The sequence below is a fragment of the Notamacropus eugenii genome, chromosome 3 (assembly GCF_028372415.1).
Source record: "Notamacropus eugenii isolate mMacEug1 chromosome 3, mMacEug1.pri_v2, whole genome shotgun sequence".
NCBI lineage: Eukaryota > Metazoa > Chordata > Mammalia > Diprotodontia > Macropodidae > Notamacropus > Notamacropus eugenii.
In genome coordinates, this window is record NC_092874.1 from 210,793,915 (window position 1) to 210,923,866 (window position 129,952).

Here is a 129,952-nt window from a genome sequence, read left to right on the forward strand (position 1 = left end):
TTAAAGCAGTTCTTAGGGGAACTTTTGTATCTCTAAATGCTTACATAAAAAGAAAAAGGTGATCAATGAATTGGGCATGCAACTAAAAAGCTAGACAAAGAACAAAATAAAAATCCTCAATTAAATACCAAATTAAAAATTCTGAAAATCAAAGGAGAGATTAATAAAATTAAAATTCAGAAAACTGTTAAACTAGTAAATAAAATTAAAAGCTAGTATTTTTTTTAAAAAAATAACAAGATAAATAAACCTTTGGTTAATTTGACTTTTTAAAAAAGAGAAAGAAGAAAACTAAATTGCTAGTATCAAAAATTAAATGGGGACTTCCAAATGCTCCTGATGAAAAGATCAGAGTTCAATAGAAAATGTGATCTTCAAATACAAAACTCAAAAGAGGTATAAAACGGTAAACAGGAAAGAAAAAAAACAAGTATGTTATTCAATAAGGGCAATAATTAGGAGTTATTTTGTCTAACTTATGCTAATAAATCTGACAATCTAAGTGGATGATTATCTACAAATTAATGATTATCTACAAAAATATAAAATACACAGATTAACAGAAGGGGAAATAAAATACTTAAATAACACCTTTTCAGAAAAAGAAATTGAACAAGCCATCAATGAAGTCCCTAAGAAATAATCTCCAAGATCAGATGGATTTACAAGTAGATTATATAAAACATTTAAAGAACAATTAATTCTAATATTATATAAATTATTTGGGAAAATAGGTGAAGAAGGAGTCCTACTAAATTACTTTTATGACACAAATATGATGTTGATACCTCAACCCAAAAGAACAAAAAACAGAAAATTTTTGACCAATTCTCTAATGAATATAGGTGCAAAAATATTAAATAAAATATTAGCAAAAAGATTACATCAATTTATCTCTAGGATGATACTCTATGATCAGATAGGATACATACCAGGAATACATGGCTACTTCAATATTAAGAAAATTATTAGCACAATTGATCATATCAGCAACAAAATTAACAGAAATCATATGATTATCTCAATAGAGGCAGAAAAAGCTTTTGACAAAATACAACACCCATTATTATTAAAAACACTAGAGAACATAAGAATAAATGGAGACTTGTTTAAAATGACAGATAGCATTTATCTAAAACCATCAGCAAACATTATATGTAATTTGGATAAACTAGTAGCATTTCCAGTAAGGTCAGGGTGAAACAAGGGTGTCCATTGTCACCAATGTTATTTAATATTATATTAGAAATGTTAGCTTTATCAGTAAGAGAAGAAAAAGTAAGTGAAGAAATTAGAACTGCAAAGAAGAAACAGTTATCACTCTTTGCAAATGATAAGATGGCATACTTAGAAAATTTTAAAGAATCAAGTAAAAACCCATTTGAAATAATAAACAACTTTAACAAGTCACAGGATATAAAATAAATAACACATAAATCCTTAGCATTTCTATATATTACTAACAAAGCCCAGTAGCAAAAGAAATAAAAAGAAATTCCATTTGAAGTAACCGTAGGGACAGAGCCAAGGTGGTGGAGTTAAAGCAGGGACTTGCTTGAGTTCTCCTCCAAAACCCTCCAAATACCTATCAAAAATGCTTCTAAACAAATCCTAGAGCAGAACTCACAAAAAAAGAGTGAAATAAATTTCCAGCCCAAGATAATCTGGATGGTTTATGGAAAGATTTTTTTGCACCAGATTAGAAGAGTAGCAGAGTCTGGTGTAGGCCGTGCCAGCACAGAGCCAGGCCCATCCAATCTGCAGCAGGCCTCAGGGGACTGAAACACTGGCAGCTGAAGTGGGTTCTAGACTCCTCAACCTACAAATACAAAAATAACTTAGAAGGTGAGTGGGAAAGATCTGTTGTACCTGGATGAGAGAAGAATGCAGAGAGAGGTGTGCAGATCAGCCCCAGCAACAGTGCAGCCCTGGGACGGAGACAGTGGCAGCAGTGGTGGCAGCAGCAGTGGCTGCTTCCAGAGCTCTCAGTCCACAGAAAGTAAGGGTATAAAATAACTGATCAGAAGGCAATTACAGGGCTCTCTTTGCTGGCACAGAGGCAGGATTCTACTGCTTTGCTCATATTTGTATCTGGGTCACAGTCCTAGCTGGCAGTCCTGGGGCAAGGAGGATCACTGGTGTAGCAGAGCTTGTGGTGGCAGTGGAGAGGGAACTGTCCTCACAGTTCCAGGGAAGAAAAGAGTGCTTATGCCACTCACTGACCAGAGCACAGGCCAGGAGAGGAGTAGATACTTCTTCTTAGATCATATCACCTTGGAAGAATGGAACAGATGAAAGTTAATGACTTTATGAGAAATCAAGAAATGATAATAACAAAAAATGAAAAAGTGAAAAAAATAGAATACACTGTGAAATAACTCATTGGATAAACAACTGACCTGGAAAATACATCCTGGAGAGACAACTTAAAAATTATTGTACTACCTAAAAGTCATGATCAAAAAAAGAGCCTAGAAGACATCATCTTTCAAGAAATTATCAAGGAAAACTGCCCTGATATTCTAGAACTAGGGAGTAAAATAAAAATTAAAGAATCCACTGATCACCGTCTGAAAGAGATCCCAAAATGAAAACTCCCAGAAATATGATAGTCAAATTCCAGAATTACCAGGTCAAGGAGAAAATAATGCAAGCAGTCAGAAAGAAACAATTCAAGCATTGTGGAAATACAATCAGGATAACACAAGATTTAGCAGCTTCTACATTAAGGGATCAGAAGACTTGGAATACGATATTCTGGAGGTCAAATGAACTAGAATTAAAACCAAGGATCATGTACCCAGCAAAACTGAGTGTAATCAGTGGGGGGGGGGGGAGGGGGTAGGGAGGGATTGACATTCAATGACAGAGAGGAATTTAATGAATTATTGAGAAGCCAGAGCTAAATAGAAAAACTGACTTTCAAATATAAGATTCTAGATAAGCATGAAAAGGTAAACAAGAAAGAGAAATCATAAAGAACTTATTTGAGTTGAACTGTTTATATGCTTACACGAAATGATGATATTTGTAACCCATGAGACATTTCTCATTATTAGGGTAATTGTTGGTAATATACGTGTGTGTATGTGTATACATATACATATACACAGAGGGCACAGGGTGAGTTAAATATGAAGAGATGATATCTAAAAAATAAAACTCAGAGGAATATACTGGGAGAAAGAAAAAGGGAGAGGTAAAATGGGATAAATTATCTCACATAAAAGAGGCAAGTAAAAGGTTTTACAGGTATAGGGAAGAAGGGAGAGGTGAAAGGGAATGAGTGAACTTTACTCTCATCTGATTTGGCTTAAGGAGGAACTAATATACACACTCAATTGGGCATGGAAATCTGTCTTATTCTACAGGAAAGTAAGAGGGGAGGGGATAAGGGGTGGAGTAATTTAAGGGAGGGCAGATTAGGGGAGGGAGTAATCAGAAGCATACACTCTGAAGGAGGGACAGGGTAAAAGGAGAGAATAGAATAAATGCAGGGCAGGATAGAATAGAGGAAAATATAGTCTTTCACAACATGAATATTATGGAAGTGTTTTGCAATGACTACACATGTGCAACCTATGTCTAATTGTTTGCCCTTTCAGTGAGGATGGGTGGGAAGGGAAGAAGTGACAGAATTTGGAACTCAAAGTTTTAAAAGACAAATATTAAAAATTATTTTTATGTGTAACTTGGAAATGAGATGCATAGGCAATGGGGTATGGAAATGTAGCTTACCCTACAGAGAAAGGGACAAAGGAGTGGGTAGGTGATAGAAGATAAGGCAAATTGGGGGAACGGGTAATCAGAATGAGTGTCATCATGGGGTGGAGATGGGGAGAAAATCTGGAATTCAAAACCTTGTGGAAGTAAATGTTGAAAGCTAAAATAAATAAATGAATTGATATGTGAAAAAAAAATAAAGTAACTGTAGACATTATAAAATATTTGAGAGTTTACCTGTCAAGTCAAACTCAGAAACTATATGAACACAATTAGAAAACACTTCTCACTCAAATAAAGTCAGACCTAAATAACTGGGAAAATATCAGTAGACCATGGGTAGGCTGAGCTAATATAATAAGATGATAATTCTACCTAAATTAATTTATTTATTCAGTGCCATGTGAATCAAACCAACACAAAGTTATTTGATGGAGCACTAGCTCTGTAAATAATAACAAAATTCATCTGAAAGAATAAAAAGTCCAGAATATCAATGGAATTAATAAAAGGAAATGTAAGGCAAGGTGACTTAGTCATCCCATATCTTAAATTGTATTATAAAGCAGCAATCATCAAAACTACTTGGTACTAGCTAAGAAACAGGTGGATCAGTGGAATAGGTTAGGTATACAAGACACAATAGTCAATGACCATAGTAATCTACCATTTGATAGACCCAAAGACTCCAGCTTATGAGATAAGAACTCACTATTTAACAAAAACGGTTAGGAAAACTTGAAAATAGTAACCCAGAAAGTAAGCATAGACCAACACTTACATCATATACCATATACCAAGACAAAGTCAAAACAGGTACAATTTATTCAAAATTTATATATAAATTCTGATGTTGTAAGCAAACTAGACCAGTAAGGAATAGTTTATCTGTCAGATTTATGGATAACTGAAGAATTTATGACCAAACAAGAGATAGAGAACATTATGAAATGCAAAATGGATAATTTTGATTATATTAAATTGGAAATGTTTTGCACAAACAAAGCCAATGCAACCAAGATTAGAAGGGAAGCAGAAAGCTGGGAAATATATTTTATGGCCAGTGTCTCTGATAAAGGCTTCATTTCTAAAATATATAAAGAATTGAATCAAATTTATAAGAATACAAGTCATTCTCCAATTGATAAATGGTCAAAGGATATGAACAGACAGTTTTCACATGAAGAAATTAAAGCTATTTTTCCATATGAAAATGCTCTAAATAACTATTGATGAGAGAAATGCAAATCAAAACAACCCTGAGGTACCACTTCATACCTATTAGATTGGCTAACGTGACAAAAAAAAAGATAAATATTGGAGAAGATGTAGGTAAATTGATACACTAACGCATTGTTGGTGGAGCTGTGAACTGATCCAACCATTCCAGAGAGTAATTTGGAACTATGCCCACAGAACTATAAAACTAAGCATACTCTTTGACCCAGCAATACCACTTCCAGTTCTGTATTCCGAAGAGATCATAAAAATGGTGAAAGGGCCCACATGTACAAAAATACTTACAGCAGTTCTTTGTTTTGGTGGCCAGGAACTGGAAATGGAGGGGATATCCATCAACTGGGGAATGACTGAACAAGTTGTGGTATATGAATGTAATGGAAATACTACTGCGCTATAAGAAATGATTAGCAAGTGTACTTCACAAATCCTGGAAAGACTTGTATGAACTAATGCTGATTAAAGTGAGTAGAATCAGAACATTGTACACAGCACCAGCAACACTGTGCCATGACTAACTTTCATAGACTTAGCTCTTCTCAGCAATGTAGGATCTAGGGCAACTCCAAAAGGCTCATGAGAGAAAATGCTATCCACATTCAGAAAAAGAACTATGGAATCTGAATGCAGATCAAAGCATGCTATTTGCTCTCTGTTTTGTTTTGCTTTGCTTTGCTTTGCTTTGTTTATTCTTTCTTGTGATTCCTCCCTTTGTTCCTAATTCTTCTTTACAACATGACTACTGTGAAAATATGTTTAATAAGAATGTATATATGTAGGCTATATCAGATTAAGCACTATCTTGGGGAGGGGGAAGGGAAGGAAAGAGGGGAAAATTTAAAACTCAAAATCTTATGGAAGAGGATGTTAAAAACTAAAAATAAATAAATTAATTTTTAAAAGAAGTACAAGTATCTTCCCATGTAGGGATGTTAACAGTTTAGCCTTATTGAATCCCTTATGTTTTCTCTTTCCTTTTTACCTTTTTATGTTTCTCTTAAGTCTTGATATTGAGAATAATTTTTTTCAGCTCTGGTCTTTTCCTCAGAAAAGCTTGAAAGCCTTCTATTTCATTGAACAGCCATTTTTTTCTCTTGAAGGATTATACTCAATTCCTCTAGGTAAGTGATTCTCAGTTTTAGTTCTAGCTCCTTTGCATTCCAGAATCTCATCTTTCATGACACTTTAATGTTGCAGCTGATAAGTCATGTGTAATCCTAACTGTATCTCCTAAATATTTGAATTGTTTCTTTCTGACTGCTTGCTATATTTTTTCCTTGACCTGGAGTTCTGGAATTTGACTATAATGTTCCTTGGAGTTTTCATTTTGTGATCTCGTTCCATAGGTGATCAATGAATTCTTTCAATGTCTATTTTCTTCTCTGGTTCTAGGATATCAAGGCGATTTTCTTTAATAATTTCTTGAAGTATGATGTCCAGGTCCTCTTTTTGATCATGGCTTTCAGATAGTCCAGTAATTCTTAAATTATCTCTACGGGATCTGTTTTCCAGTTGTTTTTCCAGTGAGGTATTTTACATTTTCATCTCTTTTTTTCTTTGGATCATGTTTGATTGATTCTTGATGTCTCCTTAGCTTTCAATTCTAACCTTTAAGGAGTTATTTTCTTCACAAAACTTTCTTAACCTCTTTTTCCATTTGATCAATTCTTTTTAAGGAGTTGTTTTCTTTTTTCAGGCTCTTGTCTTTTTTCATGATTCTCTTGTATCATTCTCATTTTTCTTCCCAACTTTTCTTCTCCCTCTCTTCTTTGATTTTTAAGCTCTTTTGAGCTCTTCCAGGAGTATTTTAGGCTTAATTCCAATTCACATTTTTCTCTGGGAAACTTTGCATGTAGACATTTTGACATTGTTGTCCTTCTCTGAATTTGTATCTTGATCTTCCTTGTCACCATAACTTTTTATGATTAGAGTCTTTTTTTTTGCTCTTTTCCAGAATTTTTCCTTACTTTTAAATCTGAACTCTACTCCTGGGGTGGAAAGGTGCTGTACTAAGGTGTGGGAGGATGGGATGGGGGGATCTCTGCACTGGCAACTTCCCATTTACCAGGAGCTGCACTGAGGCACGTTGGGGGTAGATGTTCCAGCACTAGTACCTGCCTGGTGCTACACTGAGACATGTGGTTGGTGTTAGTGTTTACCTACTCACTTGGTGCCACATTGGGGCTCAGGGTCTCCTGATAGCTTGCTGAGGCAGAGCCTTCTACTGGTTTAGCAGGACACTTCCTATCCTGGACTGTGCTCTCTGTCTCCAAGTGAAATAGACTTTTCTTATTGACCTTCCAATTTCTTAGGATAGAAAATTTTTCCACCAAATGTTTTTTTTGGCTAGTTCTGCCATTCCAGAATTCATTTTGGGTTCTATTTTATAGTTGGTTGGAGGGGAATATCAGAGCTTTCAGGTGATTTCCTGCTTACTCCACCATCTTGACTCCCAGAAGTCCATTCTTCTGACATTTCTTTCTAAAAGTGCAGCTAGTCCATGCTTCATTTGATAGATTAGGATACTCTGGTCCAGTGAGAATAAGGAATTTTCCCAAAACCATAAAGCCAAAAAACTGAAAATCTAAAATGTGGTGACTTGAACCCAAGTTCCTTACCATGCTGAGTCCAGCCATACACACGGAAGTAGCCTAGGCTATAATGTCTTAATTGGATTTTGATTTATAAAAGTTGATCAGATTAGATTAGTCAAGATCTAACCACAATTAAATTGATATATACTATAAATACTGATGATCCACAGATCTGAATGAGGCAAGATTATCAATGTAATTCAAGTTACAGAATCTAGGGTTACAAGATGGTAGAATTAAATGATTATATTTGTGAAATAAATGAGACAATCATGGGACATTTCTAAATGCTCTGGTTCACATTACATTTCAAAAATAGATTAATTTTCTCCCACTGTAATCAAATAATGATGTGCTGCCATCTACTGACCATTATAACTAAAACCAGAGTAGAAAAAAATGAAAAGAAGTTAATTTTTGAGATGTACTTAAATATATAATTTCTGTAAATAAATAAGTATTTATTCATTTTTCAAGCAGGAAAATTAACACTTTCTAGATTTTCAACTTTAGAAGAAAGGATAATATAAATTATAGAGGGAAGATTTATTAACCCTGCAAAGAAAAAAAATCAAATGATAAACATTTAATAATGTACCAGGAACTATGTTAGGTACCAGAAATATAAATACAAACATGAAATAATCCTTTTCCTCAAGGAATTTCCATACTGTGGGAGGAGCATATATACAACAAGTATGTGTACAATTATATACAAATTCAACAAAAGGTAATTAGGTAGGAGAGGCATGAGCAGCTGGGGGGATCAGGGGAGAAGTCATGTAGGAGGTGGCTTGTAGTCTGAGCTTTGAAGGAAACTAGGAGTTCTTCAGGGTAGAAGTGAAGAGAGAGTATATGCCAGGCATATACTTTACATACAAAGATTTGACTGAAACATTGAGTACATGAAGAGCAGTAATGTATAATGCTACAAAAGCAGACAAGTCAAGCTGTGAAGAGTTTTAAATACCTATCCATGTATCTGTGTAGCACTGTGTAGTACTGTATTGTATCCCCCAACTTAGATTCTCAGAAGGAAGTTACTACCATGGGTTTGGGGATTAGGGGAAGATACTCTTCAGGTACTCAGTCTTAGCACATAAGCCCTAATCAATGTGCTTCCCATTAAAAATCAGACAGTAGCCACAATGAGATCTTAGCAAAAGAATTTACTAAGCTGGTATTGTAAAAATAGTAGCTGAAGGACAGTACTTTCACAAAACATAGATCCTTTCTCCTACAAATATACACATCTGTTGGAAGAATGGGTACAAACTTGGTAGAGAGGCACACATGTAGGAAACACAGGTAGTCAAAGCTTCTCAATCTTCTAGTAATTTCTGGACCCCAAATCTTCTCTCTTCATACAATACTCACAAAGCTCAACTCACAGTTGCCCATGCTCTCACAATCTATAGCCAGCTCCTTTCTCTTCTGCCAGGTGTCATGGTCCTTGATGCTGCATCTGCCTCTGTATCTATCTGAAATATATGTCTCTCTTCCCTCAATTTCACTTCAAACCCTACTGAGTTGACTCTCTACTCCTAGATGGGATTTCTGCCTTTAAATTCTATTTTTAGATATCATAGCCAGTGGGATGGAGAAGAGAAAAATCTCCTACTTCATAAGAGATGAAGAACTAGATTTTACCCTACTTGCTAGCTCCTGAATATTCAACTCTCCTGGACTCTCTAATTGTCATATTCCTTTCCCAATATTTGCTTTAGATTCTAGAAGTAAAATGGAATAACTGGAGTTAACTGAATAGGGAAGTAATATAGCCAGAATTGTGTTGTAGAATTATTATATTGGCATGTGAGCAGAGGAAAAGTGACACTTGAGGCAGGGAGACTTCTTAGGAGGCTTTGCAGTATTTCAAGAGAAGAAGTTCTGGTTAAGATAGTGACATGAAAGGTCCCTGGCGTACAATTGCCAGATGAAGCAAAGATCAACAAAACCAAAAGAAACACCAGTAAGTTCCTCAATTCTGCCTAGCACTACACAAGAAAATGCACAAAATTCCTGCTACTGCTCTCGGAGGTAATGTGTGGGTGAGGGTGAAGAGGAAGGCTGAATCTAGTATGATCTCTGGGAAATGGGACTTGAAGCCAAAAGAATCTCTCAACTTTGTCCTCAGAGCCAGAGCAGAGAAGAAAGCTAGCATGTGAGGGGATTTCCCATGAAGACATATATCTCAGGGACCTCCTAAAGTCAATGACTGAAGTCAACATACTCTGCAATAGCCCAAAGGGAAATTTTCCAAGAAAAGAAGAACTAACGCTTCCAGGCAGTTTATACAACAGTAAGAGTGGAGGTTACAGAAGGCCTGAAACTGGTGCTATGTCTGATACCTCATCAGAACTTCACCAAGGAACAAAGACAACTTCCAATTAGGGATTGCCCAAAGAAAAGGATATAGAGAGTGAGCCATGGCCAGAAGCTATAGTGGACTACCATGAGAGAGGAGTAAAGCAGAATCTGGCCCTAGACACATCACCTAAAATTGAGACAGTGTAATTGGTAGCATTGAGACCACAAAGGGCTTAGGACCAAGAGAGGGGGAAGAGGTATAGTTTAATTCTGATACAAAGTTCTAATGCAAGAAGTGAGGCTCTACTCAGATGTAAACAAAAGAAAACTCCTAATATAATGAAGATACATGTAGCAAAGCTGTCTTGATATGGCTCACAGGGAAGAAAGAATAGACACATCTTTAGCATCTCTATGCCCCACCTTCTCTCACAAAGGAGATTAATTCCTTCCACAGAGGAAGCTGGAGATAGAGGGCAGAGACTGATCAATAATTTTACTGTACTCAGAAGGAATGTTACCAGGCTAAAATACTCTGCTCACTTAATTAGTCATGGGGATACAGTTTTCAGGTTCAAGATATATTCCTAATCTCTATTTCTTCATAGAGAAAGAGAGCACCAAGCATTAGATCCAAGACTTGACCCCTTTCTCACCACATACCAGTTCTATAATGAGCACACATAGCAGATGGCAAAGAAATCCATTCAGTCAAGACGATAACAAAATAGAAATCTGAGAAAGTACATAGAGCAGAACATATACCAAACAATACAAAATAAAATAACTTTCTCAATGAGAGTAAGAGAGTCTCAGGTCCAAAACAAAACTGAAATTATCTGAAGTTGCTAGTGTAGTAAGCTAGGTACAGAGATATGAAGGTGACTATCAGTTCCTCTCTTGTCAGCTTCTTTCTAGAGTCTTTTTCCCTACAATAAACTGAGGTGGGGTTTACATTGTCCATCTTTTCTCTCAAAGCTAGAAACTAGAAGAATACAAAGAGACTGTAAAGCCTGAAGAAACTGAAGATATCTCTCCTTTTACTGCTCCCACCAACTCCATCTTGGAAGTGTGGGTCTTGATCTATAAGGAAAAAGTTCCATTTTAATGAGTTTGGTGGCACAGGTTACATTCCTTTCATGGGCCAAAACTCTTTGCAAAGATCAATTGATGCAAGTTCAAAATTTTATCTATATAACATAAACATAAACATTGGAAATTTGAAACAAGGGTGATTTGCCTGGTCTTCCAAGTTATCAACCTTTGGTACCATTGAAATGAAAATAGAACAAATCCACATTGACAGTACATGCAGTAGACATGACACTAGAGGATACTACAAGGACAAAATGTCTAACTATAAACATAACATAGTTGCATTTCAACAGTCCATGAAAATCCATATATGGTACGCAGCAATCATCAAAAGCAATGAATGTGGCTAATTAACAGAGCAAGAGAGATGATGAGTATGAACTTTGGACATGGCTGGGTGAGTGAAAGGAAAGTGATAAATGTTGTAGTTTAATGGGTGATCAAGTGATATTAAGGTAGTAAAATTAATAAAATTTAGGCAATTGACTATATATGTAGGATGAATGAGACTGGGGAGTTAAGGATGACACCGACACTGCAAATCTGGATGACTAGGAGGATGGTGGTGGCCTCAACCAAAACAGGGAAGATAGAAAGTGAGGGTAATTTATGGGGAAAGGTCAGGATTGTTTGGGGATACCCTACATTTGAAATATTTACATAGCTCTGAGTTTGAAATATTTAAGAGGCATTTGGGCTGCAGAATTAGAGTTTACTATAAGAACAAATGAATGAAAAAATCATAAAGCATAGTATTGGGTACCAATACAAAATACAAACAGTCAGATTTCTGAACGAAACTGCTGCCTTAACAAAGACAGCCATTTTATCAAACCAAAAAAAAAACCAGACAAAACAAAAACTCCACCTCTAAAAATCATGACAGACAAAAATAACTATCCAGAAAGTCAATGAAAAACTAAAATAAGCCAAGTTAAGTCAATAAGCATTCATTGAGTACCAATAAGCATTTATTGTGCCAAGTCTCTGTATTCAGTACTGGGGATAAAAGGAAAGGCAAAAATAGTTTCTGCTTTTAAGAAACTCACAATCTAATGGAGGAAATAATATGCAGGATACAGTTGAAATAATTTCAAGGGGAAAGCTCTCAGAAAAAGCTTCTTTAAAAAATTAGAATTTAGCTTATTGACTGGTTTACTAATGAATATTGATGCAAAAATCCTAAATAAAATATTAACTAGGAGACTACAACACAAAGATTATTCATTATGACCAAGTGGGATTTCTCCCAGGAATGCAAGGCTGATATATGTAACAGTAGATGCAAAAACAGAGTTTTTCACAAAATACAACATATATTCTTATGAAAAACACTTGAAAGTATAAGTGAATTTTTCCTTAAAATAATAGAAACATCTACCTAAAGCCATCAGCAAGTGCCTTTAATGGGGGTAAGCTGAAAACCTTCATAGTAAGTGGAGTGAAACAAAGTAGCCCATTGTTACCAATATTATTCAGTATTGTACTAGAAATGCTAACAATAGCAGTGAGAAGAAAAAGAAATAGAAGGGATCAGAATGGGCAATGAGATAACAAAACTAACTTTTTTTGAAGACAATATGTTGGTACACTTGGAAAATCCCAGAAATTCAACTAAAAAACTGGTTGAAACAATGAATAATTTTGACAAAATAGCAGAATGTAAAATAAATCCACATGAATCATCTGCATTTCTATATATCATCAACATAGCCCTACAAGAAGAGATAGTAAGAGATACCCCATTTAAAATAACCTCAGGCAGCATAAAATACCTGGGAGTATACCTGCCAAGACAAACCCAGAAACATAATTATGAAATACTTCTAAGACAAATAAGGTCATATTTAAATCATTGGAAAAATATTTATTGTTCATGAGTGGGCCAAGCCAATACAGTAAAAATGACAATTTGGTTTTTTTCAAAAATTTTTAAAATAATTGATTAATTAATTAATTTTTAGTTTTCAACATTCACTTCCACAAGATTTTGAATTCCAAATTTTCTCCCCATTTCTTCCTTCCACCCACCCCAACATATCATGCATTCCAATTACCCTTCCCCCAATCTGCCCTCCCTTCTATCACATCCCTCCCTTATCTCATCCCCTTCCCCTCTATTTTCTTGTGGGGCAAGATAGATTTCTATACCTCATTGCCTGTATGTCTTATTTCCCAGCTGCATGTAAAAACAATTTTTAACATTCGTTTTTAAAACTTTGAGTTCCCAACTTCTCTCCCTTCCTTCCTCCCCACTGACCCATTGAGAAGGGAAGCAATTCAATACAGGGTATACATGTGCAGTCAGGCAAAACATTTCCATAATAGTCATGTTGTGAAAGACTATATTTCCCTCCATCTTATCCTGCCTCCATTTATTCTATTTTCTCTTTTGACCCTGTCCCTCCTCAAAAGTGTTTACTTCTAATTACTCCCTCCTCCCATTTGCCCTCCCTTCTATTATCCCCTCCACCCATGCCACCCCACCCCAGCTTGTCCCCTTTTCCTCTCTCTTCCTGTACTGTAAGATAGATTTTCATACCAAACTGAGTGTGCATGTTATTCCCTCCTTAAGTCAAATAAGAGGAGAATAAGATTCACTCTTTCCTTCTCACCTCCATCCTCTTTCCCTCCATTGAAGAAGTTTTTTCTTGCCTCTTTTATTTGAGAGATAATTTCCCACATTCTATTTCTCCCATTCTCCTTCTCCTAATATATTCCTCTCTCACCCCTTAATTTAATTTTTTAGATACCATTCCTTCATATTCAACTCACCCTGTGTCCTCTGTCTGTATGTATATAATCCCTCCAACTACCCTAATACTGAGAAAAGTCTCAGGAGTTACAAATATTATCTTTCCATGTAGGAATGTAAACAGTTCAACTTTAGTAAGTCCCTTATGATTTCTCTTTCCTATTTATCTTTTCATGCTTCTCTTAATTCCTGTGTTTGAAAGTCAAATTTTCTATTCGCTCTGGTCTTTTCATCGAGAATGCTTGAAAGTCCTCTATTTCATTGAATGACCATTTTTTCTCCTGAAGTATTATACTCAGTTTTTCTGGGTAGGTGATTCCTGGTTTTAATCCTAGCTCTTTTGACCTCTGGAATATCATATTTCAAGCCCTCCAATCCCTTAAGTAGAAGTTGCTAGATCTTGTATTATCATGATTGTGTTTTCACAATACTTGAATTGTTTCTTTCTGGCTGCTTGCAATATTTTCTCCTTGATCAGAGAGCTCTGAAGTTTGGCTACAATATTGCTAGGAGTTTTCCTTTTGGGATCTCTTTCAGGAAACGATTGGTGGATTCTTTCAATATCTATTTTACCCTCTGGTTCTAGAATATCAGGGCAGTTTTCCTTGACAATTTCTTGAAAGATGATATCTACACTTTTTTTGTGATCATGGCTTTGAGGTAGTCCAATAATTTCTATTTTTATTTTTTTATTTTAATTATTTTTTAATGTTTAACAATCACTGCCATACAATTGAGATTTTATCCCCCCCACACCTACCCCCCACTACCCCCCTCCCTCCCCACGACTGCATACAGTTCTGTATAGGTTCTACATATACTTTCCTATTCAGTACATTTTCACTATAGTCATGCTATGTAGTCGGACTAAAATAAATGGAAGAAATCATATAACAAATCAAAACATGATACACAAAAACATACACATACACAAACATAATCTGCTACATTCTGCAAATGACTTCCATATTTCTTTCTCTGAGTGTGGAAGGCATTTTGCCTTAGAGAACCACCATTGGGATTTTATTATTATTTTTTTAAAAAGTTCTTGCGTTATTACGAAATTCCAAATCTACCAGAAAAAACTCTCGCACACTGTGGTCGTTGCTGTGCACAAAGTTCTCCTGGTTCTGCTCCTTCCACTCAGCATCAGGTCATATAAGTCCTTCCAGGCCTCTCTGAAGTCTTCTTGTTCATCATTTCTTATGGCACAATAGTACTCCATTACATTCATATACCATAATTTATTCAGCCATTCCCCAATTGATGGACATCCCCTTGACTTCCAGTTTTTGGCAACTACAAAGAGTGCTGCTATAAATATTTTTGTACATGTGGGACCCTTTCCCATTTTTATGATCTCTTGGGGATACAGTCCTAGTAGCGATATTGCTGGGTCAAAGGGTATGCACATTTTTGTAGCCCTTTGGGCATAGTTCCAAATTGCTCTCCAGAATGGTTGGATGCGCTCGCAGCTCCACCAACAATGAATTAGTGTTCCAACTCTCCCACATCCTCTCCAGCATTTATCATTTTCTTGTTCTGTCATGTTTGCCAATCTTATAGGTGTGATGTGGTACCTCAGAGTTGTTTTGATTTGCATCTCTCTAATCAACAGTGATTTAGAGCATTTTTTCATATGATTATAGATATCTTTAATTTCTTCCTCTGAAAATTGCCTGTTCATATCCTTTGACCATTTATCAATTGGGGAATGACTTGTATGATTATACATTTGAGTCAGTTCTCTATATATTCTGGAAATGAGGCCTTTATCCCAGAGCTTAGCTGTAAAAATTCTTTCCCAATTTACTACATCCCTCCAGATTTTGGTTGCATCAATAATTTTTAAATTATCTCTCCTGAATCTATTTTCTAGGTTTTACCAATGAAATATTTCACATTATCTGCTATTTTTTCATTCCTTTGGTTTTGTTTTATTTCTTGATTTTTCATAAAGTCATTAACTTCCATCTACTCCATTCTAATCTTTAAGGAATTATTTTCTTCTCTGAGCTTTTGGTCCTCCTTTTCCATCTGTCCAGTTCTGCTTGTTAAGGCATTCTTTTCTTCATTGGTTTTTTTTGAATCTCCTTTGCCATTTTGGTTAGTCTGTTTTTTATGGTGTTATTTTCTTCAGCATTTTTGGGTCCCCTTTATCAAGCAGTTGACTTGTTTTTCATGATTTCCTTGAATCACTCTCTTTCTCTTCCCAATTTTCCCTCTATTTCTTTTACTTGACTTTCAAAATCATTTTTGAGCTCTTCCATGGCCTGAGACCAATTCATATTTTTCCTGGAGGGTTTGGATGTAGGAGCTTTGACTTTGTTATCTTCTTCTGTTTGTATATTTTGGTTCTCCTTCTCACCAAAGTTCTGATTTTTTTACCTGGTTTTTACTCATTTCTCCATCCATTTACTTGACTTTTGAGCTCTCTATCAAGGTAGTTCTCTGCTTTCTGTGGAGGTGGGAGTTGTGTACTGTCAATCACTTGATTCCCCTACAATCTATGGGCCTAGAGCTCCAGAAATAGTTGATGCCTCTGCCTCTGTTGTATCTGCTGCAGGCTCCTCCCTACCCTCTGTAGCCTTAGGGCTGGGGCCAGACCACTGTACTCCCTCACATAGGTCCCATAGGTTTTTTTCATTGACCTTCCAATTTGTCCTCTGTGTTTGGGGTTTTGAAGTCAGGAAACCACCACAGGTGCCAGAGATTCAGCCCCCCCACCTCCAAGCCTGCTCAGGTCTTGTCTGTACCAATGTGGCCCATGCTGAACTGAGCTCTGCTCCCAGCATGACATGATAGGCACTTCCTGTTCACCTTCCAGGCCATCTTGAGCTGAAGATTTGCTTCACTCTGTCATTCTATGAGTTCTGCAGCTCCAGAATTTGTTTAGAGTCATTTTTACAGGTATTTGACTGGGCTTGGGGGTAGAGATCTAGAAGTTCGTTTCTAGTCTGCCATCTTGACTCCACCCTGAAAAATGACAATTCCACCTAAACTGATCTACTCATTCAGTGCCATCCCAATTAAATTATTTTAAGATTGTTTTATTGAGCTAGAAAAATAATAAGAAAATGCATTTAGGGCTCAGATTCAGTCTAACTAATATTCACTCTGGCCCACTTGTCAATACAAGTGTCATAAAACTGAAAGAAGTCTCTGGTTGAATTCATTTGGGCAAGACCTGTGTGTCTCTGTTTTGGTGTCCCAGGACCTCTAAATCTCAACAGACCTACAGAAGAACTAGAAGGACTTGTGATAACTTCATGGATCTGCCATTTTCATGGACTCTAAGATTGTTCATTTTACAGATGAGGAAAGTGAGGCAAACAGAGTTGAGTGACTTGCCCAGAGTCACACCGTGAGTGTCTGAGAGCAGATTTGAATTCAGGAAGATAGGTCTTCCTGACTTCAGGCCCAGGACTCTGTGCACTGCACCAAGTTGCCTAAAGGGAATTCACACAAGTACATAAGAAGAGCTTACTGGATTTCAAAGAAACCTGGAATGACATGTATGAACAGATGCAAAATGAAATAAGTGGAACCAATAGAACATTGTACACAACAACAGTAACATTATGTGATTATCAGCTAAGAATGCTTAAGTTCTTGTCAGCAATACAATGATCCAAGACAATTAAAAATGACTCATGATGAAAAATGCTGTCCACATCCACATAAAGAACTTATGGAGTCTGAATATAGATCAAAGTATACTATTTTCACTTTACTTTTTCAGGTTTTTTTACTTTTTGTTGTGTTTCTTCTTTCACAACATGACTAATATAGAAATATGATTGCATATATAACCTATATCAAATGGTTTATCATTTTAGAAAGCAGGGAAGAAAAATTTGGCACTTAAAATTTTATAGAACTTGATGTTAAAAATGGCCTTTGCATATAATTGGAAAAAAAATTTAAATAGAGCATACTAGATAAATGATCATAACAAGGTGAAAAAAAGTCTTCAAGAGAAGATATACAAACTATTCTCAACAATGTGAAAAATTCTTCTTGTATGTTGAGCTCAACCCAACATATTAGAAGCCTTCCTTATTTTCTTCTGACATTGGGCGTATGCCAGTGAATCATTCACTTACTAAGAGTTTGAACTCATAAGAGAATATAGTCCTATCATTATCAAGTCATGGTTTAAAATATTAAAAGACCAAAAGCAAGAATGAGGTATTTTTAAGAGACTTGAAAAGAACTAAGGGGCTTGATTCAAAGGACCTGGGTTCTAAGTCTACTTCTGTTAACTATCTATGTGCTGTCATGCAAGTCCCTTCACATACTTTCTACACACTGTCCATGCTCAACTTTCCTTATCTGCAAAATAAAGGTATTGGAATAGATGACATCTGATCAGCTACTCTGACTTCCTCCTTTTAAAAGAGAAGGAATGGAGATCCAGAAGATGGAAGTGTAAGAAAACAACATCATGTGGTAGAAAGAGCAATGAATGTAGAATCAGAAGACCTGGATTCAAATCTAGATTCCAACCCTTACTATCTATTTGATTCAGGCCAAGAAGCTTGAAATCCCTGGACCTTAATTTGCCCATCTATAAAAGGGGAACAATAATGTTTGTATTACTACTTCTGCCTCCCCAAACTGCTATAAGGAAAGTGCTTCTTATAACTTCAGGTTATTAAAACTGTAAGAAATGTGTAGCATTGACTAAAAAAATGCATTTAGTAGAAGAAAGTGTCAAGAATATCAAGGGAATTAATGAAAAAATATATAAAGAAAAAGGTCTAACAGTGTCAGGTCTTAAACTGTATTATAAGGTAATAATTCTCAAAACTTTCTAGTCCTGGCTAAGAAATGGAAAGGTGGATTAGTGAAACAGACAAAATTTAACTGACAATAGAACTGAATTCCCTGAAATCAGAATAGATCAAATTAGAAAACTATGACAACGAATATTAAAGGTGGCATGAGAGAGAGAGAGAGGAGAGAGACAGAAAAACAGACTTAGAGACAACTTGTGCCTTACTACACAGCCTTATTGTAGCACAACATTTAGTAACTTGGAAGGCTTGTTTGGAAGAGTAAGAGACTCAATTATGAGGGAGGCAAGACATTATCAGAATCACATACTAATTCCATTGCTACTACTCTGCAACATAAAGGAGAAAAGTTGGTGACTTCATACTCAGAGTAATGTTATAGGAGAAATATTTCTTCTCTGAGTTCAAGAGGTGGGTAACTGCTACCAAAGGAATATTTGCCACAATGCAGAAAATATAAAGGCAAAAACCTAGATTTTATTATTATGTTCAAGTATAGATTCAGGCCTCAGAAAAAGCCTGAACAAACCTTCTAACAAGGTTTCTTATAGGCAAAATTACGTCAGAGAAATAATTCTTTTACATATTGCAATCTTATACATTTCTCTTGGGCCATAAAAGTTGTGTTCATCCTGGGTTGCCAAAGGAGACCATGTCATCAGAGAAATGAAAGACGAACACAACAATCTGAGACTATAAAAGTAAAAGAAAAGATAGAGCTATATTATCTTCAATGTTATAAAAGCTGAACAAATTTAGTTAGAAAGAGTTACGGTCTCATAAATCTTCCAAGGAACCAAACCTCCTCAATCCAACTCTAAAAGTAAACTAAATCAGATTACAGATTAAAGTACCTTTAGTGAATTTATAATTTGGCTGATTGAGGGGGAGGATTTACATGTCAGCAAGGAGTCAGGAACTACTGAGATTCTTCCTTGGGCTTCTTAACTAAGAAATGTTTAAGGCTCTAAGTAAGTTTTCACATCCCATGGAATAGATTTGGCCAGGTGAGGTTAATTTGCAGGAGGAATGGCTTTGAGTCCCAAAGAATAACAGAAAATTTGTAAAAATTCCGTAAGAATAGGCATTCATTTACCAAGACTGCAGCATAGAGGTATACTGGAGACTAAGAAAAATTGACTTGATTGGGCTATAGCAAGTATGAAGAAATATAATGCATAACTCTAATCTGCACAAAACTATCTCTGCTTTGCAGACAGAGAAAGTACTGATGGAGCATATAAACACAGGAAAATTTCCTCCTGATAAAAAATACTCAGCCTCTACTGGCCCAGAATCCTCTTCTCCGATGTGGGCAACAGAAGCAAAGGAAGCAAAATTTGTATTAATGGCATACATCAATTAAGAGTGAAGGGACAAAGATGATTAAAAGGAGAGAGGTATAAAGTATTGTTTCATTAAGGCCATTTTAATGAAGAACAGTTACTGATGAAAAGGGCAGAAAAAGCGTTTTTGGATAAAGGAAGAAATTGATATTAATTTTCTAATGATGTGGAATGTTACCATTGTTAAGGATGTACATTTTGATCCCTGAATAAACCTTAAATGCAGAATCCCTTTTTGGGAGCTCCACATGATTTCTGGGCTTATTGATTCCGTTTTCTCTCCTCTTTAGCTGAGTCTATTAACTTTAACTGAGTCTACTATATTTTAAGTGACTTTGAAATTTTATTTGATTAGCCTTGCAATGGGAACATCAACTGGAGAAATCTGAAGTGTTCTTAGAAATAATGGCCCAGAGGAAATTTGCCCAGAGGAAAAATGAACAGTTTGTTGTTCAGTCATTCACTCATGTTTGACTCTTTGTGACCCTGTCCCTTCAGAGCAGAGCACCCTGGGCCCTTCTGACACGAAGGACTCATTAATGATACAGAGACCCCTAAAGAAATTTGGGTATGTCATGTGTAGAAATAGATACCTGTGATTTTGTCCAGACTTTACATTCTTTCTTTTTCACATATTTCATTTTTTCCCCAATTACAAATAAAAACAATTTTAGCATGTTTTTTAAAATTGTGATTCCCAAAGTCTCTCCCTCCTCCTGTGTCCTCTTCATAGAGAAGGCAAGAAATTTGATATAAAGTACATATGTGCAGTCATGCAAAACATATTTCCATATTAGTTATGTTGTAAAAGAAAACAGACCAAAAAAGTAAAAAATAAATGCTTCAATCTGCATTCAGACTCTATTAGTTCTTTCTGTGGAGATGAATAGCATTTTTCATTATAAGTCCTTCTCAATTGTCTTGGACTCTTGCATTATTGAGAATAATTAAGCTATTCATAGTTAATCTTCATACAATATTGCTGTTATTATTTTCTTCTGGTTTTTCTCACTTCACTTTGAATCAGTTCATGTAAGGCTTTACAGAATTTTCTGAGAGAATCCTGTTCATCATTTCTTATAGCACAATAATATTCCATGACAATAATATTCTACAACTTGCTCAGCCACTCCTCAGTTGATGGGCATCCCCTCAGTTTCCAGTTTTTTGCCACCAGAAAAGAGCTACCATAAATATTTTTGTACATTCCATTTTGTATTTTATCTCTTTGAGATACAGACCTAGTAGTGGCACTTCTGAGTCAAAAGGTATACATGATTTTATACTCCTTTGGACATAGTTTCAAATTATTCTTCTGAATAGCTGAATTAGTCCACAACTCCACCAACAATACATTAGTGTCTCAATTTTCCCATATCCTCTCTAACATTTGACATTTTCTTTTCCTGTCATATTAACCAATAAAATATGTGTGAGGTGGTACCTCTGAATTGTTTTGATTTGCATTTCTCTAATCAGTAGTGATTTAGAGTATTTTTAATGCTATCAATAGCTTTGATTACTTCATCTGAAGCCTGACTGTTCGTAACTTTTGTTCATTTATCAATTGGGAAATGACTTGTATTTTCATAAATTTGACTCATTTCTCTATACGTTTGAGAAGTGAGACCTTGAGACATTTGCTGTCATTTTTTTAAAAGTTTTGATTACTAACTATATTTTCCTCTATCATGTTCTCTCTGTCTCTCTGTCTCTCTGTCTCTCTCTCTCCCTCCCTCCCTCCCTCTCTCTCTCTCTCTCTCTCTCTCTCTCTCTCTCTCTCTCTCTCCCTTTTACCCTGGCCATCCTCAAAAGTGTTTGCTTTTGACTACTTCTCCTCCAATCTCTGCTCCCTTTAGCACTGAGAGTGAAGTGTGTGCTACACCAGTGAAGGTGGTGCCCCAGCAAACCAGGAGCCCTAGGGCCATATTTTTCTTTGATGCTATAAAGGTAACCATTTTTTTACTTCATTGTCTTCTGAGTTTGTTGTGTTCTGATCTTCCCTGTCACTGTGGTAACTTTCTATGGTCAGGGTCTTTTTTTGTTGTTTGATCATTTTTCCAGCCTATATCTTGACTATTAACTTTATATTAAATTTGGGTTCTGTGACCAGGGTGGAGGGGGCACTGTCCCAGCCTTCAGGATTTTTTTGTGCTGCTGCTTTCAGAGCTAGTTCTGGCAAGGTCAATAAGCTTTCAGTTCTTCTGAGGTGGTATTATTTAAGAAGAGATGAGTTTACCACTCTCCTGGCCTATGCTTTCATTTGTGAGTGACCATTAGCATACTTCTATGCCCTAGAATTGTAACCAGAGTCCCCACTCCCCTGTGGCCACAAACTCTGGTGTGCTAACAAATCAGATCCACTAGACAAATCACAAGCAGGCCCACTTAAATAAAATAACAAACAAGTTCTTTCACTCATGCTAGCCAGCTGCCTGCTTGCCTGCATCCTTCCTAGCTCTAACTGCTCTCATGACTAAATTCCTCTCAGCTCTGCTCTAGCTCCATCTTCCTGTTCCACCTTTTCAGCAAACACCTCCCACCACAGGCTCCTTGTGACTCAGAGTCATGTGATTCAAGCTTCGATGGGACCCAGGCAGGTCACGTGGGTCTATTAATGAAAGGGAAAGATCTTCCCATTTAAATTACCATTGTAGTCTCCCTCTGCTTCAAATGTGTTTCTAATGAGGTATTTTACATTTTCTTCTATTTTTTCATTCTTTTGATTTTGTTTGATTCTTGTTGTCTCATAAAATCATTAGCTCCCACTTGTCTAATTCTAATTTTTAAGGAGTTTTTTCTTCAGTTAGCTTTTATATCTCCTTCTCCATAGAGCCAATTCTACTTTTTAAGGAGTTCTTTTCTTTAGTGGACATTTCCCCCCATTTGGCCAATTGTATTTCTTAAGGAATTGTTTTCTATAATCAATTTTTCCTTCCTTTTTCAAACTGTTGACTCTCTCTTTCACACCTCTCTTTTCTTTTCCCAATTTTTCTTCTACCTCTCTTATTTAACTTTCATGAGCTTTTCCAAGAAGGCTTTTTGAGCTTGAGACCAGTTCATATTTCCCTTTGAGGTTTCAGATGTAGGTATATTGACAATGTTGTTCTCTTCTGAATTTGTGTTTTGACCTTTCCTGTCCCCAAAGAATCTGTGGTCATTATCAGTTTCTTCTTTTTGCTTATTTCCTGACTTTTAAAATTGAATTCTTGCTGGAGCACAGGGGCTACTGACCCAAACTTCTTGTCCTGGGGGCCAGGGACCTAGTCTCTGGCTTTGCATGCTGGGGCCTCAGGTGCTGGCAGCTGGAAGCTGTAGGAGTCTGGCAACTTACCTGGTGCTGAGCTGTGGTCCTACTGGTGTTGGCTGGTGTGTGCTGAGGCCAGGTGAGGTTTTTCTGCTTTTCCTTGGGGCTACACTGAAACTCTTGGGTTGGGATGAAGGGTCTGGCCATTGCAGGAAGCTTGCTAATCAGGGCTGGGCTGAAGCACGAGGACGTTTGGTTGCTGGGGGTTTTGGTTGCCTGCCTGCCACTGTACATGGTGGTTCTCCAAGATGGGTTCTGTTGGTTCCTCTGGCCATGCCAAAGCATGTGCCGGTTCTGGTGTTGGCTCTTGTCTGTTGCACCAGCCTGGGGCTCAGGATCTTTTTCTGGTTTGTTGATATGGGGCTTGCCACTGACTTGCCAGAACACTTCCTATCCTATGCTGCTCCCCTTCCACTAGAGCTAGTGGGACCTTTCCTGTTAATCTTCCAAGCCTCCTGGCTAAAAGTCTACTGCACCCTGTCTTTCTGCTGCCTCTTTTGGAGGATTTTTCCTGGGACAATATTTTCTTGGTTTTTAGAGGTCAACAAGGGAGAGTGAGAGTGACTTACTTCTTACTCCACTATGTTGGCTCTGGGAAGTTGGTAAAATTACTTTTGTGGCTGGAGGACAGGTTAGCATGAGGAGACACTTATGATGGGCTGATCTACAAAGTTGAGTATTTCCTGCTTGAGGTGGTGAGAACCTGCTCTAGAGTGGTAACAGTGTCAGAGGAGAGAAGGGGTTGTATTTGAGAAATGTTTCAAAGTTGAAATTGACAGACATTGGCAACAGTTTGGCTATGATGGGGTGGGGGTGGAGAGAATATTGAGGAGTCTGGGAAGTCTCCTAGGTTGCTAGCTGGGGAAATTGGGAAGATGGCTCTGTCCTCTACATTAACAGGGAAGTTAGGAGGGGGAGAGTTTTAGGGGGGAAGATAAGTTCAGATAATAAATAAAATAATTAACTTGTTGAGTTTTGGATAACTAGAGGACATCTAATTTGAAATGTTTGGAAATGTGAAAGTAAACCTCAGCAGAGAATTGGGGACAGGAAAGGGAGATTTCAGAATCATCCTCTAGAGATGTAAATATATACTGTATTTACTCATCTGTGAACATGTTGAACATGTAAACATATTTGAAGTATTTGAAGCATAACTTGCCTTCTTACTTTTGAGACCTACTTGTTCATATTCTGAATGCACCTCACACATTTATATTAATTTCCTACATATTATCTTGCATATTAGACCTTATTAGAATATTAGACTTTTATGAAAGCTTCAAAGATTTTCCCCCCTAGTTAAGAGTTTTTGGCAAATTTAAGAACATCTATTAACCAACAAGCAATTATGAAGCTCCACACGCATCAGGCACATAACAGTGCCACAATGGTGGAAACATCACCGTGTAAACTTACAAATGCAGGGAGAGGGACTGGACCTATTATTTCAGTGACACGGAATTGCTGGAAGAGGAAACTATAATTTCCTAGTGCATGGAAAGGTTAAGTGACTTAAGAGGTTAAATGCTTAGGGTTACATTCAAATCTAGTCCTTTTCTCACTGTGCTGTAGATCCACTTCGTGTCTCCTACAAAGATTAAAGTAAATAAAAGATAATGGGGAGTAGAGGAATAAGACAAGCCCTGTGCAACAGGTAAGGCTTGATGTGGATTTTTGGAAAGAAAAAAAAATCCACTAAGTATTTTAAGATTTGGTGGTAAGAAGGGACTCCACTCCAGGCACAGGAACAGTCTGTGCAGAACCACCGTAGGACGAAACGGAATGCGTTGACAGGCAGAACGTACACCTCTCAGAGGCTGCTGGTACCACCCTACTTGTATTTTGCATGAAGACAAGGAACCCCACTTCGTCGAGCTCCTCCTTCCAAGTCACTCCTAAGCAGCCTGAAGTTAACTTTCCTCGTTTTCAGAGTCTTCCTGAAGCTTTAAATTTGACAATACTCCTCCCTAGCTCCGGGGACCATCTCATTTTTGTCGCGGAGACCCAAGTCCACTAGTCCTCTGCCTGAGCCAGGAACAGACACGTGCCACATTTGTAGAAGGCCCAGCAGTGACAGAATTGCATGTAGCAAGCGCAGCCTCTCCCTTGTCCCTCCGCCTCCGCCCTCCGCCCTCCTCGCTCCGGCCCCCTCCCTTTCTCTAGAGTACGGTTCCCAGAAGCCTCTGCTCAGCCGCTCCTTCTCTTCCGCTCCCAGCTTGGGTGACGCGACGACGCTAGCTCGCCACGCTATCCTTTAGTCGAGGTCGCAGCGCCGCCCTGCGGTCTCCTTGGGTGTCGTGGAGCTGCCCGAAGGGGAAGACAGAGGCCAAGAGCGAGCGCGGACTGGGCAGTAGCGAGGTCTGGCTGCTACCGCGTGCCGACATGTGGTAGCGTAGTCGAGCGGAGGGGAGTCCGGGGAATCGGCGGGGGGAGAGAAAGAAGAGCAAAGAAAAAGAGAGCAAGGACGACCGGGGGGGAAGCAGCAGCAGCGGCGCGCGCCGAACGGAGAGGTTTAGCCCTGCTCTTGTCCTGGTTAACCCCGCCGCCGCCTCCTTCCGGCGCGGCCCAGCTCGGGCAGCCCTCGGTGCTGGAGACCCGGCGGTCCCCGGAATACCTCCCGGCAGTGGCAGTGGAGGAGTCCATGTTGGGGAACTTGGTGACCGAGTGACGGTGACCGGGAGACTTGTGTGGAGGAAACAGCCCAGCCACCCCGCTGTGAGCGGGAGCCTCGTCGGCAGCCTAAGGTAAACATCGGGCTCGCGGGAGACGGCAGGTTGGGGGAGGGAAGGGGAAGGAAGAGTCCGAGCCTCTCGGAAGGCCCTGGGGTCTGCGGGTGCCCGGCGGAGGAGGAGGGAGCGAGGAGAGCAAGCTGGTTGGGGGCGGGGGCAAAGTTTCGGCACCACGCGCGGCCCGCTGGGCACCTTGCTGGTAGTGGAGAGAAAAGTTGGACCCTTTCTTTCTCATCTTCTCTTCTCCCCCCCCCCCGCCCCCCCTCCCCCCGGGGAGGCTGTAAGCTCCCCTGCGGGGACGCAGAGTCAGTCTGGCACCCCAGTTCCATTTCCTTCTTGGGGCCTACTCTCCCCCTGCCGCCTCCCCAAGCTTGCAGCGTTAGTGGCTGGGGGCGGGGGGGGGGGGGATTGAAGAAGAAGCGGGCGCAAAGCCAGACCCCCTTCATTTCAGCTCCTTCCGTGGAACCTGACCCTATTTCTGTGCTTGTTTGACTTTGGGTCTTCCAAGGCTGCGTTCATCGATATTTTCCCAGTTTTCTTGAGAAACCAAACTTTAAGCTGTGACCTTTCCATGTGGGTAAGGAACTTTTGAGCATCAGTGCGTATTTCCCTTCCTTTCATTCTCCCCCCACCCCCACCCCCAACTGCTGCCTAGCTGATTCATTGCTGTGATAACAAAAGGTCCAGATTGCTAAACTTAGTGGGATCCCTGTACCCCGCTCCCCCTCCAAACTGGAAGCCTTATCCTTCTTTTATGAAAGAAAAAGGAACCTCTCATCCCTTGTTTTTTGCCATCATAAATTTCCTCTAAAATAGTTTTTTAAATGTAAATTTCTGAATTGGATTAATTGTTGAATACGTTACAAAATTAAATATTTGGTTTTTTAAAGCTCATCAATTTGTATCTAAATCAGTATAGATTATTTTTCAAGGTTGTGACCAAGCCATTATTTATTTATGTTATGCAGTTGGATCAGAGAAAATTTTTGAAATATGACAGTAATTTGTTAAAGGTAACAACATTACAAACAAAAAACATAAGAGCAAAATGAAATTGATCTCTTTCGGAGGTTGTAAACACGTTAAAGAGCTTATGGTTCGGTTGTGAATTTCCGGTGACAAGTTTTTTTGCATGCAAAAAAAAACTTGAAAATTTTGAACTAATTTCAGACTTGTAATTTTATTTTTCTGTTGCATGAGTGAGAATTTTTCTTTTCCCAAACCCACGAATAAAGATTTTTAATATGGAAAAATCCTTTGCGAACTTTAAAGCTGTATTGTAACTGAAGAGAGGCAAGTAATTTTTTTTAATTTCAAAAAAAGGTATGTATTAGTACAAATCTCAATAAGTGAATATTGGAAGCCAAAGTATCTCATCTTATATTTAATGGTTTCTGATTCTTGATAATTTTATACAAACTTTTTTTTTTTTTTAGTTCAGCCACTTAATTGTCTTTGAATTTTCCTTCTGATAGATTCTGCATTTGTTAGCATTTTCTATTGGAATATTTTACATTTGTCAAATAGTTTTACTATTCCTGAAAAAGCTGATTTAGTTGGTAGGGAAGGAGGGTGAAACTGTTGATCAAATGAGATGTGAATCTGTGGTATTTTTTTTTGTTATGCTTCCTTTTATCATTGGCAATATAAAGACATTGAGAGAACCATCACGTGCGTCTAATTTCAGCTAAAGATCAGTTACTTTGAAAATATTTTAACAATCATGGTATTGTCCTTTCATTTCATATAGTGACTTTTCTTGATGACCTCAGTGAATTTAACTATGTAAAATTGTTCTAAGTTTTGAACTTAAATTATGTTGGTAGGCTATGAATAGAAGACAGTCACAGATTTGACAGTGGAAGGGAACTCAGTGGCTTTCTAGTCCAACTAACATGTAAAAGAAATCCCCACTATAATATCTGAGAAGTGGTCATCCATTCTCTTCTCGGAGTGGGGGGAACCCACCACATTTCCATGTAGCTCCGTTCAGTTTTATACAGCTCTAATTATTAGAACGTTTTTCCTACAGTAAAGCCTAAGTTTGACTCTTCATAACTTCCACCTATTTCTCTCATGACCAAATAGAAAAAAATCTGACACCTCCCCCCCCAGATGTTTCACATAAGCTATTATGTGCCTCCTAAGTATTCTTTTCTTCTTACCCTGTACACTAATAAGTTCATTAGGGCAAGTAGTTTTCTTATTGTCCTTTCTGTATTCTCCTAAGATACTATTTTGTTACTATGTTCTGAATAGAGTAAGTCAGTCATCTCCAACTGATTTCATCCATAAATAAGTTGATCATGACCAAAATGTAGTAACCATCAAGAATTCATAACCCCATTGAAAGGATCTGAAAATAAATGTCAACTCCAATTCTTTATGAAATGTCCAAAAGGGAATTAGATTCAGTAGTATCTATTCAAATTTCTAAAGCTCTGATTTCTTCACAGTAACTTGGAGAGATTTAGTATAAACAATATAGAAGTGGCAAGTCAGGTATAACTGGGAGAAATGAAATCTTAAAGTATTTACTGAGGAAACTATTTGAATTTCATCTCTGCCCTCAAATAGATTTAGTTCTATTGTAAGCAGGATCAAACTGAATGCTTTTGGGGCTTAGGGTAATGAGGTGGAGGAATATGAAATCAGAAGGTATGTGGAGCTAAGGACATGGCAGGCGAGTCTACTACTTATATCTTACAGAGCTCTAGTGTACTGTTACATGGGGCACCATTTTTTAACTCAGATTAATCCCTGTGTCCTTCTAGTTTGTTTTTCTTCTGTTTTAAAACATAGTCTCCTATAAATAAAAAATATCCGTGAAGGAAAAAAAATGGGCTCAACATGAAGAGGCATAAACCTAGTTTTTATCCTTTATTGTCTGAATAACATACTCATTGTTTAGGATACCTAGGTTTGAATGCTCTCTTCATTCTAGTGGTGCAAATCACTTAAATCTCTCAGCCTTAGTTTTTTCTTCTGTAAAATAAGGTTAATTACTCACTTTATAGTTTTGTTGTGAAGAAAATGCTTTACCAAACTTAAACTATTATATAAATGATTTTTGATTATGATTGAACATTTGTTATGGTATTTCATCATCAAAATCCTACTTGTAAAGGAAGCCACACTGATGAAATCCTGCGTCCCTAAAGTAGAGAAGTATTAATTAAGTTGCCTATCTTATATTTTATTGTCCCAATTTTAAAGGTGAGACAATCTCGAGTAATTTAACTTATGGATAGAAACTTAATTTCTTGGCCTAAATCATAAGAAGAGAAACTGTGGATTGTAGAATCTTGCACCTAAAAATTACCATGTATTTATGGGGCTGGTTGTATATGTATAGAGGGCTGGTTTGGGAGTCAGGAAGACCTGGATTTAAGTCTAGACTTACAGATCAGCTCTGTAACCATGGACAAGTGACTTCAGTTCTCAGTTTGCCAAAGCAATGGTAAATTACAGGGGCACCGATCTGCTTTGGTGGAAGGAATTTCCAACATGGCAGTTCCCAACGTGAGTGAAATTAGATTGGGACTCTCCTCGCAAAGAGTACACATTTTATCCCTTCAATAGAATGTCAGCTGCTTGACAGAAGGGACGTTTATTTTTGTGTTCGTATTTTTAGTGCTTTACATGTAGTAAATGCTTAATAGATATTATTGAATTCCTGAAATGTGATTGAAGATTCCCAGAGCATTAGATGTGTTTGTATTCAAATGTAAAGTACAAAAATTTGGCTTAAAACTATATGTAGATGTTTTGGATTTATGGATTTGATTCTTTTTTTTTTTTTTTGACTTGGTTCCCTGAGGTTACTTTCAGTTTTGAAGTTCAGTGAAAGTTAGAGGAAGATAGATTTAGGCTCAGTTTCTGACAATTTGTGTTCTCCAACAATGGAATGAGTCAACGTCTCAATAAAGCAGTTGTTACACCTACTCTGTGCCAGGGGGAAACAAGAATTAAAGGGAAATAATTAAAATATATATGGAGCAGCTAAATGCAGGGTAGTTTGACAAGGATGGCACGATTAGTTGGGGGATGTGGAAAAACATGAAGAAGAAGGTGCTTCAACTATGTCTTAAAGAAGGAGAGAAGTAGAAGGTAGAGGTAAGGAGGGCATGCATTCTACACAGTGGGGATGTCCAGTACAAATGCTTTGAGAGAGGAAATAGAGTGTCATCTGTGCAAGTGTTAAACTAGATCTCAGGGGTAGAAGTAGGAAAATTTCCTGTGAGGTTGACAAGAGAACTTGGAGTTAGTTTGTGTAGGGCTTTAAAAACTAAACACAGAAGTTTATATTTTATCCTCGAGATGATAGGAAACCACTGGAGTCGATTTGAGTAGGGGAATCACAGGATCTGATCTATGTTTAAGCAAAATTATCTTTTCAATAGTAGTTGGTTTGCAGTAGTAAGAAACTTGGGGGTCAGAAGACTAATAAGGAACTGTTATAATAATGCAGGTGACAAGTGGTGAGGGCTTGACTGAGCTAAGCTCTGTGAGTGAAAAGAAAGGGTTATGCAAGAGATGTTGTGGGACTCAAAATGTCAATATTTGGCACGTGTGGGTCTGGAGGGAGATTAAAGAATTCAGGATAATGGTAGGAAATTGGAATGATGGTAGTGCCTTTGACTGAAATATGGAAGAAATAAGCTGCTAGAATTAGGCAAGCAGGTGGATAATTAATTTGTCAAAGATATCTAAGTTTTTCCACATTGGGAAGGAGCTTGGACTAAGTGACCCTTGAGTTGCTTTCAAAATCTAAGACTGTTGTGGTTCTGTGTTAATATAGATGGATTATAGTCAAAGATATTACTAAATGCATGAGTGTCAAATGTAGAATTAAAATTAAAATTGTAGATTTTTTTAATGTGCATATTTCTTTTGCTATAGATCTATACTGACTTGTTTGATTAGTGAAATTTAGGGGAGGAAATGAGACTTCAAATTAGACTAGCTGGGTTTTATCTAGGTAGATTCATTAAAAAACTTGTCACTTACTAAAGCATAAAATATTAAAGAAATATAAAAATAAATTAAAGAAACACAAAATATTAAACTTTGGTTTTGTGAGGAGAAAATCATGCACAATCGATTTAATTTACTTTTGTAATAAAATGATGTCATATAGATTGTTTCTTTAATTATTTATTTATTTTTAGTTTACAACATTCAGTTCCATAAACTTTTGAGTTTTAAATTTTTTCCTTTTCCCCTTCCCCAAGACAACGTTCAGTCTGATATAGGCGCTACATATACATTCATATTAAATATATTTTCACATTAGCCATGTTGCAAAAAATTATAACCTATGGAATGAACTACAAGAAAGAAGAAACAAAACAAAAAGAGAGCAAATAGTCTGCTTCGATCTGCATTCAGACTCCATAATTCTTTCTCTGGATGTGGATGGCATTTTCCATCAGGAGCCTTTTGGAGTTGTCTTAGAACCTTGCATTTGCTGAGAAGAGCCAAGTCTATCAAGGTTAGTCATTGAACAGTGTGGCTATAACTGTGTGCAATGTTGGCTCTGCTCCCCTCACTCAGCATCAGTTCATATAAGTCTTTCCAGGTTTTTCTGAAGTCCACCATTTCTTATAGCACAATAGTATTCCATTACATTTATATACCACAACTTGTTAAGCCATTCCCCAATTGATGGGCATCCCCTCAATTTCCAATTCTTTGCTACCACAAAAAGGGCTGCTATAAATATTTTTGTACATGTAGGTTCTTTTCCCATTTTTATGATCTCTTTGGGATACAGCCCTGGAAGTGCTATTGTTGGGTCAAAAGTTATGGACATTTTTATAGCCCTTTGGGCATAATTCCAAATTGCTCTCCAAAATGGTTGGATCAGTTCACAATTCAACCACAATGCATTAGTATTCCAATTTTCCCACATCTTCTCCAGCATTTATCATTTTCCTGTTTTGTCATGTTAGCCAGTCTGACAGGTGTGATGTGGTACTAAGAGTTGTTTTGATTTGCATTTTTCTAATCAGTAGTGATTTACAGCATTTTTTCATGTAACTGTAGATATCTTTAATTTCTTCCTTTTGAAAACTGCCTGTTCATATTCTCTGACCATTTATCAATTGGAGAATGACTCGTATTCTTATAAATTTGACTTAGTTCTCTATGTAATTTAGAAATGAGGCCTTCATCAGGGGTACTGGTTGTAAAAATTCTTTCCCAGTTTTCTGCTTTCCTCCTAATCTTGGTTACATTGGCTTTGTTTGTATAAAAACTTTTCAATTTAGTGTGATCAAAATTATCCATTCTCCATCATCATGTATATTATTAAATTTCCATTTTTATTGATTTTGGGGAAAATTCTGATTCTTTCTCCCACTTAGTGTTCAGAGGAAGTATATTCTAGTTAAGTGGGTGATCAGCTGCCTTGAAGGCTAAAACTTAATATCAATAGTATAATATTAATTAAAGGGCATCATCTTAACTAATCTTTTCATAGGGGTTGATGCTAGCATAACTTGTCAAGCATTTTTATTCTCTTATCTCTTCACCTGTTTTCAGCCTGTCTTCCAAACATGTCACTCAATTGCAACTGCTCCCTACATTTTACACTTAAGTCTATCACCTTGCTATGGCAGGTGGGTAGCTTTCTTCCCCATCTGTGCTCCTGACACATGGTTTCCACTCTTGTGTCCCTTCTTGTCCCTTCATCCAGATCCATATCATAGGTTCTATCTTTTCTTTCCTTTTGAACCCCTTTCCCCTATTCCCTCTTTGAATTGTGTTTGTTTTGATTATGCCTAGTCCCTCTCTAGATTTATTATCCCTTTTATTCTTCCCTTTGTTCTCTCTCTGTTTCTTCTTGTTGTCCTGTTGAGTTGAATGTCTTTCTGCATCAAGCACTTTGTGTGTGTGCATTTGTATATTCTATTCTTCTGCTCCATCATTTCTTTCCATTAAAATTAGTGGAAATAAAGTTTTGCTCCATCATTTCTTTCCATTAAAATTAGTGGAAATAAAGTTTTGCTATAGTTTTTTTTTTAATAGGATTAACTTTCATTTGAATGAAGGCAGTCTTATGGCAAATTACCCCCACAAATATCACTTCAAAGGATTGTGACCTATAATCTGCTTAGCCTATATCCCAATACTAAAACGTCTATGAACAGCAAATTCTATAATTAAGCTACTATCTTTGATAAATAGGGATTGCTCCTTGCTGATAAGGGACATATAAAATGAATAAGATTTTTTAAAATGTGAGAAAAATACAAAAAACATACTTTAAATTTGCAAGGCTTAACCAAATAAGGTATGCAGAAATCTACAAGCTTTTAAATTTAAATTTAAATTTACACCTAATTTTTAGAGCTTTTGTTTCCTTTCAAAAGAAATCAGTCATTTTTCTTTTACAGCTTTAAACTTTCTACACTCAACTATTTGTTCCATATCACCCCCACATTGAAATTTGTCATTACTTAACAGTTTTAGATAGATTATTATTTTTCTCAAAATAAACTGTTAAAAATTTTCCAAAACACCAAGTTATTTGTAATGAAACTTTTGGTTATAATATATGTAAAATTTCCATAAAACAAGTTTTTCAAAACATCAATTTTTTTCTCCATTTTTTTCTTCATTTGATTAAATGGGATTTTTTGGAAAAACAGAATTTATCAAAATTTATTAAAACTGAGGTTTCCTTTAAGTTTTGTTTAAGATGTTTGAATACTCAAAGCTACAATAATTACAATATCACATATCAATTGATGAAGCAAGGAGTCTAAATAAATGAATGATCTTTTTTTAAGGGTTCTTATAAGGAAGAGAAAATCAAAAAGAGAAGTCCAGGAGGATTTGAAAAATCTAAGCCCTCAGAAGTCACTTTTCAATTTTTCAGTATTGTCAGATCTCTGTCAGCTATAATATGGAAGTAATCTTTTGTATTGGTAATCATATTCTCCATATTTACTAGTCATATTCTTCACATTTATCTTATGTCTTGATCTTAATAATCGCTCCCACTTCTTCCACAGGGTAGGTCTTTCCATATAAGAGTCCCATGGGATTGTGGTGGTATGCTCTCTTAGTGATGGAATGACTTATGTTTCTTTCTACTATTCAGTTCTGTTCCATTTGCCTTTTCTATAAGCCTCTTTTGAAATCATCTATCCTCACAAAATAAAGGCAAATCCTTGGGATCATCCAATTTGTTTATCATATATCACATTGACACCGTTGAAAGGACTGGAACAGGAATATGCCTTCCAAAGACTTTATTTCCTTTTATATAAACTGAAACGTGTTTTGTAATCTGGATTAGCCCTTTTGCCTCTATATCTTCTTCTGATAGACATTGGATAGTGACTGTGGCTTTTAGAGAGATGATACTTTTTTTTTTTTTTTTTGCATATGATCTATTTTGTGATTGTCTCCCATAAGAATGAGCATCCTGGATTGAATGTAGCATCTATGAGAATGTCTCTTTGACCTCTTCTGGGATTTTGATCTTGATTGAGAGGATGATTTGGAATATTTTGAAACCTTTGGTAGACCATGACCTTTTCTTGGATTGTACTTGTCTAAGACTCCCTGCTGGAAATTTTAACTTACACTAAAACTGTCTCCCTTTCAAAATTGTTCTCAGCCTTATTTGTGGTGGATAGGCTTTTCCCACTGGGGCTTAATGAAAAACAAGGTTGGACTGGAATGAGGTTAGAGATGGTAGTAACAAGCTAATCTATTTTACTCTGCTGCCTCCCAGGCTTAGGCAAAATGGCAACTATCTGCTACAAGGGTTTTAACATTATGGACAGTTTTGTCTTATGTATTTTGTCCATTATGTGAGGGATAGGTCCATATATAAATTGTATATATAAAAATAAAATTTCTGACTATCTGGAACTCTCAAAGTCATTGCAACTAATCATCTTTTAAAAATATATTACATTACCTCATTACATAGAAGATTCTGATTATTGGCAAGTGTTAAACTAAAAGGGGGAGGCCACATGTTGTAGTGGATAGAATACTGGATTTAGAGATCACAAGACCTGGGTTCACATCCTACCTCTGACATTTAACTAGATGTGTAACCACAAACAAATCAGGTAACTCTGTGGCCCTTGGTTTCTTTCCTCATTGAAGGGGTTTTAACTAGACGATTTCTCAGTTCACTTCTATAATATAGGACTGCCAAAGGTGTCTATGACACACACGGAAGTTAAGACACCCTGTTCTTTAGTATCCCATTGTTGGAAATGACTTTATCCAATATCCTCATCTACTTCTGTTTCTTAACTTCTCTTCTGACCTCCATTCTCACATCTCTAATTGCCTGTTAGATATCTTAAACTGAAGACTTCTGGAACTCAACATGTCTAAAACTAAATTCATTGTCTTTTCCCCAAAACTGTCCTCCATTTCAAATTTCCTGTTCATTGGAGGACACCTCAGCCTTCCATTACCTAAGCTTGCAACCTAAGTGTCCTCAAGTTCTCACTCTTCCAATATCCCTAACTTTATAACATCTGTTCTTTTCACCGTGGCCCCTTCTCTTCTGACAGCTGCTGTCACCATTGTTCAAGCCCTCAATAAGTCATGCTTGGACTCTTGCTGCTTGTTGGTTTTCCTACTTCAAGTCTCTTCCTACTCTAGTCTATCTTTCACTCAGCTGCCAATTCTTCTCCAGCCAAGACTGGAAGGTCTGTAAGCCTCCCCCTCTCCCTATCCCCTTCTGGCCCTACAGTTGGGATTGCTCTCCAAGTGCTTTTTGAGCCTGACCTCTCAGGTCCCATTAGGTCAGAAGCTAGGAGACTGTCTCACACTCAGCCTGATGCTGTCAGGTTTTTGGTCCAGCATTATTTTCGAGGCTGTGGACCTGGGCACACTTTCTGAAGAATGGAGGGCAGGGACAGATGCCTTGTTTGGAAGTGTATGCCCAATTCTTTCAATTCTCTCAGCACTAGGTAATTGGAAAAGCTTCAGGTACTTTTTTGTGGGGTTTTTTTTTGTCTCAAGGCTTACTCCTAGATCCTCCTTTACGGTGAAGGGATTTCCAACCCCCACCCTTATAATGGGGCAATTCTTTTCAATTTCCAAAAATTTGCCTTGGGGTTGTCTTTTACAAAATTGGAGAAAAAAAATCCAGTTTCTCTAAAGAACTTAACAAAAAAACAAAACTGGTGTTCTTTTGCAACACTGTTTGGCCTTAGTATCACCTACAGGACCATGAAGCTTGGCCCCTTTTGGGAACTTTACAATATAATACTCTCTTACAGTTAAAAGTTACACTGTTGCTGAGAAGGAAAATGGATAGAAATTTCCTACATAATGGTCTTTGTTGAGCTCTCTCGAAACCCCATTCTCAGAAAAGATTGTAAGATGCTTGTGGCTAGAGCCACCCCACAAAAGGACAATGGGGGTTAGTCAACGGGACATTTTGGATGATCCCCACAAAATATCCCCCAGGAGTAGCTGCTGTTTCCACTAGTGACCCAGGATAGGATTATCAAAAGAGTGAGGCTAGAGGAAGGAGAGAACATACGGTAATTTGCCTGTTAGAAGGCTTGAAAATTGCATTTCAAAAGCAAATACATTTTCAGAAAGTTGGGGAAATTATTCAGGGAGAAAAGGAAAACCCTGCCCTTTTCCAAAACTGGCTAGTAGAAGCTATTAAGTAGATGAATTTATATCCTGACTCTATAGAAAGGGCAGCAATCCTTAGCATGTATTTCATTAATTAGTCTGCCCCAGACGTTAGGAGGAAACTGCAGAAATTGTCAATGGGACCCCAAACACCTCAGGAAACGGTCTTTGGAGTCTTTTAACAGCAGAGACTTAGTCAAAGCAGATGAAAGAGAACAAAGGGAAAGGGCTAGAGACAGAGACAGACCAGTAAAAGACCCAAAGAGTACCCCTCAAGGGCACCCCCTCAGAGGAAGCCCAGCAACTTGGGCAGTGGGGGAAACCTGCTTTTCATGCCACTAGGAGGGCCACTCGTCCAAGGAGTGCCCCTCCAGAGAACCCCTAGAGGGAGCCCTGTGGAACTGTGTCATTGTGACTAGGAGGGACTTTGGAGGAGGGATTGTCCCCCAGGTAAGAAAAGTGGTTGAGGGGCTCCCCAGTATCCTGTCTTCTCAAGACTCGGAATGACAGAGAGCCTGGGGCTTGACAGCACTCCCATTTTTTCCATCTCTCTTGGAGCCCTGGGCAAAAATTGGGACCTGAGGTAAGGTTATCCATTTTATCATGGCAACACTCTCTGTTTTAACTAATTACTCTGGCCCTACTTGCCCCTCAACCCAGCATGGGCATTGAAGGGGAAACTAAGGGATGTCTCTAGACATACCCCCTCCCCAGCCTGCTTGAGGATCTGTTGTTTGAATACCACTTCCTTATGCTCTCCTCTTGTCCTGCCCCCTTGTTGGGAAGGGACCTGATGGTGAAATTGGGAAGCCAATTTTCTCTAGTTAAGCCTCCCATCTCCCTTTTGCCTTTGTTCACCAGACCTTCCCATGTGCCCCCAGAAGTGTGGGAGACAGTTGAGCCAATTGTTTGAGACTAGGGAATTCCTGGGCAAGCTACTCAAACCACCGCAGCTGTTGTTCACCTCTGAGATTCTGAAGTGTTCCCCCATAGAAGTCAATATCCAATTAAACCCAAGGCCTGGGAGGGACTGCAACCATTAATTGCTTTTCAGTGCCTTGACTTTCTCCCTCCAGAGTGGGGCCCTGACCAGGCTAAAGCTTTTGAAACTTTGAAAACTAAATTCACCACCACTCCAGCATTAGCTCTACCCAATCTAGGAAAACTTTTCACTCTGTATGTTGATGAAAGAAAGGACAAGTTTTGGGAGTCCTAACTCAGTCCTTAGGACCTAGGCCAGTTGCCTATTTTGCAAAACAATTAGACTCCCTGGCTGCTACAGGCCATTCTATTTGAGGTTGCCTCTGAACTTGACCAGCCCCTAGAAGTTCTGACTCCCCATCGAGTTTGGAATATCCTGGAAGCAGAGGGCCACCAGTGGCTGGCTAGTCACAGGCTCACCAAATTCTCAAGCCTTGCTCTTAGGTATCCCTGACATAATTCTTTGCTTGTGCCATATACTCCCAAACTCCAAAGTAGTGTAGTACAAAAGAACAAGCAGTTAGGAGAGCTAGGTACACAGTAATAAGTCTCCCCCACACCATAAAGGCCAAACCCCATGTCCCCTGGGACCTCTGCCCAGAAGGCAGACTTAATAGCACCCACTGGAGCGCTAGACCAATAGGAAAATAAAAGAGTAAAAGTTTATACTGACTCAAAAAATGCTTTCCATGTTCTACACAAGAGCCCGTGGAGCAATTTGGAAAAAAAGGGGATATCTGATAACAAAAAACTTGCCTATCAAACATGCCCTTTTATGTTTTGGCCTTGCCATAGTCATCTTTAATTCTCTCCAGGGAAATTTCTTTTATGCCAGGGAAATTGTCTTTTCTCTATACTTCTTTTTTGTGCCTATTTGGTCCTTATGTGCTTAACCTCCTTGCCAGGTTTGTCTCCTCCAGCGTCCATGCCATCAATTTACAGATGACTGCTCAGGCTGTGTAACCCTTGAATGGGACCCAGCAAAGCAGGGACAGCTGTACACCCCTTACCAGCAGGAAGCAGTTTCAGAAGCCAACTTTTCCCCTTACTCCAAAAGAATTTGGGTCCCATTTGTTTGAGGGGGTAATGATGGGATACCAGCTCTGGAACCCCCTCTTGAACTCTCCTTGAATCTTCCCACTTGATCTGGCTTTCCCCTGAGACCAGATCAAAGGTCATAAACCTTTCATCATCTCTTTGTCCAGTTGCCTTTGGCTGCTTCTCATCCTTGATCCTCTCAAAATACTCTTAACCTACCCTAGCCCTTCATCATCTGTTACCTCCAGTTTGCTACCATCTTCTTCCCACCCTCTCTAGACATCTCCCAGACTACTAGACCACCCCTAGATACCTCCTACAATCTTTCTATATATAAGACCCATCCTGTTTCCATGAAGGTTCACAGATTGCTTTAGAGTCTAACCAAAATGGCAATTTTTTAATAAACTTTGTTTTACTTTGGCTGAAAAAAAAAAGACAAAAATCAACATGAATTAGAATATATGCTAAACCATCCTTATGTTTTTGTAAATCTTTTACTTTTCCGTTTATTCCTACTTACTATGTTGACCTGAGGGTTTTCTCAGGTGCCTTGTTTCTCTTCTCTCTTGTTTGCTTGATTCTGTCTTCAGAAAGAGAAAGATCAAATTATTTTTGTTTTGTTATTTAACCTGGGTAATCTTGGACTTTGAGCTGTTTTCTGTGTGATTGAGACTTTGATAGGTTGTCAGTGTTGCAAGTAAATATTCCCCACCCTCAACCTCCACTGTTAACTAGAACCATTCATTGATTAGTAGAATCTGGGGACATCAGACTTTCAAAGGAAAATAGTAAAATTGCAGAGGATTTAATAATTGATATGAATGAAACTGGTGTTACAAACAAGCTTGACACCGAAAGGTATCAAGGAAAATTTATTAAAGCATAGTTCAGAGGAATTGAATGCCGTTGGTCAGAAGTGAGTTTAGTCCCTTTTTAGGAAGGGAGAGCACTGAATACAGAAGGGAGATGAGCTATAGTTAGCTCAGGACAGATCCTCCCCATCAGAAGATGGATTGGTTTGTTCTCTATTAGGTCACCATTTTTTCTACCTACCTACCACGTGTCTCCTTGATATGCCTCCTCCCTCTTAACATATGAATTGTGTGTAATTTTGTGCTATCTCTCCCTCCTGTGTGGAGAAGTTAACATTCATGAGATTCATTAAACAAGCACGGTGAAGAAAAACTTTCTCCAGGTCATTGACATCAACCTGGCCATTGACCAGGTTTAGGATTAGCCAGTGTAGGATGATTTCATGCTTGGCCCCCTTTATCAAGAACTTTGTGGTTTTGTGAAGGCAATTAACTGTCTCCTGATTGGTTGGACCCATCTGCAGTCTGCTAGCTTTGTTTTTACTCTAACTTGTTTTCAGGGACTTCCTCAACTAAGCAACTCTGTGGAAACATAACTCTTTGCTGTCTCTCACACTGGTATTGCTATATAAAAATTATTACTTGGAATCTGTGATTATTTATAGATATAACTGTAAAATTCCAGTTTTTAAAACACAAAAACAGTTGTTTATCCAGGCCTCTTTGGTGCCTGTTCTTCTTACTATTTCAATAGCCCATTAATACTTCTTTTAGCTGACCAAGGGGGAAAATAAGAGGTAAAACTGAAGCTATTTAGTTTTGTTATTAGTTTTATAATTTTTCTTTATAATTTTTCTAAAGATCTTGATAATAGGAGGATTTTTGTTTTCCCTTTATTATGCTTGAGAATTTTATTTTTGTTGGAGCAGTTTTGTGACTGTAGAGAAAAACAATTTTTAATTTGGGGTAGATGAAAATCACTGGCTCTCTTTTTTTCTCTTTTAGTTTTTTCAATTGAACAAGGAATTTCCATGGTGAGGTTGCCAGAGTAGTTGCAAGGTGAGTAGAGGGTGCTAAGAATCAGTTTTTAGATTATCAATAAACTTTAATTTGACTGTTGATATTCTGAATGTGAACATCTTGTTTAATGAGCAAGTAGGGGAGATATGCTAGAGGAACTGAATCATATCTTGATATACTTGCTGCTCCCCAAGTATGGGTCATGGGTACCCCTTAGACAAAGAAAGGCATTGTCAGAGTGGTTTTTGTTATATGCTCAATGGCAACAAAAAGCATTATTTCTTGGAATATTTGTTTATCATACGTTTCAGTAGTAATATTTTAGTAATAATATTGTAGTAGTACTTTTAAAAAGACCACAGTCTGCAGCTTGTGCACCAACATTGGTTGCTGAGGCAGAACTGCCAAATTAAATCAATATATACTTGGTTATTTTAATGCAAAAATGAGGGGAAAAAAGTCAGGGATGGGAATCTGGGAAAGAACACTTCAAGGAAAAAGGAATGAGAGTCTCTGAAGTCTAATTGACTTCAAAGAGGCCTCATTCCTCTATGTCAGGCATGCTTGATATCATGAACACTATCTTGGAGAAAAAAATTGGTTGGTGCTACACATGGTGAGTACCGAATAACACCATAAGAAACAAAACATTATGTATTAATGGACAGGAAAAGACTTATTACATAGGAGTTAGCCCTGATTGAGCAGTTGTGAACAAGCAGACCATTGACTTGTCTGAGCTGAGATTAGAATTCTTTTAAAACAAGGACAATATTGATAAAAGGATATGATATACTCTTTAAGCAAGTAATTGAAATTTTAAAATGGATCTCAGAAATAACATTGACATTGACCATAATTTATCTAGAAGTTAAATGACCCAGTATAAATAAATTATGATAATAATAACAGCATCTGTATACCTACTGCTATGTGCCAAGCACTGTTGTAAGTGCTGGGATTACATGAACAGTAAATGAAGCAATTCCAACTCTCAAGGAGTTCTGATGGACCACAGACAAGAACCTCTAGAGGTACATATAGAAAATATGTACGGAAAATAAATACAAATCAGTTAACTATGAAGTAGTTTGAGAGGAAGGGCACTAAGATAATAGTAGCTAGGATGTGTATAGTGCCTACTGTGAACCAGGGATTGTGCTAAGCACTTTACTTATTACAAGACTCAACAGCCCTGGGAGGCAGGTGTTATCATTATCTCCATTTTCCCTTTAAGGAAATGGAGGCAAACAAAGGTTAAGTGATTTGCCAAAGGTCACATAGCTAGAAAGTGTCTGAAGTTGATTTTGAATTCAGATCTCCTTGTCTAAGGCCTAACACTATCCCCTCTACCATGTAGCTTCCTGGAGAAAAAAACCCAAGAAATATAGTCAGCAAATATCTGATATACAACCAAGTGAAGAGAGGTGATGGTCCCACGCAACTCTAGATTAGAAGATACACTTATTTGTAAAGTCCTGAGTAGACAATTAATGAATAGTATTATAAAGTAGAAGACACCAACGTAAGGTAACCTAGTTGAGAAATACGTTAGCATGATATCCAGTTGAGTAAAGTTTTCGTCCCAAGGGCATTCAAGAATTAAAATGTAAGGAAGAATAGAAATATAAGATAACTGGAAAAAAAGATTTATAAAAATCATTGCAACAAATTGTTTTCTCTGTTAAGGAGACAGGTATTGCCACATTTGGGGGTGTCCTTGAGGTGCATACTGAAGAAGTACAAAAAGTACTAAAGAGATCAAATATACAGAGAGCAGCTCATTTGAACCAAGTACATATGGAGATCGATGCTTAGAGGTCATTCATTTGTGAGCATGTTGAAGGTATTTGAGGAATGAGAAGGTGCCAGAAGTATTGAAAAAACTCATACATTAAGAGTACCAAAAAAGGTGACCAAAAGAACATCAAGTAACTTCCAAATTGTATGTGTACTCTCCCATCTATACAAAATCTTTTAGACATCTCTCTATGAATAAAGGACATCCTCAAAACAGAGATAACTATATCCAACAAACCTCTGATAACACAGTAGATAAAGAATAAAATAGGGAGATGTATGCTTTTGTCATGTAGGAGATCTGTTGCAAAGTTGAGGTTGAGGAAAGAATTTCTGTGGGTGGTGAGTTCCTCCAGATAATTCTGTGCGTGGATGACTTTGTGCTAATGACTTTAATCCCTAGAAAATTACATCACCTGCTATGAGAGATCTGTAATCGCTGAAAGAAATTTGACTTGATCATCCATATAGGAATGACTAAAGTGGTTGAAGTGCATTTCCCAGATTTCAACATGCTTTTGGACAAACATCTTATAGTACTTAGATGTCTGAGACAGATAGCATAGATGGACAAATTGGGCCAAAAACTGAACAAGAGAGTTGAAAGGGAAGAGAGTGGCTAAATTGTCTTTGGGAAATTGCACAGCTCCTTAACTGATGCCATACCTCCCATAAAAGCAAAGGCATATATATTTAATACTAACATTGTATTGCTATTGTGGCAGTAAAGTGATAACTGTTTCCTCTTTGTATAATTCTTACTAAGTTGTGTTACATATGTATGTAAAATGTGGTCTCTGCTGAAACAGCTATATAGAGATATACAGTGAAAAATTTTAAAATAAGTGGGTTTTTTCTGTTAAATAATGTAATGTAACCAAAAAGGATAAGAAAAAATATATTTTTATTTAAGCTTATTACAGACAACCCTTATTTATTATTCTCAAAATGCTCTTACTCTGAGAGGATACAATCATCAATTGCTTCTAATTCTTTTATGGTCTAATAAGAAATCATTAGTGACCCAATTTGTTTTCAAGTTACTTTAGCCCAACTTTTGGGAAATAGTGCAAGGACAACACATTTTGTTTAAAACAATACTGATTTTATATAATGTTCTAGACCATCCAACAATACTTTGTTCATTGTGTGAAGATGTGAATATGCAAATTTGCAGATTGTAGTTAAAGCTTTCTGTACCTATAAGCATATGTATGAAGAATGAAAGAAAAGACTGCTTAGTCTATATTGCTAAAAATGTTTAATTGCCAGTAATGATATTTTCATATATCATCAGCATGGGCTTATTTTTAAGTATGATATTCAGTAATTTTTAAAATTTTGTGTTCTTATTTGACCACTGAAGAACTGGAAGTGATTGTTGGTTGTGTCCTCTCAGATTATAAAGATTTGGAAGCTAATAAACAAGTGTTTTTTTCCTTCTCCCAGTAAAAATGTTAGATGATCCTTAGACACTTTAAGTCTAAATTGAGTTTTTACTTAGAAGTGTTAAAAATTGGAAGGTATTCTTTCCATAGTAAGCTATTTCATCCACATTAAAAATTTGTTGATTAGTGTCTCTGCCTTTCTGAATTATTTTCTTCAAAGAATCAAAACATTTAACTGCTTTGTTCTCATTTGTACGGGCCACTTTTTTGGTAATTATAACACTGTGAAATCGAATTTAGTTTTTAAAGTAGTTGAACCAATCAAAGCTTGCAATCAGTTTCTTCAATAGCCACCTCATTTCCACCACCTTAAATATTGTAAAGCTTTTGTCAGAATGGCTGCTCTGAATGGAATGCCAATTACTTGATTACAATATTCAATCCAATACAACTAGAAGAAGCTCCATTTCTAATTGTAATGCTTATCTTTGTAGTTGTTTGCAACTACAAGTTGATAGAACTTTGCCTTTTTCCTTTATTTCACTGGCATTTTAATAATATTCTGTACAGTATATTTAGGCATTCTAATATCCTGTTTTTAAATATGACCTGGTATTATAATTTTATAATTTACACTAAGTTGCATTTTGCATTATTTGAACTCAGTTATTTAAATCATGACCTAGCTGTAAAGGCAGAATGTTCTTTTTTTTTCTCATTGTATAAAAACAAATGCAGTCAAGCATGTTGTATAGACTTCCTCTAGTGAATTCTTGGGATGTTAGGATAAGAAATGCACAAGACGGTCCCACTTGGATAGGTTGGAATCTGTATTATTGAAGGGAAATTAATGCGATCACAGATCCATCTGAATATTCCTTTTTTTAAAAAGCATTTTCTTGAAGGCTTTTGTTTCTACATCAGTCTTTTCAACTATTTTTACCCAGATTGAATTTGCCTTTGTGGCAAAGACAAGCAGTTAAGCAAGAACATATATGGTGACCATATCTGATAGTCTACACAACATTCTGTCCTTTGATTTAATTGAAATGTGTACCTCTGTGGCAACTCCCACTCCAAATATAGTTGACACCTTCTCTGCAGTTTGTAGTAATTGCAGAATTGCTTGGAACACTCAGAGATTAAATGACTTACCCAGGGGCATATAGCAAATATGTGTAAGTATGTAGCTTTAGTGAATAAGACTTTTTTGCTCTGAGGTTAGCTCTTTGTCCAGCATACCTTGTTGTGTCTTTTCTTGTTATTTTTTCATTTCAAAATTATATTATGTGGAGCTCCTGTACAATGATTTTTTCGTTCTTGTTCACTTGTATCCAACTCTTTGTGACCCCATGGATCATAGCATGCCAGACTCTTCTATCTTATCATTTCTTGAAGTCTGTCCAAGTTCATGTTTATTGTTTCCATGACACTATCTAATCATCTGCCATCTCCTTTCCCTTTGGCCTTCAGTCTTGTCCCAAATAGTCTTTTCCAGTAAGTCCTGTCTTCTCATTATGTGACTAAAGTATTTAAGCTTTAGCTTCAGTATTTGTTTTGTTTTTCAGCTATTCTAAAATTAAGGGACAACTTAGTTGTTTTCAATTCTTTGTTATCACAAAGAGTTCTTTTAAAAATACTTAGTTATGTATTGGGCCTTTGTTTCTGTTTTTTACCTCCATGAAGTGTATATGTCCAGTAATGGATAAAAGGATATGGATATGATTTTTCCTCCACAAAAGAGATGAAATGGCATCTCAGGGTGAATGTTGAAAGGTATAAATGAGTCAGAGCAGAACAAGGGTCCTCCTGGGACCATCAGAAAAGATCTGAAGAAAAGTCTGAGAATGAGGTTTGGTCCCCTCTAGGCTAGGTCTACTTAAGCATTAAATGGCAATCTCTGGGTTGCCTTGGCCTAGCTGCAAGAACTTTTACTCCTAGAACAGTGAGGATAGTTGGGCATCAGAGCTGGGGAAGAGTCAGGTAATGTCTGCTGACAAGGAACATGGCTGGGGTAAGAAGGAACCAGCACATACCTGGTGAGTGCAGAAGCATTGGGGCGGGAACACTGTTGGCTGTGGGCACTTATTGGAGGCTGGAGGTGGGGGAATGTATTAGTTCCAGTTTCAGGCCAGAAGGGAGAACTGAAGGAGGATCTGAGGCCAGGGGCACCATTTTTCACACCCCAGGAATACAGTTGATTATAAAAACTAAGCTACTACAAAAAAAAAATGCACAGGCAAAGGAGAAAGAATCCAGCTGAAGAGAGTTACTATTGGGAATAAAGAAGATCACGGTTTGTTTAGAAGGGGATACTGAAGGAAAGAAACCCTCTTCTACCCTAAAGTGTAACATCAAGTAGTCACCTGCCGAAAAAGAATTCATAGAAGAACTTTTAAAAGACTTTAAAAATCAAATGAAGGTGATGGAGGGAAAAAAAATAAGAGCGATCCAAGAAAAACAAGAAGATTATGAAAAGAAAGTCACCTGATTAGAAAAGGAGATCCAAAATTTTAAGGAAGAAAATGACTCTTTGAAAATCAGAATTAGGCAAGGGGAAGCCAAACAAAGTTATAAGAGATCAAGAAATAGTAAAACAAAATACCAAGAATGAAAAATATAGAAGAGAATATGAAGCATCTCCCAAGAAAAAGCAACTGATCTGGAAAACAGATCAAGAAGAAAAAATATAAGCATAATTAGACTACCTAAATGGTCAAAAAAGAATCTTGATGCAATTATACAAAACATAATTAAAGAAAATTGTCCTGAAGCATTAGAATAAGAGGGGAAAGTAGAAATAGAAAAACATCCACCAATCACCACCCAAAAGAGATCCTATGAGGAAAACTCAGATGAATATTATGGTCAAATTCTGAAACCCCCAGCTCAAAGATAAAATATTAAGAGCAACAAGAAAAAAAAACAATTTAAATATGATTGTGTCACAATTAGAATCACACAAGACCTAACATCAGTGGCACTTTAAGACTGGAAGTCTTGGAACACCATATAATGAGGAAGAGAAGCACTTGGGTTGCAGTCAGAAATGTCATATTCAGCAAAACTCAGCACAAAACTGAATGAAAAAAAGGACATTTAATGAACTGTCAGACTTTCAGAACTTTGTTTAAAAAAAGAAAAACAACCTGAATAGCAGATTTAACATACAAGAGTCAAGAGAAATATAAGGTACATATCAAAGACTGATTATAAGGGATTCATAAGGACAGACTGTTTACTTTTAAATATGTAAAATGTATGTCGAAGATTCTTATTAATAATTGAGTAGCTCATATTAAAGATTGGGGTAAACCTGAATATGATATAAATTTAATAAAACATTAGGAACAGTTAAAAAGTAATTATTTTATACAAATGGTGTGAGTGGAAGAATTGACACAGAGGAATTAGCTGGGGAGGGGGCTGCTAGTTCTGGTAACCTACTTTCATTGGGAATGGGTTCAAGAGGGAACAATACATATATATCTAGAAGAGTATAAAGCCTTCTAAATTCAGAATGAAATAAAATGCTAAGGGGATAGGGTAGGGGGAGAGGATAAGGGAGGAATATCTAGTAGGGAGGCTGAGGGAATAGCTTAAGCGGGGGAGTATGGAAGGGTGTTTAGATTTATGGGAATGGGAGGATACGGGGAAGGTCGTGGGAAGGGGGGGTAGGTTAAGTATTAGGGAGGGCAAGGTAGTGGGTAGAAGTAGAGGAGTTAGGAGGGATAGGAAGTATGAGATACATACAAACATAAAAACAAAAATCAGAAATAGAATTTGTTATTGAAATTATATGTGTGTGTGTATATGTATGTGTGTGTATGTACATATGTATGTATAAACATTAATACTTAATTGTAGCCTTGGGAAGGGTGGAGAGGAAGGGGGAAAAAGACCAAAGTAAAAAGTGTACAGCAGAGAACAGAAGAAAACTAACAAGGAAGCAAAGAAAAGGTGGACAGCTTTCATTGCAACACAAAATATTATATATGTTTTCTTGAAATTGAAATTTATTGTTGTATATTTTGAATTCTGTCACGTTCTGCTGTGCACATGACATGTTTTTTTCTTTTATTTTGTATCTAAGTTGCAGTATTTAAGTTTGTAATGTTTCTTTTTCTTTTCTTATTGCATATTTGAGTTTCAGTAATTAAAAAAATAACCTTCAGCATGTGGCCTGCAGAGATCCTTACGTACATACAGTTAAGTGACTCCAGTTTCTAATTGAATTTAACATCACTGTTTTACAGGACAATTCATGGGCTGTACTAAGGGAAAAAAAGTTGTGTGGGGTGGGGCATTAACAAACAAAACAAAAGAAAAATGTGGAAGCATACAAAAGCTGGAGGTTCTATGCTTTTCCTTCCTTCTGAAGGACTAAGTCTCAGTCTCACAATCAGATCCATGTGATGAATGATGCCACATCTTTGAAGTTCACAGTGGATTGCCTAATGCAAAGTAGTGATGATGGACAAGAGCAGCACCAAGAACATCAGAGTCACAGCACAGATCATGATACCCCAGTGTAGTTGAAGATTTCTTTTGAGGTAAAGTGATGATGCTGAGGAAGAGGAGGAACAACAGCTCAGTAATATCAGCACCTCTACACAGACCCTTATGATACAGTCAACAGTTCTTTATTCTGCATCAGATTCTTTGGTAGTGAAGTGATTAACAGGTCCTAAAAGCCTCTTGTACCCAATCTATCTTGGCATCTCAGTTGATACTGAGGCTCTCCCTGTACCGTTACCTACTCAGTATTCCCTGGTCCACCTGCCAAAATCTCCCTTTGAGAGCTACATCAGGAGAATAACAGAAAATCTTTGCTCCTTTAGAGTAGGGCTTCTTAAAATTTTTCCACTCCTGACCCCTTTAGCACTTCTAAAACTCTAGTTTTTAGAGGCTTCTGTAGGAAGGCTTCCTCCTTCTTCCAAAGTGGCTAAGTAAGTACTCTTCCTCACCCTCATCCATTGTCTCAGTATGTCAGCTCACCAAGTCAACTAAGGGTTCTTCTTTCTTACAGGTAATACACATCTATCATAATATATAGTAAAACTTTTACCTCTTCCATACTATTAGGAAGAAAGAAGCCTCTCAATCATACCACCCCTTGTGGGAAGGAGTTCCAGAAACCATCTTAAAACATACCAAAGTATGCCAGTTGAGGGAGACTTGAACTACTTTTCCAGGATGTATGGAGGAGATGGAGTGGAGGGCAAGGACCTTGAAGCTAAAGCAGCTCTGTTCTGGGAAAGGAATAAGAAAGGCTTGAGAGGATTAGCCAAAAGCATAAGAGAACACTCTTCATTCTTATCAGATAAACCTTCCTGGAGACTGGATCCTAGAAATCACCAGACAAGGTATTTCCTTTCTCCTTTCCAGTGAAGTATCAACTTGTTACTGACATTGGCTTCTGGGAGCTTGTCCACTGATACGGGTAATCAGATGCATAAAGATACAACTGTCAGTACTAGTAACCCTTTTACCCTGAGATGAGACGAGTTTCATTTTGCTAGTTGGGAACAGGTTGGAGGCCACTTTGGTTAGAAACTAGTAGTAGCTACCTTGTCCTTAATGAGGGCATCATATGGTCCTGTGCCTAGTATAATATGATATTGCCACTTCATTGCTTGCATTGACACTGGACCCAATTCCCAACCTCTGCTATTCTTGTAAGAGCCCTGGTCTGGTTTAGCATACATCTCTAATAGTTGCTGATATCCCCCACAAATAACATTGGGTGATGTCAACAGAATTCCTCCATTGGTCTAGACATTGAAGGAAAGGCTTTGATTATTGAGTCTTGTGCTGTCCAGGCCCCAGACCACTTGACCTGATTCAAGGACGCTGCCCAAGAACTTAGGTGAAGATCTCTGTCCCATCCCTCAGACACCTCAGCCAAGAGGCCTTGAGTACAGCCAACTGGAAGGACTTGCTAGTACCCCTACTAACCCTACTCTCTGGGATCATTCTTCTTATCAGATTAGTGGTTGTTGTAGACATTTGCATATGCCTATCTTGTAGTGAATGGAGCCTTCAAATAACCTGGCAAATTGACATTCCTCAGGAGCCAGGGCCTTATATAGTTCTTTGGCCAAGGGAGGAGACAGGGTTCTCAAGTCTGAACTAGAAGCCTCAGTCCCCACAATAGTTAGCATCTTTTTATGTAAAGCACAAATACCAAAGGGACTCAGGTGTGATTTCTAATGTATAATTTCCATTTATTAATAGACGTTTCCTTTGTTCTTTCTGTCTTGTTGGAAGTGGTTCCTCTTATACCACCTAACCAATAATAGTCAACTCTAGTCAAATCGATTTTTTGCATGAATTTTTGTAGTCTGTTTAGCAAGATTTTATTTAAAAATTTTAATTTGTATTCAGTAATGATAACTGTTCTGTAGTTCTCCCTTGCTTTATCCTTTCCCAGCTTAGGACTATTTTTGTCTCATAACAGAAGTCTGGTAGATTGCTTTCTTCATTTTTTGAGATTAATTTGTGTAGTATTGTTATTAGTTGTTCTTTAAAAGGTTGATAGAAATTAATGATTCCATCAGGACCAGTTCCATTTAACCCACTCTTTTTTTTTTCCTTACTTGTTCTCTATTTCTGAAATTGAAATATTTAAGATCTCTCGGTGCTCTTCTCTTTGGTATTTCATATTTTTGAAGGTAATCCCCTATTTCCTTTGTGTGTTGTTGTTTTTGACATATAGTTGTATACAGTAGCTTATGTTTATTTTTTCATTTCTTCTGGTTTTGTTGTGATTTCCCCTTGACTATTTTGATACATCGTATGAGGCACTGATCTAAACGTAGTTCCTACTAGACTACTTTCTGTTTTTTCTGACAAGTTTTGTTAAGTAATAGTCCTTGCTTCAATAGCTGGAATCTTTGGGTTTATGAAATGCTGTTGTGTACCTAATCTGTTCCTCTTATTTTTAAACTAATACCATATCATTTCCATGATTCTTGCTTTGTATAATTTGAGATCTTGTACTGCCAGGCCCCTGCTTTCCTATTTGTGATCGTTTTTCTTGAGATTCTTAACGTTTTGTTCCTTCAGATGAATTTCTTCATTATTTTTTTCTTTATTGTTTTTCCTGCAACTTTGCAAAAGTTACTGTTTCAAATAATTTTTAGTTGATTCTCTAGTATCCTCTAATTAAACCTTCATATCTATAAAAAGTGATAATTTTTTGTTTCCTCTTTACCTATATTTATCTCTCTTAATTACATTTTTCTTGTCTTATCACTATAGGCAAAATTTCTAATGCTGTTTTAATTTGCAGTGATAATGAACATCATTACTTTACCTCTGACATTGTATAAAGATGTATGGCTTACCCTTAGTGTATGTATAATGTTGTTTCTTTGTACCTTTGTTACTTATCATATTAAGGAAAGGCCCGTTTAGTCTGATGTGTTGTGTTTTTAGCAGAAATAGATGTTATATTTTTGTTTAAAAAAAGTTTTCTTTGTGGCTGTTTATATAATCATGATATTTTTTCTTACTGTTTATAAAATCTATTTTGCTTATAGTTTTCATAATGTTGAACAAACCCCTGCATCCTAGCTGGTCATAGTATATAACCTTTTTGGTATTTTTCTAGAAACTTTTTGCTAATATTTTATTTAAAAGATTTGCTTCAGTGCTAATTAGGGAATTGGCACAAACTTTTGCTTTGTTCTTTTTCTCTCGGTTTTAGGTATTAAGGTAATTAATTTGGTAAAATATGGAAATTGGTAAAATAACCCTTTTGCAAACATTTTGTGTAATTGAGTGTTTGAATTTGTTTGCAAGTCTACTTGTTACTCATTTTTTTTTTGAAATATATTTATGACTTGCTATATAGTTTGGTAACAGTTTCTAATTATTTTCTCTGTTTCTTCATTCATTGTGAATTTTCATTTTCATTTTTCATGCTGATAATTTGATTTTCCTTTTTAAAGAAATTGTCAGAGAATTGTTTGATTGTTTTACAGATTTTTCCTTCAGAAACTAGCTCTTAAGTTTATCGATTCTTTTTTTTTTTTTTTTTTTTGGCTTTCACTTTTGTTATTCTTTTATTTAATTTTTCACAATTCCTATTTTGGTATTTAATTAGAATTCTTTACTTGGATGGCACTTCTTTTCTTCCTCCTTCTTCCTTTCCACTCTTTCACTCTTATTAATAAAAGTATTCAAGGTTATGAACTATCCCTGTAAGAACTGATTCCATAGTCCATTTCCTGCATCACACACATTTTGTATGTTGACCTTACCTTTAATGAAATTATTTATTGTCTATGATTATTTATATTGTCTATTTATATTATGTTATAATTATAAAATGTAAAACATTTATATAATATTACTCATTTTGTATTATTTAACTGTCTTTGCTTCCTTATAATGTTTTCTTTTGTTCTCTACTGTACACTTTTTTACATTCTTTTTTCTCTCCTCACCCCCCACCTCCCTCCAGGCTACAATTAAGTTTGGATATGTTTCTTTATAGCTATAGACATATACATATATACATACATATGCAGACATATACTGTCCGCAAACAAATTATACTCCTGATCTTTGTTTTTATGTTTGTGCATATCTCATTTCCTATCCCTCCTGCCTCCTCTAGTTTACTTCTGCCTTGCCTTGCCTTCCTATTACTTGCCTACCCTCATCTTAGGATTCCTCTCCTGTCCTCCCATTACCATTGATATAAACACAGTTCAATAACCCCCTTTTATCTACCCTCCTCTCTAAAGATCTCTCCCTTATCCTCTCCACTTACCCTATCCCCTTAGCATTTTATTTCGTTCTGAATTTAGAAGACTTTTATACTCTTCTAGATGTGTATGTACTACTACAATAGTACTGCATTACATAATTATTTCTTGATCTCTTATAATGTCGCTGGCTTGGCTTTGCCCAGTTCTAATTTTCAAAGTGTCATTTTCTTCCTTAAGATTCTGGATCCCCTTTTCTAATTGGTTGACTTTCCTTCCAAAATCTTTCTTTCTTTTCTTGGATTGTTCTTTTTTTTTGTTCTTTTTCTTACATCTCTGTCATTTGATTTTCAAAGTCTTTTGATAGGTTTTCTATAAATTCTTTTTGGGAAGGTGACCATTTGACATTATTCTTTGGAGGTTTCTTTACTTCCATGTCCTCCTGTAGTCCCATAATAGCTTTCTATGGTTGGATTCTTTCTCCTTTGCCAGTGCATTTTAAGTGGTAATAACTTAATTTTTGTAATGACTTGTAGCCCTAGGGTGTGGGGGCTGGTACTTCTTGCCCCAGGTCTTCAGTTCTTTACTCTAGCCTGGAATCAAAGCCAAACCTCCTACCCCCTGTAAGTGCCCACAGCCAGGGTCTTTCTGCCCCACTGTTGCTGCCCTCCCTGGGTGTGTGCTGCTTCCTTATTTCCCTCTCCTCTCTTAGCTGCACAGCTGAGTCTAGCCTTCCTTATCAGCAGAGATTCTCTCAATCTTCCCTGACTTAGATTTCCAACTTCCCTCGCTTCAGAGGGTGTAAAAGTTCCTGTGACTGGGGCTGAGGAGCCTCTCAAACCAACTAATCCCAAGGCTTGCAGCTTGTTGTTAAAGGGGACCCTAGCCTTGAGATGTTTACACTTCATCGTGACCAAACCTCATCCCGGAAATTTTTCTTCTGATCTTCTCAAATTGTCCCAGGAAGACTGCTGTTGTGCCCCTATTCTTATTGATTTTTTACCCGCACTTTGTTCACCCTAAGGTGCTATTTTATCTCTTTTGTGGGGGAAAATCTTGAGAGCTTGGAATTTTCTGACCCCCATCTTTCCAGATTCCTCCCATTTAATTTTTAATCATTTTTTTAATCGCCCTTTGTTGATTATAATTTTATTGCATTTTGTCATTGGTTTGTGAGATTTTCGCTAATTTATGGTCAGTTTTTTTAAAAACTACTATACATAGCTGAGAAATATGTATACTCTTTTTTATTTCTACTTAATAGCATTCAGTGATCTAGCACTTAATAACTTTTCTAAAATCCTATTCAAGTCCTTAAAATCTGTTGCCAAAGTGATTTTCCTAAAGTACAGATTTGACCATGCTACAACCTTCCTACTCAGTAAACTCCAACGTTACCTATTACCTCTAGGATTGTTATAAAGACAGACCCCAGATTCAATTCTGAAGACTGGTGTCTCAAAGTTTTTTTATTTAGAAACGTTGAAGTGCGTTCAAGCAGGCACACACCCGTAGTCAAGGGAGAGTGCGTCAGTACAAAAGTGAAAACAAACTTTATACAGTTAATAATCCTATAATCCTAACTCCTCTCTTTTGGATCAGGATTGATCCTGATCCTTCTGGGTTACATTTTTTTCCACTTACATGTTTCCCATTCACATGTCTTCCCTCTGTCATGCGTCGAATGATGCTCTCATGAGGCTCTAATTTTGTGTAGGGAGTTTCCAGTTACATGCATGAGGTTAGTTAAGCATGTGCTGCAGTAAGAGAACTGCTGACTGTTCATGACCCCAAAGTGACTTGGTCCAGTTTGCCTAGGACCCCTGAGTTTATGGCTTCTGAGGCTCCTCAGTTTGCTGCTGATTGGCTGATAACTTTTATCTAATCTAAACAACTTGTTTCCCCCAAAACTGATGGTTTTAGCAGGGTGGAAACTTACTACTTCATATCTCTCATAAGGATCAAATATAAAATCTTCTTTGGTGTTCAAGGACTTTCATAAACTGCCTACCCCCGCCCCCTCCCCCTTCCTATTCTCTTATCCTCTATCCCCTACATAGTCTTCAAACCAATCACACTTGTCTCTGCAGTTTTTTGAACAAGACATTCCCTATCTTGATTCTGGACATTTTCTCTGGCTATACCTTATCTCTGGAGTGCTCTCCTTCCTTAAGAGGAGAGCTAGCATGCAAAACACATGCATATACAGGATAAATTTGAAATAAGCAACAGAAGGAAGATATTAGGATTAAAAGGGTTTGGGAAATACTTTTTTTAAAAGGTGGAATTTTATTTGGGACTTAAAAGAAGCAAGAGAAACCTGAAAATTAACAAAATAGAAGATAAAAAAAAAACAGGCAGATTGAACCATGACCCAGTCTGTTACTTAAAAGAAGAAAAATCAAATTATGAGTATCAAAAATGAAAAACAAGAATTCACAACAAATGAGAAAATTAAAAAAAAAATTAGAATCTGTTTTGTCCAGTTATATAGACAATAATAGGGAACTGAAATGAAATGGAAAAATATTTAAAGAAATATATCCCCATTGACTATCAGACAACCAGTAAACATTTATTAAGTGCCTGCTACATGCTTATACTGTGCTAAGTATTGAGAATACAAGAAAAGTCAGAAAACAGTTCCAGCCCTCAAGGAAATTACAATCTAATGAGGAGACAACTGAATTAGAAATAGATAATTAAAATAACTGAATTTCTAAAAAAGATACTGAACAAGACATAAAAGATCTGTCACAAGAAAAAAGGGAAAAAAACTGGGACCAGATAGATTTGCAAGTGAATTCTACAAACATTCAAAGAATAATTATAGTATTACGTAAAAGACAAAAATAGAAAAATGCATCCTACCAAATACGATCTAGGAATTAAATATGTTCTTAAACCAGAGAGACCATTTCCCTAAAAAATTTTGTCAAAAAATATTGTCTAGGGAGCCAAGATGGCGGAGTAGAAAGACGCACATACACATAGCTCTGAACCCACAACCCATAGAATGGCTACAGGGAAGTAACTCACGGCGAATTCCGCACCCAGAGGCCACGGAACATTGGAGCGAGGGAGATTTCTGTTCCAGAGAGACCTGCAAACCTCTCGCGGGGGGGGGGGGTCCTTCGCGCTGCAGACACAAAGCCCAGCCCAGACCTGCTGCGGCCACTGCTGCGGCACCGAGAGAAACAGATCCGAGCAGGCTTCAGGGACGGGATCTCCAGCGGCCGCACAAGTCCCTCCACCCACAGGTGACAGGGGTGGGTGAGAGAGTCTCTTTGGCGGGTCGAGAGGGGAGTGGGGTGCCCCCATAATTCAGGCCCCCCCCCAGGAGGTAGAAGCTGAGAGGTGGCTGCAGACAGGGGCTCCCCAAGCGGGCGGGAGCCTGAATCCATTGCGGAAGGTCTGTGCATAAACCCCCTGAGGGAACTGAGCCTGAGAGGTGGCCCTGCCCCGACCTCAGCACCAGAACATAATCTCATACTGAATAGCAGCCCTGCCCCCGCCAAAAGCCCTGAGGCTGGAAGCAGCATTTGAATCTCAGACCACAAACACGGCCTGGGAGGATCAGGAGGTGAGGTGGGTGTGAGGAAAATATTCAGAGGTCAAGTCACTGGCTGGGAAAATGCCCAGAAAAGGGAAAAGAAATAAGACTATAGAAGGTTACTTTCTTGGCGAACAGGCATTTCCTCCCTTCCTTTCTGATGAGGAAGAACAATGCTTACCATCAGGCAAAGACACAGAAATCAAGGCTTCTGTGTCCCAGCCCACCCAATGGGCTCAGGCCATGGAAGAGCTCAAAAAGAATTTTGAAAATCAAGTTAGAGAGGTGGAGGAAAAGCTGGGAAGAGAAATGAGAGACATGAAGTCAAAGCATGAACAGCAGATCAGCTCCCTGCTAAGGGAGACCCAAAAAAATGTTGAAGAAATTAACACCTTAAAAACTAGCCTAACTCAATTGGCAAAAGAGGTTCAAAAAGCCAATGAGGAGAAGAATGCTTTCAAAAGCAGAATTAGCCAAATGGAAAAGGAGATTCAAAAGCTCACTGAAGAAAATAGTTCTTTCAAAATTAGAATGGCACAGATGGAGGCTAATGACTTTATGCAAAACCAAGAAATCACAGAACAAAGAGAGAAGAATGGAAAAATGGAAGATAATGTGAAATATCTCATTGGAAAAACAACAGACCTGGAAAATAGATCCAGGAGAGACAATTTAAAAATTATGGGACTACCTGAAAGCCATGATCAAAAGAAGAGCCTAGACATCATCTTTCATGAAATTATCAAGGAAAACTGCCCTGAGATTCTAGAACCAGAGGGCAAAATAAATATTCAAGGAATCCACAGAACACCGCCTGAAAGAGATCCAAAAAGAGAAACTCCTAGGAACATTGTGGCCAAATTCCAGAGTTCCCAGGTCAAGGAGAAAATACTGCAGGCAGCTAGAAAGAAACAATTCAAGTATTGTGGAAATACAATCAGGATAACACAAGATCTAGCAGCCTCTACATTAAGGGATCGAAGGGCATGGAACAGTATATTCCAGAAGTCAAAGGAACTAGGACTAAAACCAAGAATCACCTACCCAGCAAAACTGACTATAATACTTCAGGGGAAAAAATGGTCTTTCAATGAAATAGAGGATTTTCAAGTATTCTTGATGAAAAGACCAGAGCTGAAAAGAAAATTTGACTTTCAAACACAAGAATGAAGAGAACCATGAAAAGGTGAACAGCAAAGTGAAGTCATAAGGGACTTACTAAAGCTGAACTGTTTACATTCCTACATGGAAAGACAATATTTGTAACTCTTGAAACATTTCAGTATCTGGGTACTGGGTGGGATTACACATGCACACACGCTCACATACATAGAGACAGAGTGCACAGAGTGAATTGAATAGGATGGGATCATATCTTTAAAACAAAATGAAATCAAGCAGTGAGAGAGAAATATATTGGGAAGAGAAAGGGAGAAATTGAATGGGGCAAATTATCTCTCATAAAAGAGGCAATCAAAAGACTCATTAGTGGAGGGATAAAGAGGGGAGGTGAGAGAAAAACATGAAGTCTACTCCCATCACATTCCACTAAAGAAAAGAATAAAGTGCACACTCATTGTGGTAGGAAAACCTATCTCACAATACAGGAAAGTGGGGGATAAGGGGACAAGCAGGGTGGGGGGGATGATAGAAGGGAGGGCATGAGGAGGAGAGTGCAATTCGAGGTCGACACTCATGGGGAGGGATAGGATCAAAAGAGAATAGAAGTAATGGGGGACAGGATAGGATGGAGGGAAATATAGTTAGTCCTATACAACACAACTATTATGGAAGTCATTTGCAAAACTACACAGATATGGCCTATATTGAATTGCTTGCCTTCCAAAGGGAAGGGGTGGGGAGGGAGGGAGGAAGAGAAGTTGGAACTCAAAGTGTTAGGATCAACTGTCGAGTAATGTTCTTGCCACTAGGAAATAAGAAAAACAGGTAAAGGGGTATAGAAAGCTATCTGCCCCTACAGGACAAAAGAGAAGATGGAGACAAGGGCAGAGAGGGATGATAGAAGAGAGAGCAGATTGGTCATAGGGGCAATTAGAATGCTTGGTGTTTGGGGGGGGAGGGGATAAAAGGGGAGAAAATTTGTAACCCAAAATTTTGTGAAAATGAATGTTAAAAGTTAAATAAATAAATTTAATAATTAAAAAAAAATATTGTCTAAAATATTAACAAAGAGACTGTACCAACGTATGAAAAAATTATTCATAATTGTCAGGTTGATTTATAACAAAAAACTCAAGGTTGATTAAATATTATAATCAAGACTATTAATAACAAAACCAACAAATATCAAAATTATTTCAATAGATAAAGAGAAAGCTTCTGGCAAAACACAGCACCCATTTTTGTTAAAAACAGTAAAAGAGAGAAACCGTAAAGAGAATAGAGTAGTAGGATGTATGAAGTAGTAGGAAGTATAGCTCCTTCCACAGTTTAAAAAAAGAGTACCAGACTGAGGAATTATCAGTTAATCTAGGAAAAATCTACAGTGGGTCACTGGTTGCAGCTCAAGGCCCACAGGCAGGAACTATGGTTGTTTGTTTTTTAATTTAATTAAAATTTCTTTTGAGTTATATTTTAAGTTCTGAACTGTATTGATTACCATTTGACACAGGGTATGCGTGTGTGTGTGTGTTGTAAAATCATGCTATGCATGCTTCTGTTTATCAATTCTTTGTCTGGAAGTAGATAGCATCTTCCTTCTTTCTGTTGAAGTTGATTTGAGTATTTGTAATCAAAATAACTTAATCATTCACAGTTATTCTTTGAACAATATTGCTGTTACTGTATACAGTGTTCTCTTGGTTCTGCTCATTTCATTTTTCATTATTTCATGCAAATTTTCCCATGTTTTTCTAAAATCAACCAGCTCATCATTTCTTACAGCACAGTAGAATTCCTTCACAATCATATCCCTCACAGTCACAATTTGTTTCACCATTTCCCAACTGATGGGCATCCCTACAATTTCTAGTTCATAGCAACTACAAAGAGAGATGCTATAAATATTTTAGAGCATATAGGTTCTTTTCCTTTTTCATTGATCACCTTGGGAGATAGAACTAACAGTGGTGTGTTGCTGGATCAAAGAGTAGGCATAGTTTTATAACTCTTTGGGCATAATTCCAAATTGTTCTCCAAAATGATTGAATTAGTTCACGGTTCCACCAACGGTGTATTAGTGTCCCAATTTTTATGTATTTCCTCTAACATCTGTCATTTTCCCCTTCTCTCCTTTCAGCCAATCTGATGTGTGATAATACTCAAAAGTTGTTTTAAATTTGCATTTCTCTGAAGAATAATGATTTAGAGCATTTTTTCATATGACTATATATAACTTTGATTTCTTTCTCCAGAAACTGCCTTTTCACATCCTTTGATCATTTATCAATTGGGAATGACTCATATTCTTATAAATTTGACAGAGTTCTCTATATATTTGAGATAAGAGACTGTTATCCCAGAAACTGTCTATAATCCTCCTTCCACCTACCAATTTTCTCCTTTCCTTCCACTCTTGGTTTTATTTGTATAGACATCTTATAATGCTCTTTATCTCTTGTTCATTTATAAATTCTTCTCCTATCCTTAAGTTTAGATAATACATTCCATGTTCTTCTAATTTGTTGATATCACCCTCTATCTAAATGATGTGTCCATCTTCTAATTTGTTGATATCACCCTTTATCTAAATGATGTGTCCATTTTGATCTTATCTTGGTAAATATTATAAGGTATTGGTCTGTATAGCCAATTTCTGCCAGATTGCTTTCCAGTTCTCCCAGCAATAATTACCAAATAGTGAATTTTTATTCCACAAACTTAAATCGTTGCATTTGTCGAACATAAGGTTACTAACAATCATTTGCTATTCTGTATTGTATGTCTGCTTTGTTCTACTTATCTACTTTCTATTTTTTAGCCAGTATCAGATAGTTTTGATGACTTTATAATATAGTTTAAGAGTTGGTACTGCTATACATTTTTCATACATTTATGCATTTTTTCTCATGAATTCCTTTGATATTCTTGACCTTTTTTCTTCCAAATGAATTTTGTTAATATTTCTTCTATTCAATAAAATTTTTTTTGGTTATTTAATTGAGATGGCATTGAATAAGTAAATTCGTTTAGCTAGAATTGTTATTTTTATTATATTAGATCTGTACACCCCTGAACAATGACTGTTTCTCCAGTTATTTAAATCTGGCTATATTTCTGTAAAACATGTTTTATAATTATGTTCATGTAGTTCCTGGGGTTTGTCTTGGCAGGTACACTTTCAGGTATTTTATGTGGTGTACAGTTACTTTAAATGTGGTATCTCTTACCACCTCTTCTCACAAGGCTTTGTTGATGATATATAGAAATATTTCTGATTTGTGTGTACCTCATTGCCCATTATGATTCCTTCAGTTTCTTTTTCTTCTCTTACTGCTCTTGCTAGCATTTTTAGCACATTATTGAATAATATTGGTAATAATTGTCATCCTTGTTTCACTTCTGATCTAGCTTATCGCCATTACAAATAATGCTTGTTGATGATTTTAGGTAGATACTTACCATTTTAAGAAAAAACCCATTTATACCTATGCTTTCAAGTGCTTTTAATATTAATGAGTGTTGTATTTTGTAAAAAGCTTTTTTTGCATCTATTGATATTATATGATTTTTGCTAGTTTTGTTATTTATATAATCAATTATGTTAATAGTTTTCCTTATGGTAATTGTTAGAAAGAGATAATTTGCCCTCCACTGGTAGCTGTGTGATTGGGAAGGAGTACCAAGAAAAAATCTCAAGGTCTTGCTTCAGCAGACCTGCCAAACTAAGTGGGGAGACAAGGTAACTGTATTCCCTCAACTGTGCTTGCTTAATAAATTTCATGCGCATTAGCTGACACATCCCGCATAAAATTATCCTTCCTTTTTCTGATCATGGGTCTCATGATCTGGGAGGGGAAACATGCAAGTAATGGGAGTGCCAGAAAGATTGTAGCCCTGAGAAGTCTGGATCAGTCCTGACTCTGGGGGGAGATATGACCACCCTAACAATATTTAAACTTGATCTTGCTTCTGTACTGTAGCTGTTCTTTGTGAACAATACCTGTGGCCCTTCCTCTGCACACTCAGTTTTTGAGTTATTTTCATGAGAATGGTGCATTTCTCACAGTAAAACATCCCTGCATATTTGTTGTAAATCCCTCTTGGTCACCAGTGTATAATAATCTACAACAAATTTTGTTGTAGCCTCCTAGCCAGTATTTTATTTAGGATTTTTCCGTGGGTGAACTTGGTCTATAATTTTCAGGATTCTAATTTGGTATGTAATTGGAGATCTTTAATTTGTTCTTTTTCATTTTTTTGTTTCATACTCAGTTCATTAATCTTCTCTTTATTTTAATGGTGTGAGCATTTCTAGATGTAAATTTTCCTCTGATTATTGCTTTTGCTGCATCCCATAGATTTTGGTATGTTGTCTCATTATTGTTTTTTTTTTAATAAGATTATTGTTTCTTGTTCTTTAACCCACTTATTCTTTAAGATTAGGTTATTTAGTCTGCAAATAATTTTTAATCTGTGTTTCTGTGGCACTTTATATAACTTTAATTGCATTATGATCTGAAAAGGATGCACTTAATATTTCTGCATTTACCTATCAAGTTTTTATGGCTTAATATGCTTAGTTTTTGTAAAGGTGCCATGTACCACTGAGAGAAAACTATATTCTCTTTTTATTTCCATTCAGTTCTCTCCAGAGATCTATCATATCTAGCTTATTATCTAAGATTCTATTAATCTCCTTGACTTCTTTCTTATTTTGTGATTAGATTTATCTAGTTCTAAGAGGGGAAGGTTAAAGTCCTCCCACTATTACAGTTTTGCTATTTCCACCTGTAAGTCATTTAGTTTATTCTTTAAAAATGTGGATGCTATAGCTTTTGGTGTATATAGTTTAATATTGATACTGCTCTATTATCTATGATAGCTTTTTACCATAATGTGTTTCCCTGTTTATCTCTTTAAATATGTTAGCTTTAACATTGTCTGAGATCATAATTGCTACTCCTGCTTTTTTTACATCAGCTGAAGCATAATAAACTCTACTCTAGCCCTTTATTTTTACTCTGTATCTCTCATTTTTCAGTGTGTTTGCTGTAAAAACATACTGTTGGATTCTGGTTTTTAATCCATTCTGCTGTCCATTTTCATTTGCATTCAAAGTTATAATTACTACTTGTGTATTTCCCTCCATCCTATTCCCCCCCCCCATTAATCCTTTTCTTCTTCTTTTTTTACTCTGTTTATCCTCAGACGGCTAACTTAATTGTGACCACTGCTTCCCTAATCTTCATGTTTTCTAAGAATCCCCCCCTTATCCTTTCCCTTTATCCTCCTATTTCTTGATCTGTACATGCCTCTAAGAATCCCTCCCTTACCCTCTCCCCTCACCCTCCTATTTCATTGTCAATTAAGAAGATTTTTATAAACTTCTATATGTAACCGATATGAGAATAAGGTTCTAGCACTACCAACCCTCCACCCTCTTCTGCCCTCCACTATAATAGTTCTTCCATTCATGTCTCATTTGTATGAGATAATTTTTGCTCCATTTTGATTTTTTTTATTTATGTTTAGTTTTCAACATTTACTTCCACAAAATTTTGAGTTCCAAATTTTCTCCCCATTTCCCCCCTACATCCATCACAAGATAGCATGCATTCTGATTACCACTTCCCCCAATCTGCCCTCCGTTCTGTCACACACTCCCTTCTCTTATCCCCATCCCCTCTCTTTTCTTGTAGGACAAGGTAGATTTTTAGACCCCATTGCCTTTATGTCTTATTTCTCAGTAGCATGTTAAAACAGTTTTTAACACTCAATTTTAAAAGTTTGAATTCCAGCTTCTTTCCCTCCTTCCCCACCTATCCCCACCGAGAAGGTAAGCAATTCTCTACAGGGTATACATGTGTAGTTATGCGAAACACTTCCATAATAGTCATGTTGTAAAAGACTAACTATATTTCCCTCTATCCTATCCTGCCCTCCATTGATTCAATTTTCTTTTGATCCTGTCCCTCCTCAAAAGTGTTTACTTCTAATTACCCCCTCCTCCCATTTTCCCTCCCTTCTATCATTCCACATCCTGCTTATCCCCTTCCCCCTTACTTTCCTGTAGTGTAAGATAGATTTTCATACTAAATTGAGTGTGCATGTTATGGCCTCCATAAAGCAACTGTGATGAGAGTGAGGTTTACTCTTTCTCTCTCACCTCTTCCTCTTCCCTTCCATTAAAAAAGCTTTTTCTTGCCTCTTTTATGTGAGAGATAATTTATCCCATTCTATTTCTCCCTTTCTCCTTCTCCCTATGTATTCCTCTCTCACCCCTTAATTTTATTTTTTAGATAGCATCCCTTAATACTCAACTCACCCTGTGCCCTCTATCTATATGTATATAATCCCTCCAACTATCCTAATACTGAGAAAAGTCTCAAGAGTTATTATATTATCTTTACATGTAGGAATGTAAACAGTTCCACTTTAGTAAGTTCCTTATGATTTCTCTCTCTTGTTTATCTTTTCATGCTTCTCTTAATTCTTGTGTTTGAAAGTCAGATTTTCTATTCAGCTCTGGTCATTTCATCAAGAATGCTTGAAAGTTCTCTGTTTCATTGAATATTTATTTTTCCCCCTGAAGGATTATACTCAGTTTTGTTGGGTAGATGATTCTTGTTTTTAAGCCCAACTCCTTTGACCCGTGGAATATCATATTCCACAATAGTCAAATTATTTCTTTCTGACTGTTTGCAATATTTCCTCCTTGACCTGGGAGCTCTGGAATTTGGCTGCAATATTGCTAGGAGTTTTCCTTTTGGGATCTCTTTCAGGAGGTGATCAGTGGATTTTGTGTGTGTGTGTGTCTATTTTACCTTCTGGTTCTAGAATATCAGGGCAGTTTTCCTTGATAATTTCTTGAAAGATGCTGTCTAGATTCTTTTTTTTTCATCATGGCTTTCAAGTAGTTCCATAATTAAAATGTGCTCCTGGATCTATTTTCCATGTCAGTTGTTTTCCAATAAGATATTTCACATTATCTGCTATTTTTTTCATTCCTTTGGGTTTTTTTTTTATAATTTCTTGATTTTTTCATAAACTTTCATCTGCTCCATTCTAATCTTCTCTTCCCTTCTGAAACCTCCTCTACTTACCCAACCCTTTTTTTTCCTGAAAAAATTGAGGCCATCTGACATGTACTCACTCTTTTGCATTACTATTCAACTCAAAAGTCTTTGACTCCTTTTTCCTAGTCTTTCTCTGACCTCTCTTTTACAAAGCCATGCCTTCTACATATACATTTGATCCCCATCCTTTCCTTTCATCTCCAGAAAATTCTGTTCTCAGTAATTCCTTCTCTTTTGAATCTACAACCTTCTCCTATTTACTGATTCCTAATCTATGGCTGTAAAACATGCCCAAGTCTCCCTCATAATAAAAGAATCTTTATGAGACCCTGTGACCCCCTCTGACTGTCTCTTTCTCCCTTTTTCATGCAAATGCTGTGAAAAAAAGTTTTCTGTCCTCACTGCCTCCACTTCTTTCACTCCTCAACTCTTTGCAACTAGAATTTCAGCATATCACTTAATTGAAACGATTCTCTCAAAAGTTACCTGTGATATCTTACTTGCCAAATTTGATGCTCTTAATCCAGATCTTTTTCGACCTTATCTGCTGTGTTTGATATTGTTGGCTGCCCTCTTCCACCTATGTACTATTTGTGTTTTTATGACAGTACTTCTGTTTTAATTCCTACTTGTTTGACCCCTCCTTAGTCTCCTTGTCTGGCTCATTATGCACATCTTTTTTTACCTAACTGTGGGCATTCTTTCCAAGATTCTTTCCAAGGTCCCCTTCTCTTCTCCCTCTCTGTTCCCTCTCCCTCTATTTCTTTTCCCTCTCTGTTCCTTCTCCCTCTATTTTTTTCCCTCTCTATACACATATTTTTCTCTTCTCTAAACTTTTATTGCATTTACTGTTGATACTGTATAGTTTGATGCTTGAAAACCAACTTCCTTCTCTAACAGGCAGGAAACACATATTGGACATGTATCAGCTTCTTCATATGGAATAACAAAGGAATGAAGACTTACTCTACTATCTTCATATATATGTATATATGTATATACATTCATACACATGTATATATGTATATGTACATATATGTATACATATATACACTCCCCTTCATCTGGGTCTTCTTTTTCTCACAATTTCTACTCTTTCCCTCTCTCCCTTCCTTTTTCTCCTCCTTTCTCTTTTTCCTCTCCCCCATATTACTCTGTATTTAACCTCTTTTTTTCTCCTCTCATCAATTTAGGAGCTTTACTATGAGTAGGAATTGTACTTAATACGTGCTTAACAAATATTTATTGATTGATTCTATCTTAAATTGTTTGATTGGTATGTATTACTACCACTAGATTATAAAAACTGTGAATGCAGGGACCAGTTTTTATGCATATACAGAAATATATACATACTGTACTATTCCTACTGATTGCTCTCCCACTAATGGTAGAGACAAAAAAATTGTAAATGTGAGAAAGCAACCATGAAATTGTCTCTCCTGATTGATCTTTTAGGGAACTCCTTTCCAAGAAAAGATGAAGAAGAAAAATACCAATACTTCAAATATGGGGGATGAGGAGCATGAAGACATTGAAGGTATGTTTACTTTTTTTATTTTCATTCTACTTAGCAGGGAAACCTAGGTTACAAAATCAAGGTAAGATTGCTTAAGATATTGCTGTCCTCAAAACTGCATTCTTTTTATATGATTTTTTTAAAAATTTAGATGTAAAATAAATATGAAATTTGAGATCACATCAGTGTTCTTATTATTAGGTGAAGAAAATAGAGTGTGTCCTCATTCCTTTGTTATTCCATATGGAGAAGCTGATAGATGCCCAATATGTCTTTCCTGCCTGTTAGAGAAGGAAGTTGGTTTTCCTGAAAACTGTAATCATATCTTCTGCATTACCTGTATTCTTAAATGGGCAGAGGTAAGTCTGAGAACAAAGCTTAAAATGCTGAATGCTCTAATATTAATCCAAGTTATAAATTAGTTAGACAACTATTCTCTTGGTATGAGTTTGTTTTAGAAAGTAATTTTATTTTTCTTAATGCTTTTGATGGTAGATCTCTACAAAAATAAAGTACGCATTGTTATAAATTTCTGAATGTTGGTCAGATATTTACATTCGCAAAAGAAGATATGCTACCTTTGAGGATTTTTTTTTCCCATCTATTTTTCATTGTTTGCATGTGATTTTTCAAATGACAGTGTTCATATATTTCCTCCAAATTTTCTTTTGCTCTCAAAACTTTTAATGTTTTTTGGTTGACTATGTAAATCTTCAGTGGGACTGTATATACAGACCTCAGATATTACCTCTAGTGAAAATATAGTAAAACGTAAAAACAAAAATCAGTACAATACTATCAATGTATACTTAGCTCACATTGGAGAATCTTTTAATAAAGTATATAAAGATTAAATTAAAAAATCAAGTATATACAACTTACAGTTTTAAAAATACTTTCCCTTGCATTATTTTATCTGTTCAACAATTATCTGAGGTTGGCATAGTAGGTATTATTATAGCTACAGATGAAAAAACTGACGTTCAGAGTGGTTAGATGTCTTTTCTAAGTATACATAGTTAGAAAATAAGTGATGAAAATATTCCAGGGTCTCAAAAAAGCATTCACTAAGTACTTACTGTGTACTAGCTACAGGCCTTAGGGACTCACACAGAGAAGCAAAATCAGTCCCTGTCCTCAAAGAGAATTAAGTAATGCATGTTCTGAATAATAGGATACAATATAAACCCAAAGGAGATGGAAGGTAGCCTTAATGGTTATGATTCTAATTAGTGGAACCAGGACAGATTATATAGTAGTGGTATTTGGGTTGAGTCTTAAGGGAAGTACCAGGGTTGAAGGCTGAGAGAGATGGTGTACCAAATATGGTGAATAGCCAGTGCAAATGCAGGTAGATGGGAGATGGTGAACTATTTTTGAGGAATAACAAGTAGCAGAATGGCTAGGTCATAGTGTAGAGAGCACTAGAATGTAAGAAGATAGGAAAAGTAGAAAGGAACCAGGTTGTGAAAAGTTTTAAAGGCCAAACAAATGACTCTAGATTCTGAGGATATAGGGAGTTGCTAGAGTTTGTTGAGTAGGGGGCAGCATGATCTATGCTTTAGGAAAAACATTTTGAGTGAAGGATAGATTAGAAGGCTATTCACAAATAAGTGGTGATGTGAGAATGAACTGGAATGATGGCTATATAGTAGAGAGATGCAGAAAGTGCTGTAGTGAAAGAAATTGCAAGATTTAGCAGCTGATTAAATATATGAGGAGAAAGAGAAAGTAGGAGTTTGGTGATTGGAAGGATGGTGGTACTCTTAACAATAATAGGAAAGTTAAGAAGAGTTTTATGTTTTAGAGGAGAGATACTGAGTTCTGTTTTGCATATGATAAATTTGAGATGTCACTTCCAAATCATCCATTTGGAAATGCCTAAAAAGCAGTTGTGCTGCATGACTAGAATGTAGCAGAAAATCTAGGGCTGGACACGTAGATCTGGTCTTCATCTGCATGGACATATTGAGACCAACAGGTGTTGATGAGATTTCTATGTCAGAGACTGTAGATAAGAAAGAGGGCTTTGGGCAGAAGCGGAGGGCAAAACACACTGAGAAAGAGTGGTTAGAGAGGTAGGAGGAAAGCCAAGGAGAGCAGGGTTGTGACATCCCAGAAAGGAGAGAATTATCAAGGAGGAGAAAGTGTTCAACAATATCAGATGCTGCAGAGAGGTTAAGGAGAATGAGAAACAAGAAAAAGTCATTGAATTTGGCATTGAAGAGATTAGTAGAGATTGGTAACTTTTAGAGAAAGCAGTTTCAGTTGAATGAGGTCAAAAGCCAGACTGCAGAGGGTTTAGGAGAGCATGAGAGAGGAAGTGGAGGCCCTCACTATAGAGGACCTTTTCTTTAACAGAGAAGGGGAGGCATAGCTGTCTTCTAATAAAACAGCTTCGCTTTTGTCAACTTCTTTCTCTCAAATAATTGGTAAGTATTAGCTGTGTTAGGGAAATATTCATTCAGTGGGCTTTATTGAGAGTCTTTAAAGGATGGAAGCTGCATGGCAATGAGTGTTAGAACAAGTAGATAGGGAGAAATTATGGAGAAAATGGGGAAAATCTGCTGGAGCAAATGGGAGGAGATAGACTTAAGAATTAGTCAGGAAGCACTTATTAAAGCACCAAGCTCTGTGCTAAGTGCAGAGTATTCAAGGAAAGGCAAAAATAGTCCCTGTTCTCCCTGGTGAGGAAAAGTGCTGCCTTTCCATCTGAGACAAGAATGGTAGAGTAGTGGACGTTGTCATGATAGAAATTAAGGTAAACTGAGGTCTAAAGCTCTGAAAACATTGTTTATTGGTAAGGCCAACAGTTATCAATGAAGGAATTCTTAACTCCTCAGTAAGCCAAAAACAATCCTGAATGAAGGCTGACAGTTCATTTTTATGGACAAAGCAGGAGTGTCCTGAAACTAGAAGGCACCATCATAGATGGGGAAAACAATATGATTGGTTACAAAGCTACAACTTCGTAGATGTGGAAGACAAAATGATTGGCTAGAAATTTGGAATGGAGGGCTAGAAACAACCACTTCTTTCATTTTGTTGCTGTGAAAGCTCTTTGGTGACATGCACCTGCATGGCTAGTTATTGTCAAGTTATAACAAACTACACTTTCTTAAAAAACAGCCAGGATTAGAGAGCTAACAGAGCAGACTCCATGGCATTCACCTGTAATCTTCAAGGATAACAGATTTCCTTGATAGAAGAACAGAGCAGCGACTGCCAGGAAAACTGAACTGAATTTAGTTCAAAGACAATGAATCATTTACAGAAAAGCTCAATTGCCAAACTTAATTCAGAGACAATTGAAACATGGCTTATACAAAATGTTGGTAATGATACAAAATGAAATCAGTTACAGAATAGAATCATTTTGATTTTCTCAATTATCAGGGTTATGTCAGAGGAATGTGAGAGGAGGAGGTAAGGAGGAAATTCTCATTGAATGGCCTCAATTTTTTTGGTCAAAATTTGTAGGTAGCAGTGTTTTCAGCAGAGAGCAGGATGCAAATAGTGTTAGAGAAAGTAGAAAAGGTTTGGAAGAGCTTCTGTAGTGAATAGACTAGCGAAGCAATTTGAGAGCAGTTGTAGGATCACTTTGTTAGTGACAGCCTATTTGACATTAGCTCACATAAATTTGTAGCATAACGTTGAGCATGGTATTATGCCACTTCTTCCAGTTCCATTCTTCAACAGTTAGTCAACTAACTTCTTAATGTAAGGTGAAGTAGAGGTAGAGACCTTTCAGAGGTTTTTCTTTGGTAGTCAAGATGAAAGAAATAGAAGTTTGACTGATATGTATGTTTCTTATTCTAGACTTGCCTAGTTAGGACTTTTTTTTTTTTGAGGAAAAACAGGCACATTAACAGATTCTTGTAAATTTTGTTTTGCATGCACCTTTATATTTGAGCCTGTGGAAGCAATCTAATTTGTTAATTAATTCAGAAAATATTTTCAGATAATAATAGATAAGCCTAATTCTTAGAATAGTCTTAAAAATAGCTTATTAACGAAACACTCAATTTTCTAGAAAGTTTAGATAAACTAAAATTTATCTCTGCCATAGTGTATTTAAAAAGGACCCTTTTGCATATATATGAATTAATTATGCCATTGTTATCAAATAGCACTGTAATATTTGCTATACCACCACTATACCTTCTAATAAAGACAACTTGGTATATGTCAGCTTTTTTCTCTCAAATAATTGTTAAATATTAGCCATGTTAAAGAAATGTTCATGAAACTATGAGCTTCAGTGAAAGCTTCTGTCTATTGGGATATATTTGGGATATATTCAGAGTTCATTGAGTTCAATTTTAGAGAGTAACAGTACGTAGAGTGCTTGATTGAATTTGGAAAGAAGAGGTGTTAAACATAGTATAGTTTATCTCATGTCAACTAAATATAAATTAATCTTTAGCATGAAAATACATCAACATCTTTGGGAAAAAGTTTTAAATTCAAATGTCACTTATCTGCATGCAGAAACTTTAAATCATGGACAAAAAAATTTGTGGAGATTCCTGGGATTGTGTCTTGTTTTCATGGCAAGTTGACAGTAGTGTTAGTGTGTTTTCATTTGTATGTTATTTAGTTTATCAAAGAAGTAAACTAGAGGAAAATTTAGTTTCTGTTTAAGAATGTGGATTAAAAAAAAAGCTCATGTTCACATTGTAGCCAAATCTGTCAGAGACATTCAATAAATGTATGAACATCTCTTTGGAGACTGACTGGCAGTTGATCTTCCTAATTTACATTTGTAATTACAAAATAAAAAATGACAGTTGATAGCAATAGTAAGACAAAAGTACTGTAGTTAAAATTAGGGTTTATGGAATTACTAAACAGAGATCAGTATTGATATTGTAGACTCCAAAGAGAACAATGTTGATATCTAGGGAACTACTCCACTTAATGACTCCATAATAAACAAAAAGGGAAGCTTTTTCATCTGCATTGTATTAGAGAATTCCTATTCTGAGGGTGGTCATTCTAAACTCCCTCTAATGATCTATGTACTGATTCTGCCTTTTTGGGGAAACTCCTTTGTTTGTGTTACAGGACACCATTATAATATTAATTCTTAATAGTTTTTATAACACAGCTGAAGCCTCAGTGTTGTATGCTTCCACAAGAAGCGCTCTTCATAGTTGTAAGAAAGAAATTAATTTCAGCACTGTGTTTGTATATGAGATTATTGTTAATGATTTAAACTCACAAATTTGTGATTTAAAAAAATGCTTTGAATTTCCTAGTCACAATATATAAGTGGTTCTTAGTATTAAGGAAATCTTAATTTATAAAATAGAAAGTGGTGATTTGCATTACAAAAATATTATTTACCAGAGTGAAGTAGTGCTTCAAGAAGTCAGACAAGAATGTTGAAATTATCATGTTCATTACAAACAGATGAGGCTCATTCAGAACTAATTGATGGTATTATTGCTCAGAATAAATAAGAATTTCCAAATGTTCACAGTGTACTTAAATCCATTTCTGAGTGTAGTTTTGGATATTTATGCATTGCTATATGTAAATATATGAGGTTATGTGATGTTTTAGAAATCAGTTTTTCCAGTGACAAGTAACTTTTAGAGATTTTATGTCTTTCTAATTTTTGAAAAATGAATTGATTTTTACATTTGAGTTTTAATTAAGTCTCATTCCGAAGCCTCTTTGTCAAAGTGGTTAGATGCACTATGGAAGCTCTTCTTAGTAGTTCCCTCTTTGCTCCCTTCAAATTCCCTTTGTAAGGCAGATAATGTTTTGTAAAATGAATACTCCCTAATGATTTATGTAATAAATTCAGATGTTCACATTGTATTTAAATTGGGAGATAGGTGCATCTGAATGAAACCAGGAGCATAAAATAGCATAGAATGGAAACCTGTTTTAAATGTCAAAAAATGTTTTTAAAAAATCCTAATTTTTCTCTTTTTTATATTATCTCCTCCTGAGAATTCTGTTGTACTTCTGAATACTGTTTGTATGTCTGTATACATATATATGTATATTTTTTCCTGTAGGATGTAAAGACTAGTTTAATCCTAATTTTTCTTAAAGCATAACTTGATTTAAAAGTTCACGGAACTAATTCTTAATGTTCTTCGTGTTAGAAGTGAGCGTGTCTAACAAGCCCCCAGCAGTGAGAAACATGCTCACCTTCAATGAAGAATAATACCTGTTGTGAAATCAGGAAAGCTTTTATTATCTTTACGTCCATTCCTCCTAAATGGACAGGTAGCCTCCCCAGTAAGGTTACAGGAAGACTGCACCATGTCCAGAAATACGGGGCTTCTTATACTGTTTTCTGAACTTTGAATCTCCTGCGATATTGTCCCTGGCCATGTGACTCCATGTTCTCCTCTCTGATAGGCCCTTCCTCACACAGCTCCTTGGGCCTGAGCATTAGTTTCTGACCTCTAGCCTGTCTATGTTAGATCACAACCCTTATCACCTGGGAATGTGGAAAACAGAACTCTCTTGCCTCCCACAAAATCCCCCCTTTTTTTCTTTATTAAATTCTCTGTTTGCACACCTAAATTCAGTAAATACCTCCTCACATTCTTTCCCCTGTGAATTCTTCCCTTCATCTCTCTCCCCTTAATATGAATATGGGAAGGGAGCAAAGTTGACCAATGCATTGACAAATTACAGGGAGGCAGTCCCCTTTCATAAGTACAACACAAAGATTCAAAATACAAAGTTAGATCAATGAATTGTCCATTCAGAGGTTCCTTCTTATATAGCAGTCTGGGGAGGAACATCATCTGATGCAGTTTTCTGTTCTAGATACTCGTTCAAGCCATCTTCAGCACAGCATCTCTGCATCTTCTTATAGAAATCCAGATGTCCACTCTCCTACAAAACTGACCTTAATACCATTTTAGATTACCATTCCTAAGCTTTATACGCTTATCACTCTTATGAACTTTGGCCAGTTATCATGTTTAAGAAATTCCCATTAGAATCCAGTTTTTATATTTTACATTAATTTACTATTCATTTCCCCAATCTGGAAAATGAGATTTCACTAAGGAGTCAATACCAAGCTCTGGTACTTACATAAATACAATAAATAATCATTTTTAACACAGTACATATCACATCATAAAACAATTCCAACTTCTGATCATGTGATGCTTCTTTTAAAGCATTTACCACAGACCATTTTTCTTTTAACATTAACCAACTGAGACAAAAATAATAATGAGTATTTATGCTAACCTCACAAGCCCTTGACCTGATTGTCTCCATACTATTACTAAGAATTAAAGGACCCTAACTTACTGTTGTTGGTCTAAATCCCAAGCCTAATAGCTTAATTTTAGACTTAACCTCAGATGTTCTCCTACCAACAATCTATTATTTAACAGATCTGATATTATGCTTACAAAACTTTTGATTGTAGGAAATTGCCACTGAGTAGGGACATTGCAGGGAAACAACATCTCCCTAACTTCATGTCAATTCCAGGCAGGAGTAGATTGTCAACTGGCATTCAGCCAGGCTTAAAGTCTGTCAGTGGGGAAATTGAGTCAGGAGAATCCTACCTCAGCCCAGGCTGAAGAGCCATTCTCCCAACCTTCCCATGAGGTTACCTTTTTGCAGTTCATACCAGCATCTCACAGACTCACTGGCATCATGGATCAGTGGCTCAGACCGCCTTTCTTGCTATGCATACCTGGAGTTAGACTCAGAAGAATAGTCAGTTAGTAGTCCCATAAAATCTTAAAATAGCAAGCTCCAGTAATCAAGTTTCAGATATGACTATAATTTCCATTGGCTAAGGAACATCTTTTGAAGCAAGTCCTAAGTAGCTTGCATACTTTTCTATACCTATTCTACTTCCTGATTAAAACAATCAAAATCAAATTTACCATTAAAATCATAAGTTATGGCTCTAATAGATTTACATCTTTTTCCCAAGCTTCTCTATACCTCTCTAACCCTGCTCAGTCTAAAAGAATGAGCTACACATATGATAAGTTCAAACACTAACTTCAACTTATGTTCATGAAATGAATTCATATCAAAACAGAAACATTTAACTTTTCCATTAATGCCAAATTTTGCCAGAAGTTACCTGCCTCTAAGAAACTTAGACTGAAATTCTTTTCCCCAAGCTAAAAGTGTCCCCGATTTAGTCTCAGTAATTAATTCAGTCAGTTGTTTTAATACCAATTGCTTTTACATCATTTTGTAACATGTAAAAACCTTATTCCAAGTTGGGACCTTTGTCCATTATCTGAAGAGAATTTTAGTCCCATTTTAAAAGGGCCCTGAAAAATCTCACGTTGAAAACTCCTTGGCTCTCCTGAGGCCCATGAGCTTTTCCCTATCACTATGCTTATCAGTCCAAATCTCCAGGTTACTGACCGCTGCCATCAAGACCATTCCTGGAACCCCTGGACTAACTGAGGCCACCCCTGGACTCCTTCCTCAGTCCCTCTGTAGATAAGATAACAAAACTTTGACCTTCTTTAGCTGAAAGAATGCTTGGGTTGAATTCATTTGGGCAGGGCCTAGCGAATTGCTATTTTGGGGCCTCAAGTACCCCTAAGCTTCAACAGTTCCATACACTTACAGTTCACTTTAAGTCCCAGTCTTATTCTATGGAACAGTGATTCAGCATCACATTTATACTTTGGTTTCCTTTTCTCTACCTAATCATTCCCATTACATTCAGAAAGAATGTTCTGAGGGGTTTTAGCTTTCATTTACCCAATTAATTGAAAACAGCAAGATTCCACTATTTGCATTTTGCTTACACCTTAAACTATCTGCTTTGATTGTAGACACATGCCATATGGGTGAAAAGCAAGAACTTAGTTAGATATCATCTCCTCTTCATAACCAGACTCAGAAATAGTCAAGGGGGAAAACATTCCTTTTCAAAGGAACTCAATAGGGAAACTGAGCCAGAAGCATCCCATCCCAGGCTGAGGACACAATTGTCCCCTGAGGCTTGTACATTAGATGTCATGTTTCACTAATGAAAAGTTTTACCAGGACTCACATCTTAAATTTGTCCTAAAAACCAATCACTGGAGATTTTTTGTCACTAAAACAAATTTCTTATTTAGGAACTCCATCTGAATTCAGATTAGATCTTAAGAAGTCCTTCTGTAATGACTGAATTTCAAAAGGAAAGGGGGATGGGGCCAGGAGGCTTTTTGTCTTAAAATTATCACAAAGCTTTCTGGAACCATAAAATTCCTGGTCTCCTTTATCTTGTCCCTTATCTTCCAACCCCCCATTAAACCTGAAGTTATTATAACAAATTAGCTTACAAATATAAATTTGGTAGGTAGGCCTTTCAAAAATCATACAAAAGATTTTACAAAACATTTCTTCATACAACAAATATCTTCCTCTTTTAAGAACACTTTTCAATTTATCACAAAACCCTCATGAACCTAACTGTCAGTTATTACAAGAGCTAAAATCAAGGCCTTTTCACATTTGCTCATAAGCTTCCTTTTACAAACATACTTTTGTAAATGCTTGATTCACTTTTATTTAAAACTTCCTTCTTAACAGTAGAAATAAGCTTTTAACAAACTTAGTACATCCTTAGATGGAACAGGCTTGCAAATCACACCCATATATAGAATATATATGTATATATTTTTTAAAGGATTCTCATTTTCTCAATAGGAATTCTACAACACAGAAACTCTTACACAATTCATAACAGCTTTTTAACCAATTCATCATTAATTTAGCAATGCAGTTCATAATATAACAACATTTAGGTGGATTATCTAAAAATTTAAGCTTATTTAAGTTTAGTTAACACTTTAAATAAGATATTACCCATTCAGCTATTCATTTCCACATCACCTTGCACAGTAATTCATCTCTTTACCACTACGTGGGCATGCTCTATCACCTGATATCCTTTCAGATAGACTCATCTCAAATTTGATTGAGCTGTTATCAAATCAGGTTACATGATTTTTTCTGTCTTCTTATTTATAACCAAATATAAGTTTCAAATTAGCAAATTTCTATCACATCCTTTTAAAACTCCAATCTATATATAACAAACTCCACATTTAAAAATTGTGTAACAATTATATTAGATTAATGTTGCATCTAACATATACTCATCCTTATGCCCATCCTGCACTTTACAATCATAAAGGCCAAATAACTGTCTGTGTGTGTGTGTTTGTGTGTAATTCTTAATCCTGATAGGAAGAGCATTCTGTGAGGCTGCTTTGTATTGCTTCAGGACAGATTTTGACTTGAATTGTATCAAACCTGGATTTACAATCACTAATGATAAACATTTTAGCCTTCCCTTTTTTCCCAAATACTCTTGCTACTTAAAAGAAAAATAACTTCCCATAATCTTTTTGTACTTTACTTCCTTAAAGGGCTGAAATACCATCTTCCAACTCCCTAACCCCTCCAAGGTCCACCAGACCAGGAGCTTTCCCAATTAACTCAGACTGGGAGTGGGTAATCTCCCCTTGTGCACATGATCTGAACACATGGACAGAGATAATGCTTTTAAAAGAAATCACTAAAATTCTAAAGTAAATTTGCAATTTTAAACACATTGTTTTCTGATATCAGATATATTTACTTAATTTAAACATTAAATACAGATTTTAACTTTGAGATCTCATTAAATCAAAACCCAACTTCACTCCAGACTACCTGTCTTTTCCTCTGCAAATTTCCATTACAAAAGAGATCCTCCTTTAGGTAAGGTAGAGAATGGTCTGCTACTCCCCTGCCTGAGGAGGAAAGACTTTTCCAGATTTGAATCGGATTAATTAAAGAACTTCCTTGCCCAGGCAAAAGGGCCTAAATAATTTAATAGTGACAAAATGTGACTTCCAAGCATGAGAGCTTAATAACTAATAGTAATAACTACAAATCACAGTAAGCAATTTTTAAATCCAATAACTATTTTGTCTATTGGTTTCCCAGTCAGGGTAAACATTTTCTTAAGTGGAATTGGGGAGAGGGAAGGGAATACAAGGTCCAACCACATAGTTAGTCTGCCATCCCACCCATATACCTCCTCTCCACATAAACCAAATACTCACAATTTCTTCCAGCTTCTTTGTTCCTTAAAAAGAAACTTAGAGGTTAAGAGCCTCACAATTAAACTTATCAATAGAACCACATTTTTTTTTTAAGTTGAATACTCTGCAAAGAGCAAAAATCTTTCTTTTTCACCTTCACAAACCTGGCCAGGGTTCTAGAATGCAGAAAGATTTTTTTTTTTGACACCTTCTTAAAAGTTCTCTAACTCTCTATTAACACCATTCACAGAACAGATCAAGTCAAACAGTGAAACATCTTTTTCTGTCTTTCTCTCTCTCTCCAGCCCACTCCCTCCTCTGAAACTGCTGTAAGCAGGGAGAGAAGGAAAGGGAGAGATTAAGAGATAGCAGAATTCTAAGGGAACATCAGCTACAGCCCTTGCTACGCTGGCTGGTTGCATGACTGCATTTATAATTTAACAAAACACTTCACAAACACACAGACATACACAGAACAGATAGAGCAATACTCTCTTTTTAGGAAATAAACTAATTTTAAATTAGACCAGTCAAAATCAACTATTCATATCAATTTATTCTGACTAATTTCAAGCCAATTTCAAAAGAATCCTTCTCAACATCTAGATTCTCCCTTCCCCCCCTTTCTACTCTCTCTCTAGAGCAGACAGGGGAAGGAATATAACCAACATTCCTTCAAATGAACTTCTAAAGGAATACCTGGAGGACTATTCATCCCCTCCCAGGTACCTTTATCTTAAGAGCGCTCACTTCCCATCTTAGGACTTATGCTCTGAAGGTCCTCAAGGACTGATCGTGCCTAAGATCCAGAGGCAGCAAGGCAGTACTTAGCCACCAGTTTTCCTGCCATTGGTCAGGTCTCTGACTTATGCTGCCTCAGTTCATTGGTTAAGCTGTGTTCCTGAGTTCGCAACAATTCCAAACTGTCCCAGAGAAGTTAGCAGTCAGAAGAGGCGAAATGTGCCTGTGGGTGTCTAGACTACTGAAAAAATCAATGGGCATGCTCCCATGCCCCATAAGCAAGATTCCATCCTAACCTTTTTGATGCTGAAGATCCCAGGCAAGCGCCCAAGAATTGTTAGAAGTGAGCCCATCTAACAGTGAGAAACATGCTCACCTTAAATAAAGAATAATACCTGTTGTGAAATCAAGAAAATTTTTATTAATCTTTATGCCCATTCCCCCTAAATGGATGGGTAGCTTCCCCAGTAAGGTTTACAGGAAGACTCAACACGTTCAGAAATATGGGGCTTCTTATACTGTTTTCTGAACTTTGGATCTCCTGTGATACTGTCCCTGACTATGTGACTCCATGTTCTCCTCTCTGATAGGCCCTTCCTCACACAGCTCCTTGGGCCTGCGCATTAGTTTCTGACCTCTAACCTGTCTATGCTAGATCAACCCTTGTCATCTAGGAATGTGGAAAACAGAACTTTCTTGCCTCCCACATTTGGAAACCATGAATGTTTTACAGCTTCTTTGAAAAGTTGGGAGCTGTAGAGTTGTACCAAGAAGACTGACTGAGGAATGTGGGTTGATTGAAGGCTGAGTCAAAAGGGGTGTAATTGAGTCTTGTGAGAGCTAATTGTTAAATTTTCACTGTGAGCATTTAATTTGAGAAATTAACAAATTCTACAAATCAGGGTTTGATTTATTGTTTTTTTGTTTGTCTCTGTTGAATAAAGTGATGGAGAAAATGTTAATTCAGATTAAACTTAAAAGTAGTTTCTGTGTACATATTTTACATGAAGAGACATTTAAAAATTTAACCACCACTCTCCTGGTTGTGTGGGTCCTAGGCAAGAGTATACTGGGAGTTGGAATAGTTGGGGAGAGATAAAGGGAATAAATCAGGCTGGTCTAATTTAGAACTTCAAAAGTAGCCTATGATAGATAGGAAGGTATGGATAAATTTTGGATTGAGTTGAACAAGGCAACATTGGAGTGCTTTGAAGTAGGGCAACATTGGTATACATTTCCAAACATTTGCTTTTTATTTTGAAATACATTTTTTCTGGTACAGGGTAATTTACTCTTTCCATGAGTAAACGTTCTGAAAACATTTAAACAGATTAACCCAAGAATATGTGAATAAAGGTTTTGTCTTTTTCCCAAACTTGGATTCTCTAAAATCTCCAAACCTGACCTATATAAATTGGTGTTATTTTTCAGTATTAAAACTACATAATGTTTTTCCCCCCAAAGATCTCATTGTGGGTCTATTGTTTGATTTCGTTGTGGAGATATGGTTTAAAGCTGGCACATATTATTGTCTATGTAATATGTAACATTTAATGAAAAGGGTTTGTGTGATAAAATCTAAATACGTACACATGTATGTACATATGTGTGTTGTATAATTAGATTTATGTTTATACATTTTAAAGTAGGGATTAATTCACTTTTTTTTATATAGACTTTAAGTCTGTATCAGAATAACAGGTAATAATTGAGTTATAACTTACCAAAGCTTATTTAGGTAGTTATACTTGTGAAACTATTGAGGTATGAACTATCTTCATTCTGCAGGGCATTTGATTCTGTGAAAATAATAGATATCACCATTAAAAATAGACTTATGAAATTAAAGCAATAAGCTTGACTGATAGAGAGGTAGTTTTTGCCGGTAACCAACATGTTAGCTAATATTTTAACAATAGTGTTTTTAAAATTCTTAATATTTTAAATTTAAATTGAAATTAAAACTCTTGTGGGGATATTTGACTGATAATTTTAAAAAATTACTCTGTTAGATATTTGAATGATTCTTCTGATGATTCCTTTGAGTTACTACTACCTCTCAAAAGTTTATGCGTAAGTTTTTAGTAAAAATACTGTAACAAATTTAAAAATCTAGTAGTTCTTTTATTTTTTTTTAGCAGTTTTGTTGGAATATAGTTGGGCAATATAGGTTTTAGTAGTTACTTTCATTTCATCTTTATTGGTGGTGCGTTTACCTTTTCCCTTTCTATGTTTACAATTTGATTTTCTTATTTTTAATCAAATTATCTCTTTTTTTTATCTCTTTTTCCCTCATAAATCCAGTTTCTAGTTTTATTTACTAGTTCAGTGGGGTTTTTTTCATTCAATTTTATGAATCTTTTTGATTTTCAGAATTTCTATTTGGATGTTTAATTGGATGTTTTTTTATTTGTCCTTTTTCTAGCTTTTTAAAAAAATTAAATGACTGAGTTGTTGTTCTGCTCTTAATTTCTTTTATTTATGTAAGCATTTACAAATGTAAATTTTCCCTTGCATATTATTTTGACATGTTGCCTCATTGTTGTCATTGTCTTTAGTGAAGTTAATTATTTTTTTAAAATGATTTGTTCTTTTACTCACTCATTCTTTAGGATTAAGTTATTTAATTTCCAATTTTTTAATCTTTGCTTCAAAAGTCCTTTGTTAAGTATAATTTTTACTTAATTTTTATTTTATTTCATGTTTAGGAATTAAGTGGATTTCCTATTTTTGCTTTTGTGCATTTGCTTTGGGGGTTTTTAATACTCTAATACAAGACTTATTTTTTATGAAGGTGCCATACAGAGTTGCAAATCAGCGTACTCCCATCTATTCTCTTTCAGTATTTTTTAGAGATTTATCATATCTAACGTGTAAAGTTCTATTCATTTTCTTAAAATCTTTTTTATTTTATAACTAGAATTACAAGTCAACAATAATAACAGTTGCCTGAGACTGAAATGTCCCTCACTAATATAGTTTTACCTTTTCCTCCTGTAATTCATTTAACTTTTCCTTCACGAATTTTGATTCTATACTATTGGGTTCAGATCTGTTCAGTGTTGGTATTCATTCATTGCCTGTGGTACCTTTTAGCAAAATATTGTTTCTCTATTTGTTGTTCAGTTGTTTCAGTCATGTTTCACTAGTTGTCATCCCTTTTGGGGTTTTCATGGTACAGCTACTAAAAGTGGTTTGCCTTCACCTTATTTTACAGATGAGAAACAGAGGCAAATAGAATAGGGTTAAGTGACTTGCCCAGGGTCTCATAGCTAGTAAATTTCTGAGGCTGGATTTGAAATCAGATCTTCCTGACTGCATGCCGAGCTCTCTATTCACTGTCCATTTCCATTTTTCTCTTTTAATTAACTTTGTATGCTTTTCTGTTCTCTAAAGAACATATTCTTGGATTCTGTTTGAATCTATTCTGCTGTCATCTTCTGGTTTGTGAGTGAGTTCCTCTCATTCACATTCACATTTATTAGTGAAAATTATGTATTTCTCTCCATCCTAATTTTAATTTCTTAAGCTATTTTTTTCTCCTCTTGAGAAATCTGTTGTACTTCTCTATACTTAATGTACTCTCCTTCATTCCTATTTCCTATCCCCTCTTTTTTTGTTCTTGACTGCTTTCCCTACTGTTTTTCTGGTGGATAAGATAAATTTCTATACCCAACTGTGTTCTTATGTTTATTCTTCCCTCTTTAAAAAAAAAACAACCCAATTCGTGTGAATCTAATTCATGTATGTTTCATGTAAAAAACTTTTTATTGGATTCTAAATTCTAATTCATTTTGTTATCCTCTTCCATTTTATGCCTAAATTTGTACTTAACCCTCTCTTTTTCCCTAATCCCTCTTTAACAGTTTGTTTTGCTTCTGTCTAGTTTTTCTGCTACTCTGACCTTCCTCTGATTACTTCTTTTGCCTGGATTCCTTTTCCTCATTCTCTGTTTTACTTTTGTGTCCAACTCTCTCTCTTTGTATATTTACCCCTTATTCCTTTGACCAGTTCTAAGGAGAGTGAAATTCAAGTGTCACCTGCTCCCCCTTGCCTTATTATATAAACTTCTGTTTGTACACCTCATTTATGTGAGATAGTTTTCCGTATCTTCATCTCTATTTATCCATTTCCCAATGTATTCTTCCTTTCTTTCCAGCCCTTCCCCTTCTTTTCCAGGTCATCAAAACATAACTGTCACTCTCAGCCCCTCTGTCTAACCTCCTTTGATGTTGATGTTCATAGTATTCTATGGAGTTTCATGTATTCCCTCTATATACAGGAATGTATATAAATATATATGTATGTAAATAGTTTAACTTTGTTTGTCCCTTATGATTGCTCACTCATTTTTACCTTTTTGTTCTTTTTTTGGTTCTTGTGTTTGCATGTCAAATTTTCTATTCATCTCTACTCTTTTGTAGAAAAGAAAGCTTGGAAGTTCCCTATTTTGTTAAAGGTCTATCTCTGTAGGAGATAACTTGGTTTTACTGAGTCCTACATCTAGTCTTAGATCTAAGTCTAGATCCTTTGCTTCTGCAATAGAGATTTCAAACTTAGACCTATAGGCTAAGTGATCTACAAAACTTCTGAGTGTGTCCCTAACCAGATAAAAATGTACCCCTTAATAAGTACCCTTTAAGGCTTTGTTTCTGTTTGAGTTTTTCACCAGTGTTTTGAAATATAGCTAGTTCTCATTTAATGTAAGTAGACTGTTCTGCAGACCTCCCCTCACCTTGTGGGGTTATGTTTCCTATTCAGCTCTGCAGCTCCTGCAACTGGTGTGGCTTCAGTTCTTGGAGCTCCCACAGTCAGAGTAGTTTAAATGCTTATAGCAGAGGACCCCTGGTGAGGGGCTATACTGGCTCTGCTTCTGTAGAAGCAGCAGAAGCTAGAGCCTGGGCCCACGTAGGGTCCTGACAGCCACCTGCCAGGGAGGCAGGTGTTTGTATAAAGTGTGAACTGTTTGTATAGCATACCAAGTTTATGTAGTATAGTTTGTATAGCATACCAATTTATATAGTATACCAAACTTTCTTTTTTTAAAGGTGGCTGCTAAATCTTCCGTGATCCTGATTGTGGCTCCTTTGCATTTAAATTCTTTCTAGCTTCTTTCAATATTTTTTCTTTGACCTGGGAGCTCTGGATTTTACCTGTAATTGTGAGAGTTTTCATTTCATCATTTCTTTCAGGAGGTGACTGGTAGATTCTTTCAGTTTTTAATTTGCCCTCTGGTTCCATGGTTCCAGTTCTTGGAGTAGAAACTTAACTTTTGCAGTTTATCAACCAAAGAGATCTTTAAAAATAATTTTGTAATAATTAAATAATTTTGTGATAATTTTGTAATAAAATTGTGATGTTATTAGTTACAGTGAATTCCCTGTGAGGAAACTCCCTCAGGTTAGCAACTTTACTGTAATTTAAAGTCTTAAAGAGTTGTCTGAGCACTGTATTGTTAATAGGTTTGTATGTGTCAAAAGTGGTTAGACCCACATTTTATTACCATATCAGCTTCATTTCCTGCTGATTCAAATTGGTGATATTCAAGGGAAAATAATGGTTCATTTCCTTTTTTTTTTGTAGAAAACTCTCTAATAGATACAAAAAAATGTAAAAATTTTAATTTGCTAACAATTCCATTTCAGACTCTTCCTTCATGTCCAATTGATCGAAAACCTTTTCAGGCAGTATGTAAATTCAGTGCAGTGGAAGGTTGTGTTAAGGTAAGTCTGAGAGTGTGTACGTGTTTGTGTGTGTGTGTGTGTGTGATGTGTACATATGTATGTTGTATTCCAAACAGAATAGTCTTAATTATAGCCTAGCATTTATATAGTACTTAAATTTTGCAAACTGCTTTGACCTTATTTTGTCCTCACAGCAACTATGGGAGGTAGGTACTTTTATTGTTACCATTTTACAGATGAAGAAACTGGTTTGAATAAACAGATCTGAGGCTTCAGTTCAAGATTTCCTGAGTCTAGATCTAGCACTACAATATATTCTTCCACTTAGTTTTCTCATAGGGAGATACATTTTATTTTTGAGAGTTTGAGTATGTTTAATTAATATTTTACAACTTGAGCAAACTTTAGCTGGAGTGAATACAGTGGAAGCAAGCTAGAAGATATTACTGTCATTTACCCCCCTGCTGCTGAATGGGTGGCTACAACAGAGTAATTTGACATGCATTTTTCTTACAGAAACAATATAAATAGTATTTTGATTTCTAGGCTGTTCACAAAGATATAATGTAAATTGTAACCATATTTCATTCAATACATTATTACGTTAAGGTTATATTCAAGGTTCTATTGGTTATATCCAATATTCACAGTGCTTTGGTAGTAGAAATAAAGTTTAAGTAAAATACACTTCAATTAATCAGTAAACATTTCAGTATATCTGTGTGCCAGAAACTGAGCTGTTGTTCTCTTGGGTTATAGTATAAAAGTAAAATAACCATAATAAGCAGTAATTATAAGAAATAATCCTAATAATAATAATGGTGATGATGATAATGATAGTATTTATATAATACCCACTTAGGTGCCAGGGAACATACTAGATGGCAGTATTCAATCAGCGTCAATTTATCCGTCAACAAACTGAGCTTTCCATATTTACCCCAGTACCTGGTTAGTAATACAATATTTTATCAAATGTCTTTATTTTATATGATCTGCCCTTTTGTTTTAGTTTGGGGAACATACAACATCAAATAGGTCTGGTTTATGACATTTTCTTTGCTCATTAAATACATGACTCTTGCCAATTTCAAATCATCAAAGAATCCCAAAGATTAACATAATTTCTTGAAAATGCATATGAAGCTCCATGTTTCTTCTATTTTCTAATGCATTCAAGGATAAATTCCTGTTTGCAGATAGGAGCTCCTGTGATGAATAGGTTGTGTAACATGTAGTCAGTTAGAACCTGAATAAAATAAGTTCAGTCTTACATACTGACTTCTGAAGATTTGCCTTGGAGTTGAGATAAACGGGATATTACCTGAAGGAAAAAGTGTCCTCTCATCTAAAGGGAAATAAATGCCTTAAGTCAAACACCATGTACCACAGAAATAATCCCTTAGTCTTAGAGAACCAATTTAACATTAAGTTGTTCCCATTTAAATCCATCAATTGTCCTAGTCTCATCATAGTCTTTTTTGCTACTGATATATAGCACGTTTCCTTCTGTGTCATTACACAACTACTCCTTGCATCTAAAAAAATCAATTCCCAAATTGGCTCATTGGGACTATACTTTTGAAAAAATAGTGCTAGTTTTTTTCCCTGAAAAAAGGTTATAAAAAGCAAGTTATCTTCTCCATTATTCCCCGTCGTCCCAGGAATTGTTACTGACTAGCAACAAGTCTGAAAATTCATTTGTATAAGTACATATAAATCTGGTTAATTAAATCCACGTTCTGTCCCTAAACTTAACGTACCTCTATCAGTGTGTCATTTACCTCCTTGACATTTTAAAAACATTTAAATTACCTCTTGAAAAGATCTCTTTTTTGGCTACTGTTTTGGCAGTTTCTTTATGAGCATCCAGCTCCTCTGCTGCATCACAGGAGCCCCTGATGCTTTCTTCAATCCCTTATCCTTCTCTTTGCCTACCAACCCCCACATCCCCAATACTTCCTGACCATTGTCACTTTGAACAGATGGTTATTTCTTTGAAGAGTCACTCTCAACTAAGTTTGGTTCAGCTTGTCACACTAACTTCCTTTTTACCACAGACAATTTTTTTATGCTAGTTTCTGAGATAGGTAAAAAATTTTTCACATTTTTTAGTGACTACTTTGTCCTCCCAAAACATCTGTTCCTATAGCTAAAGCTTTGAGTGGTAATAATCTTGTAGCTTCTATACAACAATTGTAATGGCGATTGTAGGTTTCTAATTGGGTTGGAGACTAGATTTGAGATCTGTACCTAGGGTCAAAATCACACAACTGATATTTGCTTTTATACTTGTTTCTCACTCGTTATGGAGCCTAGAGCCTGCAGTCACTCCTTTTTCTGGACTACCCCCTGAAGAGGCAGTTCTCTATCCGCACTAGATTTGTAGACCCATGAGTAGGTAATAAGCAACAGAGCTATCAGTTGGTACAAGTAGCTGCCTCCTACACAAGGGTAGGACTCCCCCACCCTTCTCTTCCTCCACACTCCCCCCCCAATCTCCTCACCCCTCCACTCCTCTCCCCATGCCATATCTAGTTTCTCTTCTTACCCTTGTGCATCACTACAGGTAGGCCCATTTTTAGTCCTAGCACCAAATGGCATGCTGCTGGCTAGTGCCCATCCCCACTACCCGCAGACCTTTGTGTCTTTCTCTTTTAAAAATTTTTTATTCATTTTAAACTTAAATGTAAAATGAGAAAAGAAAAAAAAAGAACCCTTCCATGTGCACAGCAGAACATGAGAGGATTCAGTATAAAGCAATATATTTCCATTTCAAGAAAACTTATGTAATAAATACTATACATTGTTTTCAAAGCTACCCAGTTTTCTGTATTTCCTTCTAGGTTTTCTTTTGTCCTCTGCTGTGCACTTTTTATTGTATTTTGTTTTTCTCTCCCCATCCCCATAGAAGATTGCAATTAAATGCAAATATATATATATATACATATCTATAAACACACACACACATACATACATATGTACATTCCCTAACTGAAGAGCATCTTTCCTTTTAGCCAATCTGATTAGTATAAGATGATACCTCAAAGTTGTTTTAATTTGTATTTCTCTAATCAATACTGATTTAGAGCATTTTTTTCATATACTTATATATACTTTTGATTTCTTCATCGAAATACTACCTGTTCATATCCCTTGACCATTTATCAGTTGAGGTATGACTTGTATTCTTATAAATTTGACTAAATTCTTTATTTCAGAAATGAGACCTTTATCTGAGAAATTGGCTATGAAAGTTTTTTTTCCCAATTTTTTCCAACTTTCTTCCTGCTCATGGCTACATTGGTTTTATTTATACAAGAACTTTTTTAATTTAAAAGTAATCTAAAGTATCCATTTTACATCTCAACAATGCTCTCTATCTTGTTTGTTTCTTCATATATTTATTATTCTGTTCATGAGTCTGGTAGATAATACATTCCATGTTCTTCTAATTTTCTTGTGATAGCTCCCTTTATATCTGGGTCATGTGTTCATTTTGACCTTATCTTGGTACCTGGTTTAATACATTGGTCTATGCCCAGTTCGTGCCAAATTGCTTTCCAGCTTTCCTAACAATTTTTACCAAATAATGAATCTTTATCCCCCAAATTTAAATCTTTACATTTGTCAAACACACAATTACTATAGTCCTTTGCTGCTGTGTATTGTATATCTACTCTGTTCCACTAATCTACCTTTCTTTTTGTTAGCCAGTACCAGGTAGTTGTGATGCTGCCTTACTGCTGAATGTCTTTCCTTTATTTTCTTTAAAATTTTTGAGCTTTTGTTCATCAGAATGAATTTTATTAATTTTTCTAACTCAAATATATTTTTAGTAATTTAATTGGGTTGACATTGAATAAATAGGTAAAATTGTTATTTTTATTATATTGGCTTTGCCTACTTGTGAACAATGTATATTTCTACAACTATTTAAATCTGACTTTATTTTGTATAAAGAGTGCTTTATGTTCATGTTCATGTAATTCCTATGTCTGTTTTGGCAGGTTATGCTCAGATATTTTATACCATGTAGTTATTTTAAATGGTCTAAAATAATATTGGTGACACATAGTATAGTTTTCCTATTTTTCTCTTTTATTTAAATCTGTTTCAGCTTTAACTTTGGTCTGATATTATGATTATTAGCCCTGCTATTTTTACATAAATAAATTCTACTCTAGCCCTTCATTATAATGCTGTGTCTCTCATTTTTATTGTGTCTCCTCAAAGTGATATATAGTTGAATTCATATTCATTCTGTTCTCTGTTTTTGTTTTATGGGTAAATTGCTCCCATTTGCATTCAAAATTATAATTACTTGTTATGTATTTTCTTTCATTCTATTTTTCCTCCCTATCCTTTTAGCCCTATTTACCCTGTCCCTCTACACTCATCTAATTTACTTCTACCTGCTATCTTGTCTTCCTATTCTTTAATCTGCTTACCTCTCTAGGAGTCCTTCCCTAATCTTATCCCCTTACTCTCTTATTTCTTTCTGAATTTAGATGATTTTTAAAGCCTTCTAGATGTATATGTTATTCCCTCTTTAGCCCATTTCTGATATGAGTTCCAGCACTACCCCCATTTCTCCCTCCATTTCTTTTGTACCAGTTCTTCTGTTCGTGCCTTATTTGTTTGAGATAATTAGTCCTTTTTATATCTCCATATGTAGTTTTATTTTTCAGAATCACCCCATCATACACAACTTAGCCTAAGCCTTTCTTTCAAACTACCCAAATAATGGTCACAATCTTAAGAGTACTGATAATGTTTTCACATATATAAATAGTTTGACCTTATGGAGTCCCTTATAATTGGTCTTTAATGTTTACCTTATCTTTCCCCTAGATCTTATATGTTGAATTTTCCATTCAGTCCTGCTCTTTTTGTCAGAAATACCTGAAAGTCTTTTAATTTTTTAAATGTTCATTTTTTTCATTCAGGATTTACTCTTGGTTGTAACCTCAGTTCTTTTGCTCTATGAAATATAGTGCTTCAATACCTACAGTCCTTTAGCAAAGAAAGTTGCCAAGTCTTCTCTAATCTTGATTATAGCTCCGTGATATTTAAATTGTTTTTTTCTCATTGCTTGCAGTATTTTCTCCTTAACCTGGAAGCCTTGAAACTTGGCTATGTTATTCCTATAAGTTTTCTTCCTGGGATCTTTTTCAGGTGATGATGAGTGGATTTTTTCTATTTCTGCTTTACCATCTTCTTCTAGAACTTCAGGGCAATTGTCCTTAAGGATTTCTTATAATATTGTATCAGTATTCTTTTTTTAATCATAACTTACAAGTAGTCCAACAATTCCTGTATTCTCTAATTAATCCATTCTCTAGATCACCTGTTTTTCTGATGAGATAGTTCACATTCTATTCTATTATTTTCATTCTTTTGATTTTGTTTTATTATTTTTTGGTATCTTATAATGTCGTTACCTTCCCCTTGATGTCCAAATCTAGTTTTCAAGGAGTTATTTTCTTCCTTAAGTTTTTGATTTTCTGTTTCTAGTTGATTGATTTTCTTTTCATAGTTTTTTATTTTTATTTTCTTGGATTGCTCTTATTTCTGACTTTTTCTTGATATATCTTGCTTGATTTTAAAGTCCTTTTTAAGTTCTTCCAAGAACTCCTTTTGAGTTTGTGACCATTTGATGTTTTTCTTTAAAAAAGGAGTGACTTTTTTAACTTTGGTATTTTCCTCTGAATATGAACTCAGATCTTCCCTATCCCCAGAGTAGTTTTGTTTGAAATCTTTCTCATTTGCTTACTCATTTTTATTTTTGCTTTGTTTTCTTATTAGCAATTTATTATTATAATTAGATTCTAGTCCTGAGGTATGGGGAATGGTGCTGCAGGCCTTATGTTATTATTTTCTGAGCTCTCTTCAAGCTTCTAACCTTGGGCACTCCTCTCTACCCCTGAGCCAGGGCAAGGACCCTTACCCATACTGCCCCACAAATGCTCTTACTCCTCATGGTTCCTCAGGTGATTGAAACCTCCAACTTTCCTCATATTGAAACCAGGGACTGTGCTCTTCTGCATGTGCCCATAGCAAGCAGGATCCCTGCTCCTCTGCTACCACAATCTCTAGGCATGTGCTGACTCCTCTTCACCTGCAGCAGCAGCAGCCTAAAACCAGATCTGGTCAGCACAGCTGTGTTTAGAGTTCCTTGACTGTGAAAGGTCCTTCAGTCTTCCCCTGCTTAGTGATCATTCACCTACACTGTCCTTGAGGTGAAATTTCCTGAGTCTAAAAGTGCCTTCTAACCCAGCTGTCCCCAGGGTTTGCTGTTTGTTCATTCTACAGAGCTGACCTTTAGGTGTTTGCACCAAACCTCCACCCCTGGTGGTCCAGTCTTTCCTGAGATTTTCTCTGGTTGTCTTAGGAGGACAACTGCTTTGCTCTAAATTTCATTTGTTTCTCCTGCTCTACTTTTGCTTGAGACTGTGTTCTTTTTTTTTTTTTTTTTTTTTTTTTTTTTGTGAAGAAAATTTAGAGAGCCTGAAGTTTTCTTACCTACCCTGCCATATTCCCAGAATCTCTCCTGATATGGGCTGGAAAAATGACTCATTAAAATTTTTTTAACCCTTGAATTTTTCCAATTAGGATTCTGTGTAGTACATCTTCTAAATCTTTGTAGGATAATTGTATGTCGGGGTGTCAGTTACAGATGGTGGTCCCTGGCCATCTTAGCTAGTACAACATTATTGCTACAAAGACATAACAGCCATTGAGAGTTGTTCCAAGTGTAAAAAGTTGCAGGATGCTTCTGTACATATATCAATTGCTTGGTAGTCTTTTCCTGTTCCATTTCCCCTCCTCCCTAAGACCGTAATCTTTGGTTCTTATACTTTATTTTTCTCTTTTTTAGTACCTTTCCTTTCCCTTTTATGGTCTATCCTCTGATGTTGAAGTTTGTTTTCCTTGGGACTCTGTGCTCTCTACTTTGTCCGCCCTATTAACTACATCTTTCCCAATCTCCACTTTCATTCTTTCTGTTCTTAATAACAACTAGAGATGTCTAAAACTGGCTTTCTGAGAGGTGAGTGGTATGTGCCCTTTTAAGGTCTTTAGGTTGAAGCTTGAACCTTTGGCTATTTGTCATGTTTATTAAAGTGTATTTCTTTTGTGTATGGATTGGACTAGATGGCTACTGAGGTCTCTTCCAACTCTATGCTTCTGTAACATCTGGATAGAAATATCCTGTGTAGGTACTTTTGTAGTAGGTACTGGTGTATGGAGCTCAGGAAAGGTAACTGAGAGCTGGAAATGTATATTTGGAAGTAATCTGCATAAAATTGTTTAAATTATGTGGATGATTGAGATCACTAAGGGAAATTAGTTAGACAGCATTTATTAAGTCTTCTCTGACAGACATTATGCTAAATGCTGGTAATTCTCTTCTTCCCTCGCCTTCCCTGCAAAGCAAAGATAGTAGAAAAGATAAGCATAAATAGATAAAAGATATATGGATGTATCTTATAGATAGTAAGTGGAAGGCAGTCTTGGGGAGAAAGCTCTAGAAACTGGGGGGGGGGGGCGAGGAATAAGGCCTATTGCAGGTCTTATGCTAGCAGAGTGTTGAAGGAAGCCAGAGATTCCAAGAGGTAAGAAGAGAAAATTTTCAGGGAAGTGAACTTGAGGGTAGAACTTTAGAGAAGACTCACATTGATGGGTCAATAATAAGAAAAGAAGTCAGCAAAAGAGATGTAATTGGCATGTGGTTTTCAGTAGCACAAAGGAAAGATATTTTAGTATCTTTTGAATTAAGTATAATGTTTTTAAAATTAAAAAATAACTTCACTTTGTTTGGAAAAGAGTATCATCTGACTATTAGAAACTCTTTAGTATGCTTTACTAAAGAATCGTAGTAGTTCAGGGTTTCTTAACATGGGACTTGTGGACTTTTAAAAAATATATTTTGAAAACTATGTTTGACTTTCTCTGTAAATATATATATATATGTATACATATGTATATATGAATTTATTTTAAAGTTTTATTCAGAGAAGGGATCCGTAGATCTCACCAGGCAGCCCGAGGGTTCCATGACATAAAAAAACTTAAGAATACCTATATATGTTTGGTGTCATGAGTGTCTTAGGGGCAGGGGAGGCAATGTGCTAATGTCTTCTGGTTTGTATTTGATTTTCCTAATTGGAATGTGTGTAACTTGAGAAATATGTCTTGATAAAAGGGAGTTGAGACTCCCTTAAACACTTAAATTACTAGCATAAATGGAAATTAATTATTTTATCAAGTTAAATGTAAAAATAGTAATATTTTTCTTAAACTGTTTAACAGGTCACTCATTGGTTTAACTATGGGTTTGTAATAAAAATTGAAATGCAATTAGTTTGGAAGAGGTTTTATGTTCCTTTAGGTCACATGATATTGGTAAAGCTGTCTTTGCCAGAACAATCAGTCTGTCAAAGATATTTTTCTAAGTACCTAAAGCCAAATATTTTCCATTTTTAGATGGATAGCTCATGTTCCATAAGCATATTTTATATAGGGACAATAATTGAATCCTCTAAAACCTTATTCTATCTCCTTACTGTTGGTACAGAAGTCATATAATTAAAAGTCAATATTTGGGTAACTTTTTTTCAGTGAAAATACTAGTTCTCATGCCTTTTATCATTTTGGGATAAAGTTTTTTTTATCACGTTAAATTCTAACACTATGAATTTGGTTTTCTTTATAGGTTCAGGTAGAGAGACAACTAAGAGAAACAGATGATAAGAAAAAAGAATGCTCCTTTAAGAAACAGGATTCCTGTTCTGTATATATTAAAAGCTGGATGAGGTCAGTGGTGAATTCCAGAAATGGAAACCAAGTTGGTATTGTTCCATAAGTAAGTTTGTTCAGAAAACCTTGGTTTAGATGTTATCCAGTCTCTTAAATGAGTAAAACAAAATATTTTTAAGGACTTGATATTGTAAAGGCACATTACCTATAACTTTAACAGGTGAGTAGAAATATCATCTATCTTTTTGGCAACAAAAGATAATGGTAACTAATGGTAAAATTGAGGATATTCCAGAGGGATATCTGTGCCAAAATTTAGGGAATACTCCTACATTTTCTTTCTTTTAGTGATAATGGATTAGATACCACTTATTCTAATCAGCCCTGAATTTTACTTAAGTAGAAACTTTTCTGTATATTATATTCTATACTGTTTCTATATGGTAATTTTTTTTATACTAGGGACTATAATGTTAGCCGCTCTTATTCTGTGTTCTTCTTTGTTATATAATTTTCTTCATATGTCTCATGCACATAATTACTTCTTTCTTGTTTTCAAGTTGAATTGATAGTGTATTCCTGAACAGGCTCCACTATAAATGTCTATATATCTATATCTATCTCACTATATATTATAAACGTTAATGCGCTATCTAATCTGGTAGTTAAGTTGAAATATGTTATTTAAGCATAAAGCTATTCTTTCAGCAGAATAAAAACATAATTATTTTACGTTTTTTGTGATCATAAACTATTTAAAATTTTGAGTATTATATGGAAAATTAATGAGATGAATACACAGAATTTTTCCAACATGGCTACCCTGTCATAGAAACTTAGTTAATATGAAAAAAATAAACTATTAGTTTTTCATAGTTTTCATTTCTTTCTTGATATTCACAGAAAAAGAGCAGATGTAAAAAGAGATCTGTTAAGTGCAAAGTTTTATGAAGATTTGAAGAAAATGCATAGTAAGTAATTTTTGTGTGTTCTATTCCTACTTTGGTTTTCTTAATTCAAGTCTTTACACATTTTATGTTGTGGCTCTTTGAGTAGTTTCATAACTGATTATCCTTTACCAGTTTCTGTCTCATGTTACTAACTCATGAATATTGCCAAAACTTCATTTTCACCTTGTGTAATAATTTTTTTTCCATATCATTCCCTTGCTCAAAACCTTTAGTAGACTCCCCACTAACTCTCCATAAATTCCTTCGTTTTATGGTCAAGACCCTTATGCATCTACATTTCCTTACCACCTTCCTTTTTTACTGGTAACTATGTGAACCTTTTTCATTACCTTTGCTTGCATTAATGCCTCCATTTAAATTATCCTCTCTTCTTTCTCTCACTGTTGAACCCATTCTTCAAGGCTCACTTTAAATCTTACTTCTCACTTCCTTTGTGAATCCATACTGACCATCTGACCCTGATGTGATTCATTTGCTCAGATTCTTAAAGGAATTAGTCTGTACCACTTATTTGTAAAGGCACTTAGCATTTCTTGGTGGTTTTTTTAAAATGTGTATATCTAGCTTTCTTACCTAGATTATCATTTATTTCTGGAGGCAGCATCTTTGTCAGTTACTTTACCTTGAATGTTAATTATGTACTCAGAAAATGATTGTGAATTACTTGTGGCCATAAAACAAAGTGAAGCTAACTGGACTATGCAAGTTTTAAACTTGTGACCTATGCTTGGTTAGTATAACCCACGAAAACTATAGGGGCTTATTCTAACTCTCTCTTACACTGACAAGTCAGGTCTCCAGATAGCAGATATCTCCCCCTTGGGGTTCTACTAGATGTACTGTTGCAACTGGAATTTAACAACAAGATAATATTTATTAGCAGAGTCAACTGGCCTGACAATCAATGGGTCAGTGGCTTACCTCCATTTATACCCCAAGCACGAGAGGACAGGTCATCTTATGTAGGTTTTGGGGAGTGCAGCATAAAGAATAGAACAGGGTAGATGACATCATGGGGTTGAGAGCAACATGATTGGTTATAGAGCTGAGGCACAGGGGATAACATTATTGGTTGGAAGTTTGGTGATGGGTGCTAGCAATGACCCCCTTCTTCTCTCGTTAAAATAAGAAGTGCTCATTGTTTGAGTACAGATGTAAGATAGCAGCCCGGACATTTGGACAGTAAACCAGACATCCTTGAAGGGTAAGTTGGTGGAGTAAAGATATCAGACCCAATTCCCTTTCTTTTACATACGTTTTCCAAGGTCACTTAAATTCCTTGAAGCAAGAAAGCTGAATTTTTATATTTAACCTGTTATAGGCTAGCTGAACTCTGAACTAAGTTCAGGGACAAAGAATTATGACTTAAATAGTTACAGGACAAAATCAATTAATTGTAGATGGGATCAATAAGAAAATGATGCAGGATCAATCTTAAATTTCTCAGTACCTAACCCTGAGGGGTTGTTAGTGTTTTACTAATAGTATTGGCCCCCTATTCTGTCCCCTGATTATCACCCCATTATCATTTTACCCAGCTATTATCTCCAGAATATCAATTGATATCTGTTAATTTTATGAAGATATTAATGGTAAAAGTATATTAAGTACCAAACTTCAAAACTTTCCCCCTTGAACTGGAGCATACTCTGTGCAGCCATTTCCTAATTGTTGGACATCCCCTCATTTTCAGTTCTTTTCTACCACTAAAAGAGCTGCTATAAATATTTTTGTACATATAGATGCTTTTCCTTTTTGTTTTTTGTCTCTTTGCAATGCATACCTAGTTCTGAATTGCTCTCCAAAATGGTTGAATTAGTTTGCCACTTCACCAACAGAACATTAGTGTCTCAGTTTTCCCACATACCCTCCAATATTATTTTCTTTTTCTGTCATATTAACCAATCTGTTAAGCAGAAGGTGGTAACTCAGAGGTGTCTTTAATAAACATTTCTCTATCATCAATAGTGATGTAGGTCATTTTTTCACATGACTGTAGATAGTTTTGATTACTTCATACGTTGATCATTTATCATTTGAAGAAGGGCTCCTATTTCTATAAATTTGACTGAGTTCTCTATATATTTCAGAAATGAAGTTTTAATCAGAGCAACTTGCTGTAAAACTTTTTTCACAGTTGTGATTGCTGTGTATTTCCCTCCATCCTACTTTCCTTTGATTATCCTACTCTTTCCTTTCTCCCTATTCATTCTCAGAAGTGTTTTGCTTCTGACTTTGACCTCCCCCAATCTGCACTCCCTTCTATCATCCTCCTCCCCACTTCTTTTATCCCCTTCCCCTCCTACTTTCCTGAGTGATAAGATAGATTTCTATACTCAACTGAGTGTGTATTATTCCCTCTTTGAACCAGTTATGATGAGAGTAATGTTGGCATGCTCCCCTCCTTTCCCCATATACTACTCCACTATAAAATCTCTTTCAAGCTTCTTTTATGTCAGATAATTTACCCCATTCTACCTCTCCCTTTCCCCTTCTCTGAGTGCATTTCTCTTTCTTATCCTTTATTTTTTTAGATAATGATCCCATCATATTCAACTCATATCTATTCCCTCTATGTATATTCCTTTGACTGCTCTAATAATGAGAAAATTTTTAGGAGTTACAAAGATCATTTTCCCATATATGTGTATAAACAGTTTAACCTTATTACCCTTATGATTTCTTTATCCTCTTTAATTTTTTTATGCTTGAGTCTTGTATTTGAAAGTCAAATTTCAGGAATTCTTTAAAGTCCTCTGTTTCATTAAATACCTATTTTTCCTCCCAAAGAATTACACAGTTTTTCTGGGTAGGTGATTCTTGTTTGTAGTTCTAGTTTCTCTGCCTTCCAGAAATATCATGTTCCATGACCTCTGATCCTTTAACGCAGTTGCAAAGTTCTGTGTAATCCTGAATGTGGCTCCATGATATTTCAGTTGTTTTTTTTCTGGTTGCTTGCAGTATTTTCTCCTTGACCTGGGAGCCCTGGAGTTTGGCTATAATATTCCTAGGAGTTTTCATTTTGGAATCTCTTTCAAGAGGCAATCAGTGGATTCTTTCAATTTCTGTTTTACCTTCTGGTTCAAGAATATCAGGACAGTTTTTTCTTAATAATGTCTTGAAAAATGATGTCTGGGCTCTTTTTTGTACATGGCTTTCAGGTTGTTCAATTATTCTTAAATTCTGTGTCCTGGATCTATTTTCCAGGTCACCTTTTTGTCCAGTGAGATATTTCACATTGTCTCCTATATTTTCATTCTTTTTTAAAAAAATATTTTCCTGATGTCGCATTGAGTTATCAGCTTTCACTTAACCAATTCTAATTTTTAAGGAATTATTTTCTTCAGTGAACTTTTTTACCTCCTTTACCATTTGGCCAATTCTACATTTTAAGGAATTATTTTCTTTACTGAATTTTTGTATATCTTTTTCCATTTGGCCAATTCAGCTTTTCAGGTCTCCTCATTGGATTTTTGTGCTTCTTTTATGATTTGGTCTATTCTGTTTTTTTAAGGTGTTGTTTTGTCAGTATTTCTTTCTTTATGCCTGCTTTACCAAGTCATTGACTCTTTTTTTCGTGATTTTCTTGCATCATTCTCATTTCTCTTTCCAATTTTTTTTGTTTGCCTCTAATTTGATTTTTAAAATTGAGATCTTTCATGACCTGAGACCCAATTCGTATTTTTCTTTGAGGCTATGCATGTATCTGTTTTGACTTTGTTTTCTTCTTCTGAGTTTGTGTTTTGCTTTTCCTTGTCACCATAGTAACTTTCTGTAGTTGGATTTTTTTTATGTTGTTTGCTTACTATTTCATTTTGTTTCTTGACTTTTAACTTTGCTGAAGTGGGGCTCTGCCTCCAGAGTGGAAGGGGTACTGTTGCAAACTTCAGGTTTTTATGCAGCTGTTTTCAGATATGCTTCTTGAGATATGAAAGTTTTCAGTTCTTCCAAGGTGTTGTGATCTGCGGAGAGGTGTGTTTCTTACTCTCCTTTCCTGTTCTCTGCTATGTGGGTGACCATAAGCACCCTTTTCTGCCCTGGAGCTGTAACCTGGGTTCTGACTCCCCTGTGGCTGCAAGCTCTGGTGCTCTTCCCCTCCTTCGGACTGAGACCTAGATCAAAATATGGGCAATGGAACAGTCATGCCCCCCTGTGCCAGCAAAGGGACCCCTGTAATCCCAGTTATCTCACCCTCTTACCCTCTCTGGGCTGAGAGGTCCAGAAATTGACAGTGCTGCCACTGTGATTCAGTTGTTCCAAGGCCTCCTGTTGGTTTGCTGTGTGCAGCATGAGCTGCTCCACTCTCACCTCAGTGCAACACTCCTTTCCTCCCAACCTTCTAAGTTTCCTGGGTCTAGAAAAAATTTTTACCCTATTCTTTTGTGGCTTCTGCCACTGTAGATTTTGTTTTGAGATATTATTTAAAGTTTTTTGGAGGGGTTTTGGGGAGAGCTCAACCTAGTCTAGGGATGGGGGACCTATGGCCTCAAGTACGGCACCTTGACTGAATCCAACCTTCCTAGGAGAAATCCCTCTCTACCTGTTATAATCATCTTGGCTCTGGCCCTCATTTAAAAAAAATTTTGAGTTTAAAAATCTTCCCTCTCCCTAAATAAAATTCTAAGTAATTTGATATTGATTATACATGTGCAGTCATGTAAAACGTATTCCCAATTTAATCATATTGTGAAAGAAAAAACAGAACAAAAGGAAAAAAACTCACAATAAAAAGAAAGTGAAAATAATATGCTTTGATCTGCATTCAGACTCCATCAGTTCTTTATTTGTACATGGATAGCATTTTTTACTACGATTCCTTTGGAATTGTCTTGGATCATTGTATTTCTGAGAAGAGCTAAAGTCTTTCATAGTTGATCATCAAACGCTTTTACTCTTACTGTATACAATGTTCTCCTCTTCTGCTCATTTCACTTTGCATTAGTTCATGTAAATCTTTCCAGGTTTTTCTGAAATCTGCCTCCTCATCATTTCTTATAGCACAGTAGTATTCCATTATATTATATTCCACAACTTGTTGAGGCCTTCCCCAATTGGTGAACATCCCCAATTACAAAAAGAGGTATATAAATATTTTTGTGCTCTTCCTTTTTTCCTTTTTTTTAATGAGTCAGTTGGTGGCACAGTGGATAATGGTAGGTCTGAATGTTATGAAGACCTGAGTTCAAATAATACCTCTAAAGATTGTTGTGAGAATCAATGAGATGAGTGTAGAGAAAAAAGGGTTTTTTTAGTACAGTACCTGGCACATAGTAGGTGCTAAAAGTGCATATTCTTTATCTCTCTTCCTTTTTATCTCCTTTTCCCCTAGTACAGTCCCTTTTCTCTCTTTTTTCTTTTAAGACCATCAAAACAGAACAAATCCACTTCCATTCCCTTTATTTGTATTCACTCTTTGTCCTTGAAAGACTTTTTTCAAGCAGGTACATTCTCTTCATCCAAGCGTTAATTAGTATAGAAGTCATTGTATAGCACCTTGTATATGTTCAAATTGTGTTTACCTTTTCTGTTTTCTCTTGGCTCTTATATTTATATTTTGGTGCTTTTACTCCTTAGCTTTCTTAGCTTTAGCTCCTTAAGCTAAACGAATTCTGTCTGGAATGCTTGAGAGCCTTCTGTTCTATTAAAGGTCCCACCCTCCCCCTGCTCCAATAGAATTATAATCAGTTTTATAGGATTAATTAGCCTTTGTGTTTTTTCTTTTGTAATACCATATTTGAGGAATTTTTCCCTTTTTTTTTTAATGGTTCCTCAGTATTTGAACCAGGCACCTGCAATTGATTTTTTTAAATCAAATTTTCCTTATTATTATCAACTTGACAATAGCAAAAAATGTTTACCAATACGAAGAAGAACAGTAAAAGAGCATGTGAAGCTATAAATCTCAGCTTGGTTTTTCCCCCCTGTTAAATTTAACATGGTAGTTCCAACACTGACCTGTTTTGTCTCTGTCCCCTTCTGAACTTCCCTTTGCTCGTGTGTTTATTTTATAAAATGATTAGGTATTGCTATTTTCTTTTTACCTTTTTTTAAAGAAAAGTAATAGTCACTATTCCCCTAAAACTTTTCTTTCTCCTCCAAAAAAGAAGCCCTCATTTATCACTCAAAACAAATCAGTGTATTGGCTGTGACTGAAAATGTAGCCTTTTGTACTTCGAGTCATCAATCACCTCTTTGCCAAGGGGTTACAACCATGATTCAGCATTAATCATCTGGAGTCATGATTGCTCATGGCTGTCAAGTGTTTCAGAGTTGTTTCCCTTTCCAACATTTTAGCCATTGTTTAAATTGTTCTCTGGTTCTGCTCATTTCACTCTGTATCAGTTCATATCAGTCCACCTAAAAGCCCTTCTAAGGTTTTTTGGAATCTGTCTTTTTCATCATTTCTGACCCTTATAGTGATAATCCATTATATTAATAACATAATTGGTTGAACCATTCCCTACTTGATGGGCAGTCATTTTGTTTCCAGTTCTTTGCTGCAATAAAAAGAGTACTATACATTTTTGTATGTGTATGACCTTTTTTTTTCTTTTGCTTTTAAATACAAATGCAAACAAAGTCAGGAGTATACTTGTTGAAATATTTTTTATAAATTTCAGTTTCTCCAGGTAAAGAACTCCCTGTTTTCAAAAGCTAATTTCTGACATACTGCTTTTCAATTTCCCAGCAGTTTTTGTTGAATAATGAATTTTTATCCCAGTAGTTTGAGTTTTTTGACTTATAAAACATTAGGCCACTATATTGCTTCTGGGTCTTGTGTACCTAATGAATTCCACTCATCAATGTTTTTATTTTTTTTTAATTACCAAGTATTTCTAATGATGACTACTTATTAGTATAGTTCCCACCTCTTTTCTTTATTTTCTTGAGAATCTTGGCTTAAACATATATTGTTATCCTTTGGAGATTCTATTGGTCACAGATATTGATACCAATTTTTCCAACAGTTTTATTAATATTATTTGAAAATCTTATTTAATATTTATAGCAGCACTCTTTGTAGCTGCCAAAAACTGGAAGTCAAGGGGATGTCCATCAATTGGGGAATGGCTGAATAAATTATGGTATATGAATGTAATGGAGTACTATTGTGCCATAAGAAATGATGAACAAGAAGACTGCAGAGAGGCCTGGAAGGACTTATATGACCTGATGCTGAGTGAAAGGAGCAGAACCAGGAGAACTTTGTGCACAGCAACGACCACAGTGTGCGAGAGTTTTTTCTGGTAGATTTGGAATTTCGTAATAACGCAAGAACTTTTAAAAAAAAAAAAATCCCAATGGTGGTTCTCTAAGGCAAAATGCCTTCCACACTCAGAGAAAAAAATATGGAAGTCATTCGCAAAATGTAGCAGATCATGTTTGTGTATGTGTATGTTTTTGTGTATCATGTTTTGATTTGTTATATGATTTCTTTCATTTATTTTAGTCTGACTACATAGCATGACAATAATGAAAATATACTCAATAGGAAAGTATATGTAGAACCTATACAGAATTGGATGCAGTCGTGGGGAGGGAGGGGGGTAGTGGGGGGTAGGTGTGGGGGGGATAAAATCTCAATTGTATGGCAGTGATTGTTAAACATTAAAAAATAAAAATAAAAATAAAAAAAAAAGTCTTATTTAAGCATCCAAGAACAAGACAGAATTACCAACCAAAACTCAAGAACTCAGACACTGAATGTTTCTGCAAGTGGTTCTATATTCTGCAGAATGGGTAATAGAAAGTCAAGCAGCTACTGTGTGTGATTATCTTAAAAGAGATAGCTTTTGAGTAGTCACAGCTTTATTATCAACCAGTCAGACAGAAAAAACACTCTTCTATTGTGTGTAGTCTTAACAATAGAAGGATACAACTCTAGCAATAAGAGAGTGACCTATTTTGAGCAGTTGCAGGTTGGTTTGTAATGCTATCCCTGTGCATGTTGAGAATTGTGGAGATGTTAGTGGTAGCATCTTTTAATAGAAAAGTAGTAATTTTGATCTGTAGGTTACAAAAATCTAAGAGCGTTCTGTGTAATTCATGATGGAATTAAACTAATTATCCTACTCATGATACATGGTAGGAAAAAGTTTTTAAAGGGTTGGAGGGTTAACTTCACTAACATTGGCCAGAAAACTTAATACATTAATAGCATAGTTCTGTTCTATTAAAATTTTATTTTCTTCCATCGAAGAAAATCACTTTTTATTATAGACTTGATCAGCTTCAGCATTAATGTTTCCTGTATAATGAAGAACAAAAAAAGAGACTTGAGTGCTACACAGTGACTTTTATAAAGGCTTTTAAAAAATATACTCTGTGATGGCTAAGAACTAGAAATGAAAGGGATGCTGATCTATTTGGGACTGGCTAAACAAGCTGTGGTGTATGATTGTAGTAGAGTATTATTGTGCTATAAGAAGTAGCAGGCAGAATGATTTCAGAAAAACCTAGAAAGATTTACATGAACTAATGCATAGTGAAGTGAACAAAAGCAGGAGAATGTTTTAAACAGTAACAGCAATATTGTTCTGGGAAGAACTGTGAATGATTGAGCAATTCGATGATCCAAAGGACTAAGGATGAAGCATTCTGTGCTTCCAGAGAAAGAACTGATATATTGTTTGAATACAGAATGAAGCATGCAATTTTTCACTTTCTTTCATTTTTTTTATTTTATTCAAGTCTTATAGAAAATGACTAATACGGAAATGTTTTACAGGATTTCACATGTATAACCTGTATTTGATTGTTAAATATCTCAGGGAAGGGGGAGGGGAGGAAGAGATAGAATTTGGAACTCAAAACTTTAAAAAAAATGTTTTTAAAAATTTTAAATATATATTAAATTTTATCATGGTTGTTCTAATACCTCTGCTATTGGTGTAGCCATACAAAACAAATTCAGACATTAACTGTGTCTGAAAAATGTGATTCCTTCTATACCTTTAGTCCTTTATTTCATTGTCAAAAAAATTGGAACCTATGAAACCTAATACAGATAAGGTCTTATATTGAATTATAATTTTAACCTAGTTACATATACTTTTCATCTTTATAACTAGTTGAAGTAAACTGCCACACTATTGTCCTAAAATCAAAATTTGTAAAATAAAAAAATAAAAGGTTACCAACCCTGCTTTGTTTTTTATGCAGGAAACATTTCAAATGGTGAAATAATGAAAAGGAAAACCACATCAATTAAGATAAATAAGGTCTGTTGAAATACATGAAATGTTTCTTTTGAGCATATAAAATAATGTTAATATAAATATTATTATTTAGCTGTGTTGTAATATTAACTTCTTACTTTTCTAGCCTCAAAGACAGAACTGCCCAAATCACTGCTTCCGAAATTATTTTTCCAGTGTATTTTCTTCTGATAATCACACTGGAGAATCTTCTTGTACCTTTAAAAGTTACTGGTTAGTATTTTCTATTGATCATAACCTGTGATGTTTCAGTAATATTAAACAAGTTTTTTCATAAATTTAAATTAGGGCTTCCAATTTTGTTGTTTTCAAGTTTAACTGATCTTGAAGCCGCTTTTATTTGTGGGTAATGCAGTTATAAAAGGCACATATTTAGAGCTCATTACCTTTTTTAAAAAATTCATACAAATGGTAAAAAACATGGGTTATTGTTGCATGTGTAATTTTTTTGTATGAAAGGTAGATTATATACTTAATTCTAGAGACTAATTTATAAAAGAATAAAAATCAAGAGGAACTCTGTCAGAAATCAAATGTTGAGTTATATTTGTAGTGTTAAGCAAGGATGCACTGATTCAAATACTGTGTCAAAATAGGGCATTCCTGCTTAGATTTTTGATACTGTCAAAGAAGCAAAGAACTGAGTGACTTTAAAAAATTTGTGCCATATCCTTTACAATGAATAATAGACTCCATTGCATGCCTTCTTTTGCCTTACTTAGCTTCAGCTGGGAATTATTGTGGCAAAATGACTAGTGTTTGAACTTTTACTTTTTGAATTTGGGGACAAACTGCAGATAGGCTCAGATGAAAGAGGGAATTTCATCAGTTTGTTGTCCTTGGAGCTCCAGTTTATTTTAAATTGTCGTTGTTGATTACAAGCAGTTCAACTACAACAAAACTGCTATTACTTTTCTTCCAACTTCAAAATGTCTGTGCTACAGTATACATGGGATCAGTAATAACCTCTCACAACAAAACTGCTTTTACTTTTCTTCCACCTTTTCTTTCTTTCCCTTATGATGAGTTGTCTTGAGAATTTACATTTCTCTTTTCACTTTTCCTTCCCTGTGGGATTGTCTGCTTGCAGAACTTATTCTTGTTTTCTATGTCTTGTGGTAGATGGAGATACAAATGTCATATTTGTTACATTATTTGCATTAACTATCAGAAACTTTTATTGACATAGTATGTTAATATGCAGTATTTACATGATTTTTTGTTTAATCAATTGTACTTTAAAGGTTTCCTTTCATTTTGGCAATGTTTTAAAAAAATTTTCTTACTCTGTAGTGTTTGGCAAGATTAATTTTATTTTTCATAATGATAAAATGTCTAAAACTTGTCTTTTAGTACAGGATTTACAGAAGTCACTGAAATTAATTCAATGATTAGGCAGAAGAGACAGGAACTGCAGTTGTCATGGTTCCCTGATACATTACCTGGAATTGCAAGGTAAAATAAAAAATTTTGCTGTGATACTTAAATGTTGACAGTGAATCAAGGAATTTAAGGTTCTTGAAAAATTATGTATAAGTCATAGTTTTAAATGCAGGACAGACAGTTGCTGTTCAAGGTAATGCTGCAGTGATTAGTATGGTTAAAGCTCTTTGATTTTTTAATAATTGTTGATCACCTAAATAATTTAAGAAAATTTTTGGATTTTTGGTGTGGCATACAACTTGGTAGTGAAATTCAGCCATAGAAAATTATTGCAATAGCCTCTAAACTACCCACTTTATACCTTTAATACCTTAATGAGCCCTGCTTTGTTGGTCCATTTTAGATACCAACTCTAGATTAATTTTGGTTACCACAGCTTTTATCTTCATTACTCAAAACCTACAATGCTTTCTTATTAAATCCAATTCAAACATTTATTTAGGCACAGTGTGTTGGAGATACAAAGATAAAAGAAAAAAAATCTGCCTCTACAGGGACTATACAGTCTAGTAAGGGAAAGAAAAGGCTCATAACTAACAGTTGTGCATATTGAAATGTCACAGAGAAATGTCAGAGAGAGTGGCATAAAAGATTCAAAGAGGAAGAGATCATTTTTAATCCAATTTTTTAAAATTTTATTTTTAATTTATGTAATAAAGCAAGCATTTCTCTAACATAGTACAATAAAAAAGATGATTGCACACTGTACAAATATTTTGTGCACAGTTTGCTATTCCTTTCAAATATACAACAAAATTATCAGATACACTTTTTTTCTTCATTCTCCCTCATCCTTCCCCCCCCCCAGAGATGGCTATCATTAGATATAAACATGTGTAAAATTATTCTGTGCATACTTCTATTCATCACTTCTTTCTCTAGATGTAGATATATAATGGATAGAATAACTTATTCTCTCAGAGTTCTTAAAAGTTTTGCTGTTACTGTAATCAGTGTTCTGTTGGTTCTGCTCATTTTGCTCTTCAAAATCTTTCCATGTTTTTCTGAAATCACTGAGTTCATCATTTCTTACCTCACAGTAGTATTCTGTCTCTATCATATATCACCTTGTTCAATCATTCCCCATTTGATGGGCATCTCTGCAATTTCCAGTTTTTTGCCACCACAAAGAAAGCTATAGAACATGTAAGTTCCTCACCTTTTTCCCTAGTCATCTTTGGAAGTAGACCTTCTTAAAAAGGAAATCAGGAAGGTTTCATGGAAGACTTTGAGACTGAACTGAGACTTGAAGGATAAGAAGTATTTCACTTCAGTGATAATTTTTAAAAATATATTTATGAAATGCCTGCTGTATGTAAGATGAGAGGTAGCATTATATAGTGGGGAAAGTTCCAGGCTTGGAGTTAGGAAGACTAGGGTTTAAGTTCTGTCTCTTAAGTTGTATAACAGTGGGCAAGTCACTTACCTTCTCAGTGCTCCGTTCACTTTCCAAGGCTATAAGATAAGGTCAAAAGTAAACAACAGTGTCTACCTTCGAGGGGCTTATGTTCTTACCAAATTTTTTTTTCATTTCCAGTGTGCCTCAAAGTCTTCTCATTTGAGGCACGTTGGAAATGAAAAAATAATCCAAGAAACATTTTATTGTATGGATATTTTACAGTCTGACAAAGATGACCTTACTGTGTCATCTGTACTTCTTCTAAGAACAGTTTTATTATAGGCTCAGAGGGAAGAGTGAATTTCATCAGTAAGAATTGCCTATTTGTTGTCCTTGGAACTCCAGTTTATTAAATTGTCTTGTTGATTACAAGTAGTTAAAAAACAACAATAACAACAAAACTGTTATTACTTTTCTTCTAACTTCAAAATGTCTGTGCTGAAGTATACAAGGAATCAGTAATAACCTCTCTGACTCCCAGGTCATTCTGAATGTCTTTCCTTATTTTCTGAGAACTTTGAGGCTATTAAAAAAATAGTTTGGTAGTTCTTGGTATTGTTTTTGATCATACTTTCCTTTTCAGTTTGTTCAACACAACCAGTTTCATTAGGGCTTTCATTACTTTTGAAACATTTGGTTTCCTCATACCAATAGCCACTGAAGTAGCTTTAACAGTCATTGAAGTGTGCTCCTTAAGAATGACCACCTTTTTTGTTGATTTAATATCTGTTCTTTAAAACCAAAGGAAACACAACAAAAGAGATCAATGAAGCGTGTTTGCATGGCATTAAATCCAGTCTCAGCTGGATGTGAGGAAACCACTTTGATCTAATTTCATGCAGTCAAGCATGGCCATTGGCATCACAGAATGAAGCCATATTGGGATTTATTGCTTGGTATTAAGTGATTTGCACATAAAAAGTGTGTAGAGATGATTATAACTTAAATGTTTTTAAAAACAAAAGCTGTTATAACTAGTAATTACTGTCAATCTCCCTTTAATAGACTGAGGAAAAAAAAAGTCTTCAAAGTTTATTTTCCCCCTTTGACAAATAACTTAAAAATGTGAAAATTTTACTGTTCACTTATCATTGGGCATATAATTACATTTTAACACTTATATTTCAGAAATTATATGTCATCTTGATTTGATTAAATTTTACTTTAAAAAATTTTGGTATATTTTTTGAAATATTAATGTCAATTTGTTTGTATTTCATTTTTTTCAGGATTGGTTTCATTCCCTGGATGGCTGGAGCTGAAATCCTTTCTCTTGTTTCGTCTGTGTTGCCAGGAACAATTTTTCCAATGAATACTATTTCTTTAGAAGATTTTGGTAAAGTGTTAAAATAATTTTTATTTAAAAAAAATAAAAACTTTTCCCTTTCAGTTGTATGGAAAAATAGATAAATTTTGAAAAAAAATAGCCAGATGTGGTGGCTCATGCTTGTAATTCCTGCAACAAGGGAGGCTGAAGCTGATGGATCACTTGAGCTTTCAAATTTTTGAGTTATAGTAGGGCTTATGCCAGTCAGGTGTCTGCACTGAGTCCAGCACCAATATGATGAGCCCCCAGAAGTGGGTACCCACCAGGCTGCCTAAGGAGAGGCAAATGAACCCAGGTTGGATGAGTTCAAAGCGTCTGTGCTGATCATTAGTGGGATCTGGCCTGTGAGTTGGCACTGTATTTTCACACTGGGCAAGGGAGGGAGGAAGGGGAAAAGGAAAAGAGAGAGAAAAACATTACAAAATAGTCCCAGTAAGTTACATTGAATCTTAAACATTGTTTGCTGAGTTTTTTGACAGTGAATTTTGTTTCTGAAGAAATTTAAAGGTTGACTTGAGACTTTTTCTGATTTAATGTACCTTCATTAAGAATATAGCAATATACGTTGGAATTCAAAATTTTAAGCACAGTTCCATTACTTTTTTTATTGACAAAGGATTTTGAGTACTTTCATTGTTTCAGTGGTCGTACATCAGGAATTGTGGTGGCCTCCATAATTAATTTCTTCTTTTAATTACTTTTGAGTAAATTAGAACTTCTTCTGTGTGCTCCTGGTCTTTTCTTCATAACTCATAAAATCATTTATCCATACCAAACATTTGTTTTCCCATCTATAGCTGTGCATTGAACCAAAATGTGATGCCTAATGAATGTATAGTGGTTTAAGTACTATTACTAAATGGGCTAAAGAAAATGTTTCTAAACTTTAACTTGGATTACTAGTGAGGTGTTTTATTTTCAAAAATACAGTATTTATGTAACTGTACAGTATTTATGTAACTATTATGTAAATTATATTAGTTATATTTATTACAGGTATCTGTTATTCAGTAAATTGTATTTTATTTGTCTGTATATATATATATGTATATACATACATATGCACATATATATGCGCATAATTTTTAAAAATTTTGTTGCTAGGGTCATCTTGTGGGCAACATGTCTTAGCACATACACAAGGGGGAGAGGAGAAGAAGCAAACTTCTGGCACTTCAAATAGTAGAGGAACAAGAAGAAAACCTGCTGAAACGACTCCTAGGAGAAGATCTACACGTAATATGAAAACTGAAACTGTCACTCAGCCCCAGAATTCACCGATTTCAAATAACTCTGAATATGATGCCCCAGGTAGCAATAATTCATCTATAAATGTTTCCACTTCAGCAGATTCAAAGAAGCAGATTAGAGCAGTCCCAAAACGAAAGCCTAAGAGAAGAACTAGAAAGGCACCTATAGTTAAAAAGAAGCTTCGAAGTTCATCATCTCTCCCTGAAAAGTCATCTTCTAGTGATTCAGCAGATGAAGAAGTTGTGGAGTCTGACACACTCCCTGTGTTGGATAAAGAGTATAATTCAAATACAGAAAGTTGCAACTCATGTATCGTTATGCAAACAGACAAAGAACAAGAATCTACTAATGGCTTGGGAAGTTTCACTGAACATGCAAACAGTGAGGAACTTGAAGAAAATTGTGGAAAAGAACCTGATACTGTAGAGAAGTCATATTCAGATTCCTGTAACCAAGAACCTTCTGTGCTAATTGAAGAAGAAGAAATTAAGGAAATTGAGAGCAAGGGTAATGAGACCAATATTTTGCATTTAGAAAATGACCTTTCTAACAATATTACTGAGAAAATAGATGAACAAGTCGAAACTCCAGTTAAAACACCCGAACATTTAGAATTTGAGTTAAAGGCAAATGCACCCATAGAAAATCCTCAAAATGAATTGTTTGCACATTTAAAATCTGAGGGTACTGAGGTTAGTGCTAGTATAGAGAATTCTGAGGCTGAGTCTCCTGAGTGTGACGAAGCACTACCAACAGAAGATCATACTCCTGAGAGCACAGAGGTTGAATTGCCTGCTCCTAGAGAATCTGTTGAACTGGATTGCTCTGGAATTGAAGAAAGTACAACAGTTTGTTCAAATAATGAAAATTTTGAAAGTATTCAAGATAGTAAAAATTTATTAAAAGAAAATCTTCCATTAGACAGTGATAAATTAGAGAAGTCTTTAGAAGAACAGTCTGAATTTCTTACTGAAGAGAACAGAAATGCAGATTTGTCTAACTTAGATACCAAACAGGTCCCCAAACATTTTAATGAAGACAATAATGAAACAATACCTATGGAATGTGACTCATTTTGCAGTGACCAAAATGAATCTGAAAGTGAACTCACTGGCCCTGTTGAAACCAAACTGGAGGAAAATTCTCAAGATAAAATACAAGATTCTGATATTGTAAGTGAAGAGAGTGCAAAGCTTACTCATGAGACTGAAAATTCAGCATTTTCAGTAGATAAGGCTAAAAAACCTCGAACTAGAAGGTCTAGATTTCACTCTCCATCTACAACATGGTCTCCTAGTAAAGACATTGTACGGGAAAGGAAACGATCTCAATCCCAGTCTCCTAAAAAAGATATTGGAAAAGAAAGTAGAAAATCTCATTCACAGTCTCCCAAAATGGAAATTACCAGAGGTCGGAGGCGATCTCGGTCTCAGTCTCGGTCTCCAAAGAGGGATGTTGCAAGAGAGAGGAAACGATCTCAGTCTTGGTCTCCAAAAAGAGAGGAAGGCAGGAAGTCTCAGTCTCTCTCTCCTAGGAGAGACACTTCAAGAGAGAGCAGACGATCTCAGTCAAGAGCAAAAGACTCCCCGCCAAGAGAGAAATCTAGGTCTCGAAGCAGGGAAAGAGAAAATGATAGAGATGGGCAAAGGAGAGATCGTCTTAGGGAAAGGAGGGCCAGAAGGTGGTCTAGGTCCAGATCTCGTTCTAGATCATGTTCACGATCTAGAACAAAAAGTAATAAGGCCTCTTTCAGTAGAAATGACAGAGACAGTTACTCTCCTCGATGGAAGGAAAGATGGACAAATGATAACTGGAGGTTTCCCAGGGGAAATGATAGGTATAGAAAGAATGAACAAGACAAACAGAATGAAAATTTGAAAAAAGAAAAAAATGAGGTTAATCCAGATCTTGATGAACAGGGTTCTGTTGACAAGCATAGAAATGACTGTCCAGATTGGATAATGGAAAGAATAAATTCAGGTCCTGACCCAAGGACTAGGAATACAGAGAAATTTAAAGATTCTCATTGGGAAGAAAATAGACATGATAATGCAGGGAAATCTTGGAATAAAAACTTTGGTTCCAGTTGGATGTCCAACCGGGGCAGAGGCAGCCGGGGCAGAGGCACCTTCAGAGCTAGTTTTGGACATGTTGAACAGAATGAAAATAGATGGCAAAACAGAAAACCCCTCTCAGGGAATTCAAATAGTTCAGGAAATGAGTCATCAAAGTTTGTTGAACAGCAACCTTATAGGCGTAAAAGTGAGCAAGAATTTTCATTTGATACCCCTGCTGATAGATCAGGATGGACTTCTGCATCTAGTTGGGCTGTAAGAAAGACTTTGCCTGCTGATGTACAGAATTACTATTCAAGAAGAGGGAGGAATTCTTCAGGCCCACAGTCTGGATGGATGAGGCAAGAAGAGGAAACACCTGATCAAGGTAGTTTATTTTTTTGTTGTTCACTAATAATTTGTTAGTTTTTAAATGAAGGTGATGATTAAAAATTTGATCTACCATCTTTCCTCTTCCCCCTATATATTTACTCATGAGAGTAAACTAAAATGGAGCATCATTTATAGTTTAGGAAACATTTAAATTATAATACAAAGTTTGGATTCTGTTTTTAAAAATTTGTGATTAATAGAATATTTTCCAGATCTTCTCTAAAGCCTACTTAATTCAAGCAGTACTCGGTACAACAAAACTAGATACCAAATTCTATTTCTTATAGAATTTGTCATTTAAAGCAACAGGGATTTGCGCAGTTTGTAGAATTCATTAAATAATATTTAACCTATGTTATTCAGATGGGTGTACTAAAAATATTTCTGATTATAGCTTATATACAAACTGACATTTGTTGAAAATATTTTCTCTATTTTGAAATAATTTAATCAATAAGCATTTATTAAATGCCAGGCAAATGTGAAATTATTTCTCCCCTCAACAAGCCTATGGTAAACATTCACTTTTTTATTTTGTATGAGAAATATAATGAAAAAACAGTTGGCTAAGATCAGAATTGATCATTTTGAATTCTAAACTAAAACTTAATAAAATCAAAATCATATATTTTCATTGAACAATAAATAAATTTCTTGAATTCATATCCAGCATTTATGGGCCACTATCACATGAACCTATTTCTTAATACTTTTTTTTGTTTGTTGTTGTTGAGTGGCATCAAAAAAAAAAAATCATCCTGTACTAGATATTACAAATGTTTGTAGGATTTTTGGTGGTGGTGGTCATAGTATTGACTGAACTTTAGATTCAGCAACTTTTATTAAATTCCTCATTTATTTTTTTAAAATGAGGTTTGAATATAGTGTTTAGTGGTTCTATATTGTCTACAGGAAGTTGTAATTATGAATTTTAGCAGTTGCAAGTAGTCTATTGGGAGGCTTTATTATTACTTTTTTTTCAGGGAGTATACTTGGTGAGGGTGGGAGGATACATCTGTGGAACAAAATGTATCTACAACATTTTTTAAAGGGAATTTTTTTTTTTTTTTTTTGGTAGATCAAAACCTCAAAGACCAAACCAACCAACAAGGTGATGGTACTCAGCTTCCTATAACTATGATGCCGCAACAAATGAATGTAATGCAACCACAAATGAATACACAGCACCAAACTATGAATATCTTCCCATATCCAGTGGGTGTTCATGCCCCCTTGATGAACATCCAACGTAATCCATTTAACATTCATCCTCAGCTACCCATGCATCTCCATACAGGAGTGCCTCTCATGCAGGTAGCTGCTCCTACCAATGTGTCTCAGGGATTACCACCACCACCACCCCCTCCCCCGCCATCCCAACAAGTCAACTACATTGCTTCACAGACAGATGGAAAGCAATCCCAGGTATGTTTTTTTTAGCAACTTAGATTTAATCAGCATAGTGACTTTGAAACAAAATTTAGCTAATGGTGTCGGATGTCAAAGAAAAAGTTTCTTGACATACAGAAAATTGTTTTGACTAATCCCAACCATCCTCTCTCCCCCAGTATTTGATATAAAAATGAATTGATGAACTCCAAAATTTAAAGCTATTCACACAGATTTCGGATAATCACATTTTAAAATAACAATTATTTTGATTAAAAATTGCAATCAAGTTAAAGGCTAAATTCTCTATATTTGGTTCTAATGTTTCTATATTATGGGGGAACATTTGGTGATGAAATAATGTGATGAAGCCTGTGTTGTCTTGTTCGGACAAACTCTAAGAAAATATGTTCATTATCCATTAAATGTCTGTCCTTCATGTTCACGTGGAAACAAGGGGGAAGGTGAAAAGAAATTTGCAGTTAGAGTCCTGTGTAAAGGTTTGCATGGATGGTAATAAGTATAATTTTGTTATTTTCATGCATCTGCTTCTATAAAAGTCTACAGAATAAAATAATCCATACTATGTTATAATATAAAAATGTAATATTATGTCTGCCTTCTAGAAATTTTAGAAATCTGACAATAATTCAGTATGGTTTAGTGAGAAGAAGAGGACTTGGTATTTCAGTGTATTGGATTTTTTTTTTATCTTTATGACTACTGAATTCATTTGACTTTGATGCCTCATTTTCTTCATCATTAAAAAAAAGGGTCATTTTCACCCAGATATGCTGTCAATTTTCTTTAAAGATCTTAGCATAAAAGGTACTGTTTTTTAAACTTATCAAGTTGTTTTACTGTTGTTACAATATGACAATGCAGGTACATCTTTAAAATAATTTTGAATATTTTAAATGTAAAGCCTTGCTGTGAGCTAGTTTCAGAAGGTTACACATTTGTCTTCAAGAAGTTGTACATACAGATGTATGTCCTCAAAATGTTCTCAAACACATATTTTCTAAGTTCTGTGAGACTCTTTAAATGTATATTACATTGTATATTATTGATATTTTTATAATTTAGGAAGTTTAAAAATGTCACATATATGAAGAATAATTCATTAACTGCTGTTAACTCTTTAAAACAGGGTATTCCTAGCGCTTCTCATGTAGGTAATAACACAAGTACACCAGGTTTGCCTACTCCAACAGCAGCCCCTGGAAATATAGGACCATTTCAGGGACCAAGTTCTGGTAATGCTTCATCGTCAAGTCACAGCAAAGCTCCTAATGCTGCTGTAAAATTGGCAGAAAGCAAAGTAAGTGTTACAGTGGAAGCCAGCGCAGATAGCTCGAAGACAGACAAGGCAAGTTCAAAGTTAAGAATAATACATACTTAATTTTCTGATGCTAAAAACGTAAAAGTTAATCTGTGTCAACTTCCTATCCTTGAACTTTCAAAGTTATTTTGTACATGATAGTTATTTTAGTGTGTAATAAAAATGAGCAAATATTAATGCTTTATTAGAATCTTTAGAAACATTATATTTGTTGAAACTAATTTTTGAAGAGAACTTTTAATATTACAAGTTTGTAGTGTTTTGAGATATATTTTTAAAAATGTAATTTTGGCAACATACAATTAAACCAGTTATTTTTTTTTCTTATTAGAAATTGCAAATTCAAGAAAAAGCAGCACAGGAGGTAAAATTGGCCATTAAGCCATTTTACCAAAATAAAGATATTACCAAGGAAGAATATAAAGAGATTGTGCGGAAGGCAGTAGATAAAGTAAGTTACACCTTTGTTGTAGTTCTATGTAATACAAGATTGAGCCATCTGTAGTTTAATAAATGCATTTAGGTATTAAAATCTGCTTGATCCTTTTGTAGCTAATTTTCCAGCTAAGTGTGGGGCATTATAGTTAAATTATAAAAGTGTAATACTTTGAAGTCATTTATGTTTCATAAATCTTCCATATGTCATTCAGTAAGCTTGGTTGGCTCTAGGATTCAGGTCATAGGTTAGTATTACTGCCTTTTACAAATAAAAATCTTTTCCCCTCCCCTCACTCCTGCTGTAGGTTTGTCATAGTAAGAGTGGAGAAGTGAATTCTGCTAAAGTGGCAAATCTGGTTAAAGCCTATGTAGACAAATACAAACATTCGCGGAAGGGGAGCCAAAAGAAAAACCCAGAAGAACCTGCTTCGACTGAGAAAAAAATAGGGTGAAATAGGAAATGCTAAGAACACTATCAAGATTATCTGCAAAGTGCAATTTCAACATATACAATTAACTGAAAATTACACAACTGTGATTGAAATTTGGTTTGATAAAAAAAATTTTTTTCAATGTAGAATATAATGATTTGTTTTAAATGAATAGAGTTCTGCACTGCAACTTCTTTATCTCTTTTTTTGAAAACAAATGAAAGGAAAATAAAAGGTTTGAAGGAGAATGCATTTAATTAGGAAGGTGTGGATACTGGAAGATATAAAGCATTTTGACTTGGAACAGTGGAGTGCATAAATTAGAAGCAAGTACATAGATTGTGAAAGAGGTATGTACATGTGGGCTATAATATATTAAGGTAGGATATTCTTCTTTATCCCCCTCTATCCCCCTTTAATTGTGGTAAAAATTAAAATAATGTATTGCCATGGGTAATATTTTTGATATTAACTAGACCAGGTGTGGGAAACCTGCAGCCTCCAGACTAAGTGTCACCTTCTAGGTCCTTGGATGCAGCCTTTTGATTGAGTCCAAGTTTTACAGAACAAATCCTTTTATTAAATGATTTATTCTGTGAAATTTGGATTCAGTGTCAAAGGGCTGAACTTGAGGTTCTCGAGGGGCCATGTGTGGCCTTGAGACTGCAGATTCCCCACCCCTGAACTAGACAGACTCATTGCTGGATTCATTGTATGTCTGTTTATGTGTGTATGTGTGTGTGTGTGTGTGTGTATACATACACATACACATATATGTTTTTTAAAAGCACATGACTGTCAGAACAGAAAAAATGTTTAGATCGAAAAATCATAGGCAACAATACTACTAATCAGCTCCACAAATTTTGGGATGCTATTCAACACCAAATAAAGACTTTGCTGCTTGTTTTTATTTTGTGTTCTCCCCCAGCCCGATCACTCTTGGGTTATTAGTATGAAATAGCATAACTATTTTATGATTGCTTAGAATTTTAGCAGTTCATAGTCTCTGACTGCACTTGTTGGAAGGACAATCCAGAGAATGTTTTAGAAATCATGCGCTCTTTATTCATATCCTCTACTGGCCAGAGGCAGCAGATTTTTCCACCTGAGATCCATAGTTACGTGTAAGACTTTTGTGTTGACCTTTTACTTGGATATAGGGTATAATATAAATTTACTTTTTGGTAACTTGGCTTACACAGGTCAAGAAATGGTATTATTATCATTCTTGTGGAATTTTAAAGTGTTTCACAGTGAGTGAAATACTTAGACATGTTGTAAAGTCCTAGGCATGAAACTTTGTTTTGTGGTAAGGGAAGAGAATAGTACAGTTTTAATAATGTTTTTTGGAGCTATAGACCTGTTGTCTTTGAAAATGGTATAAAACCAGTTGATTTGGAAATGTTGGCTTAAAGACTGGTTTCCTTTCTTTAAAGGATGATACTGGTAGAGTACAAAATTTCTCTCCACTTCCAGCCAGGAACAGCTTTGGATGGAAATCAAACAATATAAATGGTATTTAGACAAACAATCCTATATTCTAAGGCAAGGTTGTATTTCATTCAGTCAAATTTGACCTTTTTATTTGCTAAATTCTTCAGCTTGAGCAATACTGTTTATTATTATGCTGTCTTAGAGTAAAGGTTTTCCATTTCTTCAATTTTAGGTATATAGTATGTGCCTGGTCCTACCTTTCGTAGGAACAGTTATTTGGAAATGTGTAGGATCTAATTAATGCTATGTCACCCTTGTCAGATTTTAATAGGAAAATCCTGAGACATTGAAAAATAATGACCACTGCATTATATTTTTGGGTAGCTTTATTTTGTCATTCTTCTGATTTTTCTTTGTTTGTGTGTTTGTATGAAAAGCTCATTATAACTAAAGTATAATAGGATGTGGAGTTTGATACTGATTTTTTTCTTCCCTAAAGCACACTCAAACCATGTCTTGAAGATTTCCACAGTGCCCTCTTTCTCCCCAGTTCACTTTTGACCTGTGGCAGCAGTTGTGTGAACTTCAATCTATTTTGAACTAAAACTGGTTAGCACTTTGAAGAAATTTGTAGCAAATTGCTATGCCTATGCTGATTAATCACACGCTGTGCGTATTTTCCTGCATTTTCCTTCAAGGAGTTTTTGGAGCTGTTTGTATAACATTTTCCCTCTCTCTTGCTTTACATATTTGAGTCTCTTTGCCAGATGACTCTTGCAAACCTGTAAAAGGGCCTAACCGAAGGGCAGGTATGGTAAGAACATAAAATTTAAGTTTAGGGTAGAAGGTTTTTTTGTTTTCTTTTGTGTTTTTGTACCCTGCTGGGGAAGTAATAAGGGTAGCTGCCATCTCTAGTTGAGGCAGTGGTTACATTGAAGCTCTGCTGTATCTGTAATTCCTAATTAAGAACGTCTTATAAATTAGAAAGCTATAAGTAAACTTTTTCTTATTTTCTTGGAAATATTTAAGAATTTATCAGAAAATGCATGATGTATATTTTTAACAAAATCTATTGCCTTATGTGCCCTTCATTTTCCCAGAAATTTAAATTTACTTAGCACAAATCTGATGTGCATTCCTCTTCACCATTAATTCCTGATTCCTTTTGGTATTAAGACTTCATCTTTAATAATTTTGATCTAAATACAACAAAATGTAATAGTGTTTATTAGCAAGTGTTCTGGGCCAAAAAGTTCCCAAGATTTTGAGGAAAATTCTTTTTAGAAACTAAAGATATAGTGACCATTAATTTTTGGAATCATAAAGGTTTTGTGTACCTTTCTGCTAATTACTGAGTTGCCCCTTACACTCTTTGAAGTGATCACTGTGCCTACTGCTTGAATGTTTTGTCAGGATCACAGTGGCTGCCCCAGGGTCTGTGTTAAGTTGTTTGTAGCATATGGCTGAAGTTCTGCCTACTAAAAAAACAGTACTATCTTAAACAAATTATGTAGTGTATAATATTTTCTAATAAATTCTTTTGACTAAAATAAATGCTGTCTTTAATATTTTTTGTCTCAATTTAGTAAACCATAACTTTTTATACCTGGATAATGTATTTAATGCAGTTAAGGGCAAGTTTACATGTAACACAGAGAAAACAGATTATCGTTCTAAATACATGTGTTTTATATATCATATTTTCCCAAACTCTGACTTTAATTCTTCTTACTCCTTTAGCACTTGGCATAATATACTGAATGCTTAATTTTTAACTACTTAAAATAATGGGTTGTAATCCAGCATGTAAGTATCTTTCTAAAATATTGCACTCAAAGCTGTTTACAGTACTGCCGGTATGTCCTGAGAGAGCTCTCATTAGAAACACTTCTGATGGAAGCATATTAGTGCTTCAGTGGAGAACATCAGCTTTTTTGGTTGTAATTCATGTTGCACTCTTAATTCATTGAGCTTTCAGTACACAAAAACCTCTAGATTTTGCTAACTATTATTTAGCCCTTACCCTTTTCATACTAGATTTTCAAAGTTGATTTTTGTGAATGCAAGATTACAGTTTTATATTTTTCCCTATTAAAAATAGTCCATTATTGTGACCTGTCAAGGTCTTTTTTATATCTATCCATCATTCATTGTATTAGCTATCCCTCCCAGTGCATTTAACAAGGGTCCCTTCAACAGTTCCAACTATAAAATGTTGAGCTGCTTAGAACCATGGACAGAATCTTAGGACAATCCATTAGTGACACTCGAGCTGACATCAGTTGAGGTTGATCTTACTTTGGGACCATTCCTTTAACCAGTTCTGTAGCTACATAATTCACATCTTTATCAGGTAATAAGGAAGCATTTATTATGTATTAGGCAGCATATAGCAAGTGCTAAAAATTGAGACAGAAAAGAAACAGTTTCTCAAGAAACTTGCACTCTGTTCGGGGGAGGATGCAGAATATTCACAAAATGAATAAAAAGTAATTTTGGGGATTTTGGGAACTTAGAATTAAGCTTTGAAGGGAGCTCAGAGCTCTCAGAGGCAGAAGTGAGAAAGGATCTCTTAATTCTGTGCAAAGGCATGGGAGTAGGAGATAGCATGCTGTATATGGAGAACAAAAAGGCCAGTTTGGCTGGAGTATAGAGTATGTAAAGGGGAAGTGATGTACATTAACAGATGGTGAAATTTTTTAAATTCCTTACCCAAATATCCTACAGTGGGTAACCTTTTTACAAAATTCTTTATTTCAGTTGGTGAATTCAACTCATAGTTGAGTCTCTTAGACTAAAACTTCAATGATACCTATCCCTTTTCTCATCTGATTACTTGCCTGATTAATTCCACATGTAACTTGCCTAAATAACTCCACATAACTCCTTGTGTCCATTCCCATGTGATAATGCTATCTACTGAGACTGCTCATCTCAGTCTTCTTTACTGGATGATTTCATCCAGATCATGCCTCCTAATCATGGTTATCCCGTGGGTTCTGTCTGATATTCTCTTCTCTTTCCATACCATTTATGTTATTTCACTTGGCGATCTCATTAGTTTTTATGGATTCACCAATCATCTCTGTAGATTTATCTGTTTATCTAGTACTAGTCTTCTATCTCCAAATGCTTGTTGGACATTTTCAAATGGATATCCCATAGACATTTTAAATGTCCAAAACTGAACTCATCTTTCTCCCTAAATTGTTCTTGCTTCCTACCTTCCCTATTACTGTTTTGAAGCATTACCCATTCTCTCACTCATCCAGGCTCATAACTTCTCTTTTACCTCTATATCCAAAAAATTGCCAAGTCCTATCAGTTCTACCTTCACAACATTCCCATTGTGACACTGCTACCACCTTGATTCAGGCCCCCATTACTTCACACCTGGACAATTGAAGTAGTCTTTTTTGGTTGATCTGCCTGCCTCAAGTCTCTTTCTCTTCAGTCCATCTCAGCTGCCAAGTTGTTTTTCCTAAACTGACCACTTTCTTCCCCATATCCAGTCAACTCCAGTGATTCACTACTTTAAAGACTAAGTATGCAATCCTCTATTTAACTTTAAAGACCCTTATAACCTAGTCCCTTTCTTTATTTCCCAGTCTTCTTACACCCTACTCCCATCTGTGTACTCTTAAAATCTAGTGACATTACTGTTCTTTACACATGATACTCCCATCTTCCAATTCCATGTTTTCCGACCTCCCATGCCAGTAAATCTCTCCCTCAACTGTACCTCCTGGCTTTCAAGAAGTCTTTCCTAGTCCCTTTAATTCTAGTGCCTTCTTACTGTGATCATCATTTGTCCTGTATATTATAACATAGTCGCTATAAAAATGTAGTTTTCATGCTTTCTCCCCATTGGTCTGATAGACTCTTTGAAAATAGGAGCTACCTTTTGCCTTTCTTTGTATCCCTAACATTTAGCATATCTCCTGGCACATAGTAGGTGCTTAATGTTTCTTGATTTGAGTTAGGGTGAAGAGAAGTTGACAGTTGTGAGATATGTGGAGGTATAAAGGACAAAGCTTAGTAACTGATTTTATGCAAGGGAGGTTTGAGAAAGGAAAGAGGATGCTCTGAGTCTCTGATGCTGTATGACTGGAAAAATGGTGTTCACCTTAATAGGAAGACAGGGGTTTGGAGAAGGGGTGGATTTATGGAACAGGTAAAATGAGTTCCATTTTGAACTTTCTGGGTTTATGTCACCCTATCTATGTCCCTATTGCTATTAGCTGCCAATTTCTGGGTTACTCTCTCTTTAATGAGTTTAGTGCCACCCTCAACATATTCCTGTCCCTTTTTAACTCCCTCTCCTCTTTTCTCAGATGAGCCCACTTCTTTACAGAGATTGGTTACCCTACAGGGTGAACTCCCTCATCTGTTCCACATCCCTCAGCGCCTTACCTCTCCTCCCTTGCTCCAGTCTATTTTTTTATGTTAATTTATTTTATTTTAAATTCCAGAAACAAAACAAGCATTTCCATAACAGTACAGTAAAAAGGATGATTGCACATGAAATTTCAAATCTACCATGTACAACTTGCTATTCCCTCAAAATATACAACAAAGTTGTCATAGAAATTTCTTTTTTTCTTCTCTCCCACTCCTCCTCATCCTAGAAACACAAATAGGTGTGTGTGTGTGTGTGTGTGTGTGTGTATGTATATGTAAAATTATTCAAAAAATATTTGTTTTTCAATTCTTTCTTGATGCGGGTAGCATCTTCCTTCATGTCATTGGTGTATTTATAATAGTCACAATCACTTAGAGTTGTTATTAAAACAACATTGTTATTGGAATGTTCTCTTGGTTCCACTCACTTTGCTCTTCTTCATTTTTTATGTCTTTCTAAGATCAATTTCTTAAAGCACAGTACTGTTGCATCACAGCCATATATCAGAACTTGTTCAGCCATTCCCCAGTTGATGAGGATTCCTGAAATTTCCAGTTCTTTGCCACCACCAACAGTTTACTGTAAACATATCATTCACATCCAAAGTTATAATGGCTATTTGTCAATTTCCTGCTCCAGTCTTTAAGGAAAAGGTAAGCTCTCTTCTTAGGAGCTCAGTAATTTGCCGCATTGTCTTTCTTTCCATTTCACTATGTTGTTGGTTGTTATTGTGTTTGTTTTCAAAGAGGACCATGACATCAGGAAAATGGTGACATGATTTGCAGTTGACTTTGATTTGAGTGAGGGAGGGCTGTGCGAGGTCACCAGCCTCACTTTTATCCTCCAGAGCCATCTGTATCCAGTGACCAGATATTCATCAGGATGAATGGAGATGGCCCAGGATGCAAGAATAGACCCTTACCCTTTTAAGGCTAAGGCCTTTTCAGGTACTCAGTTAAAGTGAGGTAATGCGCATTCAAGGGATAGGTTTTACCTCTTTAGGAAGTGAATTAAGGGTTTGCCCCTTTAATTAAAAAGAAAACAAAACAAAAAAATTAAACTGGGAGGGGAAGAGTCTCAGGGTTGCTATTCCAAAGAGAAACAGTTATCATTGACATTCACTCAAAGCCAGGAGGGCCCAAAATACAGCCCTTAAGTGGAACTTGACCAGGGACCCATTGTGGTTGAATGTATGAGCTTCAGAGTGAAAAGTAAAGAAGGCAGGGAGGGAAGAAGGAAGGAAGGAAGAGAGGGAGGGAGGGAGGAATTGTTCCAATCCTTTCCCTTTTATATCCAGAAAAAATTAACTGTGCCTGTTGGCTCCACTTAAGTATCTACTCAATCTGGCTTCCATTCCTGTCAACTTGACTTCTCCAAACTAACAACTATTACTTTTCCACAGGGGGAAAATTATTATTTCTCAGTGCTTATCCTTCTTGAATTCTATAATTTTTGATGTTGTCTTTTTGTGTACATCTCCCTTTGCTCTCTCGTTGTTCTCTTCCTAACTATTCCTGACTTCAGTTGCCTTTATCATTCATTTTATATTCCCAAAGTTATTGGACCTTTATGATCTTATTCTTCTCTGTTAACATAACTCCCTTGTCTTCCCTGAGTTGTAACCCCATATTTGCAGATATTTTCTGCACATCTACATCTGGATCTCAAGAGTACCTCAAAGATTGTCCTCATCTGAATTAATCCTTTTTTGTTTGGAATTCTTTACTTTTAACTGTATTTTCTTCATAAAAATGACTTGCTTCTCAATAACCCATGTATTTAAAAGCTAGTAAAAGAAGATTTAGTTGATAATAGCTACATAAACCTTCAAAGTGAGGATTACACCAATAGACTTAATCGTTCTGTTTTTTAAAATGTTTATTTATCCTTAGTTTTCAACATAAATTTCAACATAATTTTTAATTCCAAATTTTCTCCCCATCTCTACCCTCCCCCCACCCCAAAACAACTTGCACTCTGATTACCTCTTCCACCAATCTGTCCTCCCTTCCATCACACCTCTCTCTTCCCATATCCCCATTTTCTCTCTTTTCTTGTAGGGCAAGATAGATTTCTATACCCCATTACCTGTATTTCTTATTTCCCAGTTGTATGCAAAAACAGTTCTCATCATTCGTTCCTAAGACTTTGAGTTCCAGTTTCTCTCCCTTCCTCCCCACTCATCCCCACTGAGAAGGCAAATAGTTCAATATAGGCTACATATGTGTAGTTTTGCAAAAGACTTCCAGAACAGTCATGTTGTGAAAGACTAACTATATTTCCCTCCATCCTATCCTGCCCATTCTGTATTCTCTTTTGACCTTGTCCCTCCCCAAAAGTGTTTACTTCTAATTATTCCCTCTTCCCATTTGCCTTCCCTTCTATCATTCCCCACACCCCACTTACTCTTCTCCCCTACTTTCCTATAGATTTTTGTACCAAATTGAGTGAGCATGTTATTTCCTCCTTAAGCCAAATATGATGAGTAAGCTTCACTTTTTCCCTCTCACCTCCCACCTTTTCTCCACTGAAAAAGCTTTTCCTTGCCTCTTTTATGAGAGATAATTTGCCCCATTCCATTTCTCCCTTTCTCCTCCCAATATGTTCCTCTGTCGCTCCTTAGTTTTATTTTTTTAGATGTCATCCCTTCCTATTCAACTCACCCTGTACTCTATGTGTGTATAATCCCTCCAACTATCCAAATCCTGAGAAAAGTTTCAAGAGTTACAAATATTATCTTTCCATGTAGGAATGTAAACAGTTCAACTTTAGTAAGTCCCTTATGATTTCTCTTTCCTGTTTACCTTTTCATACTTCTCTTGATTGTTGTGTTTGAAAGTCAAATTTTCTATTCAGCTCTGGTCATTTCATCAAGAATGCTTGAAAGTCCTCTATTTCATTGAATGACCATTTTTTCCCTTAGTTCCTTTGACTTCTGGAATATCATATTCCAAGCCCTTTCATCCCTTAATCCCTAGAAGCTGCTAGACATTGTGTTATCCTGATTGTATTTCCACAATACTCAAATTGTTTCTTTCTAACCGCTTGCAATATTTTCTCCTTGACCTGGGAACTCTGGAATTTGGCTACAACATTCCTATGAGTTTTTCGTTTTGGATCTCTTTCAGGATGTGATTGGTGGATTCTTTCAGTATTTATTTTACCCTCTGGTTCTAGAATATCAGGGCAGTTTTCCTTGATAATTTCATGAAAGATGATGTCTAGGCTCTTTCTTTGATCATGATTTTCAGGTAGTCTTATAATTTTTAAGTTGTCTCTCCTGGATCTGTTTTCCAGGTCGGTTGTTTTTCCAATGAGATATTTCACAGTCTTCTATTTTTTCATTCCTTTGGTTTTGTTTTGTAATTTCTTGGTTTCTTATAAAGTCATTAGCTTCCATCTGCTGTATTCTAATTTTTAAAGAACTATTTTATTCAGCGAGCTTTTGAACCTTCTTTTCTGTTTAGCTAATTCTGCTTTTGAAAGCATTTTTCTCCTCATTGACTTTTTGGACCTCTTTTGCCAATTGAGTTAACTTATTTTTAAAGGTATTATTTTCTTCAGCATTTCTTTTTTGAGTCTCCTTTAGCAAGCTGTGGACTCACTTTTCATGATTTTCTTGTGTTGCTCTCATTTCTCTTCCCAATTTTTCCTCCACCTCTTTTATTTGATTTTCAAAATCCTTTGAGCTCTTCCCTGGCCTGAGACCATTGCATATTTATTTTGGAGGTTTTGGATGCAGAAGCCTTGACTTTTATGTCTTCCTGTGATAGTAAGCATTGTTTTTCCTCATCTGAAAGGATGGAAGAAAATACCTGTTCACCAAGAAAGTAACCTTCCATAGTCTCATGTGTTTCCCCTTTTTGGGGGGCATTTTCCCAGCCAGTTACTTGACTTTTGAGTCCTTCGTCAAGAGGAGGGTATACTCGGGGGACCTGTAAGTTCTCACTTCCTCCAAGGTGGCACAATCAAGGGAGAGGAGTTTACTCCTTTCCTGGCCTGTGCTATGGTCTGGTAGCAACCACAAGCACTCTGTTGTGCCCAGGATCTGCCAGTAGGGTTCCCTCTCCAGAGGCTTTACCATCTCCATTGCCAGTACTTTTCCTCAACCTAGGAAAGCCACTCAGGGCTGAGACTCAGATCAGCGGCTCAATTCCCCCAGGAGCTTTAAGCTGAGAGCTCCAAAAATGGACGCTCCCGTAGTAGTTGCTACTGGGGGTTCTGACTACGTTCCCTTCTCCTCCAGGTGAAAGAGCTTTCTCACTGATCTTTGCAGCTGTCTTTGGTGTTTGTGGTTTGAGCAATCTGGAAACTGCTGCTGCTGGTGGCACCCTGAAGTCTCTTCTGGGTCCTGTGCCTGACGCGCCACGCAGCCCACACTGGGCTGTGCTCTGTGCCCAATGCGATAGACCTTTTCTGTTGGCCTCCTAGACTGTCTTGGGCTGGAAATCTCTTTCACTCTGTCGTTTTGTGGCTTCTGCTGCTCTAGAATTTATTTAGTCATTTTTTTACAGGTACTTTATATGCTATGGGGGGAGCTTCTACAGGTCTGTTTTTCTGCTCTGCCATCTTTGCTGTGCTTCCCCTCCCCCACTTAATCCACCTGAATTAATCTTTACTCACCCCAACTTGTACTTTTTACAAACTTCTTTATCTCAATTGGTGGCCGTGTTACCTAATAATTTTTCTCATCGAATTACTTTCCTGATTAACTCCTCAGAAGTCCCTTCTGTCCATTCCTATGGCCATCACCTTAATTTAAACCCTCACCGTTTCTTACCTGGATTATTGTAATCACCTGTTTTCCTTGTCAGTCTTTTTCTTTTCCAGTTCATCTTTGACATATCTTCCTAAAGTTCAGAAAACCAGTAAAATTTGCTGTGGGCAGAGATTAATCGATCTTTGCATTTCCAGCATGTTGCAGCCTTACTTGCATATAACACAATATTTAACATTTGTTAAATGTTGAATCATTTTCCCTCTATACAATATTCTAGGTAGACTGAAAAACTTCTGTCTCCTAAACATGCCATGGATTACAAGAAAATAAGTTTACAGCTGGGAGAGACCTTAGTAGACATAGAGTGTTCATTTTAATTTTCTAGGAAAGGAAACTGCCTACTAAGTCAAACTGGTATTAAGAATGAGGGTTTAAGTCCTGATCTTGTGATTTCAGATCTCTTTATAGCAATACCAGTGGGTTTTAACCCCTTCAGTGCCTTTGCTGATAGCATTCACTGTGCTTAAAATATTCTACTTCAAGGCTCAAATTAAATGCTACACATTCATCTTTCCTCCTCTTCCCCTCTGCATTTTTTTTTTTAAATTCTCATCAGTGTGGGTGAAGTGACTTCACTTAGGGGTAGGACTGGATGTGGATGACTTTCTAGCTCTAAATCCGGGATTCTGTGATCAGTCATTGTAAAGCCCACAGAATCTGGCACACAGTCAACGGTGTATAAATGATTATTCTAATCCTTCTCTCCTTAGTTAGATTTGGTGACCTGGCTTTAGGGAATGTTCTTTTAAGGTGGGGGGGTGGAGGGAGAGGAACAAAAATAATACTTGGCTATTTGTTGGGAATAGTTTCATGTCAAATATTTATGTAAAAAATAGTTATTTTCTTGCTGTAAGTTTTCTTGGATAATTTACATACACACATTTAAATTATGAATAACCAGAATCTTGATCAACCTGTTCTTTGCATTTGGTCTGAGTTTTGTTGCCTTGATCAAAATATTCTCCTCTCTGTTCACATTGACGGTAAATGCTTTTTGTTACCGATTTCATTGTTTCATATAAGTCATCTCCTATTTCTCTGAATTCTACATATTTGCTATAACTCACAGCTACAGCATACTTTTATTCCAGTCTTTTGCCAATACAAATGACAAGTGCTGTGGCTATCTTATAGGTCCTTGGTATAAATCTAGCAAAATGGAAGGTGGTAAAGTAGAAGTGCAGTCAAGCTCTACCTTATAGCTCTAACACCCAGATCTAGAAAACACATCAGATAGAGTCATAATTGGGAAACCCAAGAAAAAGTCTGAGTAATTTTTCCAGCCCAAGTCTGCAAAGGGAAATAGAGAGTTCTCCAGATACTGGAGACAGGCTTTATCCAGAAGCTTGCTGCATGAAGACATCTAGCTCAGATAGAGGCTGTACATCAGGACAGGAGGAGATCCCAGCACAGAGGGGCCTGCATTTCTGAAGGCTGCAGGAACATTGTGCCAAATAGCAGCTCTGCTATGTTCACTACCCATTTGTGTGTCACAGACCAAGGAGGGAATCTGCAAGTATAAGTGGCATTCCAGGGTGCAGAGTGGTCATGCACTTTAGGCTTCTTTATAAGAAGAACGTTCAGAAACAGGAAGCAGTTGTATGGAGCTCAATTCTAACTTCTAGGCCAATCTAAAGCCTGTGCAGGAATAACAGGGGTAAAAATCCGAGATCAAAGAGAAGCTGAGTCCAATAGCAGTTTACTGAAACTCCAAATGGGGCAAGTCATGTTGTTATATCGAAACCCAGTTCAAGAACTTTCGAAGCCCAGACCAGGGGATCAAAGAGCAGACTGCCCTGGCTCACCACTTTCGGGGTACTGAAAGCTTGCAGGTCCCTAGCCTGAGCTGTTGTTGAGATCCTGGAATAAGACAACATTCAGTAGCCCAAGATGAAAACAATATGACCAACCCAGATATTCTGTCCAGAAATGAGTTGAACTTGGCCCTGAAGAATGTGTAAACAAAAAGAAAATCCCACCATAAAAAGCTGTTATTGTGACACTGACGCTCAAGACATAAATACAGAAGAGACTGACTTCAAAATGATCTACTAGCTGAGCCTCAAAGAAACACACAGCATGGGCATAAGTTCAGATTCCTGGAAGGGATGAAGCAACACTTAAAATAAAAATTAAATTAAAAAAATTTAAAATGTTTTCCAACTTAAAAGGGAATTGGAACAGCTTTAAAAAAAAAAAAATCTAAATAGAGCCATAGTTAGGATCACAAACAGTTTAGCAGACAGCATATAGAGAGCTTAGAACATCATAATTTGAAAGACAAAGGATGAACACAACCAAGAATAGTTTATCCATCGAAACAAAACTGAGTATAATCCTATGTGGGGAACCTTTAATGAGATATAGATTCCAGTTACTTCAAGCAGTTTCTTGAAGTAGTTGCATATTATCTGAATTCACAATGTATATATCCTTTAGACTAGCACCAATTACAATATTTCATATTATTTATACAGTATAAATTCAAATACAAAAATAAGACCACTTCAGAGGATTATTCACATTGAGACCTAGCCTTAAAGAATTTCTCACATTCCTGATGAAAAGACCAGAGCTTTATAGGAATTTTGAAATAGAAGCAGGTGTCCAAAAAAGCATAAAAACTGGTAAACATATCCTAAACAAGGATAAACCAGGGAGATGACACGTGTGTCCTCTCAGAGCCCTGGAAAGGGCCACAAGGTAACCATATTTAAGACATAGGATTTGGGAGCAGCTGTTTTGGATAGTCCTAAGAAAAAGGGGAGAAGGAAACTGAGATGGTGGTGGTGGAGGAAAGATGGGGATTATAATCAGGGTATGACGTTAGTCTATACAAATAAAAAAGGAGTGGAATTCATCTGAACTAGTCAAAAGAAAGAAAAACAAGTAATTGGGTACAGAAATACCTTTCCCTCAGTAGGGAAATAGAAGAGGTGATAATAAGTAGTCTTAAGGAAAACAAACTGAAGAAAGTAACAAAAATATAATAATGGCAAAGAATTTGAAAATGAGGGAGTGTCCGTTTGGGGAGTGACTCCCAACCTCTCAATTCTAGTATTTTCCTGTCATTTCCCATTTTTCTTGCATTTAGCTTGTTTGTATATATTTGCTCATTGTCTCCCCCATTATATTATGAACTCTTTGAGGGCAGGGAGTATTTTTTGCCTGTTTTTATATAAATGTGATGGAACGCTATTTTGTTGTAAGAAAAAACAGGTGGTTTCAGAGAAACCTGGGAAGGCTTGTATGAACTGATGCAGAGTGATGGGAGCAGAATATATTCATACAATTTATATACAGTGGATTTGTATTGTAAATACAAAAAACTTTGAAAGACAAGGAACTCTGATCAACAGAATGACCAACCATGATTCCAAATGAATAATGATGAAATGTGCTACTTAGCCTCCTGATAGTGGCCAAATATACCGTGCAGAAAGACTTCGGGACATGGCCAGCGTGGGAGCCTGTTTCGTTTGACTTTATCAGCTGAGATAGGGAAAAGGGCTGGACTGAAGACAGCTGTTTGTTGAATTAAATATTTCTGATAGTATGAACCTACCAATTTAGTAATTTTTCTTGCATAATCAGTTGAAATAGCTAATGGCCTTACCATCTGTGAACATACTTATTTTCTCCCATAGCACTGCCAGCACCTAATTTTCCCATCTCCACTAACTTCTTGCATATGAGGTGTGGAACTTTGAAACCATTTTGTTATGCATTTCTCAGATTTCTAGTGACTATAACAATAATAATGGCTAGTGTATTTGCTTATGGCTTACATATCTCATTTGATCCTCACAACAATCCTGTGAGGTAGGTACCATTATTATCTCCATTTTACCAATGATGAAACTGAGGCTGCATGAAATTAAGTGATTTGCCAAAGGAAATGACTAAGGAAGGATTTGAACCAACGTCTTTTTAGTTCCAAGCCCAACTTATCCACTGTGACTTTGAAGATCATAGGATCTAGAGCTATGATTTAAATAAGATTTAGAAATCTAAACTACACATTTTATAGGTGGAGATTTAAATAACTTGTCCAGAGTTACACCTCACATCTAACAATACACTCCATCATAACTGCCCCCTCTACCACTGTTGACAGTTTGCATTTATTTCTTCCTTTGAAAATGGTTCATGACTTTTGTGTCAATTATGTCTTTTTCTCACTGTCAAGTTCCAGTCTCTTCCCACCCCTCCCCTGCAATTTCGTATTCAAATCACTTTGCAATCTGCCCTTGTTTCCTACATCTTGTTTTATTTGAAACTACGATTACCACTTCTACCCTTAGACCTCTACCCAGCCCTGATCCCTGATATCTTTAATTAATGTGTTAATGTATCTTTACTTCTCGTGCCTTACTTTTGACAAGTTTTAAGAAGTTAATTCATCATCCTCCTGTCTTTCTTTCTCTAGAATAAATCAGTTCTCCTAAAACTTAGCTCATCCCTTGTATATCTATGCCCTGTTAGAAAAGGTGGGACTTCTTATGTCCAATATTTTCTCCATATTCTTCTGTTTTTTCTTAGTGGAAAGAGGGGATTGCCTGTTGGTTTTTCATTTTGTACTCATGTCTTTCTCACAAATCTTTATTTTGTGTTTTCTTGCCCTGCCGTTCTCGTAATCAGTATCTGCTACTTTTTTCTGTATGTCTGTTTTTATTTTAACCTTCTCTGGAAAGAGAAGCACAGTGTTGCTACTTTTTGTCTTCATAAATTATATATGTATATAATTTATATAAATTATAAATTTATAAACTTGACTTGGGTTCAGATCCTGCCTCTGCCCAGCACCTGCCCAGCATTAAAAATAAATGAAAAGTAGCTTATCACCACAATACCACCTGCTACATTGGGGGTGAGAATCCATATTCAGGCTTTATATTTAGCTTCTTCGAGGCTGCAGATTCCCCACTCCTGGTGTAGTTATTGGGCAGAACTCTTTAACATTTTACATTCCATTAGGGTTTCTTTTTAAAAAGTTCACTTCAGAATTTCTTATTCTATTTTTAGTTGTCACACTTACTTGGCATATTTCTTACCATTAGAACTCATGAAAACTACTAATTGGATCATGACTAATCAGTCAGGAGAATTTGATTTCAAATAATAGTTGCTGAGATTTGTTAACATCCATCTGGTCAGAAAAAATAAACATTTATTTCTAGTGAGCAATACTGTTTTAATTCACTTTATTGTCTTAACTTTTTATTGATATTAGAAAGACGTTTAGATAGTATATCCTGAAAGTCACCACGTGTCTTGGTCACTTAACTTGCAACTTATTTAGTAGTAGGCCCTGATACAATACACTCCATTTTAATGTCATTAAAGCATATTTACTCGTGATACTTACTTTGCTATATGAGAAAGATAAATATTAGAAATCAGCAGTTTCCTCTGTAGTACCTTCATCAGAATTAAAGGACATTGTAGGTTTCTTCTTCTATTTTATTACATACTTCTTACATACCTGCTGGAAATAGGGGACCTACAAAAGAAGCCATAAATAGGCTTCTTTAGAAACATTTGGCATTTATTAATTTTCTGCTTATATATATATATATAAAAGCAAATAAAGCAAAGAACATACACATTTTGGTGAATACAAAAATCTTTATTCAAACCTGGATTTGCTTGCTCTTTTCATCCATTTAATTGCCACTTCAGCTTCACAGTTTTATGCTAAAAATAGATTTATAGCAGTGTGTGGGGGGGGGTGGGAGCAGGAGATTGGGGAAAAGATCAGATCTGTGATTTTACTGATAGAATAACTCCCCAGTGATGAAACTCGGTACCAATGTAGACTGCACTACCTTTGCAGTTTAGTCTTACTGTTCTTATGACAGCAAGAAGATGTGACTTGCT

The 129,952-nt window shown here is 36.0% G+C and overlaps 1 protein-coding gene across 7 annotated transcripts; it reads left to right on the forward strand.

Moving 5' to 3' along the window:
• The first annotated feature begins 25,401 nt into the window (after nt 1-25,401).
• Nucleotides 25,402-116,444, forward strand: SCAF11 (SR-related CTD associated factor 11). 7 transcript variants are annotated; one of them, XM_072654259.1, is made up of 16 exons: nt 25,416-25,915; nt 40,372-40,425; nt 65,501-65,582; nt 65,763-65,920; nt 82,999-83,076; nt 91,754-91,854; nt 92,701-92,768; nt 101,931-101,989; nt 102,093-102,199; nt 103,340-103,441; nt 106,058-106,164; nt 107,260-109,848; nt 110,932-111,278; nt 112,393-112,611; nt 112,916-113,035; nt 113,328-116,444. In XM_072654259.1, exons 3-16 carry the CDS (start codon nt 65,522-65,524, stop codon nt 113,472-113,474), a joined length of 4,263 nt encoding a protein of 1,420 aa, XP_072510360.1. In that variant the 5' UTR covers nt 25,416-25,915; nt 40,372-40,425; nt 65,501-65,521; the 3' UTR covers nt 113,475-116,444. The 7 variants fall into 7 exon arrangements, with proteins under 7 accessions (XP_072510361.1, XP_072510360.1, XP_072510362.1 ...); XM_072654261.1 differs by having other exon boundaries at nt 112,393-112,563; XM_072654264.1 differs by lacking the exon at nt 65,763-65,920 and adding an exon at nt 26,352-26,477 and having other exon boundaries at nt 25,484-25,915.
• Nucleotides 116,445-129,952: the final 13,508 nt, after the last annotated feature.

Coding starts and splice junctions, on each gene's coding strand:
- SCAF11 (XM_072654260.1), top strand. CDS start 65,522: ATGAAGAAGAAAAATACCAATACTTCAAATATGGGGGATGAGGAGCAT. Junction 102,200..103,339: donor TGTACCTTTAAAAGTTACTG/GTTAGTATTTTC, acceptor CTTGTCTTTTAG/TACAGGATTTACAGAAGTCA. Junction 103,442..106,057: donor ACATTACCTGGAATTGCAAG/GTAAAATAAAAA, acceptor CATTTTTTTCAG/GATTGGTTTCATTCCCTGGA.